Genomic DNA, 144,179 nt, shown 5'->3' on the forward strand with positions numbered 1-144,179 from the left:
TCCTTAACAGACCCCTCTCTAAAGGGGACAACTCTTGTTGTGGACACTCAGGCTTGTGGCCCAGCCAGAAGTATTAGAAATTACATGTTAATCCTTTCCAGAATGGTCACTACAATATGTACAGGGACACTTTAATAGACATCTTTTTCACATTTTCAGCCTCTTTTTAAAGGACACTTTAAAGGATATTGACATGCATGCATGTTTATCCTATATCATCAAGATTTGCAGTATTAGCATAGCTACCCTTTTTCGGGCCTGGAGGCAAAGAACATGTTCGGGCCCCTACTTAATTAATAAAAATTGCAAAAAAATAGACAACCAAAGATGTCAGGGCCCCTAAAGGGCCCGAGCCCAGAGGCAATTGCCTTGCCTGCCTATATGGTAGCTACGCCACTGATTTGCAGTGAAGGCAAGTGAAGGTCATTACAATAATGTTTAATTAGACTTGCAATGACCATGGATTACTTGTGGAGTAGATGGCACGATGGGTCATTTATATGCTCACCATTGCTAATAAGAAATGTTTACAAAGTTATTTGAAACATCTAGTGCAATTACACTGGCACATGGAACACATTACTTAGCAAGGTAATAAAATTGCTAAATGTTTACAAAGCTATTTGAAACATCTAGTGCAATTCCACTGGCACATGGAACACATTACTTAGCAAGGTAATAAAATTGCTAAACTAAAATTGCTAAATGTTTACAAAGCTATTTGAAACATCTAGTGCAATTCCACTGGCACATGGAACACATTACTTAGCAAGGTAATAAAATTGCTAAACTAAGAGATGTGTATGAAATTCTAGCTTTCAACTAGCATCCCTCTAGAATGCTAGTTGAAATTTTCCTGGGCATTAAATTGACTGTATGTTAATTTTTTTAAAAAAACAAAATTTCTTGCCATTTGCAGCAAAGCTGTATGCAGGAGGGAGGGAGGGGAATTTTTATCCTATTATATAAAAGAATTCTGTGTGAGCAAAAATGATGTATGGACTAAAACTACTAAGTGATCTAATTATCCATAATGAAAATTAGATGCTGTAAACAAAGTAATTTATATTCCTTTTTACTGAAAATTGATTGTGTTAATTAAAAGTTGTGTTATTTATAAATTTACTTTATTTTACTAAAAGTTAATTAATTGAAACACAAATATGTATAATGACATTCAATAAAAAAACTCTTAGCAAACAACCAGTTACAATGAATCTCATTTTTCTGAATAATAGAAATTGGCTACTCTGACCTCTGCAAAGCAGACACTCTACATAGTGGACACTTTTCTGACCCATTGGTGTTTTCTTTTCACTGTATATAAAACAGTGTCAGAGTTAGACAGTTACATTTGATATTTCCAAAACCATCAAATGCTTGAGGTGTTTCCAAAAATATTTTTAAGACTATGAACATTTAAGAAGATGAACAAATCATGCCAAACTTGCTGACACTATTCTTGTCCAAGACAGAAATGAAAACATGCTAAGCACACAATTAAAATTCTCCAAGTTAAGCATGAATAATGTCAGCTTTTTAAAGTTTGCATCACAAAATTAAACATAACTATGTGTATTTGGAACGATTTAGGTAGAGGGGGAGAATGTTTAGATCTGAAAGAAAATTAAATGCTGGAAAACCATAATGACACATGAATGTGGCAGGTATAGACATGGATTACATAGTGTTTTTTTTTTTTTTTTTTTTTTATTTGTGTTTCTTTATTTTTTACTTTTTTTTTTTTTTTGCTGATATGATGTAATCTTTCTTCTTTGAATGATCTTACCAATACTGATATTCACTGATATCCATTAATCACTAAATACTATTAATGACTTTAATTGATTCTAATTAAATTATATTACTCCTAAAAATTCTAATGAACTTTATTTTTTTGCAATTCTTGTACAAGACTCAGTTAAGTTTTTTCTAATGGAAAAGGAAGAGGTCCGGTTATCAAAGTGGTATTTTGGTGGCTTAGCTAGTGCTGGTGCAGCATCATGTACTCATCCATTAGATCTTTTGAAGGTGAGAAATTCATTAGATTTTTTAAAAACACTCTGAATAAGTAAATGGCCATTAGTTATATAAATTAAATATAAAGTTAATCATAATAAATTTTATATGTATCAGAATGATATCACTTACAATCAAAGATAGATGAAACACCCAGGGCTGTTCACAAGAGGAGGAGGATACGCTGTATCTAATGCACTTGAATTCCCACCAACACTGTCTTTCAACATGTATTGGGATAATAATGAAAAGAAAAAAAAAAAAAAAAAAACAGCCGATTAGAAAAATAAATTTTTGGTATTATGTTCTTACATACCCCATGGATTTCAGCAACATCAGTAGTCTGTTGAGGTACGTGGAGAATAGAATCTTGTTCTGGCTCTCAGTTGTTCAAAATCATCCCAGTGGTGTTCATTTGAATTTTGGTCTCTGATATGGAGCATTGTCATTCTGATACACTCTCTCTCTCTCTCTAAAGAATTTCCACAATGCAGGAAAGGAAAATTGTTCAGAATATCACAATAGATATGGACAAAATCAAAAATGTGTTTATCGTTCATGGCGGTCTTCGGGGTTCCCCCCATTAGCCACTGTAGTATCTGAATGAGACGTGTCAATGCTGGCAGTGTGGCAAGTTTGGCCTGCATAGGGTGTTGTGTTTGTTCTGTTGAGTGTTTGCTGACTACTGAAGTCTTCACAGGAATGGGGCATAGAACGAGTTTGTTCACTTCTCCTTGCCTCCCATCCTTTGCCATGTGGAGGTGCGGCAGGGTCCACATTGCACTGACAGTATGTCCAGGAGGAGGTTCCTCTGGATAGGGCTTCCCCTGGGGGCCCCAAAAAAAGAGTGAAAATGAAAGGAAGATTATATGTCAGTGGGAGAAGTCAAGTTTCAGGGAGGGGAGGGGAGGAGTAAAGTTTTTAGGTTTTTAGGCAGTAGGGGATGGAAGAGAGAGGATCTCTTGAGAAGAGTAAAGTTAGGACAGTGGAATCCTTTGGTTCCGATCAGAATTCTTCAGCTTTGCATTGTGCTTTGGTCTTTGTCATTGACCAAAGCAAGTGTCCACTTGCATCTGGGTTCTGTTTACAGTAGCAAGGATTCTTCTCCTGCATTTGAAGAGGCAGTCCGCAAAGTCGGCGAACGAGGTGAATCTTTGAGGAGTCAAGATGAGATTTTTGACATTTTCATGATCGTATACTTCAGTAATTATTTGTAGTTGAGCGCCTAGGTCCTGGTAAATGTGGCATTGGAAGATTAGGTGATTGGCTGTCTCTGGTGATCCGCAGGGGCAGAGAGGTTGATCAGTTATTCCAAGAGAGTATAACTTTGAGTTTATGCTGCCAAGTCCAGTCAGCAAACATGATAGGTGAAGTTCAGGCCTGAACCATGTAGCGTATTGTTTGTCGAATATTTTAGCTTTTGGTAGGAATTCATATGTGGTTCTTCCTAGTGCCGAGCCAATCCACTCATCCGTCATTTCTTGGATTATTCTCTTATTGTCTTCCTTAGTTGACATGTTCAGGTTTATTGTGTAGTCTCCATTTCTTGTGGGGAGGCTCTTCCTTCGTAATATTGAAGATGGTGGAAGGCTACTTCATGTTGGATCGGTAGCTTGCCGCAGATGACCTGGAGTGCAACTGTGGACACTGTTCTGCAGGCTCTAGGGATTGCAAGCAGGAAAAATCTTTGGGCCTGCAGTAGGTGTTTCTTCACAAGGCTGTTGGTTATTCTATGGCCCCAGGCATAACATGCAATAGGGATGAAGATGCATTAATAATACAGTCTGAGGGTCGAAGGCTTGATGCCGCATACTGCCCTAGTTATCCTGATTAGTTTTCCTGTAACCTGTTTAATCCTTTTTTTTTTTACTATATACTTGACATGTGGGATGAAGCTCAACTTGCTGTCCAGGACATGTGGACATGTGTTATTGTTAGGGTGGTTCCTAGAACATCAGTTCAAATCTGCTTTGTATTACTGTAGGTTTTAACAGACTCTGTAATATAGGCCAGACATGTAAGTGTAATGTTTGTATATTTTATGTATGTTGTGTTATGCTGGTCTCTTGGCTACCTAGAAGCAGCTATCATTAGAAGGTTGCTTCCAGATACTCGTCCACACCATGGGAAGGTGGGCCAGTTCCAGTAGATGGGATACCTAAGGTCTCAGTTTATGAGATAAAAAAAAAAAAGACACTCTGGGGTTGCCCACTCGAGAGTTAATAAAAAATTAAAATTTTTTTTTAAAAAAAATAAAAAATAACTTGCCAACAATAACTACAAAGACCACATTAATCAGAGTTAACCGAAGTTAAATCGCTTCTTAACTTGTGGAAGCATGCTTCTTGTCGGGTCAAATGCAGTTTTAGCAAAAGTTTGTAATAGCTGAAGTTTATCTTGTTCCATCAATAGATGAAGCTCCTGTCCGGAAATCACATTTACAAGGAGATCATTAATTATAGGTCGTGCACTATCATAGATATAACACTATCATAGATATAAGGACACTACTGACACTATGCTACTGCAACAGGATCTGGAAAGGTTGAGCAGATGGGCTGAGAGGTGGCAGATGAAGTTTAACATTGACAAATGTAAAGTACAGTAATACCCCGAAGTTACGCGATAGGCGGGTCCGACGAAAATCGCGTAAGTCGAATTCGCGTAAGTCGGGGTACAACTTTGCATATAAATACATATAAATTTTGCTTAATTGGGACCAAGGACTAACAAAAACACTAGTTTAGAAGAAAAATATTAATAAAATTGCAGTTCTTTATACATATTAATACAAAATATGTATTAAAAAAACAAATGACTTACGTTAAAAAGTTATTTCGATGGCTTCATAAAATCTAACAAATTCGTCTGACGACACAGCGCGTTCTTTTTTTTTCACGCAGAATTTCTTCGTAGCAAGCTAATAATTTTTTTATTCCTTGCTTTGTAGCTATAACGCGTTCTTCGTTGGAGTCTATGTTTTCTAAAACTTTTAAGCCCTTTACAATTGAGCCCTTTGCAATTTTCACCCTGTCAAGTTTGCAATTGTCATGTGCTTTTCGCCGTTGCTTCATTTAGGCCTGTAGCACGTGCAATATCACGATTACCGGGGAAACCCCGGTGGGCCAGTGTGATTTTGGCCATAAACCATAGTATGAGGCCACTATAAATTTTCCCCGCGTAAGAATTTTTGACCCAGTCCGCCTCTGTTTATCGATAATTGCTTTTCTTTTTCTCTCTGAATCTGCAGTCTTCACCAGGACGCTTCCTTTTCACACCTTTTAATTAAGGATTTTACTCATTTTTAGGGAATAAAGCACAATTACAAAACGAGGAGGCACGCTGGATACGCATAAACAAAGCTGCGCGCATGTAGCAACTGAATAAACAACACCATAAAGGCAGAGATACGCTATTAACACCTCACATTTCTAGGAGTTACTACCATAAAACAATAAAAATCCAGTTGCGTTTCTGCTAGTGAAATCTGTTATAAACTGGTAGTAAACTCGATCTAATTGCATTTGCGATTATACCGATAGCTGGAATTGTGTTGGTTTTTACGTTATTATGGTGAAATGTGTTTCCCCTTCACTGATATAAAAAACATAAAAGCAGCAAAGTTGAATTTTGTTCATCTTTCGCTCTCATTCTCCGCCGTCGCACCGTATATCGATAACATATGAAAAACGACCTTGAAGATAGTGGGCGGCAGCGTTGCCAAACGAAAAAATCAAGAACCGCGTAACTCCGAGTTCGCGTAAGTCGGGGTAGCGTAAGCAGGGGTATTACTGTACTACATATGGGAAACAGCAACCCCCACAGCAACGTATCAACTCTGTGGTACTACACTGACATTGGTAGAGAATGAAAAGGACATTTTGGTAATTGTGCAGGCAGATATGAAGTTCTCTGAGCAGTGCAGATGGGCTGCAAGAGTAGCTCATGGTGTCTTATCAATGATATACAGGAATTTTTCTAGCAGGGATAAGGAGGTGATTGTTCCCTTGTATAAGGCAATGGTCAGGCCACACCTTGAGTACTGTATACAGGTCTGGAGGCCTCATTTCAAGAATGATGTAGAGCTGCTGGAACGAGTACAGAGAAGGGTAACAAGATTAGTGAATGGAACAAAGGGGTGCTCTTATGAAGAAAGGCTTACGTTTTGCAAATTACAGTGTCTGGAGACTAGGCACCGGCGAGGTGATCTGATAGAGGTGTATAAAGCCTTGAATGGCTTGAGAGGCCCCTCCGTAGCCAGGTGGGAAGGAGCAGCAGTGCGTAGCACACGCTTCTTGATTAGACCGGGGTTCAAGCCCGTCACCACCAAATACGATGCGGAAAGGTCAGGGAATGACCACCGCATATCCCGGAGCAATATGGCCTTAGTTGCTAATGCTCCTAAAAAAAAAACTAAACAAACAAACAATGGCTTGAGCATACTCAATGCTGATGGGATTCTTCCTCTTGCTCAGAATAATCACCTGAGAGGGCGTAAATTCAAATTGAGGAAAGACAGATGTAGGATAGACGTAAGGAAATTTGCCTTTAGCCACCGGGTGGTTGGTTGCTGGAATAGACTTCCATCCCTTGTCGTGGAAGTTAATAAATAAGTTTCAGGCTCAGCTGGACAGGTATTTTGAACGAACAGAGGGGTGAAGTGGAAGTGGTTATTTTTTATTTATTTATTTATTTTTTTTTTTGCTGATGCTGCATAAGCTTGCTTTCTTGCATCAAATGCCTCTACTAATGCTAATGCTAATAACATTCATAAAAAATGTGAAACCAGTTTTCCTTGGCTCCACATAGACACAATTCAGTATTTGTTAATCCAGGGCAGTTAGTTTCTCATTCAATGGGCCATGGCCTGTTATTATATATAGTAACTCCAACCCAGATGTAAACCATTTAGCCATTCTTTTATCTAGGAGAAATGTCACCTCAGGAAGAAATAGCTTTGTGACCCTTCCTATTGTTCCAGTATCCCATCTTGTTTGCAATAGGTTAATTATGTCATTCATACAATGCTTCTTTTTCCTTTTAATATAGGCGCCTCCGTAGCCAGGTGGGAAGGAGCAGCAGTGCGTAGCACACGCTTCTTGATTAGACCGGGGTTCGAGCCCGTCACCACCAAATACGGAGGATGCGGAAAAGGTTAAGGAATGACCACCGCATATCCTGGAGCAATATGGCCTTAGTTGCTAATGCTCCTAAAAACCAAACAACAACAACCTTTTAATATCCTGAGAATTTCATAATGTTATAATACAATTGTAACGTTATGAAATGTAGCAGGTATCTTATTTTTAATCCTATAACATAGTCCTCAGTATATCAGGAACAAGTCCAAAGGGATAGCTCCGGCTAATACCCGAATAGCTGCAGTAGATACGGTCCTACACACTCTCAGTGTGCTGAGAAGCATTGATCATTGTATAGAACTGAGTTTTGCTTGGAACCTCACCAACACGACACGATGAAACCAAGCACCTGCTGCATTTGTTGTCATGGAGAGAAATACAGCCTTATAATACAATGAGAGAGAGTTGTGGGATATGTTGTTGTTATTTGGTTTTTAGGAGCATTAGCAACTAAAGCCATATTGCTCTGGGGATATGCGGTGGCCATTCCTTGACCTTTCCGCATCCTCCGTATTTGGTGGTCACAGGCTCGAACCCTGGTCTAATCAAGAAGCGTGTGCTACTCCTGCCCACCTGGCTATGGAGGTGCCAGTTGTGGGATAAACCCGTCAGACAATTGACAATATTAATCAAATGGAAGGCTTGAAGAGAGTGTAAGAGTTCTGTGGTTGATGGAATTTCTCCATTTGGAAAGAATTCAAGTAAATACAATGGTACAATAACCAAAAAGGAGAGATTTCTACCCTTCTTAAAAATTGATTGGATATGAACTAATTTTCATTTAGAAAGAAAAGCCTAGTGCAATAGGAGATTGTTAAAGACAACACAAAAACAATTTAACTGTTTGCACCTAATTAAGAACAAGTGTAGAAATGCCCTTGGACCTTGGAGGCTTTTTGGCATCAAGATTATTCTGGATTCTTCTGGCTTTCTGTCACAAAACTAAGGAAGGTATTGAATGGGTTGTGTTTGCTGATGTATTAGGAGATCTACCAAGATCATTGATGCAAGAGTTAGTTAGGTGCTAACACATCAATTTTATATTTAGATGAGGATGCAGTAGAACCATCAGGATGTATAGATGGAAGTATGGCAGACAGAAGTTTTAGCCATAGTTTTGCCAAAGAAACCAAAAAGCTTAACTATTATCTGGACAAAAAGAAGGTTTCCTACTGTTAGTCTTTTAAAAAATTTAATTTGGATTTATTAATAATCTGTTTATAACTACTGCAGACTTTAATCAGAAAATGAGCTAGTGAATATAACCAATTGCAATCTGTTCTATATTGTTAAAACCGTTCTTGAATAAATATGCTTGTTAATGATTATTGGCTTTTGTTTTGCATCTAAAAAAATGAATTACATCATTTGAAAAATCTCAACCAGAAATTGAGCTTATGATATTAATTAGAATTTCATGAGTTAATTTTTAAAAAATTAAGTAATCTATGTATTTGTGTAAATGACTAACTGTCATTGTAAATTATGCTCAATGATACCAGTTGAAAGTTCATGTGTCTTTTTATTATTTCAGGTATATGCAGTTAAATCTGGATGTAGTTCTCTTTCTCTCTCTTTCTTTTTTATCAGAAAAATTGAATAAAGTGATATAAATTAGTGATATAAAAAGAAAGCATGTCACCAGACAGTGTATTTACTAATTAATAAACTAACCACATACTGCTAAACTGGACTTATTTTTGACCTTTATAACCAACCTTGTTACATCTGTGATCCACTTGTATCACAGACAAGTCAATCACTGAATTCATTATATCTCTGGGTAAAGAAATATTACTACTTTGCATATGTGTTTGTAGAAGTATATTAGATGTGCAATCATAGTACTAATGCAGCATTTATTAGTACTAATGCAGCATTTATTATACTATGTAAGTAATGCAATAAAGCAGGCTTATACAACAACAGCCAAAAAAAAAAAAAAACCCTTCTTGGATCACCTGTCCATCCTCTGATAATTCATGTAGTTCTTCCTTGAATTTATTCAAACCATCCACTTCCACACCCAATGGAAGTTCCAATGGCTATCTGCTAGCTGAAAACAAATCTCTGGACATCTATCCTGCAGCCATACTTCCTCAGTTTGAGTTTATTCTCCTTCACATGTAGTCTGTGCAAGAGGAAGGATTTCATCAGAATTGAACTTATTCAATCCATTCAAAGGCTTAAACACCTCATTCAGATTTCCTCACAGATGTCTAGTCTCCAGGTACTGCAGTTTGCAGAACTGTAGCCTTTCCTGTTAAGAATACCCTTTTGTTCCTCTCACCAATCTCGTAGCTCTTCTCTGCACCTGTTCTAACATCCACACCTTTCCTAAAATGCAGTCTCCAGACCTGTATGCAGTACTCAAGATGTGGTCTGACCATTGCCTTATATAACAGAATAATCACCCCCTTATCCCTGCTGGCAAAATTCCTGGTAGCCTGTCTACACTGTTCAGAGAGCTTTATATGTGAAGTTCTCTGAGAAGTGTATCTGAATGCACAATTACTCTCAGGTCTTTTTCATTCTCTACTATCCTGAGTGTGGTACCACATATTTGATGTGTTAATCTGGGATTATGAAGTACCTCACATTTTTCAACATTAAACTTCAATTGCCACTTCTCAATCCATCTGCCTAATTTATCTAGATCTTGTGGCAGTATCATACTCTGATTACTGTGATTCTCGTCCAACCTTTGCATCATCTGCAAATTTAGACATTAAGCCTGATATGCTTCCATCAATATCATTAACAAATATAGAAAACAATAATGTGCCAGCACTGACCCCTGGGGGCTTTACTAATAACTTTAGTCCAAGACAAGCAGTATCCATTGATAACTTTCTTCTCCCACTCGACCATCTCTTTATCCATAGCAGTAACAAGCTCTTAATGCTACACAGCTCCAATTTGTATAGTAGTATTTTATATCCAGTAGCATCAAAATATTTTCTGAAATCTAAGGATTATATGATGTCAAAATTATTTTCTGCATCCAGTTCCTTTGTTACTGTGTCATAGTATCCAATCAGATTGGTTAGACACGGTTACCCCCTTAGCAAGTCATACATGCTATGACTGCAGTATAACTGCATTCCTATCTTATGTTTTATTATGGGCAAACTTCTTTAATGACACAACAATTAATGATGTAGATTGAAAGTTTATCCAATAAAGAAGGAAAACTAAAGTTCACATTGACATTACTTTAATAGAAATTTTTTAATTTTTAGATTTAAGTCATTTTGATGGATATTTACCACCAGCATTCCTAGTGAATGGTTAAAATTTATATAAAATTGGGCAAAAGTGCCACAGAGAACACATAATCAGATGCAAGAGGGCTTACAGTAATGGGAACTGTATTGCATTCTCATATTTTTGAGTGGAATGTTTATTTTCATGATGTTGTGGTTGAAGGTGATCTCAGTTTAGACTGCCTTTCCACTGCACATTATGATGGAAACATAAATGGGGTCCAGGCATTTTTCACAATATGATCACCAAGTGACAATTTAGAGATCATGCTGGTAACAGGTGACTTGAACATAAGTAGAAACAGTTAGCGCCTAATTTTGAGAGATTTTGGAAAAGAAAATTGTATGCAAGGTTCGTTTAGCGTTGGTATAGCCTGACAGAATAAAAGGAAACTTGGCCTGCAATTTGTGCTGTCCTGCAAACTTCATTTAACAACATTATCTTTATTAATTCCATTATGATTGGAAATGAAAGTTGATGCTAAAGGAAATAATGATGAACCTCCACTTCTGGCTCTGCTGCTTCACTGAAGCAGCAGAGCCAGAAGTGGAGATTCATTACTATTTCCTTTTATAACCCATAATTTCAAGAAAGGAAATTATGATGGCTTAAGGTGCTACATAGCCTCCAACTGGGTAGATATCTCACAGAGAGCAAAAACAACTGAATTATGTTATACCTTTTAAAACATTAATAACAGAAGCCTTCAATGCATATATACCATTAAGAAAATACTCCATGAGGTGGATTTCCAAGATTACTTGAGCAGAAAAAGATGGAATGGAAACATTACAGAGCACTAAAAAGTACTGAAGCCTATAACAGCTACAAATTGATCTGTAATAGTGCCACAGAAAAGGTTAGGCTGGCAAAGGCAGATTATGAGAAATTGCTGGCAAAGAGTGGGGATAAGGAAGTCTTCACATATATATATATATATATATATATATATATATATATATATGCAAAGAAAGAAGGACAAACCAGATTGGACCCTTATGTAATGGATGTGGGATAGTATTAGATACCCCAGCTGATGTTGCAGATGAACATAACAGTTATTTTGCATCTATATTTACAGAAGAAAAACCCTTTATGTCAATGAGAAATTATGGGAGTGAAGTTGAAAAATATGTAATTAATGATTATTTAATAAAAAAACTTTTGAGCCTACAGGCGAGTAAGGCTCCTGGGGTTGATAGCATATACCCTATAATTTTAAGGGAGGCGGCAAGTGAGTGCATTGAACCATTGAGGCTAATTATGGGAGCATCACTGGTCTCAGGAGAGATTCCGTTGGAATGGACAAGTGCCAGTATATCTCCAATACATAAGGACAGTTCTAAGAATGTAATGGGGAATTACCAACTGGTCAGTCTAACTTCAGTAGCAGAGAAAATCATGAAGGAAATGATCAAGGGTGGAATTCAAGATCATTTAGTTAGAAATGGAATTCTGAAAGATATGTGGCAGGTTTTATATAGGGAAAATACATGTTTAACAAATCTGGTTAGCTATTTTGACAGGGTCACTTATAAGTGGATTTAGGGAATAATTTTGACATTGTTTATTTAGATTTCAGCAAAGCATTTGACACAGTCCCACATGAGCAGTTACTTTATAAGCTGGAACAGGTTGGAATCACACGGAAAATCCTTAGATGGATAGACCATTTACTGCAGGAGGCAGTAAAATAATATAATAAAAAAATAATAATTTTTTTATTATTATTATTTTACTATATATATATATTTTTTTTTCCTTTGGCTGGTGCAGCCAAAGGAAAAAAATATAATATAATACTGGAATATAACCATATGATACTGGATATAATATAATATAATACTGGAAATATAACCATATGATACTGGAAAAAAAGTTTCAGTATCATATGGTGCAAGGATGGCCAAGGCTTATGCCTTGGCCATCCTTGCACCATATGACCATTACTAATACTATGAGGATATTCTATACATTCAAGCAGCTGTGATAGATTCTATAACAAAAACCCCAGAAATTATTTTTAAAGTTGTTTCAGTAACCTCCAGTGATATTGGCAACATTACATTGATGTAGTGGAAGACTAATTCAGAAGAGAAAAATGCCATTAGATATATATAAAATGCCTAAAGCTATTGTAACCTTTTCAAAATGGTGAAAGGCATTAATAGCATTAGCTGTTATAAAATAGTTAATACTGCTATGAAATCACATTCATTAGATCTGACAGCTGCAACTTTTATTTTCTGGACTATCTGAACTCGTGCGTGTTTACACTACAGATGATTAATAACTTCAGGGGCTCACATCTTTTGTATGGGCTTGGCACACCCAGGTTCCTGAGTTGGATATCATCATTCTTCTCTTTCTTGGTGATTCCCTTCTACTTCTGACACACACACACACACACACACACACACACACACACACACACACACACACACACACACACACACACACACACACACACTGTGTAGCATAAGCCTCAGGCTTCCTTGCACCATATGGCTAATAATAACTTCCAAATCTGAAGTAATCCATCATTTGAAAAGTGGAAACCATCTCATATGCAGACAGCTGTCGTTATCTGTTATCATCTGCATGTTGAACCTATGCAGTAATCGACATCGACCATTTTATCTTGATGCACATTATTGATATACGTAGTAGTACAGTTACACATTAACTGTATCATGGTGAGCAGTTGATTAATTCAGCCATAGTGAGAAGAGAGTTCAAAAATGTCTCTATCCTCCCCAATCCAGATTGACTCATCCAGTAATTTTTGAATTTGGTTCATAAAGTTCATTGGAAAAGCCAGCAGCAAAAGTGTTAAAAAGTTGACAGACTCACATATTAAACGTAGCCACAGCCACTCCAAAATAATCTCCTTGAGTAATAATGCTACTATTGGTGCAGTTGCTGGATTGTGAGGAGAGCGTATTAAATGTAGTGAGCATTTTGTTGAAAATGGGTAATATACATGTTTGTTGTCATGCAACAGCTTCCAGTATTTTTCTATAATTTGTCAAAAGCTCTATTCTGGGTGCTCTTTGTGTGCTTTTGCCAAATTGCCTCGTACCTGGTTCAACACTGTTCCTCATTCACAGCGGCACTTTGCAGAATGAATCCATAGTGGAAAATACCATGATTAAAAAAAAAAAAAAAAAAAACCCTTATAACATCGCTTTCCCTTTTGACCTCTGTAGCCAAAACTTTTTGATGTGGTAAATAAGGCAATTTCCAGGTCAGTGATTCACTCTTTATTTGCAGGTCATAGAGAAAAATACCAAGCTTCATTCCTGATGATGGATTTTAGGAATACTGGATCAACAGACACCATTGTGAGATCACTGTAAGTTGTAATGCACTCATTGCATTTATTGTCAGTAAGCTTCCAAGGCACATGCTAGGTAATTCAATGCATGTTCAAATCATTACTTAAATTTCTCTGACGGCTCCGAAGTGAAATGTTTTTGGCCTTTACAAGTTTATCAATAGTCACATAGCAGTTCTGATGCACAAAATATCCAGCTGTTTCAATTTATTGGGATGTTTGAGCAATTAAGGTTTCCCAGCATGGTTATTGTCTGCTAAACTTTCTCTTCCTCCTTTGGCTCTGTGATACCATTCAAACTTGATAGTATAAGATGGAAAATCCTGTTCATAAACCTAACCTAAAGCATCATTTCTGATGTTTTAGATAAGTTCTTGAGTAAATGAAGCCTCATATGTTTTTTTTTTTTTTTTTTTTTGTTTTTTTTGAGTATATAAACTGCTTGTATTAAGTTAACAATGTGAATGTTAGCATTTCCTTAAAACATATTAACTAATAATACTCAGTGAATGAAAAGAGTTCTGTTTATTAATATTATGCATCATTACAGGTACATCTGCAGACTCAACAGAATGGAAAACTTGGCCTCATTGCAAATAGTATTAACATTATTAAGAAACAGGGTGTTCTAGCACTTTACAATGGTCTGTCTGCATCACTTTTAAGGCAAGTAAGTAGTAAATGATGCAGCGAACCTTAAAAAATTGTTTAATGAAGGTTGGTCAGTGTTCATTAATGTCAACAGTTTTGCTTTGAGAACTCCCATCAATAGTTTTATGTGGTTCTGACAGAGTCCTGTGCACCTACTAAGGGAACTACTCAGTTTCAGGGAACTTGACTCTGATAGAGCTCCATTCTTCAAACACTTAGTACTGGACTCATATAGTAAAACTCCATTACAGAGGTAACACACTTTTAGTAAACTTATAGATTCATTATTTATCTCTTAAATTGTTAATGGCATAAACATGTTCTAGAGTAAACTCTGTAAAATGACACTTTACAATCTAGAAATATTAAGAAAGCAGTCCAGCATTGGTATCAATGAGTGCATTCATCTTTGAGAATTCATGCAAAAAAGGATTGGCCTCTCTTTTTAAAAGAGAAATGCCACCCCTTGCAGGACTACCTTGTCCTTTCATCTGTTTTTGCAACTAGTAGGATTTAAATTGTAATGATAATGCAATAGTCTTAATTCTTACTGCAGAACTTGCTTTTGCAAAGATTCATATTGTACCTCATTCATATTGTACTACTTTCAAACAGTTAGCTTTGCCAAAAAGTTAATTGGCTGTTTAAAGAGGGAGAAGGTGCCATAAGATCCTGTATCAGGACTAACTGCTCACTCATCATATAGCAGGTAGACTGTAGTGACAATGCACAGGCACAACAGTTGTAAAGGATTGAGGATTGTTTGATGTGAGCTACCATGCAGTATAGGAAATCAGAGTTTTCAAAGTTAATATAGTTAAAGCTATCTGTTTTGTCTGAGTACTGTCAAGGACACCAGCTATCAGTTGATAGATAAGTTGCTCCTGAAACATGCTGCCACAGTAATCTGATCTTTTAAACAAATGGCCTGTTAACCTTTTGGTCAGGGTCATCTGTTTGAAAGTAGTGCAGCTTCTTTCAAAGACAAGTTTGTTCTGCTGTGTGAATTAGGACTATTTCATTATCAATATTTCAAGCTTTTGTTGCAGTTTGCAATGAAGAGATGAAAAGACAAAATCCTTGATGACTCTCTCACATCAGTCTCATCGAGGTAGTCTTGCAAAAATATTATAATTTCTGAGGCTATATAGCTTTAGGTATATTATAACTTTGAGTCTTTCTCTTCTAATGCTATCTTTTATTCAGAAAACTGTATAACTTTGCTCAAACTGCTCTTGCAAATTACAGCTGTGTGACTGGTCATATAATGCTCATGGGCTGGTGACCAGTTTGATGTCCCTTCTAGTACAGTTGAGACCAAAGAGGGATTGAAAATTTCCTAGTGTAGATATGCTAGGAAAGATGTATGTTTCATAAAATCTCTGAGTAATCCATAAACAGTGACTTAGTGATGCATGAAAACCATACATTTAATTCCACACAACCAAGATTTTTTTTTTTTTTTTTGTTGCTGTCATAAATAATCATAAAGCTCATCAGATGAATGGCAAAAATAGGGAGGAAACACAACAGGCTGCTGAAGGTCATTCACTTGGCTTCTCATTTTGTACTAAAGCTCTGGAAGAAGAATGACTGAATATAATGAGAGCATCCTTAGACTCACGGGAGGTCCCCGTGGACTGGAGATGTGCAAATGTATCTCCAAATCACAAAGGGGATCAAAGTATGACAGGAGTAATTATAGACCTGTTAGTTTAACTTCTGTTCTGGGGAAAATAATGGAGTCACTGGTTAATGAAACATTGCAGGATCATCTAGACAAGACTGCAGCTATAGTTCAGACACAGCATAAGGGAAAGTCTTGTCTGACCAATTTGCTTGGATACTGTGATGTGGTCACAAAGGAACTGGATGCAAAAATTTATTTTGATATCATACACTTGGATTTCAGGAAGCTCTATGGCACTAAGGGCAAGTTGCTGCTATGTATAAAGAGATGGTTCAGTGGGAAAAGACGGAGAGTAGTGGTCAATGGACACTACACGTCGTGGACTGATGTTATTAGTTGAAGGATTCGGTGTTTGACCCATCGTTGTTTTCTATATTTATCAATGATATTGATGAAGGTATATCAGACTTAATGTCCAAGTTTGCTGATGATACGAAGGTTGGTAGGGTTGTTAATGACAGTTTGCTACTGCAACAGGATCTGGAAAAGTTGGGCAGGTGGGCTGAAAGGTGACAACTGAAATTTAATAGTTACAAATGCAAAGTATTGCATATGGGTAGCAGTATCCCCAGAGTAATGTACCAACTGTGTGGTAGTGGCAGGTTATTGGAGAATGAAAGAACCTGAGGGTAATTGTGCAGTCAGCTATGAAGATCTCTGAGCAGTGTAGACTGGCTGCCAGTGTAGCTCATGGGGGTCTTGTGATTGATATACAGGAATTTTGCTAGGAGGGATAAGGAGGCGATTATCCCATTTGTATAAGGCAATGTCCAGATCTGCATACAGGTCTGGAGGCCATATTTCAGGAAAGATGTAGAGCTGCAGGGATTACTGAGGGGAATGGAGGATTGCTCTTACCAAGAAGGGATTAAGTTCTGAAAATTAGACACTTGCAAGGTGATCTGCTTGAGGTCTGTAAGGTCTTGAATGGGTTGAGCAATCTCAATGCTGATGGGATTCTTCCTCTTCTCAGATTACGCACCTGAGGGGCATAAATTCAAATTGAGGAAAGACATGTTGAACAGATGTGCAGAAATTTGCCTTTAGCTGGCGGGAGGTTGATTGCTGGAACAAACTTCCATCTATCATTGTGTAAGTTGATAGCTTAAATAAATTTATGGAAGAAGTGATGAACAAACTTTTGGAGAAAATGGATGGATGAAATAGGAAGGGATTTTTTTTTTTTTTTTTTTTTTTTGGTTGATGCTGTATAAGCTTTCTTTCTTGTATCATATCTTCTGCTAATGCTAACCATCTTTTAATGCAGCAAAATCTTACACTTTGGGAATAGCAAAACCGAAACCTACACACTTTGTGGAGGTGAACTAAAAACAGTAGAGGTAGAAAGACATTTGGTAGTTACAGTACAGATGATACATGCAGAGTTCTCCAATTAGATTAGCCTGGCAGCAAGTAGGGCTAATAGTGTCCTTTTGGTGATTTATAGGACATTGCTTGTAGATATTGGGTGGTCATGTTACCAGATAATAATTATGCAATACAGATAATATCTGTATTAGATAATTGTGAAACCACACTTGGAATAATATGCCCATTTATGGAGACTGCACTACATTAAGCTTCTTGAAAGGGCACCTGGCTTGTTGCCCAAAGATAGGCAACATGCCTGATGAGATCAGCAAAAGGGTGCCCATATGTGGAAAGACTTTGAATATGTGAACTACAGTGCTTGGAAACTAGATATCTTATAGGAGATATTTGATCAAGGTGTATACGGCTCTGAGAGGTGAAAGTAGAGTGAACAAGAGTGAAATTTTCAATATTATTAATGATTCCAGAAATAGGGGTTATAAATTCAAATTATGGAGTGGGGGAGTATACTGGATTATAGGAAGTTTTCTTTTAGCTGGCAAGTTGTTAATTATTGGAATAAATTACTTGCATGGGTTGTTGAGGTTAAGAGCTTAGGAAAATTCAAACCATAGCTGGATAGATATTTGTGAGAAGAGGAAATGTTTTTTGTTTTGTTTTCATCTCCTTCTGGCTGCATTGTAAGAGCCCATGTCTTCCTTGCTCCCTATGGGAATAAACATGATTTTTGGCATTTTCTTGGCATTGCATAAGCATATCATAAATATTGTTTCCTCTACATTGCAAAAACTGGGCTCTCTCACTTTTGGCACTATTATTATTTTTTTTCTAAACAGCTGCTAACCCTTTACAAATTATAAATCTGGAATATAATATTTCCTTACTTAAAAACTTTTAAGTATTCAGTTTGTCCTGCATGCTATTTCTACAGATATTCCCATGTGCACTCTTCATTTGATTTAGCATCTGTAATTCAACCTCTTTCTCCAAACCAGTCCAAATGTATTTCAGCTGGTCATCTTGTAGTCATATTCAAAACTCACCGAACTAGCTTTTCTTCTTCATTTATCCTTGTTTCTGTTCTTTGAAACAACATTCTTCTTATGTACATTTCTTGATAATTGTTAAAAAAACAAATCCACTAGCAACAAGTATTTGCTGTTTTCTCAACCTTCAACCCCCCACACACACATTGTACTAAAGGTACAATATGTGTGGGGTGTTGCTAAACTTTTAAAAAAACTTTCATCATAAAAAAAAAAAAAAAAAAACACGTCCGCACGTCTATTCTGCAACTGTCCTTCCTCAATTGGAATTTGTGTCCCCTCATGTGGTCTGAGCAGGAGGAAGAATCCCATCAGCATTAAGCTTGCTGAATCCATTCAGAGCCTTAAACACTTTGCAATTGCCTAGTCTCTAAACACTGCAATTTGCAGAAATGAAACTTTTCTTGGTAAGAGCATCCCTTTATTCTGCTCACCCATCTCATTCCCCTTCTCTGTACTCATTCCATCAGCTGCACATCCTTTCTAAAATGATGCCCCCTGACCTGTATGCATTACTCAAGACATGGCCTGACTACTGCCGTATAAAATGGAACAATCACCTCCTTATCCCTGCTAGCAAAATTCCTGTGTATAATTGGAAAAACCCCATGAGCTGTCCTGGCAGCCTGTCTGCATTGCTCAGAGAACTTCATATCTGACTGCACAATTACCCGCAGTCATTTTCATTTGCCACTACCCTGAGTGTACTACCACACAGTTGGTACATTACTCTGGGGTACTGTTACACATATGCAGTACTTTGCATTTATCAATGTTAAACTTCAGTTGCCATTTCTCAGCCCATCTGCCTAACTTTTCTAGATCCTTCTGTGGTTAGTGTGGTTAATGACAGTAGCATGCTGTCATTAACCACACTGCCAACCTTTGTATCATCTACAGACTTGGACATTATGCCTGATATGCCTTCATCAGTATCATTGATAAATATAGAAACAACAATGGCTTAACACTGAACCTTGGGGCACTCAACTAATAACATTAGTTCATGAAGAGCAGTGTCTATTTATTACTATTCTCTGTCTTCTCCCCCTCATCCATCCTTCTATCCATAGCAGCAACTTTACTCTTAATGCCATACTGCTCGAGTATGTACAGCAGCCTTTTATGTGTAACAGTATCAAAAGCTTTTCTGAAATACAAGTATATAATATCAAAGTTATTTTTTGCATCCAGTTCCTTTGTGCCCACATCATAATAATCAATCAAATTGGTCAAACAAGATTTTCCCTTAACAAACCCATGTTGTGTTCGAAGTATAATTGAGGCCTTGTCTAGATGATCCTGCATTACTTCTTTAACCAGTGACTCCATTATTTTCTCTAGAACAGAAGTTAAAATAACAGTTCTGTAATTACTCGTGTCACCCTTTGTGAACTGGGAATACATTTGCACATTTCCAGTCCGTGGGGACCTCTGCTGACTCCAAGGATGCTCTCATAATTATGGCCACGGTTTGCTTACTTCCTTCGTTGCCTCCCTTAATATAATTGGATAGATCCCATCCAACCAAGGTCCTTTCTTATCTTTATCTTCAGTAATTTCTCTTCCACTGTCCTCTCAGCTATTACAAAATTATTTAGTTCCCTATTAGAGTTTGATAAACTTCTGGCATCACCTTCTCTAAAGAATTCCTCATGTGTGAATGTAGATGCAAAATAATCATTCAGTTTGTCAGCAACCTGAGCAGGATCGTCACCATTGATATTGAGTGGATCCATTTGATTCATCCCCTTCTTTCTAGTGTATACATAAGTAAAAGTCTTTTCTGTTTTTCTTTGCATCCTTTGGCAAAGATTTCTTGTGATGTTCCTTCACTTTGCCTGACCTCCTTTGTAACTTCATTGCAGACTTTTTTATATCGACCATGGGCTTCTGTGTCGCTTGATAATTTATATGCATCCCATGCACTTTTGTTCTCTGCCATGAGTTTCATCAGTTCTTATATCCATTTAGGCCTATACCTTGAAGTGCATTTTTTAGTTGGTATGAAAATCCTAGTAGCTTCTATGATTAATTCATTCCTTGAACACTTCCTATTTAGAATTTGCTGATGGTAACATTATCAATTGGTCCCACTACACACAATTTAAAAAATGTCTGAGACCACTGTGGTCACCTTTACGAAAGCAAAAATCCCTCCCTTTGATGGTACTATATCTTTAAAAGAAGAAGAATCATCTTTATTGCAACACTTAGAATGATAATTTACATAATAGTAGTTGCAACAGCCCATCACGGCACAGTGGCCAGGGGTTAACAATGTACTACAGAGACATTATTGCCTCAATAAGCCAAAAATACATAAATAAATAATAGCATAATAAATAAGTGAAATTAAGCACAGGAAAATGGAGAAATCACTTGAGTATACTACATATATAGAACACTAAGTGAGTGTACAATCATTTGTTTCAAAATACATACTATAGGATATATATTTAAGTGCATAAATATGTACATAGTTGGTTGGATTAAGAATGTACATTGCTCAAGACTCAGATTATAATAATAGTAGCCTTGGCCATCCCATTGAGTATTCTTTTCCTATATTGTTGATCTCGACAGAACTTGTTGAAGTTGACATCTAAGTCCTGGATTCGAGATAGCATCTGTTGAGGAAGAAACCGGTCCGACAGATGAAGGCATCTTTGCAGAGGGCATAGCTGGGGAGTTGCTCATGGACATGCTACTGGGATCTTCCATGCACAGTTTTCCCAGAAGGAGAAGATGAGACCTGTCATGAGTTTTACTGTTGTGATGAGCCTCCTTTCATTGATGAGCGACTTAAGCCTTGGGATGTTAAGTGCATTGGCCAAAGCAGTGGTCCAGAGCTGGGAAAGCAGGCTAAATTTGTGGCATGCCCACTTGAGAAGCCAATACTCGGATGAGAAAACAGGTTTGGTTATAGAGGGAGATGTAGAAGCCCAAATCTCTGCAGCATAGAGAAGTGGCGGATACACTGTGGTTAAAATGTATCTCACCATGGTGGATTTGTCTGTTAAGTGATGCAGATGTTGCTTGCATATCCATCTTAGTCTGGTGGCTTTTGTGAGGAGTACGTCTCCATGCTGGCCATAAAGAAGCTTTGTGTCAAATCTGATTCCTAGGTCGATGCGATGTTGGACAAGTGGGATGGAGGCTCCATTGAGGGCTGGATAGATTTTAGTTGACTGTTGCTTTAATGAGAAGACCATGATTTCTGATTTCTCAGAATTGATACGCAGACCAAATTGTTTGAGGTTGATGCATGTTGAGGAGAGAGTAGATGTTAGCTACTCTGAGATTTGGTGAAGATTTTGGTTTGCCTTAATTGGCGTGAGTACCTTTAGATCATCAGCATATACCAGGATATTTAACTTTTGGATTACCAGTAGAGAAATAAGGGTGGTGAATAGGAGGCCAGGTAGTACTTCCCCTTGCGGGATTCCACCGAGATTACTTTGCAGTATTGGGAGTTATCTACAGAATTTGACTGTGTGGTTATTCAGCAGAGATGTGCAGAAAACTAAGATATCCGTCTATATCTGGTAGTGGTTCTCCAGTAGCTTTGGGAGAGATGGGATGTGTATAGCATCAAATGCAGATTCAATGTCTACATAGGTGGCTGCCAGCTCTTCTCTGTTCTCAAAGGCTGTGAGGATTCTGTTAGTTGTTGCTAGGAGGTTAGCATTAGCAAAGGCACATGATGCAAAAAAGCAAGCTTATATAGCAACAGCCAAAAAAAAAAAAAAAAAAAAAAAAACCCTTATTTCACCCATCCACTCACTCCAAATGTTTGTCTAGTTCTGCCTTGAATCTGTTTAAGCTATCAACTTCTACAATGACAGATGGAAGTTTTTTCCAGCAATCAACCACCCGCTGGCTAAAGGCAAACTTCCGCACATCTATCCAACAACCGTCTTTCCTCAATTTGAATTTATGCCCTCTTAGGCGATTATTCTGAGCAAGAGGAAGAATCCCATCAGCATTGAGCATGCTCAAATCATTCAAGGCTTTATACACCTCAATCAGATCACTTCGCAGGTGCCTAGTCTCCAGACACTGTAATTTGCAAAACTTAAGCCTTTCTTTGTAAGAGCAACCCTTTGTTCCATTCACTAATCTTGTTGCCCATCTCTGTACGCGTTCCAACAGCTCTACATCCTTGTTAAAATGAGGCCTCCAGACCTGTATACAGTATTCAAGGTGTGGTCTGACCATTTCCTTATACAAGGGGATAATCACCTCCTTATCCCTGATAGAAAAATTCCTGTATATCATTGACAAGACACCATGAGCTACTCTTGCAGACCATCTGCGCTGCTTAGGAAACTTCATATCTGTCTGCACAATTACCCCCAGGTCCTTTTCATTCTCTACCACTGTCAGTGTAGTACCACACAGTTGATATGTTACTCTGGGGTTACTGCTTCCCATATGCAGTACTTTACATTTGTCAGAAACACATATTTGGATTTCTTCTTCAACTATGGCTGCGATTTGGGTGGGAGTTGTACAGGGATCTAGTTTTGAGATGAAGATGCTTGTTCTTGCTTTTGTAGGCTGTTCGATGTAACGTGCAGCTTTGATGTAACTGAGGCGCCCATGACAGCTGGGCGCTTTTGTATTGGTGGAATTTGAGTGGGTTCCAGGCAGGTAGCTGGACGAGTCTTTTTGTGCACAATGCGAGATCCACTTGCGAATTTAGCCCAGGTTGAGGAATTATCAAAATGGGTATGTTTTCTCCATAGCTGGTTGGTATGGGAAGTAGTAGCAGAAGAGCTGTGGACCTCTTTACCAAGGGAGTGCATGACGATGTCCATAGGTTTCGGGCAAGCGTATGCAAATATGGAGTTACCCAGGAAAGGTTGACTTCTTGTGTGATGTAGTAAATACCAAAGTAAATCCCCAATCAATACACCATGATCATTGCCACCTAGTGGTTCTTTTATCTGCAAATTCTTAATGAATGAATAATCACTGCTGATAATCATATCAAAAGTATTACTCCTCCTTATTGCCTTTCTAACATGCTGCTATAGTAAACAGTCATCGAATAAATTCACAAAAAGTCTTGTTAGTCTGCGAGCGACCAACCCACAAGTTCCAACCAGTATCTGGAAAGTTAAAATCCCCCATTATAAGACATTCTAATTTACTGGCCCACTCTGTTTCTCTGTACAGCTGTTCATTCTACTCATCTGAGTCTTTTGGTGTATATATTTTGATTGAAATGCATGGTATAAATGATCACATCATGGGAAGGAAAATTGCATGTTTCAATTTTGGAATTGTGTTGATTAAAGTAAGTGGCTTGTGGCCAGTTGTAATATGTGGTATTCAATTTAATATGATTAAAGTGAATAAGTTTGCAGAAATAAGTTTTGCTCTTCAAAAACAAATGTACTCTCTTAGGTATATTTATTTATTTATAAAATATATGTATCACTGTAGGTTCCACCTCTGGACTGTTTACCATCTAGGTGTACACATCCAAAGCTAAAATAACATAACATGTGATTATATGCTTATTTCTGGATATATATTGATGTACATAAATGAACATAAATGGATATGTATACTTAATATAAGAACATATATGCATTTCAAGGCAACTGGAATGCACATAATAAGAACATAATATAAACTTGTTAGAGCAGGGACACTCAAGCTGCTGACAGCATGCAGCCATGTAGGCACCGAGTGTTATGCCTCCCCAAGTTTCCTATTAATGTGTCACAAATTGTAGTTTCACACTGACTTTTAAAATATCCATTTTTGGTAATATTCAGTTTTTCTATATTGCTTTCTTTTGATGCCTCACGTATCTTCCTCAGTCTTTAACAATTTCATTGTATCATGTAATAAGAATGGATTTTCTTATTTAATTATTATATGTAAAAAATAAACTGGAAATATAAAATTTTATAACAATTAAATTCTATTTTAAAAAATGCATATTTAGTGGTTTAAGAACTGTTCAAGCTTGGATACCACCACATTAGATAAAAGTGTACAGGTACCAATCACATCTCAACTTACAGCAGAAATCAATAGCATCATGGAACCTTGAATTGACAAATTGATATCAGGTGAGGAAAAATCCAACTACAATCCTAAAACAGCTTAGGTCTTTTAATTATATTAAGTTGTTTATGCGATAGATGGTGGACCTGCAGCAGTGTCATTGTTGGCTTCTCCTGATGCCTTAATTTGTTAGAGGATGATGAAAGTGTAAGAATTTGAAAAAGTATACTGTAAATATATTTAAAAAGGTATACTGTAAATATATTTTAAAATGTATACTGTAAATATAGGCTATATAGTTCAAGGTAAAAATGAGAGATTCAATTTTAAGAGGTGGCTATACTGGAATGAGATATTTTGTGTGCTCAGTTAACTGGAGTGATGGATATCAAATATGCTATGGGAATTTTTCAGAAGATTTAGCCTTGAAGCCACAAACATATTCATATCAGTGTTGAAATTCCATAAACACAAGATGCCAAAATGAACGATAGGTGAGGTTAAGAGTTTGATTGAGCAAAAGAAACATGCATAGGATAGTTACAAGCAATCATATGATTTCCATTTGTTTCAGCATTATAAAAGAATATGTAACAAAGCCACTAATGGAGTAAGATATGTGAAGGCTATTTATGAGAAAGCAATAGCAAAGAGAGCGAAGAATAGGGATAAGGAGTTCTTTTCACATCTGAATTCAAGAAAGAAGAGTAAATTTAATATGTCCCTAAATTGGTTGGAAGGTCCACAGAAAGCCTAGCAGAAATGGCAGATGAGTCGAACAGTACCTCTCATCTAAATTTGCAATCAAAAGTAAGCTTGAACCTCTAGGAATGTTAAGATATCAGACTTATAAAATAAGTGATATGATGATCTCAGAGAAGTGTTTATTAGAAAAGCTTCTGAAATTAAAAGAGGACAGGGATCCAGGAGAAGATGGTATAGATTCATTTGTAATTAAAGAGGTTGCATAGAGTGAATCAAACTGTTGGGAATGTTAGAGTGTCATTAAAGCTTTTGATACTGTCTCTCATGGAAGGCTGCTATTTTAATTGGAAGTTGGGGTTAATGGTAAGATCTTACACTGGATTGCAGACAAAAGATAGGAGACAGACGGTTGTCATAAATGATCAGTCTTCAGGGATCATTGTTTGTTCTCCTTTTATTCCTGATTTTTTTTTTAATGTTATTGATGAGGGTATCCAAGGTAAGCCATCAAAGTGTGCTGATCTGGAGGTGAGAAGGGTGGGTAACAATTTGAGCTGGGTAATGTTGCTTCAAAGAACTTGGATCAATTGCATATATGGTCCAAAAAATGGCAGCTGAAGTTTAATGTAAAGTTTTGCCTTTGGAGACTAGAAATCCTGGGGAGGGGGGGCTAAAAGAGACTTCGGTGTTATGATTCATTCTTACATTAAATTTTCCAAGCAGTGTAAATAGACCTCAAGGAAGCCACAGGAAATCAGCAAAAACAGTGATGACATGGTACCCTGATTTATAGAACCTTTGCTGGTTTGAGGAAGGATGTTAAATATTCCTGTTTACAAGGCAATGGTTAGATTTCATTTGGAATATTGTATTCATGTCTGGAGACTGCACCTAAAAAAGACGAAGTCCAACCAGTCTGGTGATGAGTGCAAAGCGATGCACATGTGAAGAATGCCTTAGAATGCATAGACTGCAAAGTTTGACAACTAGATGTCGAAGGGAAGATCCGAGGTGTAAAAGGCACCAAAGGGATTCAATAAGATGAATGAGGAAGGTCTGTTTCACTCTCACAGGTGAGACATAAACTAGGGAATGGAAATATGAAATCTCAGGGAAATAACAGAAGATTGGATCTTGTGAAGTTTGCCTATAGACAGTAGGTTGCCCAACATTTGAATAAATTACTTCCCAATTGTGGCAGCAGAGCGTCTGGTAAAGTTTAAAGCAGAATTGGATGATTATTGTTTGAGAATAGTAAGAATATTCTGTTTTTTTAATATTATTGTTATATTTATTTTTTTTTGGCTGATGCAGAAAAAGTTCACTTCCTTGCATCATTTGGCATTATTAATACCAATACTAAATATAGTTGTAATAGTTTTTTTAAGTATGTATTTTAATTAATAGTTATTATCTTACTAACATAATTTAAAATCTTTCAGCTGACTTATAGTACTACCCGATTTGGAATATATGAAGTAATAAAACAAAAATTAACCACTTCTGGGGATGCCCCACTTCCATTTTATCAAAAAGTTTTATTAGCTGCTGTAGGTGGAGCAGCAGGTGGGTTTGTGGGGACACCTGCAGATATGATCAATGTAAGGTGAGTTTGCTATTTTATGTAATTAAAATCATGTAAATAAATTTTATTCATTTTAAAGTATTAGGTAATTTGAAATCTGAAATGAAATGAAAAAAAAAATTCATAAATTGATTATATATTGATATTGATTATAAATTGATAACATTATATATAAGCAGGTTAATGGTACAGCTATGGGCTCCCCCATTAGCGCAATTATAGCAAATCTAGCTATGGAGGAGCTCGAGACCAGAATATTTAATGCTAGTGTTCTCCCTATGCGCCCCTGGAAAAGGTATGTGGATGATACGTTTACATTTGTTCGGAAGGGGAGTGAAGATCATGTGTTGAATATCTTAAATGGCTTCTCCCAATTCATACAATTTACATCGGAAGTTGAAGATGGAGGAGTTCTGCCGTTCCTGGATGTGTTGGTCTTTAGGGAAGACCAGCAGTTAAAGACAAAAGTCTTTAGAAAAACGATGTGTAAAGGGCAATATACGCATTATAATTCAGCCCTGACCAGCCATCATAGGAACAGTGTGATAAGAACGCTAATTAATAGAGCGAAATCACATTGCAGTAACTCCGATGATAGGAAAGCAGAGTATGAACGTGTCACGGCGGATCTTACTAAATGTGGTTACCCCCAGAGGATTATAGATAAATTTATTAATGAAAATCAGAGGAGAGATGAATCTTTTATACCAGTATCTACTGCATACATTCCCTATTATCCGGGCTTGACGGATTATATAACTAGAGTATTAAGAAAATATCAGACACGCTGTGTGCAGCTTCCGGGACGAAGACTGCGCACAGTTGTGTCTCAAGTTAAGGACCCCATTCAAAAAGAGGATGCTAGTGGGGTCGTATATAATATTAGATGCCCGGATTGTGGGGAATGTTATGTAGGGGAGACAAAACGTCGTCTCAAAGATCGTCTGGGGGGAACACAAAAAAGCAATAAGAAATGCAGAATATGACAAGTCCGCCGTGGCCGAACATTTTTGGGAGAAGCAGCACCAGATCTCCCCAGACGATGCCACTATCACCGATCGGGCGCATAGGTTCTGGGACCGTAAGTGGCTCGAGAGTTTGCAGATCAGCTCTACAACCAACATTAATAGGGATAGGGGTGTACGGATTCACCCCCTTTTAGAGACTATTATCCTAAAAAAAGGATGAACGGTTCCGTACGACTTCCGTTCGAGCCACTTCCGGTTCCACAATGCAAGAGAGCGGAACACGTGAGAATGGAAACATGTGATGCCTACCATTACCCTGCTGATATTTAAAGGTGTACTGAATAATAGAGAGTACTGCTGAAGAAGAAGGCTGGAGCCTTTGAAAGCTACGGGATTTTATCGCTTTTAACTTAATATATTTTAATGCATTTTAATCTTGTGTTTTAATACTTTTAATATTGTAATACGTATATTAATTTTGTAAATACAGGTTATTGTAAATATAGTTATCAAGATTTGTTTTGTTTTATTTTATTTTAATTTTATTTTACTCCATGAAAGGTTGGTGAAAAAACGCTAAGAACGTAATATGTTATATGTTGTATACAAATTACTAATAATTCCACAAGTACATGAAACATCCAGCAAGCATGGTTGTAATGTACATTAATGGGGTAAAAAAGTAACTTAATTAATGGTGAAGTCAGAAGAACTGTTAAAACAGTTGGATAGTGTCATATGATGGACATATATCGAGCAATAACTTACCACAAACTGCTGATGATAATTCATATGAATGCTTACAAAAGTAAAGAATGGGCTATAGCGGGACACAATCAAGTTCTTTTGTCAGATTCACAAAAGGACAAGACTGGTTTATGGACAGTATGGAAAAACTAAGAATATAGAGTGAAGATAAAGAGCCTGGAAAACAATGACAATTCTGGATTTGAATAACTTCATATTTCTCCTTGTTCATTCAGAATTACTGTAAGAAGAAACACTCGAAAGCAAAGCTATACTTATACTGAATAAAAGTGTTTTGTTTTCTGTCAGTAATTTCAGCTGCCAGACTAGGGCAGGATTTAGTGATGTAGCTTGGAGTAGAATGACTCATGCAAAATCTTACTTACAGGCCATTCAAATAAATCTAAATTTGGTGGGGAGGGTGTAGGAATCCTTTAGGCTTGTATTTTGATACCTGTATCTCTCTGTTATTTTGCTACTGAGCACAGCTGATGAAAATAAATCAACAGTATATCAAATTATGGATAAAAATAATCTTGTCTCATCTCATCTCTACCAGTTATTTAAATGGAAATATATGTTTCATTTGTAATTTCATTACCTTTAAGGGATCCCAATTTAATGTACTTTGGAAATAACTGACAGGTTAAACTGAACCAGACTTTTCATCTGTATGGGACCTGGTGACATCATTTCCACAGTGTAATGATATTTGCAATCAGTTAAAATGTTTTCACTGCCAGAGGTTTTTCAATTTCCTTTACTATTGCTTTCTCCCAGCCTACTGAGAAACTCAAATATCATTTTGACAACATTTTTTCTTTCTAGGATGTTTCATTGTAGAAATGTGTGAAAATTTTCTGCATCATATACATGGGATAAATGATAGCAGAGTTTCCACTGCTACTATATGATTTTTGGTATAGATGATTTTTTTCCTGCCTGTGTAGCTTCAGTTCAGGCAAGCCATTGTCTAAAAATGTCCACCCTGTCCAAATGAGGTCATATGGAGTCAACTCCAGTGATAGTGTTGCACCTTCTCTGTACCAGGCAGGAAAAAACTAGACCTAGAGACCAAGGCAGCCTACATCAAGGCTGACTCCAGGCATAGTGCATTCAAAATACCATATTCTGCTCAATTCTGCTCGGCAGGTGGTAGATGACTTTCATCAACCGGTGAAATACCACCACTTTGCTTATTGGAGGCTTGAAGTTGTGAAACCCATGTTTAGTCTCTAGAGCAAAGTTTCCGGCATCCCCCCCCCATACTTCTCCTTCAACCCATGCACGGTACTAAGTACTATAGGTTTTGATACCTTTCGTGTTTGGGGTTTTCATTAAAAAAAAACCCTACAGAGTTGCAGAAGGGCAAACTCAGCAAGAGATTTCATGCTAAGCAGGTACCAGTGCAAGGTCAGTAGGTAAGCAAATTTTTTGCATCATCAAACCGGGTCCAGTTTATCCTCACACGGTCACAGGGCAATGTGGAAGGTGTGCCAGTGCAGGCAGAAGGAACTTATTAATGCATTGATCATCATTAAAATGATGCATCATTTGACACACAGTTATAGTACCTTTCCCCATCCTGAGATAGGGGAATCTTAAAGATATCAAAGAAATACTGTCTTGGTGTACGTTACAGAAAGTAGAAAAATCAAACAGATCTTGAGAGCCACTCTGCCTCCTCCACACATTCTTGCAATTAAGAACAGTAAGAGAAGGAGAAACTTCCAACAATCGACACCTGCTGGCTGAAGGCAAAATTCCACACATCTATCCTGCAACCATCTTAACTTAACTCAACTTAAATTTAATTTAAGTTGAGTTAAATATATGTCTCAACTTAAATTTATGCCCCTTCATGTGTGTAGTCTCAGCAAGAAGAAGGATGCCATCACATTCAGCTTATTCAATCCACTGAAGGCCTTAAACACCTCAATCAGATCACTCTGTAGGTGCCTAGTCTCTAGATGCTGCAGTTTGCAGAACTGAAGCACTTTCTAGGTAAGTGCACACTTTTGTTCCTTTCACCTTCACCAATCTGGTTGACCTTCTCTGCACTCATTACAGCAGATCTACATCCTTCCTAAAGTGAGGCCTCCAGACCTGTATACAATACTTAAGGTGCAGCCTAACCATGGCCATGTACAAAGGAATAATGACTTATACCTGCTAGCAAAGTTTCTGTATATCATAGGCAAAATTCCATGAGCTCTCCTGGCAGCATGTCTGCACTGCACAGAGAACTTCATATCTGAATACACAATTATTCCCAGGTCTTTTTCATTTTACATTACCCTGAGTGTTTTTAGTGATTAATTTCTGTTTTTTTTTTAATGATTGTATCACTGTCAGATCTTAAAATAATATTGTAAGAAGTGGCTTTTTAAATTTACATAACAAAATGTTAATGCTTCACATGTTTAAATTTTAAAAAATCCATTGCATACAGTGATGTATTTATTTTTGTCATTCAGTATATTGAATGATTAATACGATATACTGAATGTAGATGCAAAATACTCATTCAGGTTGTGATGATCCTGTTCAGATAGCAAACAAACTGAATGAGTATTTTGCATCTACATTCGCACGTGAGGATTTATTAAGGTTTGAAAATGGCAGAAGGTTATCAAATTGTAGCAGGGTACTTAATGATTTTGTAATAACTGAGAGCAAAGTGGAGGAGAAATTAGCATTTAGCATTAGTAGAGGCATATGATGCAAGAAAGCAAGCTTATGCAGCATCAGCCAAAAAAAAAAAAAAAACTTCCATTTCATCCCTCCATTCGTTCGAAATACCTGTCCAGCTGAGCCTTCAATTTATTTAGGCTATCAACTTCCACAACAAGGGGTAGAAGTCTGTTCCACCAACCAACTACCCGCTGGCTAAAGGCAAATTTCTGGACATCTATCATACATCTGTCTTTCCTCAATTTGAATTTATGCCCTCTCAAGTGATTATTCTGAGCAAGAGGCAGAATCCCATCAGCATTGAGCATGCTCAAACCAAATTGTTAAACATAAGAAAGGCACCTGGGGTGGATGGGATCTATCCAGTTATATTAAAGGAAGCGGCAAAGCAACTAAGCAAACCCTTAGCCATAATTATGAGAGCATCCTTGGACTCAGGGGAGGTTCCCGTGGACTGGAGATGTGGAAATGTATCCCCAATTCACAAAGGGGTTTGAAGGGTGACACGAGTAATTACAGACCAGTTAGTTTAACTTCTGTTCCTGGTAAAATAATGGAGTCACTGGTTAAAGATGCATTGCAGGGTCATCTAGACAAGACGGCAGCAATAATTTAGACACAGCATGGGTTTGTTAAGGGAAAGTCTTGTCTGACAAATTTGATTGGTTATTATAATGTGGTTACAAAGGAACTGGATGCAAAAAATAATTTTGATATCATATATTTGGATTTCAGGAAAGCTTTTGACACTGTTGTGCCTGGAAGACTACTGTACAAATTGGAGCAGAATGGTATTAAGGGTAAGTTGCTACAATGGATAAAAGGATGGTTAAGTGGGAGAAGACAGAGGGTGGTAATCAATGGGTGCTGCTCTTCGTGGACTAATGTTATTAGTGGAGTCCCACAGGGTTCGGTGTTGGGTCCACTGTTGTTTTGTATATTTATCAATGATATTGATGAAGGTATATCAGGCTTAGTGTCGAAGTTTGCAGATGATACAAAGGTTAGCAGAGTTGTTAATGACAGTAATGGCAGTGTGCTACTGCAACAGGATCTAGATAATTTGGGCAGATGGGCTAAGAAGTGGCAACTGAAGTTTAACCTTGACAAATGCAAAGTACTGCATATGGGTAGAAGTAACCCGAGAGAAAAGTACCAACTGTGTGCTACTACACTTAAGGTGGTAGAAAACGAAAAAGACCTGGGAGTAATTGTGCAATCAGATATTCTGAGCAATGCAGACAGGCTGCCAGGGCAGGTCATGGGGTTTTGTCAATGATATATAGGAATTTTGCTAGCAGGGAAAAGGAGGTGATTGTCCCTCTGTATAAGGCAATGGTCAGGTCACACCTTGAGTACTGTGTACAGGTCTGGAGGCCTCATTTTAGGAAGGATGTCGATTTGCTTGAGCGTGTACAGAGAAGGGCAACAAGATTGGTGAGGGCAATTAAGGGATCCTCTTACCAAGAGAGGCTTAAGTTCTGCAAATTGCAGTGGCTGGAGACTAGGCACCTGCATGGTGATCTGATTGAGGTGTATGAGGCCTTGAATGGGTTGAGCACGCTGAATTCTGATGGAATCCTTCCACTTGTTCAGATTACGAACCTAAGGGGGCATAAATTCAAATTAAGAAAAGACAGATGTAGAATAGATGTGCAGAAATTTGCCTTTAGCCAGTGGGTGGCTAATTGCTGGAACAAACTTCCATCTGTCATTGTGGAAGTTGATAGGTTGAATAAATTTAAGGAGGAACTGGACAGGCATTTGGAGGGAATGGTGTGATATTTTTTTTTTTTTTTTTGGCTGATGCTGCATAAGCTCATACACTTGCTTTCTTGCATCACATGCCACTACTACTAGTGCCCTTCTTCGGTTCCTACATCAGAAATACCTTTTCTTAATCACTTTATTAAATCAATCAAATGTTTGCTATTGTTGGATAATTTGATTATACCCTTTATTTTAGCAGGCAGATTGTATCATTCTGGTTTAATTAATTTATTTATTGACTGTATGTGTTTAACTTTGTATTTTTCTTTCATCTAGAATGCAGAATGATATAAAGCTTCCTGTTGAAAAACGACGGAAGTAAGTATAATACGTTAGATATATTAAAAGTAATTTATTTAATTAATAAATTCCTTCTTTTAATTAGTTAAGAAAAGAAGCAATGGGAATTCCTCCTTTTCTTAACTAATTAAAAGTAATATATATGACTAGATATGTTAGCAAAGTGTTAGAAAACAGGCCTTGTGCATTGGGTTGCATTATATCATCAAAGTTTCTTGCAACGACCGACTAACTGGTTAAAATAAATTTATTAAAATAAAAATGATATATACATAAGGTAAAAGAGAAATAAAATAAAGATAAAAGCATAAAATACAATAAGATAAAAGAGTTAAAATATAATATAATAAAAGCGTTAAAATACATAATAGCTTTCGAAGCGAAGTGCCTCTTCATCAGCTAGTCTGTGAATGGTGTACTTCAGTATATATTGATGGTTACAATAGCACAAGTCAGCTGGCGTGATCACAAGTCTAGTGTCAGTAAAGCAGAATTACGTACACGTGATGATCACCAGCGCTCATCACTCTGCAATACAGTATGAGGGGGAGTACACTTACACCCAATTATAATAGGGTGTAAGTGTACACTCCTCGTCCAATTCATAGTACTATGTGTAGTGCTTCATTGGTGACTATGTGTAGTGCTTCAAGCCATGAGCACTGGCGGTAATTATGTGAATAGTCGACGATTTCAATATCCCGTTGGGGATCAAGATTGTGGTGCTCAACCCAGTAATGTTTGGCGACTGCGAAGCATTCCAAGTTTGCAGATGATACGAAGGTTGGCAGGGTTGTCAAGGACACTACTGACACTATGCTACTGCAACAGGATCTGGAAAGGTTGAGCAGATGGGCTGAGAGGTGGCAAATGAAGTTTAACATTGACAAATGTAAAGTACTACATATGGGAAACAGCAACCCCAGAGCAATGTATCAACTCTGTGGTACTACACTGACAGTGGTAGAGAATGAAAGGGACCTGGGGGTGGTTGTGCAGGCAGATATGAAGTTTTCTGAACAGTGTAGACGGGCTGCAAGAGTAGCTCATGGTGTATTGTCGATGATATATAGGAATTTTTCTAGCAGGGCTAAGGAGGTGATTATTCCCTTGTATAAGGCAATGGTCAGACCACACCTAGAGTACTGTATACAGGTCTGGAGGCCTCATTTCAAGAAGGATGTAGAGATGCTGGAACGAGTACAGAGAAGGGCAACAAGATTAGTGAATGGAACAAAGGGGTGCTCTTACAAAGAAAGGCTTAAGTTTTGCAAATTACAGTGTCTGGAGACTAGGCACCGGCGAGGTGATCTGATAGAGGTGTATAAAGCCTTGAATGGTTTCAGCATGCTCAATGCTGATGGAATTCTTCCTCTTGCTCAGAATAATCACCTGAGAGGGCATAAATTCAAATTGAGAAAAGACAGATGTAGGATAGACGTGAGGAAATTTGTCTTTAGCCAGCGGGCGGTTGGTGGAATAGACTTCCATCCCTTGTCGTGGAAGTTGATAGCCTAAATAAGTTTAAGGCTCAGCTGGACAGGTATATTGAACGAACAGAGGGGTGAAGTGGAAGTGGTTATTTTTTATTTATTTTTTTTTTTTGGCTGATGCTGCATAAGCTTGCTTTCTTGCATCAAATGCCTCTACTAATGCTAATGCATTCAAAATTAGCGGTTCATAGAGCCACCTCATGCTCAGAAACCCGATCTTTCAATCTTCTACCAGACTCGGCGCTAATTTTGAATGCTCTGCAGTCGCTGAACATTATTGGGTTGAGCAGCACAATCTTGATCCCCAACGGGATATTGAAATTATCGACTATTCACGTGATTACCGCCAGTGCTCATGGCTTGAAGCACTACACATAGTCACCAATAATAGTACTATGAATCGGACGAGGGGAGTACACTTACTCCCTATTATAGAATGTACTGATTGCAGTGCGGTGAGTGCTGGCGATCATCACGTGTATATAATTCTTCTTTACTGACACCAGACTTGTTATACGTGATCATGCCCAGCTGACTTGTGCTATTGTAACCATCAATATATACTGAAGTACACCATTCACAGACTAGCTGATGAAGAGGCACTTTGCTTCGAAAGGTGCTATGTATTTTAACGAGATACTTTTATTATATTATATTTTAACTCTTTTATCTTATTGTATTTTACGCTTTTATCTTATTTTATTTCTCTTTATCTTATGTATATATTATTTTTATTTTAACAAATTTATTTTAACCAATTAGTCGGTCGTCGCAAGAAACTTTGATGATATTAGCAAAGTGTGTTTGGAATAAACGTATTATTTTTGGTGGTAGCCTAAACATGAAAATTTGTTATATGTGTTGTTGTTTTATACCATTTAATACAAAAAGACATTGCTTTTGCTTTTCTGTCTTTACTTTACCATATTGTGTGTTGTATGACAGTGACGGCTTAGGCTCTCTAGAAATATCTGTGTTTATTCACATATCAGCCTAAAGTTACTAATATCATTTTTAATTTGATAATATTAACCAGAAGGTAAATATATTATTCATTAATATTTGTGATGTGACACTATTGTGTTGAATAACATCAGCCAGAAGGTAACTTATATTATTAATTAATATTAGTGATGATACTATTGTGACTGGTTTCAGAACTGATTGGTTCCATTTTCAGACAACTAACCTTAGTTAGTAATCTTGTGTTTGAGAGTGAATAAATATATCAAATCTAAATGAGTAGCCAGGTGACACTAGGGAGAAAACATCCGATTGAAAATGTAAGATACATTACAAATATAATATAGTTCCTGTTACTGGATTGTTTTGGCATGTTGCAGCATTTCCGGCAGAATTACTTAACAAGTACAGGTCACTGTTGAACAAAAGCCGAGAATTAGGGTTGAATTTGAAAGTGTCTGCAATTCTGCCCAGACACGATAGGAGGGAGTATATGATGAGAGCCTTGTCGATCAATTTGGCCCTGGAAAGATTGTGCAAGGCTCAAGGGGTAGAATTTTTTTCAGCCTGGACTGTACTTGTTAACAGGAGAGATTGCCTCTACAGGGATGGGATACACTTAAATAGAAAGGATGTAAGAATATTTGCTGATGCTATCGAGGCAGTGTTAGGTGGGTCGGAAAACTGCTAGCTTGGGGGGAGACAAAGACCAATAGATTGACAGTAGCTACTGGCAGAGGTGAAAGAGATTCTTGCACTGCTTCTATTAGAATGAGCAGAAGCCTGAAAAACAAGATGCATGATATTTCAGAGACTGCTGGGAGCCATTGCGGTACAAGTAAACACATGGGTTGTGTTAGGGTAGCTAAGAATAGAAACAGGTGCAGGTATACTTGCGTGTACACCAATGCTAGGAGTTTAGTAAATAAATTTGATGAATTTGAGGTATTGCTCAAAACATCAAAGGCAGATATTGTTGGGATATCAGAGACGTGGTGTCACACAGATATAAGGGATGCAGAACTGCAATTTGGGGAGTACAACGTCTACAGAAAGGATAGACAGGATAGGAAGGGGGGAGGGGTTATGCTATTAGTTAAGAAACACATAAAAACCAAGGAAGTGAAGCCAGTCGACATCGCTGGACAGTGCAGTGTTGAGTCAGTTTGGTGTGACATAAGCATTGGGAGATCAAAATTGAGAGTAGGAGTGTGATATAGGCCTAATGATTCTGATGAGTATAATAAGAAACTGTACAGGGAAATAGAATGGGCCAGTAAATCAGAGAGTCTTATAATGGGGGATTTTAATTTCCCAGATATTGACTGGAATTTGTGGGTTGGTCACTCACACACTAGCAAGGCTTTTGTGGATTTATTGGATGATTGTTTTCTACATCAGCATGTTCGGGAAGCAACTAGACGGAGTAATACTCTTGATTTGATTATCAGCAGTGATTCTTCATGCATTAAGAATCTGCAGATATATGAACCACTAGGTGGCAGTGATCATAGTGTGCTGAAGTGGGATTTACTCAAATCGGTAACTACCATTAGGGGTAAAGGGAAGGGTTATTGCTTCCGTAAAGGCGACTACGATGGACTGAGACAGTATTTAAATTCTATACAGTGGGACCAACTGATGATATTACCAACAGCAAATTCAAAATGGGAAGCATTCAAAGAACTTATCTTGGAAGCTACTAGGCTTTACATACCAACTAAGAAATATTGTTCAAGGTTTAGGCCAAAATGGATGTCAGATGAACTAATGAGGCATATGGCAGAGAAGAAAAATGCATGGGATACTTACAAATTAACACATGACACAGAAGCCTATGATAGATACAAGTTGATATGCAACCAAGTTACAAAGGAGGTTAGGCAGGCAAAGGCAGATTATGAGAATTCCTTGGCAAGGGATGCAAAGAAAAACAGCAAAGAGTTCTTTACTAATGTAAACTCTAGAAGGAAGGGGATGAATCAGATTGGTCCACTTGATATTGATGGGTCAACTGTTGATGATCCTGCTCAGGTAGCTAACAAACTAAATGAATATTTTGCATCGACATTCACACATGAGGAGTTATTCAGCGAGGGGAATGCCAGAGGTGTATTCAACTCTAGCAGTAAGCTACAGAATCTTGAAATAACTGAGAGTAAGGTGGAGGAGAGGTTGTTGAAGATAAACACAAGAAAGGCACCCGGGGTGGATGGGATCTATCCAGATATATTAAAGGAGGCAGCAAAGGAAGTAAGCAAACCCTTAGCCATAATTATGAGAGTTTCTTTGGACTCAGGGGAGGTACCCATAGACTGGAAATGTGCAAATGTGACCCCAATTCACAAAGGAGGATCAAAGGCTGACACAAGTAATTATAGACCTGTGAGCTTAACTTCTGTTCCAGGAAAATTAATGGAGGCACTGGTTAAAGAAGCACTGCAGGATCATTTAGACAAGACTTCAGTTATAGCTCCGACACAGCATGGTTTTGTTAAGGGGAAGTCTTGCCTGACCAATTTGATTGGATACTATGATGCAGTCACAAAAGAACTGGATGCAGGGAATAGCTTTGATATTATATACTTGTATCTTAGAAAGGCTTTTGATACTGTTGCACATGGAAGACTGCTACAAAAATTGGAGCAGTGTGACATTGGAGGCAAATTGCTGCTATGGATAAAGGGGTGGTTGAGGGGGAGAAGACAGAGTGGTAATCAATGGATACTGCTCATCGTGGACTAATGTTATTAGTGGAGTCCCTCAGGGCTCAGTGTTGGGTCCATTATTGTTTTCTGTATTTATAAATGATATTGATGATGGTATATCAAGCTTAATGTCCAAGTTTGCAGACGATACAAAGGTTGGCAGGGTTGTCAAGGACACTACTGACACTATGCTACTGCAACAGGATCTGGAAAGGTTGAGCAGATGGGCTTAGAGGTAGCAAATGAAGTTTAACATTGACAAATGTAAAGTACTACACATGGGGAAACAGCAACCCCAGAGCAACGTATCAACTCTGTGGTACTACACTGACAGTGGTAGAGAAGAAAGAGACTTGGGGGTGGTTGTGCAGGCAGATATGAAGTTCTCTGAGCAGTGCAGATGGGCTGCGAGAGTAGCTCATGGAGTATGTCAATGATATACAGGAATTTTTCCAGCAGGGATAAGGAAGTGATTATTCCCTTGTATAAGGCAATGGCCAGGCCACACCTAGAGTACTGTATACAGGTCTGGAGGCCTCATTTCAAGAAGGATATAGAGCTGCTGGAACGAGTACAGAGAAGGGCAACAAGATTAGTGAATGGAACAAAGGGGTGCTCTTACGAAGAAAGGCTTAAGTTTTGCAAATTACAGTGTCTGGAGACTAGGCACCAGCGAGGTGATCTGATAGAGGTGTATAAAGCCTTGAATGGTTTCAGCATGCTCAATGGGATTCTTCGTCTAGCTCAGAAAAATCACCTGAGAGGGCATAAATTCAAATTGAGGAAAGACAGATGTAGGATAGACATGCGGAAATTTGCCTTTAGCCAGCGGGTGGTTGGTTGGTGGAACAGACTTCCATCCCTTGTAGTTGAGGTTGATAGCCTAAATAAGTTTAAGGCTCAGCTGGACAGGTATTTTGAACGAACAGAGGGGTGAAGTGGAAGTGGGGTTTTTTTTTTTTTTTTTTTTTTTGGCTGATGCTGCATAAGCTTTCTTTCTTGCATCAAATGCCTCTATTAATGCTAATGCTAATTTCAGTAAAGAAGTGGGGTAGTATTTTAATACAGGTGTAAGGTATGTTAGTGTCTAACGGCTCCTGGGATTTCTTCCATCTCCGCGGGTATACATTGTATCGGGCCAGAGATTTGGAGGGAATGGTGTGATCATGTGTCATGTGTATATTGTGTTGTGCCCTTTGTTCCTCCAGTCTATTAGCCGCTGAACCCCTAGTGGGACCCGACGTTACCATACCGTGCCACGGGGAGGCTGACCGGGTGCACCACTGATGCTAGAGTACTCTGGCGGGTCCTGCCACCTACTTTCCTGGGATTTCAGTGGCTAGGACCAGATTTGAGAATGAGATGATTGCTGTTTCTTGAGCAATGGTTGTAATTTTAACAGAGCGTAGGGTTGTTCGCTGATAACTTGTTCTAGGGCCAAATAGGTCGGGCAATAATTTTGATGTATTTAGATTTAGACCTGTGGGGCATATATATATATATATATATATATACACACACACACATATAAAAAAAAAAAAAAAACACGTTGTGCAAGGGAAAAGTAAGGGAGGTAGGCAGAAGACTGGAGGGTTGGAAACAGAAGAAGGGGGCCGACGGGGAAGATGGCCCCTGATGACAGTGTGGCATGCCCAGTGCCTCACTAGAGAGGAGTGGGGTAGAAAGAAAGAAAAAAAAAAAAAAAATCATTGTGTAAGAGAAAAATGGGGGGGGGGGTAAAAGGACAGATGAAAGGAAACAGAAGAAAGAAGCCACAAAAAAAAAAAAAGAGAGAGAGAGAGAGAGAAAGAGAGATACCCTGCAGGTGCAGGGTAACAGCGAGCACGGCCAGTCAGTTGGAGCCGACACTTGGTGGAAATCCAGCAGTGTGAGTGCTGCTATGGTGGACGGGTCATGTTCAGGAAGGTCTAGTCCAGGTGTCATCAATTGGAACTCCATTTGGTGAGTCTGTGTCGCATCCAGACTGAAGGCTGGTCCAGTAGTCCATGATAACGAATAGTGGGGTGGTCAAAACCAGGAGTCCAAGATATGATGGTCAAGTCGAGGGATCGATGGTAGGTCTCTTCTTGATGAGATGTATCACGTCTGGTCGGGAGAAGTTGGTCCAGGAATCAGTGATGAGGAATTTGTCAAGGTATGTGTGGACCCTGTCTTTGATTGCACTGCTAGTATTGTCCCAACCAAGTGGGGAGACCAGTTGACTACTTGAGATGTGACGTATCAAGTTGGGTTCTGTACTCCCGATGGTGTGTTGGTCAAGTCTTGTGTAAGTTGGTCCAAGGTGTTACCATCCATGACTCAATGATGCGCAGCAACAGTTGGCAGTCATGGTTGTTATGACCTATTGATTCGGATGCTAAAGTGGTGGTAGTGCTTTCTGCCTGGTAAATAGGTCCATTGCCAATTGAGTCAGGGCTCTGTAAGTTTCTTCATTCTGTAGGGTGAGGTGTTCTTGATTTTGGTAGTTGAAGCGTAGTCTCGTTATTAGGATCCTCCTGAAGTCCTCATAGATTTCACAGTTGTGGGCAAGGTGCTCCCACGTCTGATCCTCTCCACAGCGACAGTGGGCTGAGTCTGAAATTTTGAAGTCATGTAGTTTTTTCTGCAAGGAGCCATGTCCAGTGAGGTAGCATAGACTCCCTGTGAAAACCAGACAGGTGTGAGGGGGGTAGGGGGCCCTGACATCCTGGAGGAATCTTTTGGTGACAGTGCCTTTAGTTGAGGTCTGCTATCTTTCTTGCCAGGTGTCTGTTAGATGTTCATTAAGTCTCTTCTTTTCAGCGTTTCTATTATTTGTATACAGGTATTGAAATACAGTTAAATTTACTTTAAACAAAGCCAAGAGATTGAGACCCACTAAATCAGTTTATGAATAACCAGATTATGAATTGCTGACTATTTACCCAAAACACAGAAACCTATTGTCACTCTTCATGTGGTTGTTTCAAACCTTATTAGCTCCTCATCAGTGAAGTGATAGGTGAAACAAGAAGACCAAATGATCAGACATTCTTACATCTTTATAAATACTGTAGGCACAACTATTTCAGCTCTGGGTAAATCATATGCTAGAATAAATATGGGGGTTACCCCTCTGCATTTATTCTAGCATTGAATCAAATGTAAGTAACTAAAGAAACCAAAGAAATCGGCATATCAAACAAGACAATAAGACAGACAATTGATTCCTAATATTACTTAAAGAAGGAAAAGCATAAATGTTAACCAACTCCATTAATTAAAAATAAAAAACAATAAATAATAAACCTCAGATTCATGAAATTCAAATGAATGTTTGTATGGCTATTGTATTAGGGATGGAACTGTGTTAGCAGACAAATTTATGACAACTACTGGATTCTTCAAATGATCATTAATAAAAATGCACAAAGTGCTGTTGTCTCAAACTTTACAACCAACTAAATATATATCCAGGAGCACACTGTGTATTTTTATTCATGGTCTCTTCAAGAATTCAGTTTTTGGCATAACTTTGTCTGTTAACGTAGCACCATCTCTGATATAATTGCAATATAAATGTTCATTTTGAATTTTGTGTAGCTGAGATTTATTAAGTAATATTTGACTCATTATTTATGGTTTTTTCTTTCTAATTAATAAAGTTGGTTATTATCTATGTTTTTCTTTCTTTAAGTAATGAAGTCAATTGTTTGTCTTATCATCTTGTTTAATATGGAGATTTCTTTGATTTCTGTAGTTACTTGTGTTTGATTCATTTGGTTTTCCATTTTGTATTTGTTCTAGTTTATGAATTACGGTTTATCCAGAGTATTTATAACTATATACAGGGTGCAGAGAATCTCTACCGACAAACTTGAACAGGTGATAGAGAGTACCAAATGAAACATTTTTTGTCAAGTAAACATAGGTTGTAAATGAGTCGTTATAGCAGCAGAAGCTATTAAAGGGTTGTAAAAATTGAACAACACATTCGGTAATTTAATGTTGTTTAATGCATACAAATAATTTGTTGTGGCACACAAAATAGAAAAAACAATCCATAACACAGTGCTCGAACCTACGACTACCATCAACATTAATGTATGCATGCATTGAGAGGTCCTCGGAGTGGTGCGTATCTGCCGCTAATAGCATAAACGCATAATGTCATTTTATGTTCAGTACGGGTACAGACATGGAAACGGAAGAGAGGCTCGCAGGATTTATCAAGAACACTTCCTAGGCAGAAGGTTGCCTCACCACACAACATTTGCTGCAATACACCAAAGAGTGCGGGATAGTGGCTCTTTCGGTATGAATATTAGCATTAGCATTAGTATTAGTAGAGGCATTTGATGCAAGAAAGCAAGCTTATGCAGCATCAGCCAAAAAAATTAAAGTAAAATAAATAAATAAAAAATAACCACTTCCACTTCACCCCTCTGTTCGTTCAAAATACCTGTCCAGCCAAGCCTTAAACTTATTTAGACTATCAACTTCCACGACAAGGGATTGAAGTCTGTTCCACCCACCAACCACCCGCTGGCTAAAGGCAAATTTCCGCACATCTGTCCTACATCTGTCTTTCCTCAATTCAAATTTATGCCCTCTCAGGTGATTATTCTGAGCAAGAGGAACAATCCCATCAGCATTGAGCTTGCTCAAACCATTCAAGGCTTTGTACACCTCTATCAGATCACCTCGCTGGTGCCTAGTCTCCAGACACTGTAATTCGCAAAAGGTAAGCCTTTCTTTGTAAGAGCACCCCTTTGTTCCATTCACTAATCTTGTTGCCCTTCTCTGTACTCGTTCTAGCAGCTCTACATCCTTCTTGAAATGAGGCCTCCAGGCCTGTATACAGTACTCTAGGTGTGGTCTGACCATTGCCTTATACAAGGGAATAATCACCTCCTTATCCCTGCTAGAAAAATTCCTATATATCATTGACAGTACACCATGAGCTACTCTTGCAGCCCGTCTGCACTGCTCAGAGAACTTCATATCTGCCTGCACAACCACCCCCAGGTCCCTTTCATTCTCTACCACTGTCAGTGTAGTACCACAGAGTTGATACGTTGCTCTGGGGTTGCTGTTTCCCCATATGTAGTACTTTACATTTGTCAATGTTAAACTTCATTTGCCACCTCTCAGCCCATCTGCTCAACCTTTCCAGATCCTGTTGCAGCAGCATAGTGTCAGTAGTGTCCTTGACAATCCTGCCAACCTTCGTATCGTCTGCAAACTTGGACATTAAGCTTGATATACCATCATCAATATCATTTATAAATACAGAAAACAATAAAGGACCCAATACTGAACCCTGAGGGACTCCACTAATAACATTAGTCCACGATGAGCAGTGTCCATTGATTACCACTCTCTGTCTTCTCCCCCTCAACCACCCCTTTATCCATAGCAGTAATTTGCCTCCAATGCCACACTGCTCCAATTTGTGCAGCAGTCTTCCATGTGCAACAGTATCAAAAGCCTTTCTAAGATCCAAGTATATAATATCAAAGTTATTCCCTGCATCCAGTTCTTTTGTGACTGCATCATAGTATCCAATCAAATTGGTCAGGCAAGACTTCCCCTTAACAAAACCATGCTGTGTCTGAGCTATAACTGAAGTCTTGTCTAGATGATCCTGCAGTGCTTCTTTAACCAGTGCCTCCATTAATTTTCCGGGAACAGAAGTTAAACTGACAGGTCTATAATTACTTGTGTCAGCCTTTGATCCTCCTTTGTGAATTGGGGTTACATTTGGAGATCTCCAGTCCATGGGTACCTCCCCTGAGTCCAAGGAAGCTCTCATAATTATGGCTAAGGGTTTGCTTACTTCCCTTGCTGCCTCCTTTAATATAACTGGATAGATTCCATCCACCCCAGGTGCCTTTCTTATGTTTATCTTCAACAATTTCTCCTCCACTTTCCTCTCAGTTATTACAAAATCATCTAGCTCACTGCCAGAGTTTGCTTCACCTCTGGCATTCCCCTTCCGGAATAACTCCTCATGTGTGAATGCAGATGCAAAATACTCGTTTAATTTGTTAGCCACCTGAGCAGGATCCTCAACTGTTGAACCATCAATATCCAGTGGACCAATCTGATCCATCCCTTTCCTTCTAGAGCAGTGTTTCCCAACCTTTTTTTTACCATGCCCCACCTAAGTCTTTCTAAAATTCTGATGCCCCCTATGTAACGTTGGGAAACACCGATATACATATTTTTTATATTCAAAAATTGAATTATTCCCTAAATGAAGCCTAATTACAACTTGTTCAGGACACAAAACTTAGGTTTTAGGAAGAAATCATTAGGAAATTATTAAGAAAAAAACAGTAAGTAAATTTTCAAAACATATAATGGACAACTAAAATTCAAGTACAAAATAATTTATATGAAAGATTTTTTTATAATATTTTAATTTTTAGTAATTATTATTTAATTGTTTAATAATTTCAACATTCCATGTGAAGTCACTTCTAGATGAGTGCACTAAATTTAGTGAGACCCTTGTGCTTGATGCTTGCCGCAGAGAGATTTTATATTGGGCTCCAATTTAGTCAGCTTCAGTCTCAAGTCTCCCCGTTTTGTGATATCCAGTCGATTTCTTTTCTTTAGGAACAAATCATTTATGGCACTAAATCCACATTCAGCTAAATATGAAGATGGAAACGGTAACAATAGCTCTCTTGCAAAGTTGGTTGAATTTGGGTATTTAATTTCTGTTTCATCACAAGGCCATGCCATCGCTCCTTTTATATTGAATAAAGTTTTAACTGACTCATCATTTTGCATTTCTGAGAGTTCTTCTTGGTACTGCATTGATACATCAGACAAATCCACTAACATTGGTTGCATCATCCAGGTTGGAAAATCAATTTGTTTTAAATCAGAAAACCTTTCTTTTAAATCAGCGGACAGAATTTTCAGATGATCGACAATAACAAGTACAGCGGTATCAGTCACTTCACATTTTTGCAGCCAACGAAACTGTTCAAAATTTTTGTTACAAATATATTTTTGACATAATTCAATAAATGTAATGAAACCAAATATCTTCGCTTTTGCATCGACGAGAGTTTTATTTGTTCCTTGAAGTTGTTTATTTAATATATTTAGTTTTTCAAAGATATCGGCTAAATAACTCACAAATGCTTTACCATCGACCGTTAACAGATGCTTCATTTCAGGTTTGTCACTTAAAAAGTCACTAATAGTATCAAATAGTTCCATGAATCTTTTCAAGCAGTTCCCTTTCGAGAGCCACCTTACTTCAGTGTGAAGTAAAAGTCTCACATGGTCTCCATTTTGTTCTTCACAAAAAAGCTTGAAGAGACGCTCACATTTGGCATTAGCTTTAATAGCATTGACACATTTTATAACTGATTTTAGTACTTCATGAAGAACAGGCGAAATATTTTTAGCTACCAAGTTTTCCCTATTAATAACACAATGCACAAGAAGCATTTCTGGATTCTCATCTTTCATCAATTTTAAGCAGCCATTTTTCTTGCCCATCATATTAGGAGCACCATCTGAAGCGCAAGATGTTATATTTTTCATTGGTATATTATTGTCATCTAAGTAATTTTTTAGCTTATTATATATATCTTTGGAGAGGTAGTGGTGCTCTCTAATGATTTACAGAATAACATTTCTTCAGCAAAATTACCTTTATCAATATATCTCACATAAGTTATCAGTACGGCTTCACTGTCTCTCAAAGTTGATTCATCCATTTGCACTGAGAATTTTCTTGTTTTCAGCTTTCCAACAAGTTGTATTTCAATATCTTCACTCATTTCATCTATTCTTCTGCTAACAGTATTGTTATTGAGTGGCATAGCTTTCACGTCTTTGTCATCTTTTTCCAGAACTGTTTTAAGAAATGCTGATATTGATGGTTTGATTAAATTCTCTCCTATAGTATGATTTTTCCCAGATTTAGCAATGAGTAAAGAAATTTCATAACTAGCCTCAAGAGTACGATTGACAGTTGCAGTATGAGCAATAAACAGAGACTTTAATGTTGCTCTTTTTTCAAAATTCTTCTTTAAAGTTTGAAAGTAATCTAAATCTGAATTTACATGAGCATTATGTTTCGCCTTCAAATGCGCCTCAAGACGACCTCGCTTCATTGATTCGTTGGTCAAGCATTGTTGGCATAAAAGACAAAAAGGTGACCTTTGATCGTGGATAGCGGGTATGAAACCAAATTTTAAGTATTCCTCTGAATACTGACGAACTTTTTTTTTACTTGCACTACTCATTTTACTGCGCAACTGAAAGAAATAAATATAAGATAAATCAAAAACTAAAAATAAACTATGCATTAAAGTTAATTTAATTTTATTTTAATATATCAAAATTAATTATTAGTACGCTTTTTGAATGAATAAATCACACGAATTACTGAATTCGGGCTATTAAATCTGTGGTCTCTGTGAACAAGCAGATAAGTCTAATTTGTCAAAAATGAGATAAGTGCACTATAATAAAGTATTTATTATTTACTATTATGTGACACGCAGCTATCTTCGTTATTGTAGTTTTAGCGTGAGTAATAAATATTTGTATATTCGAATATATGCGTGTTTATATGAGAGTGTGAAGTTTATTTTTCCTCTCCTGCAAATTCGAGTTTTTGGACTTATTTGCTTATTTACTGAGACCACAGAAATACATATATGACAAATACATACCATTGTATATCACGGTTCTTCATTAATAATAATTCTGTGCGTGGACAAAGTAATTTTTATTTTAATCTGAGATCGTCAAACCTATCCAAATGTACAGTCACGATGCCCAAACGAGCGTTTGTATGAAAGGAATTACCTATTTCATATAACATGCTGAGTTTGCGGTAGGCTACAGTAGACAACCACTTTGCTTGCACATTGCATATGCCATAAGCAATCGTCCAATACAGTATGTACTATTCCTTCACTAGGCATAGTAAGCAATACTCTCCGAGCAAACTGTAGTTGATATTACTCCAAACTTTCAAGTGCAGCTCTATAGAAAGTACAACATTTAACGAATGCTTATTTAAAATTGAGATACCAACAATTCTTCTTTTGTACAAGTTAAATCATAGTAGGCGGTTGTTTTAAACTCTAGACGAGCAATTTTTGAATTGCCCCCCTGAACAATCAAATTGCCCCCATGTGGGGCGTGGGACCCACGTTGGGAAACACTGTTCTAGAGTTTACATAGGTAAAGAACTCTTTTCTGTTTTTCTTTGCATCCTTTGCCAAGGATTTCTCATAATCTGCCTTTGCCTGCCTAATCTCCTTTGTGACTTGGTTACAGACCAACCTATATCTATCATAGGCTTCCATGTTACCCATTAATTTATATGTATCCCCTGCATTTTTCTTCTCTGCCATATGTCTCATTAGTTCATCTGACATCCATTTAGGCCTAAACCTTGAACAATATTTCTTAGTTGGTATGTAAAGCGTAGTAGCTTCCAAGATAAGTTCTTTGAATGCGTCCCATTTTGAATTTGCTGTTGGTAACATCATCAGTTGGTCCCACTGTATAGAAATTAAATACTGTCTCAGACCATTGTAGTCGCCTTTACGAAAGCAAAAACCCTACCCTTTACCCCTTGATGGTAGTTACCTCTTTGAGTAAATCCCACTTCGGCACACTGTGATCACTGCCACCTAGTGGTTCATTTATCTGCAGATTCTTAATGCATGAAGAATCACTACTGATAATCAGATCAAGAGTATTGCTCCCTCTAGTTGCCTCCTGAACATGTTGATGTAGAAAACAATCATCCAATAAATCCACAAAAGCCTTGCTAGTGTGTGAGTGACCAACCCACAAATTCCAGTCAATATCTGAGAAATTAAAATCCCCCATTATAAGACTCTCTGATTTACTGGCCCACTCTATTTCCCTGTACAGTTCCTTATTATACTCATCAGAGTCATTAGCCCTATAGCACACTCCTACTCTCAATTTTGATCTCCCAATGCTTATGTCACACCAAACTGACTCGACACTACACTATCCAGCTGTGTCGACTGGCTTCACTTCCTTGGATTTTTATGTGTTTTTTAACTAATAGCATAACCCCTCCTCCCTTCCTATCCTGTCTATCCTTTCTGTACACTTGTACTCCCCAAATTCCAGTTTTGCATCCCTTATATCTGTGTGACACCACGTCTCTGATATCTCAACAATATCTGCCTTTGATGTTTTGAGCAATACCTCAAATTCATCAAATTTATTTACCAAACTCCTAGCATTGGTGTACACGCAAGTATACATGCACCTGTTCCTATTCTTAGCTACCCTAACACAACTCATGTGTTTACTTGTACTGCAATGACTCCCAGCAGTCTCTGAAATATCCTACATCTTGTTTTCCATCATGTTAACAATAGTTTAAATCTACCTGTCCCCAATGAAAGAATATACATATAATGACCTGGAAGAACTTCTGAAACAGATCCTGCCTCCCTTTTGTTTATTATGGGATTTTAATGCACACCACTCACTCTGAGGCTCATCGCATTCAGATAGACGAAAACATCTGGAATCACTGCTTCACAAACATAATCTAACACTGTTGAATACTGGTACTAATAGACTTTCATTCATTTTTCACACTAGAACAACTATAGCTATACACTTAACAATCTGCTCTCTAACATTGTTTCCACTCATCCACTAAACAGTGACCATTATCTGATAATTTGTGAAATTCAAACAACTAGAATCCCTCAGGCAGATAATACCCACTTCCAAATCAGCTTCGGAAATTTTCCAAGGCTTATTGAAAGTTATTTGCTTCAAATAATTCATTCGATGTTGAATTATCAAATACCAACCCATCAGTGATGCCACACAACACATTGACAACAGATTCTGAATGCCACAACCAGTACCATACCCAAAAACCGGAGGATTTTAGGTATGGCATTGGAGAGCCCCAGAGTGAGTGGTGTGCATTAAAATCCCCTAATAAATGAAAGGGAGGAGGGATCTGTAGCAGAATTTCTTCAGGCTTTAGGATTATCCTAAAGGTTTGAGCCTTTAATGAAATTTACTGCTATATGATTTACATATAAAAAAAATTCCATATTAATATTGCATTAAAACCATATTTAGTGATTTTATTTATATATTATGAGTGCTTGTAGTTGCAATCATATTGAGTATTTATAAGAAGAACTCTTTATTATATACCGAAAGCACATTGCTGTATTCGACTCCCTTCACGGCTACAAGCCAGGGGTTTACATAAAAGAAATCACATAACATAATAAACACAAAAAAAAAAAAAGCATTATGACTCCTGAAAGTATAATATAATACTTATGTATAATATATAAAGTATAATATGTATAATATAATTATAATATATGTAATATAAAGTATTATGTAAAATATAATATAATACTTATGTATAATATAAAAACTCAGTATGATAAGTACTCAATTTATATATAATATAAATAATCAATACAGTTTCGTCCATAACATTAAAATTTTCTTTCTTTCTTCCTTCCTTCTGAAGTTATAGGCATGCAATAGATGGTTTATGGCAAGTATATAGAAAAGAAGGGTTCCCTCGTCTTTTTTCTGGTGCATCCTTGGCAACAAGTAGAGCAGTATTTATAACCATAGGACAGGTAATTTTTGTTTTTCATTTTGATTTCCATTTGATTGAATACAACATATAGCCTCGATGTTGAAGTGCAATAATATCTGATAATTAAAAAGAAATAAATTATTTAGAGAAAAAAATGGGTCTGAAATTTATATATTTTAGCTATTGAAAGAAAATAAATAAACTTAAATTTTTGATAGCCATACATGAGATATCAGTAGGTGCCTCCATAGCCAGGTGGGAAGGAGCAGCAGTGCATAGCACACGCTTCTTGATTAGACCGGGGTTCGAGCCTGTCACCACCAAATACGGAGGATGTGGGAAGGTCAGGGAATGGCTACCGCATATTCCCGGAGCATTATGGCCTTAGTTGCTAATGCTCCTAAAAACAAAACAAACAAACAAATTAGATATCAGTACTAATTTTGTTATGTGATGTTTTTTAGAAAAGTAGTTTGATTTTTTTTTAACTTAATTTTATGAAAATTAAGTTCAAAAAATGAAGTGTAAATTTAATATTTTCTTTTATTAGTAAATTCTTTTATTAGTATATTTATCTAGTATATTCAAGCACCTTCCCATTTTACCAAAAACGACATTTGTGGTTATTTATAAGTTGCACAAATGGGGCCATTATGTCTTCCCCATAACACAGTCTTGTCCTCTTCCTCTTCTCTTTTTTGTTATTTTTTTTCCTATGTGCAGAAATTCAGATAATGTGGATTATAATAACTGGAAACATATTGTGCAAAACAGATAGGTGGAACAGGACCAGTGTATGTCTGCCAGGGGCAAAGGTTGATGACATTATAGAGCAGATATCATCTTTTAAGGTCACAAAAGGTGATATTGTTGTACATATTGGCACTAATAATATTGGTGCTTACTCTTAATAATATTAAGAGTAGGAGACTGGCGGAGTTACTTAACAAGTACAGGTCACTGTCGAATGAAACTGGGGAATTAGGGTTCAATTTGAAAGTGTCTGCAATTCTGCCCAGACATGATAGGAAGGAGTATATGATGAGAGCCTTGTCGATCAGTTCGGCCCTGGAGAGATTGTGCAAGGCTCAATGGGTAGAATTTCTCTCATTGATCTGTGCTTGTTAACAGGAGAGACTACTTCTACAGAGATGGGATAGACTTAAATAGAAAGGGTGCAAGAATATTTGCGGATGCTATCGAGGCAGAGTTAGGTGGGTCGGAAAACTGCTAGCTTGGAGGATACTCGGACTAATAGATTAACTGTAGCTGCTGACAGAGGTGAAAGTGATTCTTGCACTGCTTCTATTGGAATGAGCAGCAGCCTGGAAAACAAGATGCAGGGGATTTCAGAGAATGTTGGGAGTCTCTGAAATCCCCTGCATCTAAAAGTAAACACATGGTGGTAAATAAATTTGATGAATTTGAGGTGTTGGTCAAAACATCAAAGGCAGATATTGTTGTAATATCAGAGACGTTGTGTCAAACAGATATAAAGAATGCAGAAATGGAATTTGGGGAGTTCAATGTGTACAGGAAGGATAGACAGGATAGGAAGGGAGGAAGGGTTTTGCTATTAGTTAAGAAACACATAAAATCCAAGGAAGTACAGCCAGTCAACTTGGCTGGACAGTGTAGTGTCGACTCAGTTTAGTGTGATATAAGCACTGGGAAATCAAAATTGAGAGTAGGAGTATGTTATAGGCCTAATGTCTCTGATGAGTATAATAAACAACTGTATAAGGAAATAGAGTGGGCCAGTAAATCAGAGAATCTTATGATGGGGGATTTTAATTTCTCAGATATTGACTGGAATTTGTGGGTTGGTCACTCACACACTAGCAAGGCTTTTGTGGATTTATTGAATGATTGTTTTCTACAGCAGCATGTTCTGGAGGCAACTAGAGGGAGTAATACTCTTTATCTGATTATCAGTAGTGATTCTTCATGCATTAAGAATCTACAGATAAAGGAACCATTAGGTGGCAGTGATCACATTGTGGTGAAGTGGGATTTACTCCAAGAGGTAACTACCATCAAGGGGTAAAGGGAAGGGTTTTTAATTTCGTAAAGGCGACTATGATGGACTGAGACAGTATTTAATTTCTATACAGTGGGACCAACTGATCATGTTACCAACAGCAAATTTAAAATGGGAAGCATTCAAAGAATCTTGGAAGCTACTAGGTTTTTCATACCAACTAATATATTGTTCAAGGTTTAGGCCTAAATGGTTGTCAGATGAACTAATGAGACAAGTGGCAGAGGAGAAAAATGCATGGGATTCATATAAATTAAAGGGTGACACGAAAGCCTATGTATATATAAGCTAGTCTGTAACCAAGTCACAAAGGAGGTTAGGCAGGAAAAGGGAGATTACGAGAAATCTTTGGCAAAGGATGCAAAGAAAAACAGCAAAGAGTTCTTTGCTGTTTTTCTTTGCATCTTTGCTTCTTTGCTGTTTTTCTTTGCTGTTTTTCTTACTTATGTAAACTCCAGAAGGAAGGTGATGAATCAAATTGGTCCACTGGATATCGATGGTTCAACTGTTGATGATCCTGCTCAGGTAGCTAACAAACTAAATGAGTGTTTTGCATCTACATTCACACATGAGGAGTTATTCAGGGAGGGGAATGTCAGTGGTGAATTAAACTCTGGCAGTGAGCTAAATGATTTTGTAATAACTGAAAGTAAAGTGGAGGAGAAATTGTTGAAGATAAACATAAGAAAGGCACCTGGGATGGATGAGATCTATCCAGTTATATTAAAGGAGACAGCAAAGGAAGTAAACAAACCCTTAGCCATAATTATGAGAGCTTCCTTGGACTCAGGGGAGGTATCCATGGACTGGAGACGTGCAAATGTGACCCCAATCTGCAAAGGAGGATCAAAGGGGGAGACAGGTAATTACAGACCTCTTAGTTTAACTTCTGTTCCAGGAAAATTAATGGAGGCACTGGTTAAAGAAACATTGCAGGATCATCTAGACAAGTCTTCAGTTATAGCTCGGACACAGCATGGGTTTGTTAAGGGGAAGTCTTGTCGACCAATTTGATTGGATACTGTGATGTAGTCACAAAGGAACTGGATACAAAGAATAATTTTGATATCATATACTTGGATTTTAGGAAAGCTTTTGATACTGTTGCACGTGGAAGACTGCTGCACAAATTGGAGCAGTGTGGCATTGGAGGCAAATTGCTGCTATGGATAAAGGGATGGTTGAGTGGGAGAAGACAGAGTGGTAATCAATGGAAAACTAATGTTATTAGTGGAGTCCCCAGGGTTCAGTGTTTGGTCCATTGTTGTTTTCTGTATTTATTAATGATATTGGTATGGTATATCAAGCTTAATGTCCAAGTTTGCAGACAATACAAAGGTTGGCAGGGTTGTTAAGGACACTACTGATGCTATGCTGCTGCAACAGGATCTGGAAAGGTTGAGCAGATGGGCCGAGAGGTGGCAAATGAAGTTTAACATTGACAAATGTAAAGTACTGCATATGGGAAGCAGTAACCCCAGAGTAATTTATCAACTGTTTGGCACTACACTGACAGTGGTAGATAATGAAACGGACCTGGGGGGTAATTGTGCAGGCAGATACGAAGAGGAAATTGGAGGTGGACAACTGTATGAACTTTACAATGCTGGAGGGAGTGCTTTGCAGACTGGAGTCAAGAGCTACAAAGTACCTTGTCAATTTCTCTGAAAACTCCTGGAAATACTGCGCAGCTCTTTTGAAGTTTACTTCTGATCAAACAGCCTTAAAATTGAATTTGATTGAAATCAATCAATTAAAATTGAAGCATCAATGATGCAGTGCTTGCCAAAGATGACCTCATTAACATGAGAACAAAGGATATAACATGACATGGATTCAACTCAGAGCCTTGAGAATTATAGTGTTCCTTGACACAAGCCTACCCTTATCTGGCAAAGTTGAGCATTGCAGTTTACTTTTCGTTTCATTTGAACAATTCGGATTGAATAAGAATAAATAAGAAAATTAACCACCCCTTCAGGAAGTAGTGGAATCTTTGCATGAAAAAAAAAAAAAAAAGCACTGAGAGAGAGAGAGAGTGAGTGAGTGTAATTCTTTGTAAAGATTGATTTCCTTCACATAGATAAAACATAAAAAAATTTCCATTGAAACAAAATAAATTGCATGCAAAATTTTGTTTATCTGTGTTTATGTGCCTTTCTTTTGGGAGAGGTGGAGGATTAGCTCTCATTAAATTCTCAAAGGGGGGGGCATGACCCAGAAAAGGTTAGGAATCACAGGTTTATATAAAGTCCAAAGTAGGATGGGATTAGTGAAAAGAAAAGTGAAAAGTAAAAGATTTGTTCTCTACAAGAGTAATTTCATTCAGTCAGTTTGAGGAAATTTTTGAATTGGGAGAGTTAAAGCAGTAAAAATCAAGGGGGGGAAAAAAAGAACATTAATCAAACAGATCATACTGTTTCAACAGTGTACTTTGGAGGCCTGTTGACAATGAAAAGATCAGAACATGTCAGAAGTGTGATTATGATTGTTCTAAATAAATAAGCAAGCAGTATGAGGTCATTAGTAATAGTAAAAACCTTATGTCTATTAGCTGGGTCCCCACAATTAGAAAATTGAAGCCACATAGAGTTGTGAACATCAAAAGCACATCAAGGAAAATTATTTCTCTATTATAAAAATTAGGTTGGCGGTGGAGTTTCAAAGAAAGTCAAATAGTTAATAGTATTATTAGTATATTGGTCATACGGTGCAAGGAAGCCAGATTCTTTTGCTGCATCAGCCAAAAAAAAAATATATATATATATATATATACAGGTGACCCCCGCTTAACGCTGATCATTCGTTCCGGAAAAACAGAGCACTAAGTGAATCCGCGCTAAGCGAGCGCCGCTTTCCCATAAGGTAACATATGTATTTATGAGCTGCAGTCAGTGCCATAGGATATTTCCTAATGAATAATAAAATAGTAATGAAAAGATGCACAAATGTTGGTCAAAATATTTAATATTCAAATATTTGCACATATAAAATATTCTGCATTGCATACGTATAATTATGTGGTAACTACTTGCGTATCAAAAGTAAATTTAAAATTCCAATTAAAATAATGAATTTAATTTAATTGATGAATTTCATCATGAAAAATGTGTGGATTTTGAGTTGAACTTTGGCCCTCTTCCAAATAAACTAAAAGGGGTATTAATTTTAAATCCCCCACAGCGTTAAAACCAACAATAAAGTCAACCGATCCTTCACTGCTTTGAAACCTGGCATGTTTTTTATTTCTTTCAATATGAAACTTCTTTTAGGCATTCGTTTCCACAAAAGTCCTGCTTCAGCTATGTTAAAAACTTGTTGAGAAGTATAACACATAATACCCCTCTTGAATAATTTTAACAAAAGTTCTTTTTTGAAAGTTTCGGCTCCTTGATCTGCACTTGCGGCTTATCCCTGGATTTTAAATCTATTCAACCATCCCTTACCAGTTTTAAATGGTTCCACATTTTTTTTTTTTTTTTTTTTTTTTTTTTAGGCGAGTTTTCTTCAGATCATCATATTGGCTAATCTCTTTCTCTCTCTGTTTAATATTTAACTTAACTGAATTCTGCATTGGAATATTATCTTCAATAAAATTAAAGTCTTTCCATTTCAATCCTAATAGCCAGCCTAGCCCTAGTTGCTTGCAGTGGAACAGCTATCTTTCCCGCTGCAAAAATTAATTCTTTATTTTTTTATAATTGTTCTTGCAGTTAAAGTTGCAAGTCCTAAATTATGGCACACATCCATTTGTCGTTGACCGGAATCAATTCGCTTCAAAACGTCTAATTTACTTTTCAAATTCAGTGTTTTTCTTACATTTATAGTCTTCGTACTGCGCCCAGACGTTGTTGCTTTTTCATTCCTATCAGTCATTATTAGCTCTTCGAAAATGTAACTGCGTTGGTTGAATTAATTACGATACAATGTTCAAGTAAACTTTCCGTTACGCACGATGTCTAATACTCTACTGAGTGATGACTAGACTTCGGATAAATGCATATAACGCAAATATTACAAGCAATATATTTGATCATTTTTTAAAATGTTGATCGTGGAACTACGTTACAAGTCACTGTACTGAAACAAAATTAGCGTGCGAGAAAATTTTACTGAGCGTGGGAAAATTTCTCAAGTCGGCGTGGGAAACGTTTTAATGCTGTTTTGATATTCATTTTCAAGCTATCGACTCCATCAAATGAAACGATTTCGTTAATAAGTCAAAAATGCAATCTGTAAAAGAGCGTTATAGTGATCTGTGACAGCGTTATAGTCAGATACGGGTTATAATATAAGAACAGCGTTATAGCGAATCAGCGTAAAGCGAACCGCGTTATAACGGGAGCCTGCTGTATATATAAAAGCAGAAGCAGCCCTGTAAATATTGATCCAGCAGATCTGACCTTTGAATTTTTCTCAGTTCTATGTGATTTATACAGTTGGGAATAACAGCAAAATGTCAGATTTGGGATCAAGAAATTTTAACCTAAAAATTAGGAAGAGACCACTTTCTTGAAGAAGTCTCTAACAAGGAATATTGGAGCAGATATATATTTATACTACCTTTTAAAGCCAAAGGAATCAGAAGAAATAATGAGAAAATGTGAGATGAGCACTAGTTGAGGCAACCAATAATTGAGATTCTGTTAGAAAAATTAAGTAAAGTTACAATAGAAGTGGATATCACTGAAATTATAACTTAGATTTATGAAAAAATTAACACTTATATTTATGAAAAATGCGTTAGTATGTTTGTGGGAGAGAGAGAGAGAGTTTGTTTACATTCATAAGCCAAAAAATTATGACCACCTACTACCTAGCATGATATGCCACTTTTTGCTGTGCTTAGCTGCTTACATTGGCATGGCATCTACTCCATGAGACTGCAGAAGGTGTCGTTGGGTATCCTGGACCAGCTGGGCAGAAGGACATCCCAAAGTAAGTCATTGGTGTGGACTGGTGAATGATGCATTCTACCTCATTCCACAAATGTTCAATAGGATTGATGTCAGAGAATTTTGTAGCCAGGGGAGCACACAGAATGCTTGGACGTGATCCTCAAACCATTCCTGCACAGTTCGAACCTTGCAATGCAGGGCATTGCCTTGTTAAAAGAGTTCAGTACCATCTAGATACATGGTCACCGTGTAGGACAAAACTTTGTATAGAACAATGCCAAGGTAGGATCTGGCAGTGAGGCTGCATTAAATGGGGAAGAGGGGATCCAGCAATGTCCATGAAAACTTGCCCCAAACCATGGTACTACTGCCACCAGCCTGTTTTCATCAAAACTTGCATTCTGGTTGCAGCTGTTCACCTTTGAATATGCATCCATCCATTGGCAAAATGAGCTGTAATCTAGATTCATCCGACTAGTCAACTCTTTTTCAGTTGTTCAATGTCCAGGGAGATGGTGCTCCCGTACCCACTAAAACTAAAAAAAAAAATAAAACTATATCAGCTGGAAAGTAACTTTCATTACCGATGTGTATTGTGTCTTTAAATTGGGTGTTCTCTGGTCAATTTTCCTGCTTTTCTAGACAAAAACCCCAGTTTTTCCAGGGAAAAAAAACTTTTCTATTTACACCTGAGACTAACTTAGCCATGGAGTATAAAAAAGCCCATAAAAGTTCCTCACATCATCAACAGGATTTGAACCCCGGCCTTTCCTGCCCAGTGTGGGGAGGACAGTGATGACATCACTGTGTTACCCACATAGACCTCCTGTATTCGCTGCAGGCAGAGGTGTTGATGATAGTTGGTCAACATGGGCATGGGAAAAGGTCACCTACTCTTTAGGCCTCGCTGAAAAAATATCCACTGAATGTTTTGCTTGGAAATGCATTTCTCTGTGCACCCTGGTTGTATTCTGCCATTAATTAAGGGATCATGAGATGTCTGTTGTCCAAGACACAATGTGCCACTTGCTGCCATATTGTACATGCCACCTCCTGTTCACTTTGACTTTCAAACAGTGGCACTCTCCCTGTCCTGGTATGTTTCGTAGTTCTGTGTTTGGTTTTCAGACGAGTCCCAATACACCTTCTTGTGGCAACCCTCGAACAACTAACAGTTGCTGAGATGACCCTCTACTTTCCTGGTTGATGAGTTTTATATCATATCGAAAACATAGGTTAATCATCGGACAGGAAATCTCAAGGGAATTTTTTCCATCTAGAGGGACCATCTCTTGTGCCTATTTTATTCACCATCATTTGTCAATGATCTACCGCAATTTGTTGAGAGAGGTGGTATTAACATTTTAATGTTTGCCGATGATGACTCACATATCAACGTTCAAGATGATGCAGTTAATCTTCAAGATGCTCTCAACTCTTTCACTAATTGGGTTGCTCTAAATGGTCTGGAGATTAATCTTAAAAAATGCAGCTCAATTTTCTTTGCTGTTTTGAAGAAAATTAGGATTTTAGGAAACCAATATTACATCAAAGATACTCCAATTTCCAGAGTTTCCAAAGTTAAAGATCTGGGAGTTACGTTTAATGCCGGATGTAGGTTTGATAAATACATTAGGAATATATTAAGCCAAGCGAATAAACAAATTGGCTTATTTAAATGGCAGACACACAAATTTCAAGATCTTCAATTCTCTGTGCTCCTATTCAAAGCAACTCCTATGTGGAACCCACACTATACATATTTGATACAGCAAATAGAATCACTGCAATTAAATTCATCCACTATCTTTCCAGATGTAATCCAATGTTTTGCCACTGAATTTTCTACCTGAATCTTTGTTCTTACTTCAAGCTAAAATCTTTGGAAATGCGGTGAACTCTTGTATCGTATCTTCACTGGTTCAACCTACCTGCTGGATCTTCTATGCCATATTGATCTACATGCTCCAGCTGTAGCTGCTAGACAGAAGACTACATTCCACATCAGAAACTGTACATTAGAGATATCCAGGAACTCCATCTTTTAAATAACATTGACACTCATGAACAAGTTTGATCTGGATATAACTTTGATGACGTGAATACCTCTTTATTTCCTTGAATTGTACTTTTCCCGTTTGAAATGAACCTTCATTGTACAAAGTGTGTTATTCCTTTATTGATTTTTATGTTTTGTACAATCTCTGTTCTGTTTTCTTGTATTTTTTACTGCTCTGTTATACACTTTAACTGAGCACAAGCCCATTGTGTATATATATATATATTAAAATTAATAAATGTCAGTCTCCGCCTTCAACATTCTCCCCATTGCATGAACTTCGTACTGATGAACTTATAGGCACTACCGATGCCATTACTATATATATGCTGCACTAGTCAATGAATGTCATTCCTAGGTGCTGTGGAATGAGTCCACTCTTGGAGGGGGGAACTAGTCAAATGTTTTGGCTTAGAGTATTTCTTTTTGCAGATTAGTTTTTCCACTAGTCTGACTATTCACAGTGCACTGATGTTGAAAAATTGATTTTGCAAATTTTTGTAGAGAACCATATTGATTTTGTTTGCATGCATACTGGATATTATATGATGTTTTTTTAATTTTTAATTAATTTTTTATAGCTTTCTATGTATGATCAGTTCAAACAAATGCTTCTGCAAACTGTATATTTTACTGATAACCTTGTTACACATTTCACTGCAAGCTTCATGGCAGTAAGTACTATTTGTTATATATTTAATATTTCTTTTATTTTATTATTTTTTTGAGTATTATTTAATGTCTTATTGCTGTTCCTGTTGCATATGATATTCATATTTATCAAAAAAATTAATTACAGAAGCAATTATTACAAATACTTAGAATTATAGTTAATTCATGATAAGCTGATGGTATAGCATTTAACCATATAGTGCAAAGAAAGTCTAGGTTTTAGTTGCACTAGTAAAAAAAAAAAAAAAAAAAAACTTTCTTATATATTTCTGTCCCCACACAGATCTTTGAATTTCCCTAAGTCTTGAACCTCAACTAACCATGGAGCCAAAACAGAGCTTTCTACAATCTAGTCTATACCTCTTCCCCATAATTTTAAATTGTTCCCCCCCCCCCTAGTTTTAGTGTCCCTTATAAATGTGAAAGTTCTTATCCCTTCATTCATTTTATTATCCCCTCTCTCTCAGAGCTTTATAAATTTCAATCATATCACACTTAAAAGGCATGCAGCAGAAACAGTACGTCTATCAGACAGCAAGTGGAGAGACTCTGTTAGAGATGAGTCATTAATTAACCTAACTGCCCTCTTCTGAATGGAATCTAGAAGCCTGAGAGAGGTTTTGGAGGTACCGCCCCAGATGTGGGAATAATATTCCATGGTAGGGCAGATTTGCAGTTTGTATAGAGTGAACAGCTGTTTAGAAGAAAAGTAATGCCATGAGCAAAAGAGAAAACAAAGTTTTTTAGATGCAGAGGAAGCAATAATTTTTTAATGTAAAAAAAGAGAGATTAGAAGTCAGGGTAATCCCCAAAAGAGATATATGATTAATCCTTTTTGTGAGCTTTAAGACAAGACTGAGTTTTAGAAGGATTGAAATCAACTGTTGTCTTTGCCCCACTGGAGAATTACCTGGAGATCAGCATTTAAGGAATTGGTAGCAGATATTCGAGAGGTTGAAGCTGATTGAGCAGGGCAAGGTTTCTTAAACTGGAAAGTGGAATGCAGTGTGCTGTCATTGGCAAAACTATGGATAGGATTTCCAGTCAATAGAAGAAGGTTATTAATATACAAGGACACCAGCATTAGTGGAGAAGTTAGAAGACAGAGAGCCATCTACCATGTTGTTGTTGTTGTTATTTGGTTTTTAGGAGCATGAGCAACTAAGGCCATATTGCTCCCGGGAAATATGCGGTGGTCATTCCCTGACCTATCCGCATCCTCTGTATTTGGTGGTCACGGGCTCGAACCCCAGTCTAATTAAGAAGCTTGTGATACGCACTGCTACTCCTGCCCACCTGGCTACGGAGGCGCCGCCATCTACCATCATCCTCAGTGAGCGGTCAGAGAGAAAACTAGATAACCAATTACATAAAACAGTAGGCTAATCATAAGATGGAAGCTTGTTTAGAAGACCTTTATGCCAAACGCAATCAAAAGCCTTTGAGATGTCAAGAGCAACTGCTTGTTTCACCAAATCTGTTCATAAATGGGTAACATAAGCCAAAATATCACCAGAGGATTGACACTGAAGGAATCCATGCTAGCGATCATTGATCAGATGGAAGGTTTTTAGGTAGTTTAAGAGTTGGTGGTTAATTGATTTCTCCATTACTTTAGAAAGAGTAGAAGTAATTGCAATGAGACAATGTCACCCTTTTTAGGAACTGGTTGGATACGAGCAAATTTCCAAGCAGAAGGAAAAACATCTTTGGAATAAGAATAATAAAAGACTGCAAAGAACAGGAGTAAGTTCATGAGCACAGGATTTGAGAACAAGTGGAGAAATACCATCAGAACCTGGAGCTTTCTTAGCATCAAGATTGGTCAAAATCCTTCTGACATACTTTTGATGGAAGACCACAGGAGGCATTGAATGGAGCATGTGGGGAATGGTGGCAGATGTCTAACCAAGATCATTAATACACGAGTTGTAAGAAAAATGGGATGCTAGCAGGTCAGCTTTACCCTTGGCTGAAGTTGACAGAGGTGGGAGCAGAAATGGGCAAAAGTTCCGGCCAAAAGCTTTAGATAGAGACCAGAATGCTCGGCTACCATTAGGCAAGAAGCAAATTTTCTACTCTTAGCCTGTTCAAAATCTAGTTTGGACTGATTAATAACTGCTTTACAATTGTTGCGAACTCTGGTGCAGGCAGAAAATGAAACTAAAGAACTGGAAACAAGCCAATTACGATATGCAACATTCTTCTCTTGAACAGCCGTAGCACATTTATTGGAAAATTAAGGTTTAGATTAAGGGCGAGATTTTAAAATGGAGTGTGGAATAAATGATTCCATTCCTACAAGAATAATTTCACTGAAACTATCTCAGCAAACATTGACATCAGAAGTTTTGAACCAGTAATCCGACCAAAGAAAGGAAATCTCGCAGGTCATTCCATTTTGCATTCTTGTATTGCCAAACAACATGAGGTTTGAAATATCCATGAGATAAAGGCTCCATTGGAGAGGAGACAATCTCCAAGTTGTGATCTGAGGTGCCTAACGGACCACTGACTTCGACGGTGTACTTAGAAGGGTTGTTTGTGAGAAAAAGATCAAGTATGTTGGCTGTATGGTTCGGATTGTCCGGTATTCTGGTAAATAAATGAACAATCTGTACAAGGTCATTAGTAATTGCAAAAGCCTCAGTATCTCGACCAGCTGGATCAGTGTGACTAGAAAATGGAAGCCAGCTGGAGTTGCGAACATTAAAATCGCCAAAGAAAATTACCTCACTGTTAGAAAAGTTGTAATGGAGAAAATAAACTTGCAAAGAGAGGAAGTCAAAGAGCTCCAAGTGATTAGTGGCATTGGGAGAAAGGTAGAGACAACAGATGAATTTGACAGAAATGAGGTAGAAAGATTTTAAGCCAGAGAAGATCGAAAAGAGGAGATTCCAAATTAACAAGTCTTTGAGGCAAAAGGAATCATACAGTGAATAATTTGGGCAACTGAGATGAGCAGCAGTTGAATCAGCCAATAACTGAGATTTACTGAGATTTATTAAAGTACATGGGGTTTGGCAGACTCCAAGTGGAAATGGACATTGTTAAGATTGGAACTGAGATCACATATATTTGTGAAACGAACTAGGAAGTGTTTGGGAGGTTTGGATCTTTTTGCATATAAGCTTACTCTATTAGTTTGACAATTCATGGTGTATTCAATAGTAAGAAAAAGTGGGAGGGCATACTGTATGAAATAATGAAATTTTTGAATATCGCATACACGTGGTAAGAATATCCCTAAATCCTTGACATAAGGTGGCCTCAACAATCCCTCCCACATACACAGTACTTGAACACCCTCCAGTCACTATCTGGCAGAGTAGAGGTAGCAAGATTTTATACACTAGCTGATCCGGAGCCTCCTAGAGAGTTACCAATAGGTTTGGTCTGGTGTACTAACTAGCAGCTGGCCTGCAAACACTGTTTTAGAGCTGTACCCTCGAAATGTAAGGAAGATTGGATCTCCTCATGATGTCCATCGTAACCTCAAAAACCATCAGTTGTACTGCATGATTGAAGAGATAGGGAAGGATTGACTGGAACTTAGCTCTGGAGACTAACCACCACTTCAAGCCTTTAATAAGTAAAGTGGTTGTATTGCACTGGTTGATGAGAGTCATCTACCACCTAGTATTGCCTGGTAACACAGAGGAGCGGCATTCCTCCATGTGGTGTGGCGCCAACACCTCGACCCCTGCTTATATTTTATTTCACACCTGGGTGGTCACCTACAGTGTGCTTGTGCATGGTGATTATACCCATTTACTAACAGTCCCATCATTGTGAAGGTGCAAGCAGAGGATTTGGCTGTCGCAGACCGTTCGGACTTCGCTGAAATTGGGTTCACTTGACTTGAGTGTCACCCGAATATCAGTTCCATCAGTGTTTTAGACTCCCAGGTAGCAAGTACAGATTGTCTGGCATATCTGAGAGAATGTCTGTGACAACCCCAAGGACCCAAGGTTTTATAATTTCTGCTCTCTCTTTTAAAACAGTCTGAACATGTGCCGCCACCAGCCAACATCCATTTACTGTCCAATTTCAAACTCACAGAACCAACTTTTCATCTTCCTTTATTCATTTTCTGGAACAACCTTCCTTCATACGTATTTCCTGAAAATTACAGTCTACAGTAGTTTCAAGTCTAATGTTAACAACTAGACTCCAGATGCTGCAGATTGCAGAACTGAAGGCTTTCTTGGTAAGAGCACCTGCCTTGTTCCCCTCATCAATCTCACTGACCTTCTCTGCACTCGTTCAAGCTGCTCTACATCCTTCCTAAAATGAGGCCTCCAGATATGTATGCAGTATTCAAGATGTGACCTGACCATTAACTTCTACAATGGTATAATCGCCTCCTTATCCATGCCAGCAAAATTCCTGTATATCATGTCTGCATTGCTCAGTGAACTTCAGATACGACTACACAATTACACCCAGGTCTTTTTCATTTTCCACTACGCTGAGTGTAGTACCACATGGTTGGTACGTTATTCTAGGGTTACTGCTACCTGCATATAGTTTGTCATTGCATTTCTCAATGTTAAACTTCAGTTGCCATTTCTCAGCCTATCTTCATAACTTTTCTAGATCCTATTGCAGTAGCATACCATCATTAACCACCCTACAAACCTTGTCATCTGCAAACTTGGACATTAAGCCCAGCCTTCATCAGTATCATTAATAAATATATAAAACAACAATGGGCCAACACTGAACCCTGGGGGGATTCCACTGATAACATTAGTCCATGAAGACCAAAGTCCATTGATTACCACTCTGTCTTCCACTCAACCACCTTTATCCATAGTAGCAACTTGCCCTTAATGACCCACTGCTCTGATTTGTACAGCAGTCTGACACGGCAATAAATTTATGTGCAACAGTATCAAAAGCTTTCCTGAAATCCACGTATATGATATCAAAATTATTTTTTGCATCCATTCCTTTGTGATCATATAATACTGTTCAATCAAATTGGTCAGACAAAATTTCCCCTTAACAAACCCATGCTGTGTCTGAAGTATAATTGCAGCCATGTCTAGATGATTCTGCATTACTTCTTTAACTCCATTATTTTCCCTGGAATAGAAGTTAAACTAACAGGCTTGTAATTACTCATGTCACCCTTTGATCCCCTTTAGGAATGGGAGATGGATTTGTGCATCTCCAGTCTAAGGAGATCCCTGAATCCAAGGATTCTCTCATAATTATGGCTAAGATTTTGCTTGCTTCCTGCACTGCCTCCCTTAATATAATTGGATAGATCCCATCCACCACAGGTGCCTTTCTTTTCTTTAACTTCAACAATTTCTTTTCCGCTTTCATCTCAGTTATTAGAAAGTCATTTAGCTGTCTGTTAGAGTTTGATAAACTTTTGGCATCCCCTTCCCCAAAGTATTTCTCATTTGTGAATGTAGATGCAGAATATTTATTAAGTTTTTCAGCAACCTGAGCAAGATCATCAACAGTCAAACCATCAATATCAAGTGGACTGATTTGATAAATTCCCTTCCTTCTGGTATTTACATAAATAAAGAAGTCTTTGCTGTTTTTCTTTTCATCCTTTGCCAAATATTTCTTGTAATCTGCCTTTGCTTGCCTAACCTCCTTTGTGACTTGATTACAGAATAGTTGATATCTAGCATAGGCTTCTGTGTTGCCTGATAATTTATATGCATTCCATGTATTTTTCTTCTCTGCTATGAGTGTCATCAGTTCACGACATCCATTTAGATCTATACTTTGAAGAGTATTGTTTAGTTGGTATGAAAAGCCTAAATAGGTTCTATGGTTAATTCCTTGAATGCTTCCCATTTTGAATTTGCTGATGGTAACATCATCAGTTGGTCCCATTGTATAGAATTAAAAAACTGGCTGAGACCACTGTAGTCACCTTTGTGAAAGCAAAAACCCTTCCCTTTTATCCTTGATGGTAAAATATCAGGTGATACATAAGCTCACGGTAGATATAAATTAGTCCGTAATCAAGCCACAAAGTAGGTTAGGCAAACTAAGGCGAATTATGAGAAGTCTCTGGCAAAGAGTGACAAGAAATGCAGCAAAGACCTCTATGCTTATATTAACAGTAGAAGGAAAGGGTTGAATCACATTGGGCCACTTGATGTCTATGGGCTAACTGTTGATGACTCTGCTAAGGTTGCGGACAAATTGAATGTGTATTTTGCATCTACGAGGGGCATTCAAAAAATAAGTTACACCTGCCGGCATCTCTTGGTATAATTGCACAACAAATGTGGCACCTGCACGGAATGGAGTTCATATCGTGTGCCCCCCTGGTAGGTGAGTTTTGTTGACATAGCAGTAACAGTTGTGTAGGAGCAAGCTTTCATAATGGCACGTCAGCTAGAATATTACTCCAAGTTCGAGGTATGTGGAACAGTACGATTTTTGTGGGTGAAACGTCTGAATTGTTCCGAGATTCATCGTGAAATAATGGCGATGTATGGTAAAAATGCAATGTTGCGTCCAGCCATAGTGAAGTGGTGCCAGCAGTTTGAAAGTGGTCGCACAGAATTGACGAATGCCGATCGAAAAGGAAGGCCATCAGCGTCTGCCGCTGCAGACAATGTGATGCAGGTTAATGAAATGATTTGCAATAATCGAAGAATGACAGTCGCAGAAATGGCTAAGGAGTTCGATATTTTGATAGGCGGTGTTCATTCCATCGTCTGTGAGTATCTTGACTATCGCAGATTGTGTGCACGTGGTTTCCTTGTTCACTGAAAGACGAACACAAAGGTCAATGTTTTTTTGTCTTCTCTATGTTGCATAATGTAACATACCTCGATAAATGTCTCTTGGGCTACAATGGTCAAGTAGCATTAGCAAGGGCACAACATGATGCCAAAAAAAAAAAAAAAAAAAAACAAGACACACACATCCCCCTTCTCATTTCACCCATCCACTCACTCCAGATTTTTGTCTAGTTCTGCCTTGAATCTGTTTAAGCTATCAACTTCTGCAACGACAGATGGAAGTTTGTTCCAGCAATCAACCACTCGCTGGCTAAAGGCAAATTTCACATCTATCCTACAACTGTCTTTCCTCAATTTGAAATTATGCCCTCTCAGGCAATTATTCTGAGCAAGAGGAAGAATCCCATCAGCAATGAGCATGCTCAAACCATTCAAGGCTATATATACTATTCAATCAGATCACCTCATAGGTGCCTAGTCTCCAGGCACTGTAATTTGAAAAATTTTAAGCCTTTCTTTGTAAGAGCAACCCTTTGTTTCATTCACTAATGTTGTTGCCCTTCTCTGTACTCGTTCCAACAGCTCTACGTCCTTCTTAAAATGAGGCCTCCAGACCTGTATACAAGGGGATAATCACCTCCTTATCCTTGCTAGAAAAATTCCTGTATATCATTGACAAGACACCAAGACACTCTTGCAGACCATCAGCACTGCTTAGAAAACTTCATATCTGCCTGCACAATTATCCCCAGGTCCTTTTCACTCTCTACCACTGTCGATGTAGTACCACACAGTTGATACATTACTCTGGAGTTACTGCTTCCCATATGCAGTACTTTACATTTGTCAATGTTAAACTTCAGTTGCTACCTCTCAGCCCATCTGCTCAACTTTTCTAGATCCTGTTGCAGCATTGTACTATCATTAGTGTCATTAACAAACCCTGCAGACCTTCGTGTCGTCTGCAAACATGGACATTAAGCCTGATATACCATCATCAATATCATTATTGAATACAGAAAACAACAATGGACCCAACACTGAACCCTGGAGGACTCCACTAATAACATTAGTCCACGAAGAGTAATGTCTATTGATTACCACTCTTGTCTTCTCCTGCTCAACCATCCCTTTCTCCTTAGCAGCAATTTGCCTCCAATGCCACACTGCTCCAATTTGTGCAGCAGTCTTCCATGTGCAACAGTATCAAAAGCCTTTCTAAGATCCAAGTATATGATATCAAAATTATTCTTTGCATCCAGTTCCTTTGTGACTACATCATATTATCCAATCAAATTGGTCAAACAAGACTTCCCCTTGATAAACCCATACTATGTCCGAGTTATAACTGAAGTCATGTCTAGATGATCCTGCAATGCTTCTTTAACCTGTGCCTACATTAATTTCCCTGGAACAGGTGTTAAACTAACAGGTCTGTAATTACCTGTGTCTCCCTTTGATCCTCCTTTGTGGATTGGGGTCACATTAACCCCAGGGGCTCACATCTGGTGAGCATGGGCTTGGCACACCCAGGGTCCTGAGCTGGATATCATCATTCTTCTCTTCCTTGATGATTTCCTTCTACTTCTCTCTCTCTCAGGGTAAATTAGAATTTTTTTTTTTTTGGCTGGTGCAGCAAAAGCCTCAGGCTTCCTTGCACCATATGGCTAATGATAATAATAATAATAATAATAATAATTTGCACATCTTCAGTCCATAGGTACCTCCCCTGAGTCCAAGGAAGCTCCCATAATTACGGCTAAGGGTTTGCTTACTTTCTTTGCTGCCTCCTTTAACATAACTGGATAGATTCCGTCTACCCCAGGTGCCTTTCTTATGTTTATCTTCAACAAATTCTCCTCCACTTTACTCTCAGGATTATCTAGCTTACTGCCAGAGTTTAATACACCTCTGGCATTCCCCCTCCCTAAATAACTCCTCACGTGTGAATGTAGATGCAAAATATTCATTTAGTTTGTTAGCTACCTGAGCAGGATCATCAACAGTTGAACCATCGATATCCAGTGGACCAATCTGATTCATCACCTTCCTTCTGGAGTTTACATAAGTAAAGAACTCTTTGCTGTTTTTCTTTGTGTCCTTTGCCAAAGATTTCTTGTAATCTGCCTTTGCCTGCCTAACTTCCTTTGTGACTTGGTTACAGACCAGCTTATATCTATCATAGGCTTTTGTGATGCCAAGCCCATACCCACCAGATGTGAGCCCCTGGGGTTAATACAAATGTTTCCCCAATTCATAAAGGTGGATCAAAAGATGACCTGAGTAATTACAGACCTGTTAGCTAAATGTCTGTTACATGGAAAATAATCACTGATAATCAGAGAAAATAGAGTCACTGGACAAAGAAGTAATACAGAACCATCTGGACAGGCTTGCAGTTATACTGCAGTCACAGCACAGATTTGTTAAGGGACAGTCCTGTCTAACCAATCTGATAGGTTAGACAGGATACTATGATGCAGCAACCAAGCAACTGGATGTAAAAAGTAATTTTGACATAATATACTTTGATTTCAGGAATACTTTTTATACTGTTTCACATGAAAGACTGCTGTACAAACTGGAGCAATGTGGTATTAACATCCTATAAATCCAGAGTGATCCAATAAATCCACAAAAGTCCTGGTAGTCTTCATCATAGCAAAGCTCCAGTCAATATCTGGAAAGTTAAAATTTCCCATTATAAGACATTCTCATTTATTGGACCATTCTGTTTCTCTGTATAGTTGTTTGTTGTACTCATCAGAGTCATTAGGCCTATACAACAGACTCCTACTCTCATTGTTGCTTTCCTAGTGCTTATATCACACCAAACTGACCAAACATTGAGCTGGATACTCATCAATTGGGTTTACTGCCTTAGATTTTATGAGCTTCTTAACTAAGAGCATAACTCCTCCACCCTCCTATCCTATCCTGTATGTTCTTTCTATATACATTGTACTTTCCATATTCGAATTTTGCATTTGATGTCCTGACCAGCACTTCAAATTTATTTACTATACTCCTAGCATTTGTGCATGTGCAAGTATACATGCACCTGTTCTTACTCTTAGTTACACTAACACAGCCCATGTATTTATTTGTTTCATGATGACTCCCAGCAGTCCTTGAAATCCCCAGAACAAGGCTGCTGCTTGTTCCAATAGAAGCAGTGCAAGAATCATTTTCACCTCTGCCTGCAGCCTATTGTTAATCTATTAGTCTGTGTATCCCCCCAGCTAGCATTTTTCTCTCCTACCTAACAACCACATTTTTCTGTCCTAACAACCTCTCCGAACAACAACCATAACCCACTCTTTTGGTGTGAGAACCTTATTTATTTTCTTTTCATTTACGTATTTCTGCCTATGTAATTTAAACCTGACCCAATCACAGTGTTATTCTTTAAACTCACTCTTCTTCCTTTGGTGGGAAAAGCAGAATGTTTTTCATTGAGAGAATTACTGTGTGGGGAAAACATTGTTTTTTCCCACACAACAAAACTTTCATCTTTTACCTCTAGATCACCTACTGACAATACATTTGAACTTCTCCATACCGACACCCTTTCCCAAAATGCACCAAGTGTCACATCCTCAAGTTGCGGTGTAATAGAGGAATTAAACTATTGTTCAGAAGCTTTAATTTTAACCCTTCTGCACCTGCCATACCATTGTTCACCATATTCCTTAAGTGCCCTACCAGGCCTACTCCTACTAATGGAAATATTTCCGTAATGATGTTTTCATTATTCCATAAATGCTTTACTTCTACACACTATACTTCTAAGAGAAATATATTTGTAAGATTTTATGTCTTAGTTTCATGGCGTTTTCAGGTTTCCATTGCATTTGTATTGTGTATAACAATCCCTCTGTTGCACATTCTGTAATATTAATAATTTATTGTTGTCAATTTTATAACATTTATGTGATATAAAAAAAAATTATTTTTTAAATTAGTACCGAAATACCTGTATTTTTGTATCAATACTGGTATTTCAAATCCTGAAAAAAAAAAAAAAAATGCTGGGATCTCTGTATTATAAGCCCTAGTTTAGTTGCTTGCTGCTTGTATTTTCTCTCTCTCTCATCCTGGTGTATAAACAGAAAATTTATTTATTAGTAAAAAATAGAAGGATAAGCCATGTTAAAAAATGTGTTGTTATCTGAAGGGAAAGACAGAATGTTTATAAGTGAAAGTGTTCCCAATCTCAATCTTTCTTCTGATATACATGGAATTATCCACTTTTTTTTTCTTTTCTTTGTCTTTTAGGGTGCTGTTGCTACAACCATGACACAACCATTAGATGTACTTAAAACTAGAACTATGAATGCAAAGGCAGGCGAATATAAAGTAAGTTGATGGTCACTAGCTGACTGATAAAATATTTTATAGAATTAATTTATTGAATTAAGGAAAAGCTTTCAAATTATTATTCCATTCTCGTTTTTAAAATTAAAGAAAAAATGCATTGCTCAACTTTAGTTGAGCAATGCATTTTTTGTTTATCGGTGTTTTGTTAGATATTTCCTGGAATATGAATTGATGAATAATCCAGATATCAAATGAAAACTGGCATGGTCCCCTGCATACTAACACATAAAACTTTTTTTCTTTTTTAATATCACATATCCAAAAATGTATACTAGCCTCCCTCAGTATCCACTTAGTCATTATCTGCAGTAATGTTATCCACAGGGCTCAAGCCCTGGTATTGAGACTATAAAGATAATCCCTTAGATTCTAGTCTGCTAAACCACCTGGCAATGAGATTAAGAAAACCCCGGAGTGTGTGTGTGTTTCACAAATAAATAAGTCAATAAATTCTTGTGGTAAGCGCTTACTTATTGTTGTTATTTACTTATATTAACTTTAAAACAAATAACAAATTCTGAATTCAATTTACAAAAATTTTCAGAAATTTTATTATACTCTAGAATTTTAAGAATTACATAATAATAATCATTAGTTACTGTCTTTGCAGTCACTGAAGGAGTGGAAAGAAAATATTACGAAACTTTTGACTCCATTGTATACATATTTCCAAATCAGAAATAAACATAATTAAACTAACATAGGTTTGGGTGCTTTATTATCTTCAAATAACAGTTTACCTATGCACCATGTCACTCAAGGAATAAGTAAGGAACTGACACATTCACAAATTGAATGTGGATGAACATATTAGAAGAAAATTTGGAAACTTGTAGTGCAGAAAAAAAACATCTTTCAAGCAAGTGCTACTGTTACCTGCATCCAAACTATTATTAAATAAAAATAGAACAAAATTAGACAATACAATGAGATATCAAAAGAAATAAAGTAACCAGGAAGAGCTGATACTCAAACAGTGAAATACAACAGCATAGATTCCTGAAAAAACTAAAATACAACTACAGCCTGGAATTATGTGACTAAACTACACTCATGCCCAATTCCAAAGGCAAATACCAATATCATCAGATAAATATCTGATGAACTGCACTTATTCCAATGTTTCTGCCATTCTTCAAAAACATGGTGGAAGCCATTTTTGACATGCATTTGAGAATCGCCTCTGATGTCTTTACAACTTCCAACGACTGGAAACGTTTTCCTCACAGCTCCTTCTTTAACTTTGGAAATGAAAAAAAATCAAAGGGTACAACGTTAGGACTGTAGGGGGGGGGACAGATGAGGAGCACATTTGACATTAATGCTGGCTAAATACTTGATGTTCTCAACATCTCTGGTTGCCTTACTGTTATAATACGATATTTTCTCACAATTACAGAAGCAGTATTTATGGTTTGTGTGGTGACAGCTGATTGGCGTTCCAGAACCACTAATTTTTGTGGTTGAATCCTGTTCAATTTTAAACATTCCGAACCACCTACAAGCTATGCTGTATGGAAGCGAAGATTCATCATAAGACTCTTTTAACATTTCATGCACTTCAGCTAATGTTTTCTTGAGATGAAAACAAAATATGAGAGCAGCATACTGTTCCTTGCATGTCATGCCCATTGGTACATAGGCAAAAGTGAACAGACATAAACTTGACTGACCACCAAGGTCACGCCATGTGCACAAATCAACTGTGTAGTGGCTAATTGATGCAGCTTGGTTTGATCTTAAATTCTGCAACTCAGCTAGAAATAGCAAGCAGTACAGTTGTTCATTAAAAATTATGATAATTCTTTGTTGAACACCCCTTAAGCTTATTTGGTTAAACAACAATGTAAATAAATAACTCATACTAAAAAGCAAGAGAAAATTAAAACAAAAAATCATAGCACAAGTTTAGAAACCAAACAAGCTGAAATTAGGTAAATATGAGGTAGATGAAAGAGGTAAATTAGTTTAATAAACTAAACGAAGATGTAGTTTATTCGTTTAAATAAACCATATCATACTTTAGATCATAAAATGAATTGGCAGAAAGCCAGCAAGCATATTGTGGAATGGAGTGGCCATCCTAATTCTGCAGTGTGCCACATTTCATGTTGAAAATGTGTTGGCCCACAACACATTTTCAACATCTAGAGCAGGTTCAGAAGCTACCAGAATCAGTATCCTCTTGACTGTATCCCCACTGATCAGCAGCTGTTGCCATCAAATGTTTTTGTTCTGTAAAAGAATTTTATGCTAAGCACTTGAATAGTAAAACAATTTTACATTTATAAAATAAAATAATATTAATATAGGTTAACAAATAAATGTTTGTCTTCACAGTATTGATGTCATAAGAAGCCCACTTAACATCTCTACTTACTAAATTAAAACTAAAAAACAGTAATATTTTCTCTCTAAATAACCACTCTTATACCATGTGGGTTTTTTAAAAGTTGGTTTATTTAGCTTTATTTACTAAATGTACTATACAGTTAGGTAACATTTTGGAAACCTTTCAGAACTCATCACACCATTCTTGGCTCTACTAAAGGACAGATAAACAAATTATTACAATTACAATTAATTGTTAAATAATTTATGCATTACTAAAAGCATCCATTTAACCACAATTTGCAAGTTTTATACAAATAAAAGTAAAAATAAAGTAAATAAGATGATGGCTTATCTCTTAGCAGCCTCCTGTCTTGCTAAATGACTGTCTCCTTCTTTCAGTCAAGGGTGCTGTTAACAGCTCATTTTATGCCTGTGTTGGGCCTGGGTTTAAATGTTGGCATCTTATTAATTGGCCAATGGTAAGTTGCCAGGTTGGTTATGCCTTGGGGTTGATTTTCTTCAGAATGGTTAACTAAGCCTCGTTTCCAAAACTTCTTAGGTTGTGGTTATGCTGGTCTTGGAACTATAGTTCATGTCTGGCACTTTTTTTTTAGATCTTTTCTGCTCTTACTTTAGAAATTTTGTCTATCAAATTTTATACCTTATTTCCTGTTTATAGAGTTGGCCCCTAGAGTCTTTTAACTGACAATTTTACTGTTGGTCGGTTGAAAGGACTGTAGGATTGCTAAATTGCCAAATATCTTTGCACTGTTTGTTATTTGGTTTTTAGGAGCATTAGCAACTAAGGCCATATTGCTCCGGGAATATGCGGTGGTCATTCCCTGACCTTTCTGCACCCTCCGTATTTGGTGGTGACGGGCTCGAACCCCGGTCTAATCAAGAAGCGTGTGCTACGCACTGCTACTCCTTCCCACCTGGCTACGGAGGCGCCATCTTTGCACTGGACAGCATGGAAGGCAGTATTGTATTGGATTTGTATATTCTCCTATATTTGGATGCCTTTATTATTTTCTTTTAGTATGGAACTGAGGCATCTATAAGATTCCCTTATGCAGGTTGCTCCACAGTTACAATCTGTTTTATAAATCGGTCCTCTAGGATTGATTGTTGGGGTTGTTGGTCAGATGTTTTACTATGTATTTCATGGAAGATTATCCTTTTAAGAATATACTGACTCCATATTTCCTTGCTTCTTTATCAATTTTTTCACTGATGGTTATATTTCGTAAGCAGATGGATGGTCTTTTTGTGGGTTTGAGTTTCTGTTGGTTGAAGGCCTTGATACTATTCTCTATTGTGTTCCTTATAATATGGAGAAGGAATTTGTTATTTAAGGCAAGTTTTTTGATTGCTTCTAATTCTTATTGGAGGTTTCCCCTTTTCAAATTCAGTGCGTTCTTAAAATAACTGATTTGAGTACTCCATTCTTTGTAGAGTGAGGATGGGACAAGTTATAATTTAGAATGATGCCTGTATCTATTGGATTTTTGTAGACTTCCATTTGTATTTCTGTGGGTTATCTGTTAAGTAAGATATAATATCCTGGAAAGGTAGACTGCCTTTATTATTGATTTCCATTTTGAATTTTATATTCTGGTGGAAGCTTTTGAGGGCATTTTAAAATTTGTTCAATTATTCTGAGAAAGAACATGTCCAACTTTTTTTTTTTTTTTTTTTTTCACCAATTTCCAAGCATGAAGCATGTGAAGAATAAATGTCATAAATTTTTGTTATGTATTGATCAATCTGTTATTCAGTATATGCAGAAAAAAGAAATCAGAGTGAAAACAAGTTTTATGGCACTCATGGCTATCCCTGTCATAGAACATAAAGTGAATTTGGGCTGATACAGAAACAAAGCTATCAGAAACTATCCACATCAAAATGAGATCAGAAGTATATGTGGGCTGAACAACTAATGATCAGACCTTGTACAATTCATATTGCTGAGCAGTGCAGAAATTGCTACTAATTGCAATGAGTTATGCTTGTAAGGTGCTACTGCTATGTTGTATGTGTGATAACACATCATGGTCTAACACCAAAAGTTAAATTAACTAGTATACCCAGCTGTACCAATCCTGTTTAACTTTGATCAACTTAAACGAGATCCTTACTACGGGCTTTCCCTAATAATTAACTTGTTACAAGTTGGAGCAAAAAATATATAATAGTTAAGTAATACGATAGTAAGCAAACCCTTAGCAATAGTTATGAGAGCATCTTTGGATTTAGCGGAGGTCCTCGCGGACTGGAGATGTGTGAATGTATCCCCAATTCACAAAGGAGGATCAAATGGTGACATGAGTAATTATAAGCCTGTTAGTTTAACTTCTATTTCAGGGAAAATAATGAATCATTGGTTAAAGAAGCAATTCAGAATCATCTAGACAAGGCTGCGATTATACTTCAGACAGTATGAGTTTGTTAAGAAGAAATCTTGTCTGGTCAATTTGATTGCATACTATGACATGGTCACAAAGGAATGGATGCAAAGAATAATTTCGAAATCATATACTTAGATTTCAGGAAAGCTTTTTATACTGTTGCACATAAATGACTGCTGTACAAATTGGAGCGATATGGCATTAAGGGCAAGTTTCTGCTGTAGATAAAGGGATGATTAACTGGGAGAAGACAGAGAGAGTGGTAATCAATGGACACTGCTCTTCATCAGTGATATTGATGAAGGTATATTAGGCTAAATGTCCAAGTATGCAGATGATACAAAGGTTGACAAGGTTGTTATTGACAGTAACAACAGTATGCTACTGTCATTATGACATCAATGGGATCTAGAAAAGTTAGGAGATGGGCTGACAAGTGGCAGTTGAAGGTTAATAATGACAAATGCAAAGTACTGCATGTGGGTAGCAGTAACCCCAGAATAACATACTAACTGTGTGATACTACACTCAAGGTAGTGGAGAATAAAAAGGAGCTGAGGATGCAGGTGGACTGCCAGGACAGCTCATGGGGTTTTGTCAGTGGTATACAGGAATTTTTCTAGCAGGTTAAGGAGGTGATTATCCCTTTGTATAACGAAATGGTCAGGCCACACCTTGAGTACTGTATACAGGTCTGGAGGCCTCATTTTAGAAAGGATGTAGAGCTGCTGGAATGAGCACAGAGAAGGGCAACGAGATTGGTGAGGGGAACAAAGGGGTGCTCTTACCAAGAAAGGCTTCAGTTCTGCAAATTTCAGCAGAAGACTAGATAACCCTCACAAGTACCTTGTGAGGTTATCTGATTGAGGTGGTTAAGGCCTTGAATGGTTTGAGCAAGCTCAATGCTGATAGGATTCTTCCTCTTGCTCAGATTATACACTTGAAGGGGCATAAATTCAAGTCGAGAAAAGATGGTTGCAGAATAGATGTGCAGAAATTTGCCTTTAGTGAGCGAGTGGTTGAGTACTGAAAGAAACTTACATTTGTTGTGGAAGTTTATAGTTTAAATAAATTGAAGAAAGAACTAGACAAACATTTCCAGGGAATGGATAGGTGAAATGGGAAGTGTTATTGTATAAGCTTGCTTTCTTGCATCATATACCACTATTAATGCGTACGGCGTCGGACAAAAAACTGCATCACCTTAAAAAAAAGTAACATTTGTAGTTGAAACGTATAAGATATTGTTTGATTATGGTTATTTTGTTTGTCACAAAGCAAAGGTATTGCATCAGATAATGCTTCTATTGCATCAGACAGTAATTGCAAGGTGTTGCATCAGCTGTTTCTATAAATACGGTGTTGAAAGGGTATACACACTCATTAGTATCCTGTTTTGTGGAGGTGTAAGCATGGTTCCATATGTTCAGTTGACACCAAGAAAAAAAAAATGTAGCTGTTGCTCTGTCCCAGGAAGGGCTTTCTACACGTGCTATTACTGATAAAATAGGCTGCCACCAGTCAACAGTATCCTGTGTGCTAAAATTAAAGAGTGTAACTGGTGATGTGAAATGAAGACCTGGATCAGGCTGTAAGAGAGTGACTACGCCTTCCCAAGATGGATATTTGAAATAGCTATGCCTTTGTAATCACCATGCTAGTGTTCCTGATCTAAAACTGGACTTTGAGATGGCATCTGATGTTGAAACAAATGCACAAACTATCCAAAGACTGCTTTCGAAATGTGGTCTGCATGCCTATCGCCCAAGAAGAAGCCTTCATTGAGCCAACAAATGAGGAAGAAGCAACTTGCTTGGGCTAAAACGCATGTTTCATGGACAAAAGAGCAATGGGACACCATCTTTTCTGACGAATTGAAATTCAACCTGCATGGCTCGGATGGGAAGCAATAAAAACGAAAATCGGAGGCATATCATCCTGACTACATAACACCAACTGTAAAGTTTGCGCTGGTCAGATGGTCTGGGGATGTATAACAAGCAAAGGGGGTGAACTGAATTACCTACACTGAAAACCTACACTGCTATCTTGGAGGAGTGCCTGAAACCCATTATTATTTATCACCACACGGACGTCCAAAACTCCATTTTTCAACAGGACTCAGCACCTTGCCACAGCAAATTTGGTAAGTTTTTTTTGCTATTTAGATTTAATGATGAGTTAGTCTTGTCTCACAAGGCTTAAAACATATTTACACCAATATTTACCTCGTTTTTCTTCCTTAGGATTCAGAGGGAAAAAACGTTCTTATTCTGAGGGAGAAAAACATTCTTATTCTGAGGTATGCATACCTCAGAAATGCTGGCATTACAGTGTTGGACTGGCCCGGCTACAGTGCAGATTTGAACCCTATTGAAAATTGCTGGTACATAATGTCACATAAAATTGCTCAGAAAAAGCCAAAAAGTAAGATTCAGCTGCAGGAGTGCATCGTAAAAGTGTAGTACCAAAAAATTGGGCAACCATATATCCAGAAGTTGATTAACTATATGCCAGATCATTGAAAGCCCGTAATTGCAGCTTGAGGAGGAATAACAAAACATTGAGGACTTATTTTGCTGATTTACAGTATATAATACTATTACGTTAACTTGTCATTTCAGTTTGTATACGTAAATGCAATAAAATATAAGTTTGGTTGTCATGATTGACATTTTCATGATTTCTCATATTTCCATTAATTACGCATTTTACCCTTTTGGAAGATATTTATGGCATTAGGTATATCAGGTGGAGTTTTTTTATTGGATTTCATTCACAGAGATATATATCCCATCTAGCAAATGCATTTTGAACATTTCTGCAACTCACAATGCAGTGAAAAACACATTATTTGCAAAATTCACAAGTGATGCACTTTTTTTGTCCGCCACTGTAGATTCTTTAAAATCTGTTTAGAACAGTAATGAAAATTAAAGTTAACTTTGGTAGCTTGTTTGTGCCAATGTTTTAAAAAATTATAATGCAAGATTAATTTTTTTTTTTTTGCAGAGTTTATTTCATTGTATTGCTGAAACAGCCCGTTCAGGACCTCTAGGATTTTTTAAGGTCAGTATATATTCTTTAAGTTTTAAAAAATATTATTGTCCTTTACTTGGAAATTTGTGAAATTTTGACGTAATTCCAGCAGTTGTGAAATAAAATTTATAATTTGATGATAAGAGTTTGTTTTGTAACATCTTAGAATTTACTCTAAATCCAAGTTTAAAATGTAACGGATTTCAAAATAGTATATTTAATTAATTTTCTTTCTCTCTGTTTGTTTGTTCTAGAAATGTTCACACATTGATTTCATAATTAAGCATCTGTTTTCTTGAAAAGTAATTTTGTTCATTTTGTATGACATTGTTTGTATAAATGTGTGTACAACTTGCAGCTGAGCAGCAAACTTATTGCACAGCTTTGAAAAGGAATCATTGTCATACAATAAGGGAACATCAGTTTTGACATGATTTCGAAATTTTACTATAAGTAAATAACATACTAATTGACATAACTTCTTTAGATAACATTTTCCTCCCACTTTAACCCAGCTGAAAGTGAAGTATTGTAAAGAATTGCTGCCTGTGCACCTGCTAATCTGCTAACAGAAATACATAATATTAAGATTAAGGAAAACACTCATGGACCTTGCAGACAGTTAAAAAGTGAATTTATTGTGCTAAATGAATTACATTGCTTAACTCACAACAATATGTCTACCTAATATTGACAATTTTCTGGAATGTTATTTTACATCAGTTCTCAGGCTTTGTCTCATAATAAATTATGAGAACTGATGTAGACAGAGAAATGACTAAACACAAACTTTGCATTAAGCCACAGGGACCACGCAGACTCTGCATTTAGTTGGATCCCTAGGGCACACCAATCCTAAAGTGTGATCTGAATGCAATATATCATATTGTAGCTTGTTTGTGTTAATGTCTTAAAAATATTTTAAGTAATATCAATTTTTTTTTTTTTTTTTTTGCAGTATTTATTTTATTATATTGCTGAAACAGCACAATCACACTACATTAATTTTTATTATTATTTTTTTTAAGATTGACCTACTTTGCAAGTTGGTTTCAAAAACTATAATAATGTTGCTGTGTTTAAACATACTCAGTAGAGCTATTTGATATATCATAAACATAATATATACTTTTGGGAGGGGACATAATCCATATGACATGATTTAGCTTTAAGACTGTAGACGTATGAATGTAAATGTACCAATATCACATATGCTCAATATAGTTTAGTAAAAGAGATGCACTAGACTGCATTGGAAATTAAATTAAATTAAATTTAGAATGCTTTAATTAATTGAGCTGTTTATGTTCCATAAATTTTAGAACTCTTTTGTCCTCTTATGTGTAGCTAAATTTAACAAATTTATCCCAGTCGTCTGACGAGATGACTGGGATAAATTTGTTAAATCTTTAGAACGTGATATCACGGGCCCACAGAGAAGAGATTTTAAAAATTTTTAAGAAATTACAACTAGACACAAATGATCAAATAAAAACCAACTCCATCTTCCAAGCAGAATGGAAACAGCACTATTCCAAACTATGGTATAACCCAGGCACTAGGGAATTGGAAGATGAATCTGTGATAACCAAAGATGAAGAAAATATAACAATGGAAGAACTAGAGTTAATATTACAAAAATCAAAAAACTGAAAAAGCCCAGACATAGACAATTTGAATGTAGAACTATTTAAATGTGGGGGCGCCTTACTAAAAAATGCACTACTAAAATTATTTAACATCATATGGCATAAGCAACAGATACCCAAAGATTGGGAAACAGGAATAGTATCAATTTACACAAAAAAGGCTCCAGAAATAACCCTAACAACTACAGAGGGATAACACTGCTGTCAACTGCTGCAAAGCTGTACTCTAATATACTAAAGAATAAACTTAATAAATATAGTGAACAATTCTTAGAAGAAGAACAATGTGAGTTCAGAAAATGGAGAAGCACAATAGATGCCATTTTCTCACTGCAACAAATTTCGGAGAAAAGAAGAGAATTCAATCTATCAACATTTCTGCTCTTTATTGATTATGAAAAAGCATATGAAAATGTAAACCGGGAAAAACTTTGGCAGATTCTACATGAAGAAAATATCCCAACCCAACTCCGTAAAGCGATCCAAAGCCTATATAAAAACTCAAAAATCTGTATAAAATATTCTAATGGCCAACTATCAGACCCAATTAACACCAACAAAGGAGTGAAACAAGGATGTGAACTATCGCCAAATTTATTTAATATCTACATCAATAAAAATCTTAAAGAATGAAAACAAACAATTAACAATGGAATACAGTTGAACAACAGGAATAAAATCCAAACTATAATCCCATTATATAAGGCTTATGTTAGACCACACTTGGAATACTGTGTTCAAGTATGGAGACCGCACCTGAAGAAAGACATCGAGCTTCTTGAAAGGGTGCAAAGAAGGGTAACTCGCCTGGTGAGATCGGCAAAAGGGCGTCCTTATGAAGAAAGACTTCGAATATGTGGGTTGCAGAGTTTGGAAACTAGACACCTTAGAGGAGATTTGATTGAGGTGTTTAAGGCTCTGAGAGGCATCAGTAAAATGAATGAGGACAAAATTTTCAAGATTATAAATGATGCTAGAACTAGGGGACATAAATTCAAGTTACGGGGGGAAATGTTTAGATTGGATTGCAGGAAGTTCTATTTTAGCCAGCGAGTTATAAATTACTGGAATAAGTTGCCTTCATGGGTGGTAGAGGCCGACAGTTTGGGGAAATTCAAAGGTCATCTGGATAGTACTTTCGGGTAAGGGAAGCACAATAGGATGATAGGTTTAATTTCCTTTTTATTTATTTTTTATTTTATTAATTATTATTATTTAGTTATTTATTTTTATTTTTTTGTTTTTATCATTGTTTTGTTCGGATTTATTTTATTTTTTTTTTTTTTTTTTTGGCTGGTGCAGCATAAGCCATAGGCTTTCTTGCACCATGCGGCCGTTACTAATATTAATACTAATACTAATACTATGCTGATGAACAAGTTATAATTGCAAAATCCGAAGATGAACTACAGATAGCAGCAAATGAACTTAATAAAATAGGTAAAAAGTACGAGATGAAAATCTCCACCTCAAAAACAAAATCAATGGGATTATGTGGAAAAAACATACAAAGAGTCAAAATTGTTATTGATGATAAAATAACAACAAATATTTGACTTCACCTATTTGGGAAATTTAATATCAAATGAAGGGAAAGACATCCACACTAAACTACAAAAATATAATAAAATGAATGGAACGATTAAACGCCACTTTGGAAAACAAGTGACAACTGAAACAAAATTACGACTGCACAATATCACTTCAAAACTAGCCCTCTTCTACAGTTGTGAGACTTGGGTCATAAATAAGAAAGATGCACACAAACTAGAAGCAGCACAAATGAGATTTTTAAGACCATTATTAGGCTTTACAAGACTAGACCACCAAAGAAATTTAGATATCCCCGAGAAATTAAAAGTAGATAACATAGTAAATGACATAAAATGGTATCAGGAAAAATGGATCAGCCACATAGAAAGAATGAACCCAGACTGGATCCCAAAATTAGCCTTTAACTGCAAACCTACAGGCAAGAGAGATGTTCATCGACCAAGACAACGATGGCGAGATCAAGACCACCTCCAAGAGCCACAACGGAACAGGTCTTAAAAGACCTAAGCCGGACCAAGTTCATGATGATGATGATGTGTAGCTAATAATTCCAAAAAAACTATATGTATATATTAGTTAGTTACTTACATAATGCATGGTGGATGTAAAAAAAAAAAAAAAAAGTGAAAGAAAGAACAAGCCATCCTGCTAACAGATTCTAAGAGTAGGGATCTTGATTGGTGCAGGAAATCTTCAGTAACCTGCTATAAACTGTATATGGTCATAAAGCTGATAATCCAGGTCGAATTTTTATTTATCATACTATTTTTTTTTTTTTTTTTTTTTTTTTGCAGGTTTCCAAGTTCAAAACTTTTTTAACCCCTGGCATTGCTGCTGTGAAGGGTATATTGTATATGTTACTTTTGTATACAATAAAATTTTCATACAAACAACATCATTACTCTTTAGAGAAAGGTATTAGCAATGGCCACATGGTGCAAGGAAGCCTATGGCTTATGCTGCACCAGCCAAAAATAAATAAATAATATAATACCAATAAATAAATAAAATAATAATAATAAAATTAATAAGAGAAAAGGAAATAGACAATCTATGTATTTCCCTCCTTCCATAGGTAATTATCCAGCTGACCTTTGAATTTCCCCAAACTGTCAGCCTCTATCACCCATGTAGGTAATTTATTCCAATAATTTATAATTCGCTGGCTAAAATAAAACTTCCTGCAATCCAGTGTAAACATCTCCCTGCATAACTTGAAATTACTGTTAATCAAATCTCCAAACAAAAAAGGTTTGGAGATTTGGTTGACAACATCGAATACTGTCCAGGAAATGTCTGGGAGAAGACAGAGAGTGGTAATCAATGGACACTGCTCATCGTGGACTAATGTTATTAGTGGAGTCCCTCAGGGCTCAGTGTTGGGTCCATTATTGTTTTCTGTATTTATAAATGATATTGATGATGGTATATCAAGCTTAATGTCCAAGTTTGCAGATGATACAAAGGTTGGCAGGGTTGTCAAGGACACTACTGACACTATGCTGCTGCAACAGGATCTGGAAAGGTTGAGCAGATGGGCTGAGAGGTGGCAAATGAAGTTTAACATTGACAAATGTAAAGTACTACACATGGGAAACAGCAACCCCAGAGCAACGTATCAACTCTGTGGTACTACACTGACAGTGGTAGAGAATGAAAGGGACTTGGGGGTGGTTGTGCAGGCAGATATGAAGTTCTCTGAGCAGTGCAGACGGGCTGCAAGAGTAGCTCATGGAGTATTGTCAATGATATACAGGAATTTTTCCAGCAGGGATAAGGAGGTGATTATTCCATTGTATAAGGCAATGGTCAGGCCACACCTAGAGTACTGTATACAGGTCTGGAGGCCTCATTTCGAGAAGGATGTAGAGCTGCTGGAACGAGTACAGAGAAGGGCAACAAGATTAGTGAATGGAACAAAGGGGTGCTCTTACGAAGAAAGGCTTAAGTTTTGCAAATTACAGTGTCTGGAGACTAGGCACCAGCGAGGTGATCTGATAGAGGTGTATAAAGCCTTGAATGGTTTAAGCATGCTCAATGCTGATGGGATTCTTCCTCTAGCTCAGAAAAATCACCTGAGAGGGTATAAATTCAAATTGAGGAAAGACAGATGTAGGATAGACGTGAGGAAATTTGCCTTTAGCCAGTGGGTGGTAGGTTGGTGGAACAGACTTCCATCCCTTGTGGTAGAGGTTGATAGCCTAAATAAGTTTAAGGCTCAGCTGGACAGGTATTTGGAACGAACAGAGGTGTGAAGTGGAAGTGGGTTTTTTTTTTTTTTTTTTTGGCTGATGCTGCATAAGCTTGCTTTCTTGCATCAAAAGACTCTACTAATGCTAATGCTAATGTCCTAGAGCTCCTGGATAAAATATTTGACAACAAGGTGGTTTCTGACTGCTGCCCTGAGATGTTTAACAAAGGACTAGCATAGACTAATGCAACCTGATTTAAACCCACATGATTTTTAACTATGGGGGTTATCTCAAAGACAGAATGTTTCAGAAGAATCAATGATTTAAATGTTTATTTTTATTAGCATTTACTAGGTGGTAGATGGCTCTCCTTATTTGACACTTGAAGTGGTGAGACTTGCATTAAATCTCCAGAGCAGAGTTCCAGCAATCCCCCATCTCTTCCATCATGCAATATGATTGATGTCTTTTGAGGTTTGGATGGGAATCATGGCAAGAACCAATCTTTCTTATTTCGAGGGTACAGCTCTAAAACAGTACTCACAGGCCAGCTGCTAGTTAGTCCACCAAACCAAACCTGTTGGTAACTCTCTAAGAGGCATCAGGATCAGGTATAATTTCATTGCCTCTACTCTGCAAGGTAGTGACTGGAAGGAGTCAGAGTAGTGTATATATTGGGGGGGGGCATTGTTGATGCCATGTTATGTCAAAGAGTTGTGTATATTCTTTCCATGTGTACTCCATATCTATTATATATATACAGGTGACCCCCGCTTAACGCTGATCATTCGTTCCGGAAAAACAGAGCGCTAAGTGAATCCGCGCTAAGCGAGCCCCACTTTCCCATAAGGTAACATATGTATTTATGAGCTTAACGCTGATCATTCGTTCCGGAAAAACAGAGCGCTAAGTGAATCCACGCTAAGCGAGCCCCACTTTCCCATAAGGTAACATATGTATTTATGAGCTGCGGTCGGTGCCATAGGATATTTCCTAATGAATAATAAACAGTAATGAAAAGATGCACAAATGTCGGTCAAAATATTTAATATTCAAATATTTGCACATATAAAATATTCTGCATTGCATACGTATAATTATGTGGTAACTACTTGCGTATCAAAAGTAAATTTAAAATTCCAATTAAAATAATGAATTTAATTTAATTGATGAATTTAATCATGAAAAATGTGTAAATTTTGAGTTGAACTTTGGCCCTCTTCCAAATAAACTAAAAGGGGTATTAATTTTAAATCCCCCGCAGCGTTACAACCAACAATAAAGTCAACCGATCCTTCGCCGCTTTGAAACCTGGCATGTTTTTTTTCTTCTTTCAATATGAAACTTCTTTTAGGCATTCGTTTCCACAAAAGTCCTGCTTCATCTATGTTAAAAACTTGTTGAGAAGGATAACACATAATACCCCTCTTCAATAATTTTAACAAGTTCTTTTTTGAAAGTTTCGGCTCCTTGATCTGCACTTGCGGCTTCTCCCTGGATTTTAAATCTATTCAACCAGCCCTTACCAGTTTTAAATGGTTCCACATTTTTTTTTTTTGTTAGGCGAGTTTTCTTCAGATTATCATATTGGCTAATCTCTTTCTCTCTCTCTTTTTAATATTTAACTTAACTGAATTCTGCATTGGAATATTATCTTCAATAAAATTAAAGTCTTTCCATTTCAATCCTAATAGCCAGCCTAGCCCTAGTTGCTTGCAGTGGAACAGCTATCTTTCCCGCTGCAAAAATTAATTCTTTATTTTTTTATAATTGTTCTTACAGTTAAAGTTGCAAGTCCTAAATTATGGCACACATCCGTTTGTCGTTGACCGGAATCGATTCGCTTCAAAACGTCTAATTTACTTTTCAAATTCAGTCTTTTTCTTACATTTATAGTCTTCGTACTGTGCCCAGACGTTGTTGCTTTTTCATTCCTATCAGTCATTATTAGCTCTTCGAAAATGTAACTGCGTTGGTTGAATTAATTACGATACAATGTTCAAGTAAACTTTCCGTTACGCACGATGTCTAATACTCTACTGAGTGATGACTAGACTTCGGATAAATGCATATAACGCAAATATTACAAGCAATATACTTGATCATTTTTTAAAATGTTGATCTCGGAACTACGTAACAAGTCACTGTACTGAAACTAAATTAGCGTGCGAGAAAATTTCACTGAGCGTGGGAAAATTTCTCAAGTCGGCATGGGAAACGTTTTAATGCTGTTTTGATATTCATTTTCAAGCTATCGACTCCATCAAATGAAACGATTTCGTTAATATGTCAAAAAATGTAATCTGTAAAAGAGCGTTATAGTCAGATACGGGTTATAATATAAGAACAGCGTTATAGCGAATCAGCGTAAAGCGAACCGCGTTATAATGGGGGCCTGCTGTGTATATATATATATATTCTCAACTTCATACACCTTGTACTCCCCACTTTTTCTTACTACTGAATAATCATGAATAGCTAAACTAATAGAACAGACTTATCTGCAAAAAGATGTAAACCATCCGAACATTCCTTCATTCATTTCCCAAATATACATGATCTCTGTTCCAATCTCAATGATGTCTATTTCCATTTACAGTCTGCCAAACCCCACGTCCTTTTTCTGGCAGAATTCCACTTGTTGGTTGATTCAACCACTGCTCATCTCAATTGTCTCAATTATTCATTGTATTATTGAGCTAATTTCTTGAGCTCATATCTTGCTGCAAAGGTGGTACTTGTGCATATGTCCACTCTGATGTTTCCTGTAACTTAGAAATTTTCTCTCGTCAACCTTCTCAGGCTTAAAATCTCTCTGCCCCATTCTGTCAAATTCATGTGTTGCCTCTATCATTCTCCCAACTCAACTAATCCCTTTGAACTCTTTGATTTCATTTCTTTGCAACTTACTCTCTCCAGTCCGGCGCCTCCGTAGCCAGGTGGGAAGATGCAGCAGTGCGTAGCACACGCTTCTTGATTAGACCGGGGTTCGAGCCCGTCACCACCAAATACGGAGGATGCGGAAAGGTCACGAAATGACCACCGCATATCCCGGAGCAATATGGCCTTAGTTGCTAATGCTCCTAAAAAAAAAAAAAAAAAAAAAAAACAAAACAAAACAAACAAACTCTCCAGTCCACCTCTCCTAACAGTGAGGTAATTTTCTTTGGCGATTTTAATGTTCATAGCTCCAGTTTGCTTTCATTTTCAAATCGCACAGACCCAGTTACTAATGACGTCACACAGATTGTTCATTTAACTACCAGAATACCAGCCAATTCCACTGACATGGCTGATCACAAACAACCCTTCCAAGTACACAGTCAAGGTGAGTGGTTGTATAGGCACCTCAGATTACAACTTGGTGTGGTCGTTTCTCCAATGGAGCCTTTCTCTTATGGCCATTCTCAACCTCATGTGTTGGCATTACAAGAATGCAAAATGGGGTGATCAGCCAGATTTCTATTGTTCTTTTCCTTGGCTGGATTAATGTTTTTAATCCTCTGATACCAACATTTGCTCAAATCATGCTGGTGAAATTATTCTTATAGGGATAAAATCCTTTATTCCACACTCCAACTTAAAATCTCATCCTTTATGTAAACTTTAGTTTTTCCAATAAATGCACTAAGGCTGTTCAAGATAAGGATACTGCATATTATAATTATCTTGCATCCAAATCTCTAGGTTCATTTCCTGCCTATAGAGACAGGCAACTTTTGCCTATAGAGATAGGCAAAAGTTGCAAACAATAGCTTTGGCAAGAGACCACAATGCTCAACTACCATTCTGAATTAATTAATAACTACTTTAAAATTGTTGCCAGCTTTGGTGTAGGCAGGAAATGAACCTGGAGATTTGGATGCAAGATAATTATAATATGCAGCATCCTTATCTTGAACAGCCTTAGTGCATTTATTGGAAAAACTAAAGTTTACATAAAAGATGAGATTTTTTTCTAACACTTGTATTTATGAGCTTCATAAACCAGCTCCTACCATTCCCAGTACACGCCATTGAATGCCACCTGTGATTTTCTGTCAAAAGATGCCATAATTCTCAACATGTAATTTTATCCTTTTAAAGATTTTGATATCTGTATACATAAGAAGCAAAAACCTCTGATTACTAATAAATGAAATTAGATCATCTGAAAATGTACTGAAGAGGGTTGAACTCAATTGGGAAACTAAAATTAAAAACAGAAATCTGCATTAAATTAGATTTCACAAATTAGTAGAAAGTATACACATAATATTGTATATGGTATAGCATAATGATAATTATTTGTGGCTGCAGCAAGATTGAATGCAAATTTCTGTTTTTAATTTTAGTTTGTCAGCTATCTGGACCAGGGTATGTTTGCCAGGGGCAAAAGTTGATGATGTTGTTGAGCAGATATCATCTTTTAAGGGCACAAAAGGTGATATTGTTCTACATGATGGAACTAATGACATTAAGAGTAAGAGATCTGCAGAGATACTCAACAAATACAGGTCAATGTTTAAAAAAAGTCATAAATTAGGATTGAATGTGCAAGTCTCTGCAATTCTGCCCAGACACGATAGGAGGGATTATATGATGAGTCTTGTCAATCAATTCGGCCCTGGAGAGATTGTGCAAGGCTCAAGAGGTAGAATTTTTTTTAGCCTGGTCTGCGCTTGTTGACAGGAGAGACTTCTACAGGGACGGGGTACACTTAAATATAAAAGGGGCAAGAATATTTGCTGATGCTATCGAGGCAGTTTTAGGTGGGTCAGAAAATTGCTAGCTTGGGGGGGGATACACAGAATAAAAGGTTAACAGTGGCCGCAGGCAGAGGCAAAAGTGATTCTTGCACTGCTTCTATTAGAATGAACAGCAGCATGGAAAGCAAGGCAATGGAGATTTCCAGGGCTGATGGGAGTCATAGTGGAACAAATATATACATGGACTGTGTTAGGGTAACTAAGAGTAGAAACAGGTTGTATACTTGCATGTACACCAATGCTAGGAGTATAGTTAATAAATTTGATGAGCTAGTCAAGACATCAAAGGCAGATATTGTCCGGATATCACAGATATGGTGTCACACAGACATCAGCAGTGCAGAATTGGAATTTGAGTAGTACAATGTGTGCAGGAAGGGAGGAGGGGTTATGCATAAAATATAAGGAAGTGCATTCAGTTGACACAGATGGACAGTGCAATGTTGAGTCTGTCTGGTGTGACATAGGCACTGGGAAAGGGAAAATGAGAGTAGGTGTGTGTTATAGGCCTAATGAATCTGATGAGTATAATGAACAATTATGCAGAGAAATAGAATGGGACAGTAAATCAGAATGTCTCATAATGGGGGATTTTAACTTTCCAGATATTGACTGGAACTTGTGGATTGGTCACTTGCACAATAGCAAGACTTTTTTGGATTTATTGGATGACTGTATTCTGCAGAAGCATATTCGAGAGGCAACCAGAGGGAGTAATACTCTTGATCTGATTGTCAGCAGTGATTATTCATGCATTAAGAATTTGCAGATAAAGGAACCACTGGGTGACAGTGATCACAATGTACTGATATAGGAATTACTTAAAGATGTAACTATGTCAAGGCTAAAGGGAAGCGCTTTTGCTTTTGTAAAGGTGAATATAGGGGTCTCAGACAGTTTTTAAATTCTGTACAGTGGGATAAACTGATGATGTTACCAACGTTGAATTCTAAATGGGAAGTCTTCAGGGACTTAATCTTGGAGGCTACTAGGCTTTTCATTCCAACTAAGAAATACCATTCAAGGTTCAGGCCTAAATGGATGTCATATGAATTAATGAGACTCATGGCAGTGAAGAAAAATGTATGGGATGCATATAAATTATCAGATGATAGAAGACTATGACAGATATAAGCTTGTCTGTAATCAAGTCACAAAGGAAGTTAGGCAGGGAAGGCAGATTACGAGAAATCTTTGGCAAAAGATGCAAAGGAAAACAGCAAAGAGTTCTTTACTTATGTAAACTGTAGAAGGAAAGGGATGAATCAGATTGGACCACTTAACATAGATGGGTTTACTATTAATGATCATGCTCAGGGAGCTGATAAACTGAATGAGTATTTTGCATCTACATTCACATGAGGAGTTATTCAATGAGGGGAATGCCAGAAGTTTATCAAACTCTAGCAGGGAGCTAAATGATTTTGTAATAACTGAGAGCAAAGTGGAGGAGAAATTGTTGAAGTTAAACATAAGGCACCTGGGGTGGATCGAATCTATCCAGTTATATTAAAGGAGGCAGCAAAGGAAGTAAGCAAACCCTTAGCCATAATTATGAGAGCTTCCTTTAAATGTATTACCAATTCACAAAGGGGGTTCAAAAGGTAACACAAGTAACTGTAGACCTGCTAGTTTAACTTGTGTTCCGGGGAAAATAATGGAGTCATTGGTTAAAGAAGCATTGCAGGATCATCTAGACAAGGCTGCAGTAATAGTTAAGACACAGCAATGATTTGTTAAAGGGAAGTCTTGTCTGACCAATTTGTTTGGATACTATGATGTGGTCACAAAGGAACTGAATATCAAAAATAATTTTGATTTCATATACTTGGATTTCAGAAAAACTTTTGATACTGTTTCACATGGGGCTCACAACTGGTGAGTATGAGTCTGGCATGCCCAGGGTCCTGGATATTATCATTCTTCTCTTTCTTGGTGATTCCTTTCTACTTCTGACTCATGTTCTCTCTCTCAGGGTAACTTGGGAATTTTTTTTGGCTGGTGCAGCATAAGCTTCAGGCTTCCTTGCACCATATGGCTAATAATAATAATAGTGGACGACTGCTGTTCAAATCGTAGAGGTATGGCATTAAGGGTAAGTTGCTATAATGGATATAGGGATGGTTGAGTGGGAGATGATAGAGAGTGGTAATCAATAGACACTGCTCTTTGTGGACAAATGTTATTAGTGGAGTTCTCCAGGATTTGTGCTGGGCCCATTGTTGTTTTGTATATTCATTAATGATATTGATGAAGGTATATCAGGATTAATGTCCAAGTTTGCAGATGATACAAAGGTTAGCAGGGTTGTTAATGACAGTAAAGAGAGTATGCTACTCCAACTGGATCTAGATAAGTTGGGCAAATGGGCTGAGAAGTGGCAACTGATGTTTAACATTGACAAATGCAAAGTACTGAATATGGGTAACAATAACTCAAGAGAAATGTACCACCTGTGTGGTACTACACTCAGTGAAGTGGAAAGTGAAAAAGACCTGGCAGAAATTGTGCAGTCAAATACGAAGTTCTCTCAGCAGTGCAGATGAGCTGCCAGGCAGATCATGGAGTCTTGTCAATGATATATAGGAATTTTGCTAGCAGGGACAGGGAGGTGATTATCCCATTGTACAGGGCAATGGTCAGGCCACACTTAGAGTACTGTGTACAGGTCTGGAGGCCTCACTTTAGGAAGGATGTAGAGTTGCTAGAACGAGTACAAAGAAGGGCAACAAGTCTGGTGAGGGGAACAAAGGGGGTGCTCATATCAAGAAAGGCTTTAAGTTCTGCAAATTGCAGTGCCTGGAGAGTAGGCACCTGCGAGGTGGTCTGATTGAGGTGTATAAGGCCTTGAATGGGTTGAGCAAGCTGAATGCTGATGGGATTATTCCTCTTGCTCAGATTAAGAACCTGAGGGGGGGCATAGATTCAAATTGAGGAAAGATAGTTGTAGAATAGATGTGCAGAAATTTGCCTTTAGCCAGTGGGTGGTTGATTGGCGGAACAGACACTTCCATCTTTTTTTGTGAAAGTTGATAGCCTAAATAAATTTAAGGCTGAGCTGGACAGGCATTTTGAATGAATGGAGCGAAGAAATGGGGAGGTTTTTTTTTTTTTTGGCTGATGTTGCATAAGCTTGCTTTCTTGCATCATATGCCTCTACTAATGTTAATGTGTCAAATTCTTATATTGGTATTTCTACCATATACAGCAGGCCCTTTTATAACGCGGTTCGCTTTACGCTGATTTGCTATAACGCTATTCTTATATTATAACTCGTATCTGACTATAACGCTGTCAAAGATCACTATAACGCTCTTTTACAGATAGCATCTTTGGCATATTGTTTCATTTGATGGAGTCGATAGCTTGAAAATGAATACCAAAACAGCATTAAAACGTTTCCTATGCCGACTTGAGAAATTTTCCCACGCTCAGTGAAATTTCTCGCATGCTAATTTAATTGCAGTACAGTGACTCGTTACGTAGTTCCAAGATCAACATTTTAATAAATGATCAAGTATATTGCTTGTAATATTTGCGTTATGTGCATTTATCCGAAGTCTAGTCATCACTCAGTACAGTATTAGACATTGTGCGTAACGGACAGTTTACTCAAACATTGGGCGCCTCCGTAGCCAGGTGGGCAGGAGCAGCAGTGCGTAGCACACGCTTCTTGATTAGACAGGGATTCAAGCCCGTGATCCCACCAAATACATAGGATGCGGAAAGGTCAGGGAATGACCACCGCATACAAATAAATTTTCTGTTCATACTCCGGAACGACCAAACGGTCAGAGGAGTTCACAAGATAGACAGAATATAAGAAACAGCACCGTATTAAGCAGTCACTCAAGGCACGTGTACTTATGCACCCACGCGCCTGACCCGGAGCAATATGGCCTTAGTTGCTAATGCTTCTAAAAACCAAATAACAACAACAACAACTCGAACATTGTATCATAATTAATGCAACCAATGCAGTTACATTTTCGAAGAGTTAATAATGGCCGATAAGAATGAAAAAGCAACAACGGCTGGGCGTAGTACGAAGACTATAAATGTAAGAAAAATACTGAATTTGAAAATTAAATTAGACGTTTTGAAGCGAATCGATTCGGGTCAACGACAAGCGGATGTGTGCCATAATTTAGGACTTGCAAGTTTAACTGTAAGAACAATTATAAAAAAATAAAGAATTAATTTTAGCAGCGGGAAAGATAGCTGTTCCACTGCAAGCAACTAGGGCTAGGCCGGCTATTAGGATTGAAATGGAAAAATGGAAAGACTAACTAATTTTATTCAAGATAATATCCAATGCAGAATTCAGTTAAGTTAAATATTATGAAAGAGAGAGAGAGAGAGAGAGAGAGAGAGAGTAAGAGAGAAAGAGATTAGCCAATATGATTATCTGAAGAAAACTCACCTAAAAAAAAAAAAAATGTGGAACCGTTTAAACCTGGTAAGGGCTGGTTGAATAGATTTAAAATCCATGGAGAAGCTACAAATGCAGATCAAGGAGCTGAAACTTTCAAAAAAGAACTTGTTAAAATTATTGAAGAGGGGTATTATGTGTTATACTTCTCAACAAGTTTTTAACATAGATGAAGCAGGACTTTTGTGGAAATGAATGCCTAAAAGAAGTTTCATATTGAAAGAAGACAAAAACATGCCAGGTAAAGAAGAAAAAAAACATGCCAGGTTTCAAAGCAGCGAAGGATCGGTTGACTTTATTGTTGGGTGGTAACGTTGCAGGGAATTTAAAATTAATACCCCTTTTAGTTTATTTGGAAGAGGGCCAAAGTTCAACCCAAAATGGACACATTTTTCATGATTAAATTCATCAATTAAAATCAATTTAGATCAAGTAAATTCATGATTTTAATTGGAATTTTAAGTTTAATTTTGATATGTAAGTATCTACCACAATTATATACGTATGTAATGCAGAATATTTTATATGTACAAATATTTGAATATTAAATATTTTGACCGATATTTGTACATCTTTTCACTACCGTATATTATTGATTAGGAAATATCCTATGGCACCGACTGTAACTCACAAATACATATGTTACCTTATGGGAATGCGTCACTCACTTAGTGCTCTGTTTTTCCAGAATGAATTATCAGCGTTAAGCGGGGGTCACCTGTATATTATGGTGAGAATGCTGGCAGGGAGAAAGTTATTGGTTTGAAACAAGCCAAGGTTGTCTGTGGACGTGCATTTCTATTATCATTAGCTTACTTCTTGTTTTAATTATAAAAATTAGTGTGTATTGCCTTGATTGAATAATTTTAAAATTAACTCTCTTAATTTCTCATAATAATTATTAGTTCTTGTTCATTGTATAATATTTTTGCCTTATTACAGGGTTATGTTCCTGCATTTATCCGTCTAGCTCCACAGACTATATTAACTTTCGTCTTCTTTGAACAACTGCGACTAAGATTTGGACATATACAAAAATAGCTGTGTACATAAATATTTTAAGAAAAGAACTTGAAGTTTGCTGTTACTTGCGGGCCATGATCTTCAAACCATGATTAAATCTTCATATGGGATTGGAAAATTTTGAAAAGAAAACACAGAAAAGAAAAAAACCTGATGAGTTCTGGATATTTCTTAACACTGAAATCTGAAATATCGGAGAAAGGTCACTTATGGTTAAATATTTGTCTAGTGGTTGCCTTGCGAGAGAGTCTTCCATAATGATCTGCTAAGTATAGTTGCCTTATATAAACAAGATTAAATTTTCATCTTGCTTAGTTTTTTAAATCATGAATTATATTAAAGGTTGCATTTAAATTTCTGTATTTATAATTAATGAGATTGTATTTGTTACTTTTAAATATTATTTATAAAAATACATTCCACATGTGTATTAGAGCTTAAATATGATATTCTACATCAAAATTATCAATGAGACCTTTTTTGCTCTGTAGACATACTTTTTTTTTTAGTTGCTAACATTTAGGTTTATCATTTGTTTTCTCAAAAGAGAGAGTTTGAAATGTATTTCAAAGGTACCTCTGTATTAGAGAAAAACTTCATTCAGACCAGTGTCATTTCATTCATTTATTCATTCTTTAGAGATGGAGCAATAAATTGGAACCACAGTCCTGACAATTCAGTTATTTGCCTATAAATTGTTAATTGCTGTTCAAAGTTACAAAAAGATTTATTATTCTCTCTCTCTCTCTCTCTCTCATGTATGCTCTGTTTTAAAATTATATACTCAACATTTGCATTTATTATATAATTTAAGAAAACTTATTAAATAAATATGGAATTTATTTTTGTAAAATAAGTTTTGATCCCATATGTGGTAATGCTTTTTTTAATAAAATGTGAGATTAGATATTCTGGATTTATCAGCTATTCAAAAATAAGATTGTTTTATAAAAGACTCTACTTTGCATTCATTAAACTACAGAGACAATTATATTAGATCTACATTAAAATGTATTTTTATATATTTTGGTTGTTTTTATATAAAACGGAGAAAAAATATATTTCCAAGTTATATTTATGTTATGGTTAAACATGGTGCAAATATTTCCATAGTTATAGATTTATTTATTTTTGCAATCAGTAAGCAAATAATGCCTCATGGAATTTGTGGGTAACTCCTTCCTACAAATGAGTCAAGTTATTATCCTAGTTCTACTGGATAAATTAATGCAATTTTCTGAAATTATATAATTATTTTCAATAAAAGAAATAATGAGTGTTAAAATTAAGCATCAGGAAAGTTTTAAACAGAAAATTGTGATTTTGCAATATGCTAATGAGTTCCTTAGTTATAGTAATATCTAGTAATTAGTAATTATGCTATATTTTAACCATAAAAATGCTCTGAGAATTAACTACACTGTAAAAATTAAAAAAAAAAAAAATTCTGTTTATCTCAATTCCTTATGATGTTGGATATGCTAATTATGAATATGGCATTAGTGTTTTCTTCATTGCATCACCAGTTTTTCTGAAAAAGTTTTCAAAAAAAAAATCAATTTTCAGTTTGACTCCAAATATAACTTTTTTTTTTAAATTTTAGGAACTCTAAAAGTCATCACAGAAGAACTAATCATTTCATTACAGTTTTTAAAAGGAAGACAAATTAGGACACTAGTAAAAAAAGGAACATGTATAGATCAATAAACACATACTGTGATCTTTGAGATCACCATGAAGCAAACACCAAATGTAGATGATGTAATTACTTATCATAACTGCATCTGATCTTCACTGATATCTCCTTTCCACTGCTTGAATGTCCTAATGGGAACTTCCATCATATCCTTACTTAGGAAAACAAAATTGTGGTCTGTAAATATAAGTGAAAATAGTATAGGGCTGAAGTGGGCAACCTGTGTCATCTACAGCTCTTATCAGTGGCATTCCTTCCAATTTAAAATATTATACAACTGATTAGAAAAATTAAAAGTGGAAGTAAGGTTAAATTCTCTTTTTATTTTCAGAAATTATGATCTGAATTTCAATATGACAGGAACCTATAGTTCATATTTATCACTTTTTAGTTTAGTGCAGGTAGCTAGGGGCACTGGTGGGCTCCTTGTGATGTTAATTTTGGACAAATAACTTACATTAAATTTATATTGTTTTCACTTTTTTATTATATCAAAATGGAGAATGGTTGATTCCCTTTAAGAGAATCAACCTTAGAGTTTTTATATGAGATTTTTAAGTTTTATATAAAAATTTATAACTAAAATTGTAGATGTAGTCTACAGATTTTTTTTTTTTTTTTTTTGTTCTCTCAAATTCAGTTTTTCTTGGATGGCTCCTGCATCTGCCCTCAGGGGATGCATTCCTAACACAATATGTGTCAGATTGTTGGCCACCACTGGTGTACCTATATATACATATGTACAGTATATGGTGATTCTGTACCTTAATCTTACAAACTTGCAGTCACATCTTCAACTCTTTGTAGTTTTTGTTCTTTTTTGTTACCTAGGAACCAATGTACTACAAGCCTAAATGCCTTATGGGCATTCTTTTCAACAGTAGTAATTGTTTTGAAATAACTGGCAATACTCTTCATGAAATCACTGATTTATTAAACTGCTAACTGATGTAATGAACTTATATATAAAATAATTTGGAAGCAGATTTTGAATTACTTTGTTTTTAGAATTAGTGCTCATGATTTTGGAATTTATTACTCCATACATTTCAAGTCTGTTTTAAGGCCTTCTACTGCAGCTAAAAAATGGAACAAAAGTCCTGAAAACTTACGTGCTGGTTGCCATCTGCATTTTCCACTAATAATTATCTATTATACTGTTGAAAACAAAGGCATGTTCAATAATTTGTATCTTTTGCTTGGCCATTGTTATATTCATCTTTGCTGACCTTTGACCTATATAGGCTGTCAGAATTGGAACAGATAGCAGTGTGAGGTGCTCTGCTTCTCACATCCTTTCCAGAGCATTTGTGTAATAATAGTAGCAGTAGTAAAGGCAAACAACAGATGAAACCTAGCTGGTAGAAAAAAATAGTTCACCCATCCATATTCTACAAGAATTTTTCTAGTTGTCCCTTGAATTTATTCAACCCATCCATTTCCACAACAACAGATGGAAGCCTGTTCCAACAATGAAACACTTACTGGCTGAAGGCAAACTTCCTCACATCTATCCTGCGACCATCCTTCCTCAAGTTGAATCTGTGTCCCTTTGTGTGCATAGATTCAGCAAGTGGAAGAATACCATTAACATTCAGTTTACTCAATCCATTCAAGGCTTTAAACCCCTCAATCAGATCTCCCTGCAAGTGCCTGGTCTTGAGATGCTACAATTTGCAGAACTGAAGCTTTTTCTAGGTAAGAGTACCCTTTTGTTCCCTTCACCAATCTTGTTTCCCTTCTCTGCACCCATTCCATCAGTTCTACATCACTTCCTAAAGTGAGGCCTCCAGACCTGTATAGAGTACTCAAGATGCAGTCTAACCATGGCCTTATATAATCACCTCCTTATCCCTGCTAGCAAAGTTTCCGTATATCATTGACAAAACATCATCAGCTGCTCTGGCAGCATGTCTGCAATACTGAGAGAATTTCATGTCTGACTGCACAATTACCCCCAGGTCTTTTTGATTCTCCACTACTGTTGTGTGTGTGTGCATACATCTGAGATGTATGAGCTAGAAAGGCTCCCTCAAGTAGGTGTTCTAGTTAGATTGCAAAATCTCAAGTTGTCACACATTAATGTTTTGATTCCCTCTCCCATTGCAACTAACATTATATGATTTAGACCACTTTAAATTATTTTTCTGCTAAAATTTTGAAGCTGCATAAATTAAAAGTGTGTGCTTTTCATAAATGTGGTGTAAGGCCATTTCTGCACTCCCCTCATCAGTGGCATACCTTCCAGTTTCAAAAAATTATACAACTGATTGGAAAAATTAGAAGTTGAGATAAACAAATACAAATTAAATTCCCCTTTTATTGTCAGAAATTACTGTCTTTTCAGAAATATGGTGTAAGGTATCACAACTGTAATTACCATTCCTGATCCCAAGTTTACATCACTACTATATATCGTTTTCCACGTTTATAAATTTAGAATGTATTTCACAGGAGATCTGCAAAACAAAAGGTTTCACAGATCTGGTATTCGAGACTTGCAACCTTTCAGATTTTCCAGTTTCTTATGAATAAGATTTGCATGTGATGTTGAATTGCAATGCATATTACTACTTCATTGACCCTAAAGTGACAAGTGAAGCTGACAGAAGTACTTCCCAGCTTCTGCTTCCCTCCATCTATGGAAGCAAGGGAATATGTGAAACCATTCTGGTGCATTCCATTATCCTGTTGAAGTTATTAACTGGGGGGGGGGGAAGCTCAAACAGAAGACAAAGATGTATAGCTCTGGTTCTACTCCGAGGAGCTGCAATTATACAGGGACCTCAAGATCAGGTACTATGCCAGCCATTAATATTTGGGAGGATAGGGTTTATAATTATGGTTCCAGTGTGGTCAGTAAATTTTGTATATATACTTATGGAAAAGATATCTGCAGTCTTCTTTAGGGAAAGGAATGGGAGAATATTTTTTTCCAATTGAGAGCAGAAGCAGATGTCAGGTTACATGTTATTAAGGTAGAGGTTATTCAAAATGTATTTATTTTTACTTGTACATTAAATAACAAATATTCTGTTTATATATCTGACCTACATTCGAGCTAGTGTAGTAGTTGGCACCAGTTAAGCACCTCTGACATTGGGCTCCCCATGCTTAGTGCCTTCTTAAAAAGCCTCTTATTCCCCCCCCCCAAAACTAGAAATAAGCCCACCTGACTTCCAGTTTCAAGGGAATGAGAGGCTTCCTTGTGAGAAATGAGAAAATCAGACATATTGTCAGAGTTCACTCACAGTCCCCAAACCCAGAACATCATGTTCAAAGTAGATTGTCAGTATGAAAGATGCTATGTATGACAGCTGTGTGAAAAGCTAATGGCACAGGAAGAAGGGTTGGAGAGTTCACCAACATGGCTTTCCAACACATTTTTGAATGCAGTTCTGTGAATCCATTGAACGCCATGGCATAAGAAAGCAGTTGGAGGCCTTGGTCGCACAACATTTTCTAATTATGAACATCAATTGCAACATAACTGAGTACAATTGTAATTGCACTTTTGCACATGTCCTTTTTCAACATAAAGACCTTTGTGACTGACACAGTGTGGAATTAACACAAAAGAGTTCCCATAACTGAATAGTGTTTACACCTGCATAATTTTGCAAATTATACGGGTGTAACATTATTCAGCTATAGAACAAGAGACAAGTCACTGCACATTCGTTTGTTTTTAACCGTATAATAGATCTGAGGCTTCCAACTTTTTTTTTTTTGGCTAGATAGAGGCAAAAGCAGATAAAATGCTACAGGTTACATTGGTTCACTCCCTCTCTGAATCCTTCTCCCCAGCATGTTTATTCCAACAGTTAATTGCTCTTTGACTAAAGACACAATCTGTTACATGCATCTGTTCTGTAACTATTCTTTTTAAATAGAATTTTATTCTCCCTTTTGTGTTTGTCGCCTGAGATTTGGTAAATGCATCATCAGCATTCAGGTTACTTAATCCTTTTATAGACTTAATCACTTCGATTATGTCTTTATGCAGAAGCCCATTCTTCAGAAACTTCAATTTTCAGAACTCAATTCTCTCTTGGTAAGAACTTAATGAGAAAGGACTTTTGTGTTCTCTCCCCCTCTCTTCCCCCTTGTCAGATTTCCTGCATGTGAACTACCCAATTCCAATATTGCCACCCAGATATAGTACCTTACATTTTTTGCCATTAGACCACATCCAAGTAATTTATCTAGATGAAGTAGTTGAAGTAGCAAACTGTTTAGTGTTTTGTTATTTACTACCATGCCTACTTTTGTGTCATTATCAAACTTAGAAATTAAATTTGAAATATCAAAATTAATATCAATAAAAATATATCAGGCCTAGTGAGAGACCCAACATAATCTGGTTGGATCTTGCGACACTGATCCATGAAGCAAAATAAAAATATTTATAACCATTTGTATAACTTAACTATCCCTTTATTCATTATGGTATCTACCCACTAATGCCACATTATTTCACTTATACAAAATCCATTCATACAGAACCGTATCAAAATCTTTCTGAGATCTGAGTAAATTACGTAAAATTTGTTCTTTTCACTCATTTCATCCTTAATAGACTTGAGGATAATCAGATTGGTCAGGCTTGACTCACCCTGTAACAAATTTATGCATCTAGATTGGCTTTAATTACTTCTTTTAACTGTGGACCCTGTTATCCTTCCTAGCACAGAAGACTGGCTTACAAGAGTAATCATTTACTCATTAAACCACCTTTTTGAATAGAAGAGACATTTGCATATCTCCAGTCTGTAGACACTTCCTCTGAACCCAGGAATGCTTGTATTATTTTAACGAAAGGTTTTATTACCTGTTTTGCTGCTTCTTTTAATATGATTTGATAGATTCCATCAGTGTCAATGCCTTTTTACTTTTAGTGGAAAAATATATTTCTTTCAGCCTCCTGTTACCATGAAATCAGTTACCATATCATTTGACTCCCATTCAGTATTAGATCGACTTTCAGTGTTCACTCTCTAAAAACTTCTTCATGTGTGAACATGGATGCAAAATATTTATTCAGTTTATCAGAAACATGAACAGGATCATCGTTTTTTTTTTTTTTTTTTTTTTTAGGAACATTAGCAACTAAGGCCATATTGCTCCGGGATATGCAGTGATCATTCCCTGACCTTTCCGCATCCTCCGTATTTGGTGGTGACGGGCTTGAACCCCGGTCTAATCAAGAAGCGTGTGCTACGCACTACTGCTCCTTCCCACCTAGCTACGGAGGCAGCAGGGATCACCAATACTTTTGTTATTCATTTCAAATGGACCAATATAGTTTATTCTTTCATTCTAGTGTTATAATGTAAGCAGAGTTTGTTTGGTTCTTTGCTTTTCACTCAACCATACCAAGAACCCCTGAATAATTTGTTTACAGACTAAGTTATACTTACTTTAAAATTTTTTGTAATCTAGTAATTTATAATCAACCTATGCATTTTTGTTCTGCTGTTAAACTCAGTTTGTGTGACATCCAATTTGGTCTAAACTTAGAACAATATCTTTGTTAGTGTAAAAGGTTTAGAGCTTCTAGAAATTATTTCTCTAAACACTTCTCATTTGCCATATATTTGTCAAAAACATCGGTTTCTCTGACTCAAAGTATTTTTTAAATGATGAAGACCGTTGTAAGCACGCTTGCAAAAATAAAATCTCATTCCTTTACTCTTATCAGTAGTAATTTATTTGAATGAATTTTATCAGTACACTATGATCGCTGCTATAATTGAGTCTTTATGTCAATATTTTTAATATACAAAAAATAACTTCTGATAATCAGATCCCAAATATTGCCTTTCTAACAGGTGGTCCAGAGAACAAGCTGTAAACCCACAGGATCCAGTGACTGTCTGGAAAGTTAGAATTCTCTAGCAATAAGACATTCTGATTTATTAGCACACTATTTGTCTCTGTAATTTATTACACTCATTACATGGTCTATAACATATCTCCACTCATTTTTGTATTCCCACTGCTTGTCACACCAGACTGACCTAATATTGCGCTGGATTCTCATGTATGTTGGGTGTATTGTTTTAAAACCTGCGTGCTTATGAACCAAAAGCACGCTCCCCCCCCCATATGTTTCTCCTTTCTCTGCATACTGCACTCACTGTACTCAAATTTTGCATCCCCTATGCCACCATGTTTCTGGTATTTCTATAATGACAACCAGTACCTCAAATTCATTACATTTATTTACTACGTCCCTGACATTAATTTGTTAGCAAGTTTATGTTTGCCTATTAGTTTGCTTATAACCCTAAAGGTGCATTTACTTTTTCGGATGTTTTATCCAGAACACTTATTGCTGCCTGTATGTAGAAAAAATTCAGAACACATAAACTGTTCTGAATATTGTTGGGGAACAAAAACCCAAGGATCCCTGACTGTGTGCAATAAACCATATTCAGAGATTTTGATATACAAACTAGTTTTCACTTGATAGCCATCACTGTGTGCACAGCTGAGGCAGGCAAGGCAAATTGTCTGCATACATTATTGTAGGCATATGCAGCTAGTGTGATGATTGTGCAACTTTGTAAAGGTTAAAGATTTGATAGGCTGCTATAATTATATATTTTTAAATTTAAATATTAAAGTATTAATTTACAGTTATTATTAATATACATAGACTGGTTTCATAGGTGGGTTAGAAAAACTGTATGAGTGGAAGAAGAAATTCAGTTAGCCTATATTTAAAAAGCTAATTATACAAAGTGATGCAAAAAGGACTTTACAACTTTGTAAGTGTATAGAAATTTATTCAGGAGACTTATATAATTTATCAAACTGTCATATTGTAGCAAAAAAACATCAAGTTTTACGTAGAATAGTTGTTTTGGTTCAATGTGACTGCCATTGGTGATACGGCAGACATCACATCTGAACTCAATTTCCTCCCAAATGCAATGCAACATATCCGGTGTAACTTCTGTAACTGTGGCGGTGATTTTAGTTTTGAACTCAGCAAGATTGGTAGGCAAGGATGGAATAAACACTCGATCTTTAATGAAACCCCATAGAAAAAAGGCTGGAGGTGTCAAATCTGGGGAACGAGGTGGACATGCTAACACCCTGCTCGACCAATCCACCGACCTGGGAAATGGTTATTGAGGAATTCCCTTATCTCCATCAGGTAGTGAGGAGGTGCTCCGTCTTTCTGAAAGTGAAAGCGTTCTTTGTGGTCATCTTTGTCGATTATCTTTGTAAAGGAATTCCTCAATAACCGCTTCCCAGGTCGGTGGATTGGTTGAGCAGGGTCGTTACGATGGCCATCTCATTCCTCAGATTTGACACCTCTAGACTTTTTTCTATGGGGTTTCATTAAAGATCGAGTGTTTGTTCCATCCTTACCTACCAATCTTGCTGAACTCAAAACTAAAATCACTGCCGCAGTTACAGAAGTTACGCCGTATATGTTACGTTGCGTTTCGGAGGAAATTGAGTTCAGATGAGATGTCTGCCGTATCACCAATGGCAGTCACATCAAACCAAAATGACTGTTCTAGGTAAAACTTGATGTTTTTTGCTATAATATGACAGCTCAATAAATTATATAAGTCTCCTGAATAAATTTCTATACACTTACAAAGTTGTAAAGTCCTTTTTGAATCACCCTGTTTGAATAGTATGTCTGTACAGTGGTTGTTTTTTTTTTTCATCTGTGTAGCGGCAAAATCGCCATCCTGCCAGCTCCACCACTGCAGAAGGGTGGGAGTTGACAGTTTGTCATGATTGCTAAACAGCAGGGGAATTTGCAATATTGCCTCTGTTATCATGCACATGAAATTTCTCATTGTATATACAACTTTTGATTTTGAAATCCTTTGGAGGTATGTATAATACTAAATGAGTCACCACTGGGCAAAAATCTTAACGTTACACGTAGTTTATCTTCAGGGGAAAATAGCTTTGCTGTACTTATAACAAATATGCAGCCGTTTGTTGTATACATTTTCAAATTCTGTAAGACACATTTTGATAAAATTTCTAAAACTTGTTCTCCAGCCATGAATCATTCAGAAGTGAATCATAGATCCCATATGTATTTCTCTTGGATAAAAACTTTCTCACAAATTACTACACAAGGAAACAGGAGAATTATGTCATTGTCTGACTATGTCGGGAATTGAATTTTTTTACTAAAAATTGAAGATAAAATATGATGTAATCAAATAATTATTTTGATAATGGTAATGCTAGCAAGGTGCCACATGCATACAACAAAAATTAAAATAAAAATTAAAAGAATTGGAAAAATTTCAGTTAGAAATCTACAAAGAAATAAATCAATAAGAAGAAAACTATACTTACCCAGAGAAGTGACAGGATTGTCTAAAGTTGGTGCAACTGCTATGGGAAACCAGCCAGAAAACCTCTCACTCCACTAGAGAAGAAAAACCTAAAAAGGAATGAAGTTAAGGGGAACCCAGTGGAAATTACCAAAACACTTGTTTTTCTGATGTGACTTGTGACATGACAAATGAGAGTGAAAAAATCTGAAATAAACTTAGAGAAAATGTAAATGCTGACTCTCCAATCAAAGTGCAAGTCCTACCAAAATGCAAATATGCAACATCACATCTAAATGAAATTAAACAGCAAAACTCCATATTAACAAAAAAAAATTTAAATAAATCTGTGAACCAAACACAAAATTAAAAAAATACACAAATGAACAAGCTAAATTAGAATAAGGATAACCTTAGGTTAGAAGCAAAGTTTTCAAGTTATGTGTAATTATCAAATTAAGCTGCATATTTGTATTTTGGCTATGCTTTTCAGTTGGATAGTTGGCATATAATTTACATTTCATCCTTTAGTTTGAGTTGTTTCCAAATTATTAAGATAACCATGTTTAAGTCATGTTTTCGTCTTGATCGCTTTTATCGGACCATCTGCACTTCTTTGGCTCTTAACTACCCATGATAGAAATGTGAATGTTTGGCAGTTTCCACAGGGCCAATGCTCTAGAAAAATTCATCACAGTGGTTTGCTTAAACCTACTTTATCTACGTTTTTTTAGGTATTCTTCTCTATTGGGATCTACATTCTCCCATAGGTTAAGTGGAGGTGAAGACTACAATATGGAACCTGCCAGAGAATAATGGTGGAAATGAGCATACCAGCTCCACAGCAAAGAGGCCCAACAACCTGTGGAGGTAGGTGTTTTATACTTTACCTTTTTTATTACCTTCCTTGGAAATCTTATTTAGATTTATTTTTTTTTAGGCACCCCCACACCTTCCAAGGCCCACTTTTTGCCACCCTGACTGCTATACATTGTATATCTCACTGAAAATTCTCAGGATCATGAGGGTAATTTTTCACTTTCCCCTTAATCAGTTTCCAGGATTCTCTTACCAAATTGTGGGAGAGCAAATTTTAACTTTAAGCTAGCCAGGTATATGTTACTCAGAATAACAAGACTCAAAGTGGAAATAAAACATGAATTTTATTACATACATACACCAATGAGCCAAAATATTATGACCACCTACCCCCAATAAGAAGTTAGTCCTCCCCGTGCAGCCAAAACAGCTCATACCCGGCGAGGCATGGATGCTACAAGATTTCTGAATGTATCTCGTACCAACACTTAGCCAGCAGATCCTTTTAACTCCTGTAAGGTCAGTGGTTGAGATGCTGCAGATCAGAGTTGTTGTTCCAACACAAACCACAGATGCTCGGTTGGATTGATGTCTGGGGAATTTGGTGGCTAGAGCAATACCTGGAAGTCTTTATCGTGTTCCGCAAACCAGTCTCAAACGATCCGGGCAGTGTGGCATGACGCATTATCCTGCTGAAAGACGACACTGCCAGAGGGGAAGACCGTTGCCATGAAAGGGTGTGCCTGGTCAGCAATGATGTTTAGGTAGGTGGAAGACAGAGTGCCTGGCACAATGGATGACTAGATCCAGGGTATCCCAGCAGAACATCGCTCAAAGCATGACACCGCCGGCTTGTTTTCATCCTGTGGTGCATCCAGGTGCCATCACTTCCCCAGGTAACTGATGCACATGTACGTGGCTGTCCACATGGTGCAACAGTAAACATGATTCATTGGACCACACAACCTTCTTCCAATCACTAGGTGCAGTTTCAATGCTCGCATGCCCATTGTAACCATGGTTAGCATGGGCACTCGAAGCGGCCTGTGGCTGTGTAGCCCCATTTTCAGCAGGGTTCAATGTACTGTGTTGTGACACATTACTCCCATCACCGGCATTCCAATTACCGACGAGTTTCGCCACAGTCGCCCTTCTGTTTCCACGTGCCATCCGGTAGTCTTCGCTCACCCCGAGCATTGATGAGACATGATCATCTAACACCTTGCCGGCAGTTCATGGGTTTTCTCTCAGACCAATTTTGGCAGGTACTAACCACAGCTGACTGTGAGCACCCCACCAGCCATGCCATTTTGGATATGCTGTGACCCAATCATCTAGCCATTACAATTTGGCCTTTGTCAAACTTGCTTAAGTCCACTGCCTTTCCCATCTGAAGGACAAGAGTAACATTGATTAACGAATGCTACATTCATCATTCAACTCATATTCTCACTACACTGTTATAATATACTTGTAGACAAATCTTCAGTATCCTAATTTCCCTCCTTGTTACTAATCATTCAGATAAACTACTTGTACACAAATTTTCATCAATTAAAACACCATGTTCGGATTTGTTCATATACCCTTTTTATCTTTCTTTAAACCCTTTTACTTCCATTCTAACACATTATACACTCAAAACTCTCTCAATGTTCCCCTATACACAATATTTCTATCACTTTCCCAATGATACCTTTCTTAACCTAGTACCTATCCTATTCTCCTTCTCTTTAATGTTTTTTTTTTATCTGGACTCTTTCTATTACTCATTCCTTCATTTGACTTGCATTATACACTAATCCCTTTCTAAGAAAATAAACTCTGTTAGTATATCTACCTCAGAGATAATTTATCTTTCAAACTTTACTTTCTAGTGCTACCCTCTTTCATTAATTACCCTATTTTACTAACAGTCCTTGTTAACTTAGACTACACTTAATATATCGCTCATCTACTTCTATATTCTTCTCCAGGGAGGTGTTAGGGTTTCATCTTAGGCTGTCTAGGGCTTTCCTTTCTGGTTTCCTTCATTTGCTTTCCCCTGACTGTGTTTCAGATATTTTTCCGGAACTCTTGGCTGCTTGGGTCCGGCATCCTTGATCTCCCGGACTTCCGCTTTGACACATCTCCTTTACTACGGATCCTTTAGATGTATTTTTCTCGGTTGTTACCTTTCCTGGTTCACTTGGCCATCTTTCATAACTCTTTGCTTATCGTACTTAGCTTTCCCTTGTCTTTGCTACTCTTAACTATTTTCCTCCTTACTGTTTTGAGCCCTTTTTCACTCCCCACATTTCTGCACTTTCTGGCTTACTCCACCTTTCTCCACGATCACTTTTCAGCCACTCTTCTCTTCTCTTCCCTTCCATTCCACACTGACGACCCCCAACTTCTTATCCATCTTTTGAACCTCCTCCCACAGGACACTACCAGTCTCAAGAATTCACTTAACCATCCCCTCTTTTCTATTAAAAAAAAATTACCATAACCTTTTTCCCCGGGGTTCAAACCAAGCCTTTTTCCTGTAATTTTCTTGTTTATTTCCCAGGGCAGCATAGACCTTTTATGTTTGCCGATCGTTTCCAAAGATAAGCTGTTTTCATGTTTTCACATTTGTGAAATGTCAACTTACCAAAACATCCACCACAGTGACTCGGTCTTTTCCGACAAACTCCAACCTTGTCAGGACTTATGTCCAGAAGCTGCATACATCAAACGTTTCTTAATCACCCGCATTTCACTGTCCCATTGTTCTGCTTGTAGTAAACCTTTCTCACCTGTTTGCAAATGACCATTCCTTCCCTATTATGGGCCATTGTCTTTGTTTACTCTCAGTTCACCCCTTTTCCACACATCTGCATTTACTTCTTTTCCATTTGGCTGCTATTCAATTTACACACCTATAACCTCTTATTTCTAAATCCAGTATTCTTGCCATATATGCATCTCTTAAATGTCAAAAATTATGAAAGAATCTTCCCATAAACTGTAACTCCTCTGTATTTGCAAGATGTATATCTTACAAACCAGAATGCAGCCTTATCACAGCAAAGGCTGCATTCTGTGGGTATTCTCAGAGAAATGTGAAAAAGCCACTCAAAACTGCTTCTCTAAGCTGTTCTGAGTGTTTTACACTCAAAATGCCCTACCTCTATTGGGGAGTGTTGTTATAGAGCCATTTTGTGCCATATATGTAGATTGCATGTTCTGTGAGCATTTTGCTACTTGTTGGATGAAAAACTTGAGCTTCCAGGACAGAAAAACTGCTACGCTTGCCTGTAACCGACCAACTCAGTCACGTTGTGAAACAGGCCCATAAAAATTCCTCACCTGATTAATTGGATTCGTACTCAGGTCTTTTCCCCTTCATTGTGGCGGAGAACAGCAATTCTACCAACTCTGCTACTCGCAAGGACTTGGGAAAATGTCAATCCCAGTAATATAGTATAAGATCCTCAGCTTATCCCATGGCATGATCTCTGAATGGAGTCTTGATGTGTGTATAGGATAGGAAACTAGTCCCTATAAGAAATGTCATCCTCATTTTCGACTCTCTGAATCTGAATTCCATTACAGCTTGGTACTTAGCATTAGCAAAGGCCCATGATGCAAGAAAGCAAGCCTAATATAGCAGGGGTGGCCAACGAGTCAATCACGGATTTTAAATATACAGTCATCCCTCGATTTGTGCAATGAAATTTTTGAGATGGTAGATCGCGGCACATTTTGAAAGAAAAAAGTAGATCGCATCACAAATTAAGTTGGCCACTCCTGCTATATAGCATCAGCCAAAAAAAAACCTTATTTCACCCATCCACTCGCTCCAGATGTTTGTCAAGTTCTGCCTTGAATCTATTTAAGCTATCGACTTCTACAATGACAAATGGAACTTTGTTCCAGCAATCAACCACCCACTGGCTAAAGGCAAACTTTCGTACATCTATCCTACAACCGTCTTTCCTCTCAGGTGATTATTCTGAGCAAGAGGAAGAATCCCATCAGCATTGAGCATGCTCAAACTATTCAAGGCTTTATACACCTCAATCAGATCACCTTGCAGGTGCCTAGTCTCCAGACACTAATTTGCAAAACTTAAGACTTTATTTATAAGAGCAACCCTTTGTTCCATTCACTAATCTTGTTGCCCTTCTCTGTACTCCTTCCAACAGCTCTACATCCTTCTTAAAATAAGGCCTCCAGACCTGTATACAGCACTCAAGGTGACCATTGCCTTATAAAAAGGGATAATCACCTGCAATGTCTGGTAAGACCATACATAATCCACTATACTGTTTTAAGTGCCAATAATATAGATACAAATGGCCTGCAATAGTGCACTTGCATGTGTTTGATATGGCATAAAGGATGAAATTACAGTACATTCAGCCCAAAAACCTACATGCATTAATGGCCAAGGAGAATATTCTGAGCATGGCATTAGTGGGAGGAAGAGAATAAAATACAGTTTCTTAAGGTAAAGCTGAAATAGTCCTCCAGTAGGTATGATAAGCTGTAAAACCTCTAAACACTGTAAAGCCATTGTATGCTAAGGTAGCATACAGTGAAAAGGCCATCACAGGTATCTCAGCGAGATGTTCAAACTGAAATGACCATCCGAATAAAACAGTCATTTATTCCCATTGCTATTTACTAAGCACACAACTTGCACAGAAGTATCAACCAGCTGTTGATACTAAAAGACTAAAAAAATCATCCTGTAACACAAGAAAATGTAGATATCGAGCGAGGTCTTGGCACTCTGGGGAGGAAAGAATGTCTGCACTACCTCTGTAGGGTAATGCAGACATTAAATGATACGAGGGGGTTGAAATAGAATACGTGCTCAAAAATAATGAGCTGTTTCCCCCCCCCCCACCCACTCCTGAAGGTAATTTTTTTTTCACACTACCCACATATTTACTGCTATTGGCCTCCCAATCTGCTTCCCTTCTCCCTTTATTTACATGGGAGGTTTTAAAAATTTCTATGGAGGTGATTATTTCCTTGTGATGTTTTGACAGAAAAGGCCATCACAGGTATCTCAGTTAAGTTTGATAAGGCTGCCTGAAATGCCTTTGAACAACTACCTTACTTTGAGATCATAAGAGAGCAAGTTGTTCAAATTTGCAGCAGCATATGTTACAGATGGCATTTTTGGCTGCTAGCCAAAAATTAGTGTGGAATGACTGCAAAATGAAGTGAAAAATATTCACTGTGATTTTCAGTATTCCCGGAGCACAATGAATATCCAACTGCAGCTGCAAATCTCTTAAGGGAAACGTTTGCAAAGATCTATGCAATAATATTCTTCCCAGAGTTCTTTGGGATATGATGTTACTGCAGAGATTTATTACCTAAAACAAAAGCGAGAAATGTGCATTAAACTTCACTTCAAAAGGGCTAGAACCATACACATCATCATCATCAGCCATTTTCAATCCACTGCACTACTCAAAAACTCCTGAATTTCATCTATCCATCTCCGCCTTTGTCTTCCCGGTTTTCTTCTAGCTCCTCTTGGGTACCATTCTGTTATTTTCTTAGTCCATCTGTCATCATGTCTTCTAGCTATGTGTCCTGCCCAAGACCATTTTAGTTCTTTAGTTTTGATAAGAATGTCCTTTACTTGAGTTTGCTGCCGAATCCATGTGTTTCTCTTCTTATCTAAAAGTCTGATTCCCAATATAATTCGTTCCATTCTTCGCTGTGTAGTTCTTAGCTTCTCTTCCATTCTTTTGGTGAGTACCCAAGTTTCACTTCCATAAGTCATGGTGGGGAGTATACATTGATTCATTATTTTAGGTTTCAGACAAACTGGGATATTGCTCTTCAGTATGTGACTATATTTCCTGAATGTTATCCATCCAAAATTTATTCTTCTCTTGACTTCCAGCCATTTATCATTATTACAGCTAATAACTTGTCCCAGATAAGTATATGACTCCACCTTTTCAATTACTGCTCCTTCAATCATTATTTCCCTTTCCATGGCATACTTGTTCATCATTACTTTTGTTTTAGCCATATTCATCTTTAGTCCAAAATCCTTACTAACTGTGCATAACTGATTAAGATTTTCCTCTAATTCTTTGGGATCGTGGCTTATGACCACAATGTCATCTGCAAATCGTAAATGGTTTAGGTACTCTCCGTTCACATTGACTCCTTTCTGCGACCAGTCTAATTTTCTGAAAGCTTCCTCAAGGGCAGCAGTAAACAGCTTCGGAGATATTGTGTCTCCTTGTCGAACTCCTTTCTCGATTTTAAATTTCCTACTGTCTTTGCAAACTCAAAATGGGAAGAATTCAAGGAACTAATCTTGGTGGCTACCAGGCTTTACATACCAACTAAGAAATATTGTTCAAGGTTTAGGCCTAAATGGTTGTCAGATGGACTAATGAGACATGTGGCAGAGAAGAAAAATGCATGGGATACATACAAATTAATGGGTGACATGGAAGCCTATGATAGATATAAGTTGGTCTGTAACCAAGTCACAAAGGAGATTAGGCAGGCAAAGGCAGACTACGAAAAATCCTTGGCAAAGGATGCAAAGAAAAACAGAAAGGAGTTCTTTACATACTTGAACTCGAGAAGGAAAGGAATGAATCAGATTGGTCCACTGGATATTGATGGTTCAACAATTGAGGATCCTGCTCAGGTGGCTAACGATCTAAACGAGTATTTTGCATCTACATTCACGCATGAGGAGTTATTCAGGAAGGAGAATGATGTAGGTAAAGTAAACATTGGCAGTGAGCTGGATGATTTTGTAATAACTGAGAGGAAAGTGGAGGAGAGATTGTTGAGGATAAACATAAAAAAGGCACCTGGGGTGGATGGGATCTATCCAGTTATATTAAAGAAGGCAGCAAAGGAAGTATGCAAACCCCTAGCCATAATTATGAGAGCTTCTTTGGACTCGGGAGGTACCCATAGACTGGAGATGTGCAAATGTAACCCCAATTCACAAAGGAGGATCAAAGGCTGACACAAGTAATTATAGACCTGTTAGTTTAACTTCTGTTCCAGGTAAATTAATGGAGGCACTGGTTAAAGAAGCACTGCAGGATCATCTAGACAAGAATTCAGTTATAGCTCAGATGCAGCATGGTTTTGTTAAGGGCAGGTCTTGCCTGACCAATTTGATTGGATACTATGATGTAGTCACAAAAGAACTGGATGCAGGGAATAACTTTGATATTATATATTTGGATCTTAGAAAGGCTTTTGATACTGTTGCACATGGAAGACTGCTGCACAAATTGGAGCAGTGTGGCATTGGAGGCAAATTGCTGCTATGGATAAGGGGATGGTTGAGTGGCAGAAGACAGAGAGTGGTAATCAATGGACACTGCTCAACGTGGACTAATGTTATTAGTGGAGTTCCTCAAGGTTCAGTGTTGGGTCCATTGTTGTTTTCGGTGTTTATGAATGATATTGATGATGGGATATCAAGTTTAATGTCTAAGTTTGCAGATGATACAAAGGTTGGCAGGGTCGTTAAGGACACTACTGACGCTATGCTGCTGCAACAGGATCTGGAAAGGTTGAACAGATGGGCTGAGAGGTGGCAAATGAAGTTTAACATTGACAAATGTAAAGTACTACATATGGGTAACAGTAACCCCAGAGCAATGTATCAACTCTGCGGTACTACACTGACAGTGGTGGAGAATGAAAAGGACCTGGGGGTAATTGTGCAGGCAGATATGAAGTTCTCTGAGCAGTGCAGACGAGCTGCAAGAGTAGCTCATGGTGTCTTGTCAATGATATACAGGAATTTTTCTAGCAGGGATAAGGAGGTGATTATTCCCTTGTATAAGGCAATGGTTAGGCCACATCTTGAGTACTGTATACAGGTCTGGAGGCCTCATTTCAAGAAGGATGTAGAGCTGCTGGAACGGGTACAGAGAAGGGCAACAAGATTAGTAAATGGAACAAAGGGTTGCTCTTACGATGAAAGGCTTAAGTTTTGCAAATTACAGAGTCTGGAGACTAGGCACCGGCAAGGTGATCTGATAGAGGTGTATAAGGCTTTGAATGGTTTGAGCATGCTCAATGCCAATGGGATTCTTCATCTTTCTCGGAATAATCACCTCAGAGGGCATAAATTCAAATTGAGGAAGGACGGATGTCGGATAGATGTGCGGAAATTTGCCTTTGGCCAGCGGGTGGTTGGTTGGTGGAACCGACTTCCATCACTTGTTGTTGAAGTTGATAGCCTAAACAAATTTAAAGCTCAACTGGACAGGTATTTCGAACGAACGGAGGAGTGAAATGGGAGTGGTGTGTTTTTTTTTTTTTTTTTTGGCTGATGCTGAATAAGCTTGCTTTCTTGCATCATATGCCTCTACTAATGCTAATGCTAATGCTTTGTCTAGTCTAATAAAGGATGTAGCACTCTCATATATTTTCTTCAAAATCATAATATATTGAGTATCTATGCCTTGTCTTTCCAGTGCCCCAAACATTGCCTTAGGCTGTATGGAGTCAAATGCCTTTTCATAATCCACAAATGCCAGGCATAATGGTGTTTTATATTCATTTGCTTTCTCCATTAGCTGTGATATTACGTGAAGGTGATCCATAGTTGAGAATCCTGTCCTAAAGCCAGCTTGCTCTTTCGGTTGATTCTCATCAAGTATTCTTTCTAATCTGTTAGTAATGACCCTTGTGAACAACTTGTAGATATGGGATAACAAGCTAATTGGTCTATAATTTCCAATTTCTGATTTATCTCCTTTCTTATGCAGCAAACGTTTATTGCATTATTCCACTGCTTAGGCATCACACCTTTTCTAATGCACTTTGTGAAGAGCCTTGCCAGTTTTTGCGTTATGTCTCTTCCTCCCAATTTTAACAACTCTACAGTAACTTCATCTTCCCCCGGGGCTTTCCGATTCTTCATTTTCTTTAATGCATGTTCTACCTCATCAGGAAGAATATCGGGTATATCGTATGTGTTGCTACTTTGCAATCCATCTTCCCCACTGCTGGTATCATTCCCTCGCTCCTTGTATAATTCTCTATAGTAGTCTTCTGCTATTTGAATTATGCCTTCTCTGCTGTTTATAAGTACACCATCGCTATTCTTCAGTTTCAGTATCATTTGTCTTTCTGTATTACTGCTCATGGCTGCTGATTTCAATCCTTTGTTTTCCCTTAATGCTTGTTCTACTTTTCTTGTGTTAAATCTTCTTATGTCCTCTCTGAGTCTCTTTCTAATGGCTTTGCATAACTCAGTATACTCAATTTTCTCCCTGTCAGTGTTTTTCTTGCTCTTCATTTGTCGTCTTTGGTTCATCATGACAAGTGTTTCTTGACTAATTTTTTCTTCTTTGGATTTCTGTTTCCCTATAGGTTTCTTGGGCTTTATCACTTTCAGAAAGTTGTAATATTCCTCGTCGATATCTTGGTCCTGAGCAGTCTGCAGAAGCTCAAACTTGTTCTTACGTTCCAGTACATACTGCTTTTTCTCCTCTCTGTTATCTCAAAGACCTTTGTATTATTTACTCGAGTCAGTTTTTTCCTTTCCTACATCTATATCAAGTGTACATCTTACCATTCTGTGATCACTTCCAACATTTACCTTATTCAGGACGGTAACATCATTCACAATATATCTTCTGTTAGTGAGGATGAAGCCGATTTCATTAGTTGTTAATCCATTTGGACTCTTCCATGTCCACTTTCTGTTCACCCTTTTCTTGAAAAAAGTGTTCATTACTGACATTCCTTGAGATTCTGCAAATTCCACAAGTCTTTCACCTCTTTTATTTCTTTCACCAATTCCAAAATTTCCTATAGTTCCTCTTTCTGTGCTGTTTTGCCTTTTTCCAACCTTAGCATTGAAGTCCCCCATAATAATAGTGTAGTGGGTTTTCTGCTCATCTAGAAGACTCAATTTCAGTGTACATTTCTTCGACCTCTTCATCGTCATGGCTCGATGTTGGTGCATAAATCATTATAATCTTTAGCTTGTACCTCTTAGAAATCTTGAGTATTAGTCTTGACACCCTTGGTGATGTACTTTTGAATTCCAAAATGTTGTTTTTAAAATCTTTATGGACCAGAAACCCAACTCCACCTTCACTCCTTTCACTGTTTCCATTGGTGTACAGCAGATTTCCACTTGATAAACTTATAAGTGATTCATTTCTTCTTCTTCTTTCAGCCAAACCGATGATATTCCAATTCACATTTTCTAATTCCTTTTCCAGCTCTAATATCCTGTCTTCACCGATGAGTGATCGTACGTTATAACAGGCCAAGTTCAATTTCCGTGCATGGCAGCCTGGTCGTACCCAGAGATTCTTAGCACCCTCTGCTTCCACTCTGATCCTCTCGCTACCGTAAGAGGGAGAGTGAAAGCTGCTGGGGACTGAGGGCCATTTGTATTGTTGTGCTCTCATTGCTGGAGGTTTTGGTCTTTTCCTCTTCACGCTGACCAGGCGTCTTGAAGAGAACCACTCTACACGTTCGTTGCCACCTAAGTGACGTAACAGGGCTTACCATCGAGAAGGTGTGCATGAGTGGATTTTAGGGAGGCAGGCCAACCGGACTTCTCCTAAATCTTCTGTAATAGAGAGATATTGGATCCATCAGTGTTTTAGGCTGAGTGTCTGATAACACACAGGATACCTGTTCCCCTCTAAGCCCCGAACCATACACACTAGATCCTTACACAGGAAGTGTTGGGCAGTACTCATTTTCTTATGTTCTAGTGCTGTGGAGCCAGATGACATCTATTATGACATGATAAATCACCTTTAAGCACAAATCTAAAGATCATCTACTCTTCTTTAAGAGAATTTTTCTTTGCAAAAAATTTCAGGTTTATTAGAGAAGGGTAATCTTACATGTCTTATAAGCAAGGAAAGGATCCTAGAAATCCAAGTTACCATCATCCCATCCATCTGATCAGATGTTTGCAAGATCCAGAAGGAACAGTTAATGCTCGCCTTGAATGGTATTTGGAAACAAATGGTCTTTCCAGGGTACAGTGTGGCTTCTGAAGAAACAGGTCCACATTGGATAATTTAATCATACTCGAAACATGCATTCGTCACGCTGTTATTAAATCCAATCAGCTGGTATCAATTTTCTATTATATCAAAAAAGACTTATGACAGCCTGGCAATTTTACATTATTACAAGACCATAACTTTGGTCTTAGGAATTATCTTCCCATTTCCATTAAAAACTACTTATTAAATGCCAATTTTTAAATTCGTGTAGAATCCTCAAGTTCTAGTCTGCATCACTTTTTGTTATAATAAACTGTCACAGAACAACTTGCTGGCCCTCATTGGTAAAATCACCGTCCTCTCTACACTGGGTGGGAAAGACCTGAGTTAAAATCCCGTCGATGGTGTTAGGAACGTCAATGGACTTTTTACACAACGTAGCTGAGTTAGACGGTCTCAAGCGAGGGTAGCATAGTTTTTCTTCCAGCAAACAGAACGCATGCAATTTACAGCCAGTATACACGGAGCAATATGGCCCTAGTCGCTGATGCTACTAAAAAAACCACTACAGCACAACCTCCACCAGCTGTAAACAATGCCCTCTATTTCGATGCCTTTAGCATTTTTTTTTTTTTTTTCATTCTTGCAATATAAAGGTCATTGAACGGCAAATGCAAAAAGTTATTGATCAAGCATCTCGGATATTGGCTAAGGGTTTGAGATGTTCATCACAGAACACCGTCTGCATGCGCTTCTGTCGCAAACAGAATCTTCAACTTGACCCAGAATTAAAGTTTTGGGCGAAAATACATTCTCCTAATGATACAGAGTAAATTATTAAGGTTTATTTTGACAAGAAGCTGGTATTTATACACCATATTTGTCAGCTAAGGAGGTGTACAAAGGGTTTATTGTTCTACATGACTTTTTGTCAATTTGTGAGATGCGGGTTGCCAATCACTTTCCTCTATCTCCTCAGAGTGTTTCTGTTCTAAAAACGATGGATCCCGGGGTTATGCATCTGGTAGCAAGAGTGTGCTTCGGTGGCTAAAAACAAACATAACAAAAACCCTATTATATTAAGGTCAACTGGTAAGTTACTTTCAATTACCATTTGTATTGTCCCTATAAATTGCGTGTTCTCTGGTAGATATGCCTGCTTATTGAATGAGAAACAAGTTTTTACGGAGAAAAACCTTGCTACATCTGAAACCAACTAGCTTCAGCCACGTAGTAAAAATAGTCCATAAAAGTTCCTCACCTCATCGACGGGATTCGAACCCAAGCCTTTTCCACGTAGTGTGAGGAGGACATTGTGCTGCCGCACAGTGGTGGCTAGAACCAGTCCACCGACAGGCTATCCAGACTTCCACTGGAACATTTTGCTGATGTGTTTGAAGCCTTTAAGTTGAAGAAAACGAACCATCCCTTTCTCTTCGACGTAAGCAGTTGTCCTTTGAGTGAAAAAATTGCCCTTGTTCGATAGCCGTCGGTTAGAGTTGCTTCAATGAGAGTAATTTTTACGAACCTTTTTCACAACGTGGCTGAGTTAGTCGGTGTCAGGCAAGAGTAGCTTGGTTTTTTCTCCCGGAAACTAGGGTTTTTCGTCCAGTAAACAGAAAATCGACCGCAGAACACGTACAATTGAGACAATATACATGGAGCAATATGGTCTTAGTTGCTGATGCTACTAAAACCTTGCGACAAAAAACAGCTTTTAAATTGAAATCCCAGTCTGACAATTTAACGTGGACATCAATATTTGAGCCACAATGGGAAAAGTTGCATAACACACTTCACATCAACCAATTATTTGGTATTTAAATTCGAGGGGCTCTTAAATGAACTAAACATGGCGGAAAACAAAGTGCAATCTCCAAGACAACTCTTTCTACCCTTTCTTGCTCAGCTTGTAACTTGTAATTTGCCTCTTAGGATGACGGAGAAGGCTCTCATATCCCATCTGTGTATAAGCAACACTTTTCAGCACATCGAGGACAATATTTTGAATTTTCACCAGTTTATGCAGGTGGTTCTAAGTTACAATCATATACTCATATAGGAACAGCTACTGTCCTCCCAGCGGCAAAGGTACCAGACAAAATAATATCCAACAACATTCCTTATGTAGCTTTTCATAGGAGTGGGAAAAGCATACCAAAGGGAAAAAGGGTACAAAACGGAACAGAGGGACTTCATTCAAAAAATGGCAACATAGCACTAGCTGCCATGATAGAGATGCATCATTGCCATATATGAAGCAAAGGGAAGAGGTGGCCCTCGGTAGGAGATATGGCCACCCCTAATGTAGATGCAGGCTTTGCATCACCTGTCCATACTTAGAATAATATGGTTGATAAGTTCTTGCAGTAACATCGTCCATTCCTCTGTAAGCGCGCCAGCTTCAACTGCTGAACATTTTCTGGTTGGTGTTGACGTGCCGCTAGGCCTCTTCCCAGAGCGTGCCATATGTGTTCGATGGGATTTAGATCGATAAAACGGGCAGGCCAATCCATACGAACAATGTCCTCACTTTCTAAAAGCATATAAACAGCTGTAGTGCGTTGGTGTGGCGTTATCATCCATAAACACGAACTGGGGACTAATTACACCTTGCAATAGACGCACATGGGGCAGGATTACCTCGGTACAGTAGCGTGCACCGGTTACAGTACCGCCTTCCAGTATCTGGAGTTGTGTACGTCCATCCAAGATAATGCCTCCCCAGACGAGAGCACCTCGACTGCCATATCGATCACTTTCAGTGAGGTTTGCCGGGTGATACCATGTGCCAAGCTCTTGCCAGATTGGCTGACGTCAGTTTCAGCAGCGATTGGCTGAATCGCTGCTGAAACTGAATCTACTCTCATCAGTAAAGAGTACCTTAAGATTTTTTGGTTGTTAACTTTAGAAATAATGTTGGTCCTTCAGTTTTGCATACCAATATATTTATATTTACATCCGATTCTGCTTAATCGCAGAAACATTGGGATCTGATAGAAATGATATAACTGATATCGCTACCAAATCAGCAATTCCCTTGAATAAGGTTTGCCTGTCAGTCCCATATTACAACCAATAATACTCAAGAAACTACACTGCCAGCGGCGAGATTCTTGGTATGCACAGGCTGAAAAAGAACCACATCAGATTAAGCCTGTAATAAAGCAATGGCAGTCCACTCTGCACAAGGTCCAAAGCAATTAAGTTGTTTTTCCTGGGCTCTGCTTAGGTCAAAGTCATCTAACATGTTCCTTTATGCTTAGGGCAGATGTTCCACCTACGTTTGAGAACTGTGAAAATGTTTTAACCATTCGTCCTTTTCTTTTTTTTACCCAATATCCTATATTTACAGTTGCGCGGCTTTTATGGTTTGGCTGAACCATTTAAACTCGGCCAGTTTTCAAATGGCAGAGACAAGATGTCTGACGTTTTTAACTTTTCAGTCCATTAATTTATCTGTGCGTGTAACAGTGGTATCGTCACCGTCCTTTCCACACTGGGTGGAAAAGGCCGGGTTCGAATCCGGTCCATGATGCGAAGAACTTTAATGGACCTTTTTCACTCCGTGGCTGAGTTCGTCGGTCTCAAGCATAAATAGCAAGATTTTTTCCTCAGGAAACAGGGATTTTTTCGTTCAGCAAAACAGGCAAATCGACCAGAGAACACACGCAATTTACAGGCACAAAACATATGGGTAGAAGTAATCAATGACTGGGGACCCTAATGGATACGTAAATTTATCACTCCCATAGATCCATTCTTTTCTCGCCGGGAGTGTTTGCCCGTATCAATGAAACTGTGACCTATACCAACGGGTGCAGTGCATATACTCCTCTCAGGATCCAAAAATAGGGGATCCAACACGACCTCCTTTGTGTGAAATTCAAATCAACATAGAGAGCATAATTAAGGCAATGAAAGATCTGCATAACAAGGTCACTGTTTGGACGAGGTAAATTTCCAATGTTTATGCTTAAAATAAATAGCCCATTTATAAGAGATATTTTACTACACATTCAGGAATCATCAAATCAGGAGTGTTCCCTTAAGCTTGGAAAAATTAGATTGTAACCCCCATACCATAGATTAAAAACTCAAAATTAACTAAGGATTACAGACCAATTTCGGTTAGTTGTACCCCAAGAAGCTATTTGAAAAAGCATTGCTTCCTATCATCAACAAGCACTGCTTCAGCCATAGACCACCATATTTGCTCTGTCATTTCAAGGAGATCAACAACAAACTTCCTTACTGCAAATCCTTTTTCGCGAGTAGAAAGCATTGAATGAAATGATTATATGTTAAAAGCCTTGTGGATTAACTCAAGACTTGAAGGACTCTGTGAGGCTGTCGGGGGAAAATTTCTATCAGCATGGCCCATACTTGTAGGTAGCAGGAATTTGTTTTGTAGAGACGGGCTACACTTAAACAAAGGTGGTGCAAACGTTTTTGTCAGTATTATTGAGGATACCTTAAAGGTTCAGGGAAACTGCTAGTTAGGGGGAGGGATGTGGTTAATACTGACTCGCGTTTATCTGATATTGGTCAAAATAACTCTTGCACATACCTCAAGGGACGAGCCGTACCCTAGTGGGCAGGCGCGCGGGTGCATAAGTACACGTGCCTTGAGTGACCGGGGTTCAAGCCCGTAACTGCTGAATACGGTGCTGTTTCTTGTATTCTGTGCATCTTGTAAACTCCTTGCCCGTTTGGTCGTCCCGGAGTATAAGCAGAAAATGTATGTTTTTATTTTATTTAAGAGTTCTTATCTGTTACCCCAACTGGACATATTATCTAGATGTTCTGGGAGCAGAAACCTTTCAAGTGAGTGGGTAGCTAATGCCGGGGAAGAGAGGCTAAAAAACTTCAAGGGTTGTGTTAGGGTTGTTAAATATACAAGAACAGTAAGTCTTAATTGTTTATATAGTAATTTTAGAAGTGTCGTCAATAAAATGAGCGAATTCGAACTGCTGGTTAAAACGAAGTAACACGGACATAATAGGGCTTACGGAGACGTGGTGCCACCCGGAAATTGGGGATGATGAGTTTCAGTACGGCTTGTATAATGTATTTAGGAAGGATAGGGTAGATAGAAGGGGTGGTGGGGTAATGCTTCTTATCAGAAGCAGCCTGAGTGCGACGATAGCTTTCCTGGATTCAGACATTTCACATGCTAGTATAGAATCTGTATGGTGTGAGATAGTTGGAAACAAAGGTTTAATGCGAGTAGGAGTAATCTACAGACCAGGTGATTGTGAAGTTTATGATGAAAGCCTCTACATGAAAATGGAATGGGCAAGTAAGCGTCAATGTCTTATTATGGGTGATTTCAATTTGCCTCTAATTGATTGGAGTAAATGGAAAGGAAACTCGACATGGGGAACAAAATTTTTAAATCAACTAGATGACTGTTATTTGTATCAACATGTCAGGGAAAGTACAAAAGAAAAGAATATCCTAGAACTCATCATCACCCATGAATCAGATATAACAGGGCTGACAGCAGAGGAACCAGTAGCAGGAAGTGATCACTAAGTTCTACGGTGGATGATGATGAGAGAGGTAGCAGTAGTAAAAGGCAAAGGAATGGGTTTTAATTTCAGAAAAGGAAATTACGATGCCTTAAGGTACTACATGGCCTCTATTAAATGGGTAGATATCACGCAGAGAATGAATACAATTGAACTGTGGTATGCTTTTAAAACATTAATCACAGATGCCTTGAATGCGTATTTACCATTAAAAAAAAAAAAAAAAAAAATACTCCACGAGGAGGGTTCCAAGTTGGATGAATAGTGAAGTTGCCGCATTACTTGAGCAGAAAAAGGTGACATGGAAAGATTACAGAGCAATAAAAAGTACTGAAGCCTATAACAGCTACAAGATTATCTGTAATAGAGCCACAGAAAAGGTTCGACAGGCAAAGGCAGTTTATGAGAAATCACTAGCAAACAGAGCAAAGAGGGGGGATAAAGAATTCTTCACATATATAAATGCCAAGAAGAGCAGGACAAACCAGATCGGACCTTTGCGTAAGGGAAAGGGGATGGTATTAAATACACCAGCTGCCGTTGCAGATGAACTCAGCAGTTATTTTGCATCGATATTTACAAATGAAAAACCTTTTGTGGGAATGGGAAATTGTGGGAGCGAAGTTGAAAAATATGTAATTAATGATATTGAAATTTCGCGAGATTATTTAATGAAAAAACTTTCGAGCCTACGGGCCAGTAAGGCTCCTGGAGTTGATGGAATATACCCTATAATCTTAAGGGAAGCGGCAAGTGAGTGCATTGAACCATTGAGGCTAATTTTGCAACCATCACTAGACTCTGGAGAGATTTCGTCGGATTGGGAAAGTGCCAATGTACCTCCCATACATAAGGGTGGCTCTAAGAGTGAAGTGGGAAATTATCGACCTGTCAGTCTGACTTCAGTGGTAGGGAAAATCTTGGAGGCAATGATCAAGGGTGGAATTCAGGATAGAATTGAAATTCTCATGGATACTCAGCATGATTTGTAAAGGGAAAATCATGTTTAGGAAATCTGGTTCGCTATTTTGAAAAGGTCACTCACGAGCTGGATTTAGGGAATAATTTCGACATTATTTATTTAGATTTCAGCAAAGACTCAGTCCCACATGAGCGGTTGCTTTATAAGCTGGAATAGGTTGGAATCACTGGGAAGATCCTTGATCTTCAACTTCAACCTGAAGCAGGATGGCGTCAGGGCAGGAGGCAGAGGGTTGTGATAAATGGCTATTCCTCAGATTGGGTTGATGTAAGAAGTGGGGTTCCCCAAGGATCAGTATTAATTTTCATAAACGACATCGATGAAGGGACAGAGGGCGTGATATCTAAATTTGCGGATGATTTTAAAATTGGTAGAGTAGTTAATGATCACTGTCAAGCTAACCTTCTTCAGAGAGACCTAGATAGACTTCAGGAATGGTCAGAAAAATGGCAGCTATGCTTTAATCCAACAAAGTATAACGTATTACACCTGGGAAATAGTAATCCCAAAATAACTTATTCACTTGGTGGAGTTCAACTAAACCCAGTACTGGAGGAAAGGGACTTGGGTGTTAGGATACGGTCAGACATGAAATTCTCTGAGCATTGTAAACAGGTTGCAAGGAAGGCCCATGGTGTCCTATCGATGATTTATCGAACTTTTGCAAGTAGAGATAGGGACGTGATAATCCCATTATATAAGGCTTTTGTTAGACCACACTTGGAATACGGTGTTCAAGTATGGGGACCGCACCTAAAGAAAGCATCGAGCTTCTTGAAAGGGTGCAAAGCCGGGTAACTCGCCTGGTGAGATCGGCAAAAGGGCGTCCTTATGAAGAAAGACTTCGAATATGTGGGTTGCAGAGTTTGGAAACTAGACACCTTAGATTTGATTGAGGTGTTTAAGGCTCTGAGAGGCATCAGTAAAATGAATGAGGACGAAATTTTCAAAATTATAAATGATGCCAGAACTAGGGGACATAATTTCAAGTTACGGGGGGAAATGTTTAGATTGGACTGCAGGAAGTTTTATTTTAGCCAGCGAGTTATAAATTACTGGAATAAGTTGCCTACATGGGTGGTAGAGGCTGATAGTTTGGGGAAATTCAAAGGTCATCTTGATAGTACCTTCGGATGAGGGAAACGCATAGGTCGATAGGTTTAATTTCCTTTTCTTTTATTAATTATTATTATTATTATTATTTTTTTATCATTGTTTTATTCGGTTTTTTTTTTTTTTTTTTTTTTTTGGCTGGTACAGCATAAGCGACCCTCATCTAGTGACCAAGTACATCCGATTCCAATGTATGCCTCTCTAATTTAGTCCTCAGCTCCTGATTCGCATTATATGACCGTCCTTGGGATGGAGTATTGGGTCTTGAGATGGCTTAGCAGAGTTTCGGGCCACTCCTTTTACTATCTCAAGGACCAGTTTCTACTCAAACCTTAGCATCACATCCTGGATGCAGCGGACAATAGGAATATACACACTGTCTCACAACCTTGGTACTCTGTCAAGATTCTTCTCGACAAATATTTAACACTCGGCAGACAGATGCTGAAAAACTGATAGATGCAACAAACTGGAAGAAGATCCTCCAGAATTCTTATAGACTCACCGAAATATGAATCAGCAGAAAGGTCAAACACCTTTCGATCTGCATATAATTCTGCAATTCAAGAACAGACATGAGATGCCATGTAGAACGTACTCCAAATAGAAGTGGACTGTGACACCAAAGAGTTGCGACTAAACGTGTTTCCTGCATCAAAAGTCGAACTTCTTTAAGAAAAATAATATTTGGTAAGTTTTTGCAGGAAAATTGCGCCTTCATTAAGAATTGTGTAAATACATAATTAATAATTTGTACTGTATACGGAATTACTAATTTGTGAATATATGATTAGCATAATGTATACACTGATTTATTAATGGATAAACATATATTAAATATAAAATGTGTATATAATATTTCGGGACGAGACCACATGTTCAGTATAAGCAACCACATCCCCTAGTATCTGGTATCCTGCTATGACATTAGTACCCTCCTGGCAGTTATCCATCCCAGGTTGGTTCCTCTTCTGGAATAAATAGATAATAATAATCAGGGCCGACTCAAGGGTATATGTTGCCCTTAGTCCACATTGACTGATGGCTTCCTTTCCCGGCGATGCTAAGGATTTCATTTTTTAGACTGATTAATTTTATCAATTTGAGACAAGGTTTAGGGGATTGGCTCCCCTAAATCCTGGCTCTCCTAGGCCAGTGCCGGCTCGCTTTGCCCTAAAGCCTGTCCTAATAATAAAGCCGGCCCTGATAATAATAACAATATTGCTTTTAATAGGCGAAGAATGCATTTAATTGTTGCTTTGGCTAACAATAAAAACACATTTTTTCCCTTTTCAATTTGTTTTCTTTGTTGATCTGAGCAAACAATAGTAAATTGCAGTTCCTTTAATAAAAACCGTTTCGTGTGGACGTATATTCTTCGCTTACTTATTGAATAAGCTCACAAAGTCAACGTCAAGTAATTTACAGGGCACGAAAAAGTAGTGATAAGCCAAAGAAATGGGAAAGCTGATAGGAGCTTTAAGGAGTAAGTACTATCACTATTATCTACACTGTTATGGAATGAATAGCGCGTTATTGCTTTAGTTAATGTAATTAGTTGCGTGGGACCTGAGAGACGTTTTGATAGAGAAATTATTAGAAAGAATGGACAAATGCGGGATTGATTTGGCGAAATTTTTTTTATTTCAATCATTTTGCCCTCGCTTCTAATTGTCTTCTTTAGCCCTCAAGGGTCGAATAAAAACCCTGCGCGTCTGCTTTCAGATTTAGTGAATAGAAGTAGAAAGACTAAAAAACCACCCTGTAACACAAGAGAATATGGATATTGAGGTCTTGGAACGCTGCAAAGGAAGAAATGCCACAGTATCGCACCCATACTTACCTAAAGAAATAGATAAATCCAAGCCTGAATAAAATTAAGACCGCACTACTTAGGAAGCCATCTGACAGTTCCATCAAAGTGAATGGTCAACTTTATACAGTGGAGTTTACCATGAATTTCAATGAAATGTTGACATCAAGGCCATCCTATAGACACCAGCTAGTGTGACTTTGTTTGTAAGAGACACCTAATGGCAAATGATGCTTTCATATGTAATGTCATCATGGTACACAAAGTAATGGTGTCAAATCTACTCAGATTTATTGCTGCTAGTGTTCTGTTTTACATCTGTCCCAACCTCGTGGAGCACAAATTCTTATGCAGGATGGAGTACAATCTCCATTTCCATTTTCTGTGTGCATGACGTTTGTGCGGACCTTTGGGAAGGGGGTTCGGAATTTAATATCTTAAAAGGGTACCATAAGAATACAAACAGTAAAATCCGGTAAACAACAAAATAAACAAAAATAAAGGAGATATATAGTAAGAAGGGAAGGATATATATATGCGAACAAAAATTATTATTACTATTTATTTATTTTATTATTATTTTATTTATTTATTTTTTCGAAATCAAACACTTCAAACATTGATGAGCCAAAAGCACTGAACAGGTAATTACATAAAACAGTAAAAAAAAAAAAATATTCATAATAATATTAATTGATCATTAATATTATAAATAATCTTCTACTTTTTTTTCCCCATTTTCTTCTATCTTCCCAAACTCCGTCCACCAGTCCTTGGTCTTCCTCTCTTTTTCCTTCTCCATGGCATCCATTCCATGGCTTCTCTGGGCAATCTGTCGTCCTCCATTCTCTTCACATGACCAAACCACTCCAATCTTTTCTCCTCTATTCTATCAATTATGTTTTTTTTGGACGTTCATTCTATTCCTATATTATTAATAAAAATTTTATCCCGCTTAATAAAAAAAATTATCTGCATAAAAATTAAATATCTGATATTTAATAGTTTACATATATTTAAGATTTATTTCAGATTTTTACAGATTTTAATATTAAAATATAAACTATCTGTAAAATTTTAAAAAATATATCTGTATAAATATTATTAATAACACTGAACAACAAATTTTGGGTCATATCTTGTGCGCACGAGAATGCGCAGTTTTTCGACCTATGTAGCATAGATAAGGTGTCAGTGGTTCAGTAGGTAGTAAAATTCCGAGCCTCCATTTCCGAAACGGCTGAACTGGTGGGGTGTTCGAGAGCCGCCGTTGTTAAAGTGTACCAGGACTGGCGTCAAAATGGTCCAACAGCGACCCGGCAGCAAAACTGCAAAAGTCAGCGAAAGGTTGATGTTAGAGGTAAGCGCCGGGTCCGACGACTCGAACAGGGGAAGCACTGCTCAAGAGTTAACGACCCAATACAACATGGGCTAACCCGGAACAATATCTGGCATGACCATGCGTCGCACGCTCGCACGTATGGGTTATACCAGCATACGACCGCTACGGCATCCTCTCCTAACCAAAGTTCATCGGCGTAAAAGACTCGCCTGCTGCAAAGAGCATGCAAGTTGGACGTTAGGAGACTGGAAGAGTGTGCTGGTCGGATGAGTCACGTTATTTACTCCACACCGTGGATGATCGTATACGGATTTGTCGTCAAAAACATGAGGCTCTTCATCCATCATGCATGGTATCAAAAGTGGAGGCGGTTGTATGGTGTGGAGAATGTTTCACTGGCAGGAACTTGGACCCTTGGTGCATGTGGAACAACGTGTCTGGTCTCCGCTATCGTCAGCTGCTTGCTTCTGACTTCCAGCATATCGATTGGCCTCCGAAGTCCCCCGGTATCGATCCATAGACCACTTGTGGGACACTATGGAAAGGCATATCGGGTGTCTGGATACACCAATCACCTCCATACCTGCATTGCTGACCGAAGTACACACAGCTGGGTTGGCCATACCTCCGAAACTTTCCGACATCTTGTTGAATCAATGCGTCGGATAGCTGCTGTACTGAAGTCAAAAGGAAGACCTACGAAGTATTAGGTAGGTGGTTATAATTCAGTAATCACTCAGTGTATATATAACATTTATTTATTTTTTATAGTACTGTATTTTTATAATATTATGCGGAAGATTATAGTAAGATAAAATCATATTAAGATATATATCTCGAGAAAGCCATACAAACGTATAGAATAATATAATGTATAAAATTTAGTATACAAAAGGATGGATAATATATAAAAGAAAGGATAATATAAAAAATTTATCGTTGCTTACCACAATCTAGATGAATTCGTCTGGGATCAACCACCTAAATTAATATTTATATAAATTTATATAATTTTATAGTATTTTTAGAATATTAAGGGGAAGATTGTAGTAAGATAATCATAATAAGATAAATATCTCGATACATCTACACAAAACGTATTTTTTTATTTTTTTTTTATGTAAACCCGAAACACGAGAGGTATTAGAAACTATAGTTCTTAGTACCGTGCTTGGGTTGGAGGTTGAGAAGACGAAAGAAGATATTTGTTCACATTGGACTTGAACTTCTGTAGACTGTAATTTTCAGGAAATACGTCTGAAGGAAGGTTGTTCCAGAAAACGGCAGTTGAATGAATAAACGAGGAAGATGAAAAGTTGGTTCTGTGGGCTTGAACTTGGACAGTAAATGGACGTTGGCTGGTGGCGGCACGTGTTCGGACTGTTTTAAAAGAGAGCGTGGGAATTATAGAAGCCAATTCAGAAGAACAGTGCCCATGGAAGTATTTGTAGAAGAGGTATGCAGCAGAAACAGTACGTCTATGAGACAGCGAGTGGAGAGACTCTGTCAGAGATGAATCATTAATTAACCTACTGCCCTCTTCTGAACGGAATCAAGAAGCCTGAGAGAGATTTTGGGGGCACCACCTCAGATGTGGGAACAATATTCCATGATAGGGCAGATTTGCGATTTGTAAAGAGTGAATAGCTGTTTGGAAGAAAAGTAACGCCGACAGCGAAAGAGAAAACCAAGTTTTTTAGATGCAAGAGGAAGATATTTGTAATGTGCTTGTGCCAAGAGAGATTAGAAGTCAGGGTAATTCCCAAAAGAGATATATCATTTTGCCTAGAAATCGGAGTGTCACTAAAGATAAGCAGAGGAGCAGAAGGATCATTTTTGCGAGATATAAAACAAGACTGAGTTTTAGAAGGTTTGAAATCAACTAAGTTGTCTTTGCCCCACTGAAGAATTACCCGAAGATCAGCATTTAAGGAATTGGTAGCAGATTTGCGAGAATTTGAAGCTGATTGAACAGGGCAAGGTTTCTCAAAATGGAAAGTGGAATGCAATGTGCTATCATCGGCAAAACTATGGATAGGATTTCTAGTCAATGGAAGAAGGTCATTAATATACAAGAGGAAAAGAGTGGGGGAAAGAACTGAACCTTGGGAGACACCGGCAATAGTGGAGAAGTTAGAAGACAGAGAGCCATCTACCATCACTCTCAGTGAGCTATCAGAGAGAAAACTGGATAACCAATTACTAAAAACAGTTGGCAAACCATAAGATGGAAGCTTGTTTAGAAGACCTTTATGCCAAACACGATCGAAAGCCTTTGAGATGTCAAAAGCAACTACTTGTGTTTCACCGAACCTTTCCATTGAATTAGTCCATAAATGGGTAACATAAGCCAGAATATCACCAGTGGATCGACACTGACGGAATCCATACTGGCGATCGTTGATCAGACGAAAGGTTTCTAGGTAGTTTAAGAGTTGATTGATTTCTCCATTACTTTAGAAAGAGTAGAAGTAATTGAATGGGACGATAATTTTTTTTTTTTTTTTTTTTTTATGAGAACCCCAAACACGAAAGGTATCAAAACCTATAGTACTTAGTACCGTGCATGGGTTGAAGGACAAGTATGGGGGGGGGGGATGCCGGAAACTTTGCTCTAGAGACTAAACATGGGTTTCACCACTTCAAGCCTCCAATAAGCAAAGTGGTGGTATTTCACCGGTTGATGAAAGTCATCTACCACCTGATATTGGATGGGAGGGATTTATCACCCTTTTTAGGAACTGGCTGGATATGAACAAATTTCTAAGCAGAAGGAAAAACACCTTTGGAATAAGAAAGTGAAAAAAGGCGGCAAAGAATAGGAGTAAGTTCAGGAGCACAGGTTTTGAGAACAATTGGAGAAATACCATCGGGACCTGGAGCTTTCTTAGCATCAAGATTCGTCAAAATCCTTCTGACATCCTTTTGACGAAAGACCACAGGAGACATTGAATGGAGCGTGTTGGGAATGGTGGGAGATATTTTACCAAGATCATTAATATATGAGTTGGCAGAAAAATGGGATGCTAGCAGGTCAGCTTTATCCTTGGCTGAAGTGACAACAGAACCATCTGGTTTGGACAGAGGTGGCAGCAGAGATGGGCAAAAGTTGTGGCCAATAGCTTTGGAAAGAGACCAGAATTCTCGGCTACCATTAGGGCAAGAAGCAAGTTTTCTACTCTTAGCCTGTTCAAACTCTAGATTGGACTGATTAATAACTGCTTTACAATTGTTGCGAGCTTTGGTGTAGGCAGAAAATGAAACTGAAGAATTAGAAACAAGCCAATTACTATATGCAATATTCTTCTCTTGAACGCATTTATTTGAAAACCAAGATTTAGATAAAGGACGAGATTTTTAAGGATTCCATTCCTGCAAGAATAATTTCACTGACACGATCTGAGCAAACGTTGGCATCAGAAGTTTTGAAACAGTAATCCGACCAAGGAAAAGAAGAAAAGAAATCTCGGAGGTCATCCCATTTTGCATTCTTGTAATGCCAAACAACACGAGGTTGGGAATAGCCATGAGATAAAGGCTCCATTGGAGAGTTGACAATCACCAAGTTGGGATCTGAAGTGCCTAAAGGACCTCTCACTCGACCGTGTACTTAGAAGGGTTGTTTGTGAGAAAAAGATCAAGCGTGTTGGCTGTGATTAGGATTGTCCAGTATTCTGGTAGGTAAATAAACAATCTGTGCAAGGTCATTAGTAATTGCAAAAGCCTCAGCATCTCGACCAGCTGGGTCGGTGTGACTAGAAAACGGAAAACAGCTAGATTTGTGAACATTAAAATCACCAATGAAAATTACCTCACTGTTAGGAAAGTTGGACTGGAGAAAGTCAAGTTGCAAAGAGAGGAAGTCAAAGAGCTCCAAGTGATTAGTGGAATTGGGAGAACGGTAGAGACAACAGATGAATTTGACACCATGAGGTAGAGAGAGTTTAAGCCAGAGAAGATCAAAGAGAGGAGATTCCAAATTTCCAAGTCTCTGACAGGGAATATCGGAACGGACATATGCACAAGTACCATCTTTGAGGCGAAAGGAATCGTACAGAGAATAATTTGGGAATCTCAGATGAGCAGTAGTTGAATCAACCGATAACTGAGATTCTGCCAGAAAAAGTACATTGGGTTTGGCAGACTGCAAGTGGAAATGGACATCGTTGAGATTAGAATTGAGACCACGTATATTTGTGAAATGAATTAGGAAGTGCTTGAGAGGTTTAGATCTTTTCGCAGATAAGCTTGCTCTATTAGTTTGACAATTCATGGTGTATTCAATAGTAAGAAAAGTGAGTGGGACATGCTGTATGAAGTAATGAAATTTTTTGTTTATGGTGTACACATGGTAAGAATATACCCAAATCCTTGACATAACGTGGCCTCGACAATGCTCCTGGCATACACACTACTCGGACTCCCTCCAGTCACTATCTGGCAGAGTAGAAGTAGCAAGATTATACACTAGCTGATCCGGAAGCCTCCTAGAGACTTGCCAATCGGTTCGGTCCAGTGTATTAACTAGCGGCCGACCTGCGAACACCGTTTTAGAGCTGTACCCTCGAAATGTAAGGAACTATGGATCTCGCCACGATGTTTATCATAACCTCAAAAGTCGTCAATCAAACTGCATGATGGAAGAGATAGAGAAGGGTTGACCGGAACTTAGCTCTTGAGACTAAACATGGGTTCCACCACTTCAAGACTCCAATAAGCAAAGTGGTGGTATTGCACCGGTTGATGAGAGTCATCTACCACCTAGTACTGCCTGGTAACACAGGGGGGGCAGCATACCTCCATGTGGTGTGGGCGCCACATCTCGACCCCTGCTTACGTTCGTTCACACCTGGGTGGTCACACACCATGTACTTGTGCATGGAGGTTATACCCAGGATTACTAAAAGTCCCACCATCGTGAAGGTGCAAGCAAAGGATTTGGCTGTCATAGAACGTTCGGACTTCGCCGAAATTGGGTCCATTTGACTTGAGTGTCACCCGAATATCAGTTCCATCAGTGTTTTAGACTCCCAGGTAGCAAGTGCAGCTTGTCTGGCATATCTGAGAGAATGTCTGTGACAACCTCAAGGACCAGATTGCGGGTATGCAACGATAACTTTTGTATGTTATCCTTTTTCATATATATTATCCTTTTGTATACTAACTTTTGTACATTATAGTATCCTATACGTTTTCTATAGATCTATCGAGGTATATATCTTAACATGATTATCTTACTATAATCTTCAGCATAATATGATAAAAATACAGTACTATATAAAAATAAATAAATGTGTATATATTTCTTATTTGTGTGCAATTGCTTGTGTTTGTTTATTTCTGTAAAAAAAAACAAACAAACGTGATTTATAGTTGCGACCAGGTAAAACAAATAGGTAAGTCCAAGATTAATGTAATCTATATATACATTGTTTCTTCAAAATGTTTTGATTATTATTTTCAAACCATTTCCTAAATGAATTATTGTTTAAAATACTTCATATTTCAAAATACAATAGCAATACCCTTGCGTACAATAATTTAATTGTACGCCTAATTACATTTTGTTTCGTATAAACCGGGTATTGTCACGTATGTTTGCTCATCCGAACTATTTGATTAACTGAATCAATCACCTTGGTCCCAATTAGTTCGGATAATCGACGTTCTACTGTATTACAATACGGTCCCCGGGAAGTTATTATACTCATTAATGTGTGTAAATTTTTTGTGTTCTTTGGTCGATTTGCCTGTTTTTCTGGGCGAAAAAACCCTTTTCGGGGAGGGAAAAAACCTTACTATATACACTGGAGACCGACTAACTCAGCCACGGAGCCCATATGAGTTTCTCGTGTCATCGTCGGGATTCGAACCCGGACATTTTCCACTCTGTGTGGGAACGACAGTGACGATTTAATTGTGCTACTCGCGCAGACCGTAGGAGGTGCATGTGGGAATGAATGTTTTGTTCAACAAATTCGAATACATGCGATATCTTAATTAAGTCAATTTTTACTGATTTACGTGTACAGTCGAACCAACGTGTTGTGATCGGTGGAAGAAAGTACTGCGCAGATCGTAAGCGCATTCGGGCATAGTGCAAAAGGAAAAAGGAGTGAAATTTCGTAATTGGCAATGAAGGGTAACAGGACAGATTGCTTCTAGAGGGATGGGATACACTTAAATAGAAAGGGTGCAAGAATATTTGCTGATGCTATCGAGGCAATGTTAGGTGGATCGGATAACTGTTAGCTTGGGAGGGGGGAAGGAATTCACAGAATAATATATTAATATTAGACGCAGTCAGAGGCGGAAATGATTCTTGCACTGCTCTTATTAGAAAGCGCAACAGCCCGGAAAGCAAGTTGCTGGGGATTTCAGGAATGATCTGGAAACGTTCGGCAGATTGGCTGAGAAGCGGCAACTGAAGTTTAACATTGACAAATGCGAAGTACTGCATATGGGTAGCGGTAACCCCAGAGAAATTTACCAGTTGGGGGGGGGGGGGGTGTTACACTCAGGGTAGTGGATAATAAAAGAGACCTGGGGGTAGTTGTGTTGTCAGATAAGAATTTTTCTGGACTGCGCAGACAGGCTGGCAGACTAAGTAATGGAGTCTTGTCAACGATATACAGGAATTTTCAAACCTAAAGGGACATAGATTCAAACTAAGGAAAGACAGTTGTAGAACAGATTAGCATTAGCAAGGGCACATGACGCAAGAAAGCAAGCTTATATAGCATCAGCCAAAACACACACACACACACACACACACACACACACACACACACACACACACACACACACACACACACACAATTCACCCATCCACTAGCTCCAAATATTTGTCTAGTTCTGCCTTGAATCTGTTTAAGCTATCCACTTCTACAACGACAGATGGAAGTTTGTTCAGACAACCAACCACCCGCTGGCTAAAGGCTAACTTCCGCACATCTATCCTACAACTGTCTTTCCTCAATTTGAATTTATGTCCTCACAGGAGATTATTCTGAGAAAGAGGAAGAATCCCATCAGCATTGAGCATGCTCAAACCATTCAGGACTTTATACACCTCTATCAGATCACCTCGCCGGTGCCTAGTCTCCAGACACTGTCATTTGCAAACCTTCAGCCATTCTTCGTAAGAGCAACCCTTTGTTCCATTCACTAACCTTGTTGTCCTTCTCTGTACTTGTTCCAACAGCTCTACATCCTTCTTGAAATGAGGCCTCCAGACCTGTATACAGTAATCAAGGTGTGGCCTGACCATTGCCTTATACAAGGGGACAATCACCTCCTTATCCCTGCTAGAAAAGTTCCTGTGTCAGACGGCACCAGGGGTTTCCCCCATCTCCGTGTTGCTTTCATTGTGGGTGTACCAGTTTGCTGGAAATGCCAGAGATTTAAAAGTGTATGGATATTGTACATGTGTAGTGTCATGTACCGTTGTTCATCTGGTCGTTTAACCGCTGGACCGTGCTGAGGCCCAACGTTGCCCCACCTTCGCCCCGTGGAGGCAGGCCAGGAACCCAGTAGTTTTAGTTTCACTCTGGCAGGTCCTGCCACATAATTTCCTGAGATTTTGAGAGGCTAGGGCTTAAAAAAAAAAAAAAAAATCGCGCGCGCTCTTTTATATGCACGCACGTACAGACAGATCCATATACATGCGATATATATATCCATCATCGTCGGTTTGATGATCGTTAGGTGAGTGGGGATAATGCTTGTATAATAAAGGCCGAAAGAATGGGCGAACGGGAATTTTGACATAATTAGGTTTTTGTGCGTGGGACATTCCCTAGCATAAAGATAGAGTAGGTGGGAGACTGAAGGCTGGTGGGATTAAGGCAAAAATATGGGGATGATATAGTAGGCAACCCCAAAAGTCAGTGAGGCAGGCATATGCCTCACCAGGAGAAAGTAGGGGGCGCCGGGGGGGACCGTCCCACCACCAGCGCAGGGGGAGGGGTGAAAAGGCACCAGGCAAGAGAGCCCGGTGCGACCGCCAACAAGCGTCTGCAGGAAAACTATACGATGACCCTGTTGGTGGTATCCAATCTGGTGTCATGTCCGAGTTGTCATCCTTGGGACCTGGGTCCCGTTCATGTTAGTCCTTTACCTTAGTGTGGCTTATTTCCTAATCCTTCCAGTTCTCGGGAGTGTGTCTTGTTCACATAGACCCAGCTGGTGGGGTGTCTAAGTTTGGTAGTCATCTCCATTTGTCTTTCATGGGACATGGGTCCCGTCCATGTTAGTCTATTTTGGTATAGTTTGTTTCCTGAGTTTTTTAATTCTTGGGGGTGGGTGATTTCTGATGCCCCAGTCCTAGCGAGCTGAAGAACAGATGTTCTTTGGTTATAATGGTAATGGGTTGTGGGCTGGGGCCATTTGGTTTCTCCTCCTCCTCCTCGCGAACAGTGCCTGTGCGTAATCCGAGAAGGCTTCATACTCCTCCTTCGTGTCTAGGAGGTGATGTTCTTGTCCCTGTGGTAAGTAGTGGATTCTGGTGAGTAAAACACCACGTAGGTCTTCATAGAGCCTGCAGTCATACATGAGGTGCTGCCAGCTCTCCAACTCCCCGCATGTGCAAGTTGGATCAACCTGGATACCAAGTAGAGACAGTTTGGCATTAATCGCTCCATGTCCAGTTAAGAGGTACGTTACTTGTAGACCTGGGGAGAACCAGTTGGGTGAGGTTGAGTAGTTTGTTCAATATTGGGTAGAAATTTCTTTGTGATCTCTCCCTTTTGCTCCACCTTTCCTGGCATGCCTGCTGCAGGTGAGTTTGTATCCTCTTCTTTTCCACAGTTCTGTTGCTGGTTTGATCAATAGTGAACCCCAGAAAAGTCAGTGGAGTACCTTTTTCTAGGTACCCCACTGACAGTTTGGCATTAATCCAGTAGGCCACGTTGTATGATTTCCAAGTCCAGAGGGAGAGTGCCTGCGAGTACTTGCAGGGCATGGGTGCTCACCGTGCGGCAAGCGCGAGTGATGGTTAGGAGGATAGATCTGTGAATTTGGTCTGTGATACGTCTGTTTACTGCTGTTGTAGTTTTTTGAAACCATGCGCAGAATGCGTGGGTGACGATCGGAATGAAGATAGTTTTGTAGAACAGTTTGAGGACTCGCTTTTTAAAACCCCATTCATTACGCGTGACCCCGGCAACCATGGCTGCGTAGCGTCTTATTTTTTTACGGAGATATTTCAGATGGTCCTGAAATGACAAGTTTTGCTCCAATATCACGCCTAGGTATTTCATTTGGTTGGAGAATTTGAATGTTTCCTGCCCAATTTTTATTTGCGGGGGCCGCCTAAGATCAAAGCGTCCCTTTAGTAGGATGGAGTTTGTTTTTGTGGGGGATATTTTGAGTTGATTTCGGTTTGCCCATTCTTGGAGAGTGGTCAGGGCCCGATTTGCGACGACCTCTAACGCGGCTCTAGAGTTTGCCTGTATCGTCAGAATGAGATCGTCCACAAATGCCTGAGATTGTACTTCATGGAGATCGATGTTAAAAAGGTGTCCAAGACAATATTCGACAGTATTGGATCAAGGACCGAACCTTGAGGGCAGCCCCGATGGACATGCCGGGTGAGTGTGCCATAGGGGGCGGTGACTTTTGATGGTTCTGTAACCTTTTAGGTAACTTTTTATGGTGTTATAGAGGTTTTCCGGCATGTTGGCTTCGCGCAGCCTCGCCAGGACGCTCGGCCACCAAAGTGAGTCGACCGCCCCAGCGAAGTCTACGGCTATCAGGCAATGTTAAGTGGGTTGGAAAACTGCTAGCTTGGGGAAATTCACGCAGTAACAGATTAACAGTACCGCTGTCAGAGATGGAAGTGATTTTGCGCCGATTCTATTGGAATGAGCAACAGCCTGGAAAGCAATTTGCAATCATACTTCCTGCAACTGCCATTTGATTGTACCATTCAAATGGCTACAATCAAACGGGTAATTAGACTATTGGCTTGGATTTCGCTAACCTCCTCTAAGCCAGAGATATTTCACATAAAACCATCTACAGCGCGTGCTCGGCACAAACGCCATTTTTTGTATTCCTTCAGATGATTCGTTCATTATGATGAAACAAAACGTTGCTTTTAGCAGACGAAGAATCCATTTAACTGTTGCTTTGCTAACAATAAAAGCGCCTGTAATCGGTTTTCTTTGTTGATCTGAGTAAACAATAGTAATTTGCAGTTCCTTGATAATATCCGGTGCGGTCGGTGTGGTAAAATATTTGATAGTGAGATAAAGTAAAAGTTAAAGAAGAAAGAATGGGTAAACTCATAACAGCATTGAAGAGTAAGTACCAGTACTATCAACACTGTTAATGGAACGGAGAGTGCGTTATATATTTAGTTAATAATGAGTTGCATGGGACGTGAGAGTCTTCTTGAATTTTGAAGGGCAAATTATCAGAAGGAAAGGGCAAACACACCATTTGGTAAAATAATTTTATTTCATTCATGTTGCCATTGCTTCTAATAATGTGTCTTCTTTAACCCTTATATAAATATATATATATAAGGACATATGTTTAATGGATTATGTAATGTAATAGTTCTGCAATCAGGGCCGGATTTACATATAAGCTAAACAAGCAACAGCTTAGGGCCTCACATTACAAGGGATTTCGCTCCAACTTATAAAATCGTTTTTTAATATTGTCACAGGGGAATAATAAGAGAGAGAGAGGGGGGAGGGGTCTCACACATACATATTATAGTTTTGGGCCACAACAAGTTTAAATCCGGCCCTGCCTGCAATATTACATCTGTTATCGCCAGTTAAACATGAGCTTTTGTGTTTACTTTCTTCCATATATCACGTCGACAACTTGTTCATAGGATCTGTGTGTACGCATGCGCGTACTTATGTGTTAATAATGTGATTTTATTGTTACTAGTTTGACAATTTATTGTTGCTGATCTTCTGTTTTTTCATCTGAATGATCTCAGAAAACAAATTCTCATGCAGAATCTCCATTTCGCATATTCTGTATCAGGTTTGTGTTGTCCATAGGGAAAGAGGGAGATCGGGTCGTCTAACACCTCCAAAGCGCGTCATAAGAATACAAACAGTAAAATCGGGCAAACAACAAAATAAACAAAAATAAACTAGATGTATAGTAAGGAGGGAAGGAAATATATACGCGAATAAAATTTATTATTACTTTTACTGTTTATTTATTTTTTCGAAATTAAACACTGGAAACAGTAAAGAGTCGAAAACACTCAACGGGTGATTACATAAATTAATAAATAAAAATAATTAGTAAGCAACGTATTATGACAAAAGTAAAATTTAAAACCAATTCGAAATTATATAAGAAATATTTTAAAATATACATGTAAAAATAAAGATATCAAATTATTTTATTCTCAGGTAAACAAACGCTCTAAATGACAATAAGAAATTACAAATATAATCTTATATTCTAGGAAATGCATTTATCTTAGGCACTGGAGGTTGAAACTTTCATTTTATTTCTTTAGTAAACATCCCGAGTGTAGAAGTCAAAATTGGCCTGATTCAAAGCTCTCATAACTCAATGGTATAGATGGTTAGTGAAAGTAGCTGGCCTTACTCCTCGTTCCAAAAACATCCCACAGGGTGTTCATTTGGATTGAGGTCAGGCGAATTTGGAGGGACAATCAAGATATGTCTTATTATTATTAGCCATATGGTGCAAGGAAGGCTGAAGCTTATGCTGTACCAGTCAAAAAAAAAAAAAAAAAAAAAATTCCCGAGTTTACCCTGTGAGTGAGAGAGTCAGAAATAGAAGGGAATCACCGAGAAAGAGAACAATGATGATATCCAGCTCAGGGACCGTGGGTGTGCCAAGCCTCAACTTCCCAGATGTGAGCTCCGATTACGGACCTGAAGGGGCATAAACTAAAATTGAGGAAAGACAGCTGTAGAATGTGTGGAAAATTGTCTTTAACCAGCAAGTAGTTGATTGCTGGAACAAACTATCAGCAATCCAAGGAGGATGTTGTTTGTTATTTTGGATTTTAGGGAGCATTAGCAACTAAGGCCATATTGCTCCGGGGATATGCGGTGGTCATTCCCTGATCTTTCCGCATCCTCCGTATTTGGTGGTGATGGACTCGAACCCCGGTCTAATCAAGAAGCATGTGCTACGCACTGCTGCTCCTTCCCACCTGGCTACGGAGGCGCCCTCCAAGGAGGAACTAGACAACGTTTAGAGGGAATAGATGTGTGAAATTTTTTTTGTTTTTTTTTTTGGCAGATGCCAATATAAGCTTGCTTCTTACTCACCTGCCCCTACTATTACTTATGCTAATAATTGTAATCTCTTTGAGAGTGAATCGACAACACAGCAACAATTTTCAGGGTAGAATGAGCTGGTCCCACAGGACCTAGTAATTTTCGGTGACTCAATTGTCAGGGAAACGGGATTCATATTGTGCAAAAAGGATAGGCGGAAGAGGACCATTGCATATCTCGCAGGGGCAAAAATTGATGACGAAGAGTAAATATCTTTTAAGGGCACAAAAGCTGATATTGTTGTACACATTGGCCAAAAAAAAATTTTTTTTTTTCTCTGGGTTATTAATTCAATCCCCTTACTATTGCTAGAGTAGTTCCTGGCTGCCTCGTCGTGGCTAGGGACCGAAGCGGGGTGTCGGGGCATTTCTCTGCCCTCGGCCCCCTGCTGCTAAAGCCATGTGCCGGCATTACATACAACATTCACAACACATTACTCAACACTAGTTAACATATTGCTATCTTATTAGTAGATTAGGTTGGGGTTCTAACCGAGTACGGCTCTATGAATTTTGGCGTCAATTTTCGTGCATGCTGCCTCCTCGGTCGTTTCTTTTGCCGTTTCGGTTTTGAGCGTGTGCCGGTGAGGCGAGCCGAGGTTTAGGTTTAGCTGTTGCGCCGAGGCTTAGTTGCCGATTCGGAGGAAAAATATATTTTAGTTTTTAAATCGTCCGCTAGATGGCGCCACTTATTTTCGAGTTTAATTAAATATAAATTTATTTTTTTCGATGCCCAAACCCATGTCGTTGTTACTGGCGGTCCAGTGCTCATCCCCACGGCTATCCTTTCAGTTATAAGAATATGTGTAAATGTGCTTGTTATAGTTAAGAGTGGCTTGTGAGTGTGACGTAGGAAATTTATTTCGCCTTGTTCTGATTGGAGGGGGTATGAACCCATGTGCTGATTGGTCTGGTTGTATAAACCGAGTATGGCTCTGAGTCTGCTGGTGATTTCTGGTCAGTTGATGCCGTAGAAATCGTCTGTTTTTTGCCGCGTTGGTTTTCAAGGTAGCGTTGGAGGGTGCGCAATGAATTGTGGGTTCGCGCACGCACACACACACACACCGAACAGCAGATCCCCAAGAACAAAGGATTTGGCGGGAAAAAACGTGGGCACTGTAGACTTCGACTAACATACGGGTACTTGGGGGCCACAACAGTTCGTGCACGGAGATTGCCATGACAAAGGAAGACCCAGAAAAATGTGGCACCATCTGTTGAAACATTCTGAAAGCTAAAATTAAAGATTTTATTTAAGGTGTTTAAATATATATATTTTTTTCCCACATACGGGTACTTGGGGCTACAACAGTTCGCGCATGGAGATTGCCTTGACAATGGAAGACCCAGAAAACTGTGGCTCCATCTGTTGAAACATTCTGAAAGCTGAAATTAAAGATTTTATTTAAGGTGTTTAAATATATTTTTCTCAATAGCTATGACTTTGACGTTTAAATATATTTCCATAGCTTTGCGAGATGTGTCGCCATCTGTGGAACCATTCTGAAAGCTGAAATTAAAGATTTTATTTTTAAGTTACTTTGATGTTTAAATTTTTTTTACCAAAAGCACGGAGACTGTCATGACACTTGAAACAACCAAGAAACTGTGTCGCCATCTACCGATCCATTCTGCGAGTTGAAAATCTGAAAATTAAGTATTTTTATTTCATTTTATATGTTTAATGTTATGTTTTTTTTGATGGTTAGATTTATATGTATATATTTTTACCCATAACTATTTATGATGTTTCCTCTGCAAGTTGAAACTGTATCCTGATGCTTAGAGTCTTTCTATCCTGGAAAAAAAACCTGAAAAGTAAATGTATTGATGTGTATATATTTATTTACCGTCTTCGTGAAACGCTGGCGCCATCTTCTGTTTCTGTCTGCAACTTTGATTTTTTTAATCTATATTTGAAATCATTTTCTTTCCTAAAAGTAACTTCTCAATTTTTTTTTAAAAAAGGTTATTGAGTAATGGAAAATTAAAACTTAATTTCTACTTTCTAAGAAAAAAGACAGACAATATTTTTTTCAAATAGATGTTTTTATTTGTAAATAATAAAAAAAATAAAATAAAATGAAAATTACAACTTAGGGGATTATCATCAGGTTTACCCCCTCTTTGAATAGTAACATCCAAACCACACATAAGGCACAAAGAAAAATTATAGCAGCCATAAGTATTCTTGGTTGTCGTATATTAAGGCCATCTGGAAAAGAAAAAAAGAAATGTTAGAAGATTACAATGATCCACGTGTTGTATGAAGTTTTAGTGGTGTTAATGCATTAGAAAAACATACAAAATTACCCCGGTGTATCGTGAAAGAGTACTTGTCATCTCAACCTGCTTATGTGAGGCACAAACCTCAAAGAGTTAATTTTCCTAGAAACCAAATAATAGTTCCTGGACTACACCATACGTTTCAGTGTGACTTAGCAGAAGTTTCCAATCTGTCTGATGCTAATGGTGGAGTGCGTTATTTACTCGTCTGTTACTATGCCTTTTCTAGATACGCCTGGGTGAGAACACTTAGAAATAAAACATCAAAGCAGATGGTAAAAGCATTCAAATCAATTTTCAAGGAAGAAACGCCATTCAGTCTTAACAGCGACCTAGGCAGGGAATTTACAAAGATGTGAAGGCCTTATTTAAATCTCTCAACATTAATTTTTATACAACTAGATCAGAAAAAAGGCCGCAATAGTTGAGCGTTTTATCCGAACTCTGAAAGAAAAAATATTTAAATGGATAACTTATTCTGAAAGTAAGAAATATGTGCATGTTCTTCCCGACATTGTAGCTACTTATAATCGAACCCCACATCGAACCATAGGAATGCCACCAGCCAATGTCACTTTGCATAATGAAGAAGACGTCTACAGGAAATTGTACTTGAAAAAACCAAAGAACAGATTCCTAAATTTAAACTGGGGGATTGTTTCGTTCTAAGTACAGGTTCATATCTTTTCCACAAAGGATTCTGGGGTAGCTGGACTCGTGAGATTTTTACTATATCTCAAGTATTGAAACGAAGAAAACCAGTTGTGTTCAGCGTACAAGACAAAACAGGCGATACGATCGAAGGTACCTTTTATGAACAACAGCTTCAGCTTGTTAATATCCACGACAAGTTGCCACTCGACACATATCTTATTGAAAAAGTACTTAAGGAGCGATGTGTGGGTGGAGAGCGTCAATTGCATGTTAAGTGGTTAGGATATCCAGCTTCCTATAACAGTTGGGTTTCGGCTAAAGATGTTCTTCTTAACCCTACCGAGTAATGCATGTATGGATTTCCATCCCCAGAATACGCAATCTAATTTTACCATCGTCTTACCCGACACTATAGCGCTCAAAGGCAAATGGGAGGTAGCACTTGCAGAAATACCGTACCTAAGTCATGGGACAATATTTCCGAAGGTTGGGCTGAGTTTGCAATTCTGCAGAAAGAACCGACAGTTAGGAACCCTGAGATTTACATGCTGCACGACGAGTACGAAAATTCAACTAAATTGATTGAGTATATGTGTGGTCTTAATGGTAATTTAGAGCTTAAAGTAGAAGAGACAGAATTCAAAGTGAGATTCACAATTCGTGTTAAAAATGGCTGTGAGCTGCGTATGACTTTACGAACTGCCAGAATTCTGGGGTTAGTCCATAAAGCATCGAGCGATATTGCTGACAAATCTAGAACTTTCAAAGGGGAGTACATCGGAAAGTGGATACCTAAAGGTAAAATAGTGTTACCATCAATAAAGCCTAACAGTGAGTGTGCTGATAGGAAGCTTGTGCTCGTACAACCGCCGACTTGTGATGTTCGCGAGCATAAAATTCCTTATGGTAATTACAATAGCGTCTCCGAAATTCTAAAGGTTATGACTTTTATATCCCCCGAAATTAAAGGTTCTGTTAATGCACATGGTTTTGTTTCTTTCGAAATAGAAAGCAGTGTGCGTTTCACTTCCCTGAGAGTGGACTCGGCGAGTTACTCGGTTTTGAACGTATGCCTGAGGGTTTCGAAGGAACTGCGAGATCGAAATTTCCGTGCGATATAAATAGAGGTGTCGGTTCTTACTTTGTTTATCGGTTCTTACTTTGTTTATAGTGCCGTGATCGAAGATCAGCTTGTGGGTGATACGAGAGCACCTCTTTTGCGAGTAGTACCATTCGGAAAGAGTGGTGAATTCTTACATTTGGATTATTATCCTGTGCTTCTCTCAAACATTCAATCCATTTCTATTCAAATTCGCACAGACAGCGGTCAGTTATTTCCTTTCAGAGGTGGTAAATCTCTAATTAAGTTGCATTTTCGACCCCAATGAACGTGTACATGGAATACTACAAAGTGCAGGCGGGGGGAAATCCCTTCTTTGCAGGAGCAGCGATCCAGAGGGGTCAGGGCTTAGGCAGTATATTCAGATCTGCATTTACATTTCTCTCTCCACTTCTGAAACCCGCTGCCAAGTTCATCGGTCGCCAAGTGTTGTCGGCAGGCCGTAATATGATCGATGATGTCATTTCGGGAGCACCCATGAAATGCTCATTTATAAATCGAGCTTCTGAAGTAGGAGAGGCCATTAAGCAAAACGTCTGTAGCCAGAGTGGAGGCAAGTGTCGAAAAAAAAAATATCAGGACATCTTTCAATGATGGCTGAAGTTATGATGTCAGAACTAGACCTGTTTTCAAAGCCTGCTACTAATCTGTGCATCGAACGATCTTCATACGTTACTTTCTTGCCTTTAGCATCTGTGGATACGCCCGGGCCAATAGAATTTTCCATACCAGGAACATCGGAAGAATATCTGGACCTGGGAAAAACTTATTTGCGACTCAAAGTACAATTAACTCAAAGCGACGGAAAAGAACTGCAGTCAAGTGTGGGCATTTTCAATAATTTTTTTCACTTCATGTTTAAACATGTGGATCTTTTCGTTCAAGACAAATTAATAAATCCAAGCAGTGACACATACACCTATAGAGCTTATTTAGAAACGCTTTTGAATTTTGACAGAGGAGCAAAAAAATCCCAACTCACTACAGAACTGTTCGTAAAAGACAATGTTTGTGATGTTTCACAAATGTTTTCTC

General features: G+C 37.9%; 1 protein-coding gene across 1 annotated transcript; it reads left to right on the forward strand.

Annotated features, from left to right (window-relative positions):
- Positions 1-1,926: 1,926 nt before the first annotated feature.
- On the forward strand, positions 1,927-94,511 carry Dic1 (Dicarboxylate carrier 1). The gene is made up of 9 exons (XM_090385669.1): positions 1,927-2,031; positions 14,315-14,434; positions 26,658-26,821; positions 33,256-33,297; positions 49,968-50,082; positions 59,622-59,714; positions 70,719-70,799; positions 78,575-78,631; positions 94,119-94,511. The coding sequence occupies exons 1-9, from the start codon at positions 1,936-1,938 to the stop codon at positions 94,215-94,217; spliced, it is 867 nt and encodes a 288-aa protein (XP_090241795.1). The 5' UTR covers positions 1,927-1,935; the 3' UTR covers positions 94,218-94,511.
- The last annotated feature ends 49,668 nt before the right edge of the window (positions 94,512-144,179 follow it).

This window comes from Mastigoproctus giganteus, chromosome 12, assembly GCF_048544385.1.
Source record: "Mastigoproctus giganteus isolate SK-2022 chromosome 12, ASM4854438v1, whole genome shotgun sequence".
Taxonomy (NCBI): Eukaryota; Metazoa; Arthropoda; class Arachnida; order Uropygi; family Thelyphonidae; genus Mastigoproctus; species Mastigoproctus giganteus.

Excerpts from the sequence above, each read along its gene's own strand:
- Dic1 (XM_090385669.1), top strand. The coding sequence starts at position 1,936 with ATGGAAAAGGAAGAGGTCCGGTTATCAAAGTGGTATTTTGGTGGCTTA. Across the intron at positions 50,083-59,621 it reads TATTTATAACCATAGGACAG|CTTTCTATGTATGATCAGTT; the intron begins GTAATTTTTGTT and ends AATTTTTTATAG. Across the intron at positions 70,800-78,574 it reads CAAAGGCAGGCGAATATAAA|AGTTTATTTCATTGTATTGC; the intron begins GTAAGTTGATGG and ends TTTTTTTTGCAG.